We start from the raw sequence: 121,896 nt of genomic DNA, 5'->3' as shown, positions 1-121,896 counted from the left end.
TTATCATCTTCATCTCTCTAACCTCTCTCTAACCTTAGTCTGGAAAAGTGGAAATCATATGTGACAGATGAGTGCTTTCCCAGTATGTCTGCTTATTATTAAGATAATCATTACCATTTAAATTGGATGATGAATATATTATGTAAAAAGTTGCGGTACAGAATTAGGCCATGAAGTATCATTACGGGAGTGCAAACTGACATCCCCACTACCACTAAGTGACCTAATGTTAACCCTCTACCACTCCCTCACTTTGTTGAAAACACAGTTCATCTATAAGCCTGAATTAATGTGGAAAAAATTAAATTGCCATTTGTAAGCAACTAGAAATTTGCAAGGCAGTCTAATAATAAGTGTTTGCAAGCTGACTGATGCTGTGCTCACGTCACACAGAGGGAACATATTTGCCATTTTCCAGCTTATAAAACCCATATCCAAGTCGTAACTCTCACCAGCTGATGGATGTGTTTTTTTTCCCAGAGCTCTGATATATCAAACTTGGCTTTAAGTGTTATGGAAATGTCTGAAAAGCAAACAAACATGGATGGATTGCTTCAACCTAAGTTAACCATTAAAGAGTAAATAAAGCCTCATTTAAATCTCTTTTTTTAATCAAAAACAATATTCTTAATCTCCACAAAATCAGCTCTGGCTATCATATTGTAGCTTATTGCATGATAACTATTAATTTCTGTTTCTGGACCAATTAACATTCATCTGGCCCTTGATGTTGGCATTTTAATGCTGGATCCAGCTCATTATATTATATCAGGGCCAACTGGAAACACACAAATCTATTAAGGAAATTACAAATGTGATTTTGCCAGACATGCAGTAAGGAAGGATGTCCTATAAACTGTGTAGCCTTTCTTATCATGGCCTAAACAGACATTTCACATCATGTATACATGTATGCATGCCATTGCTTTGAAGTCCAGATCTTGTGGCTGTGACATTCAACCTGTCTGATGTGTAACTGCTGTGATTAGCATTTATTTTGGGGTAAACAGCATTGCACTTGGTCTTGACACAGCTGGGAGAGATGAGCGTGACTTTAAATGGACGTGATGAGTGAGACCAATTAAAGCCGGGGTCAAAAGTAAAGATCAGAGGATGCGTCAATTAAAATGCCACTTCAAAAGTTACACTGCATGCGTGAGAAGGCTTTAAAGACATTTGACAGGGATTCTTAAATTTGCACTTAACTATTTTGTTCTTTAACATATTCTCATTCCATTAGACAGAGCAACCTGGTCTTAAAATGCAAACAAATATACAGCATTTTGTTACGGTCACCCATAGATTTTCTCCTCTAGTTGCAGTTGTGAACCGTCTGTATATATATATATTGAGTCTAGCCTGTCACTATATTTCACCTCAAGAGAAATCTAATAACCTGTATGCTGTATATTGTTCAGGTTTCTCATAAAAGCATTCCTCACTGGGATAAGCTTTAATGGCTGTTATTTATATTTGGGCTGGGCAGGTTTATTTTGTGCGCCTACAGAAATCATTACACTTCCCCTTGGGAAAGGCTGTAGCAACACGTGTTTCACCCTTGCAGATGACTCAGCGATAATATGTTTCCCCTTTATCGGTTTTTCCTTCGGTGTTATTCGTTACCTTCCACAGGGGTCATTAAAAAACAACAAGGGGAGACAGACAGAGGCCACATATAGCGGGGCTTTCCTTACTGTGTAATGAGGAAGGAACAATTTCTGATTATTGAATCCACACAGTCCAAAGCAGAGGGAAAGAACCTCTAAGGGATCTATAAAGTATTTAATTTAATTTCAGCTGAAATGTGTAGTGTGCATGGTTTGGTGAAAGGAAAATTCACTTCAGGATATTTACACTTCTGGCTCCACCTTTAACAGACTGAAAAGAGATATAAATCAGTAACTTGTTACACTTTGTGAAGTTATCAGGAAATGAAAAGGTGTTGTAACGTTATCAGGGAAGGACATCAGAAAGAGTCAATTTGTCAGCTAAACTGGAAATATCCAGATGGCTGATTGGCATTTACATGATAGTAAGAGCACATGCCCCTGTTTGTGCAACCACACCTGTCAAACACAAAACAGATGCACACAATGTAAACATAATAGACACATCTCCATGATATGCAAACAAAAAGCTTGCGCTATAGTAAAATGCAATCGAACCGTCTCTTTCCACACCTTTTTAACACTTCTCTTTGTCAAACACAAACACAAACAGCACCTCCTCAAACAGCTGCTCTGCACCTTCGTCAGGTTTGCTTCCAACTAAAACCCTAGAAGCTGCACAGGCACATAAAACACAGGAACATTTGGATTATAGCAGCTGCATAGGCCATAAAATCGTGGCAAATGCTGCTGCTCACTGGAGCGTACACAGTGGTTCAAAACTGATTAGGCGAAGTATTCCACTATTTTATTTCCGCAGTTTTAACAGCAAAGGTGAGAGGCATAATGGATTCTTGAAAGGCTACCAGAACTATAAAAAAGATCAAACAGAGGTTTAAATGATCTTCAGTATTAAAGATCAGGTAAGCCAAGTGCTTATAAAAGGAATAAAAACGCATTAAAACATTCAAAAGGGGATGAAAGTAAAAGTAAAATAAATGATAAATTATATAACCTAATATGAAATAAAAATAATACTAGGCACATATATAAATATTATAGTGTGGTTGCAGTGCAAAAAATAAAATAACCCTGTTTAATAAAGCAGTAATAAAGTGAAAAGATTTAGACGATGCGAGAGGTTTGTTCCAGATTTGCAGAAGCAAAGCAGTCCCAGATGACCTGAGATCAGAGAGACGTATTTTGGGCCTTAAATATTTAGTAGGGGAACTTTAAAATAAATTCTTTAACACATAAAGAAGACGGAAAAAGGCACAAACAGCCAAAAGGATGCGGATAGCGATTGAGGAAATGTATAATGATGTTTACATATTCCACAGTTTAATTTAGATCAGCAGCAGTCTGAATGAGCTGGAGCTATGTCAGCTAGTCAATAAGTGTTTCCTTTACTTCTCACTATAATGCAGCTTTAAGAGGTTCATTCAGTATATTTGTTACTGGTAACAAATGCTGTGAAAAACCCAAAGTATACTGGTTCCCTTAATTTAAAGATGTATAATAGTATAGTACATCTATATACATATAGATTGATATGTTTTTTTAATCAAGTACTTTGTTCAAACAGCTTGGCACTGAAGGTTTTAGCAAATACTTCTGAAAGTATTTGGAATATTGAATTTTCAGCCACTGGTTGAAACACTGCAACAGTGTGGCTACTCTGATAGTTTTTGGACAACATTTGTTAGTATAATCAGTTCATTGATGAATTTGTACTTTAGATTTAATTTGTTGAGAACAACAAAACACCAAAAATACAGAAAAACACCACAATTATCCTTTAGGGTCCGAGTGGAGGAAATGTTAGCACATGTCTATTAACTACTCGGTGAGTCAGATATAAATTGGAGTATTAACTGTATATGAGCAGGGTTTTTGTTTTTGTAATGTAATTTGAGGTAGTGGAAACATGCACAGATCAAACAGAGGAGGCCCGCAGATTGAACTTCAGGGAACTCTAACATATTATGCTTATTTTTGTTGTTGTTTGTTATGTAAATTACAAAATAGTCTCTATCATGCAAACCAGATTTGAACCAGTACAAGTTGAGCTAGTCTGCAGTAACTGCTTTAGCACCACTGCTTTTGGCGTTATCAGTGTAAATATTAAAATCAGACACGTTAAAATCAATGCAAATAACAGATTTATCAAGATGGCACAACATCTTGATGGCCAGTAGATTACAACTTGACAGAATGATTTAGATAAAAGAGAAATTATGCAAAAGATGAAAACAATTCAGTTGAACTGAACAGCTTATCAACTTCTGCTTTTTTTCAGTCAAACAACAATAAAGTTCAGAGGAGCTGATTAAAGGTGCAGTAATTTAGTGGCATCTGGAAGAATGGATTTGGCAGTTCCTCTTCCTTGGAGCCCGCCATTTTTCTACAATAGCCCAGAAAGGACAAAACAAAGGGCCTTTTATGTTCTTTCACAAGTTTGAGCTACTGTAGGTTCCCCTACACAAATGGAAAGGGAGGGAGGGGCTTGGATGCTACTCAGTTGAAATCAGATGCTACTCAATCCTACACACTAATCCTTTAAATAACAACCAGACCTAATCAAGTCTAAATTAAAATCCTAAAATCAATTCTATATGTGGTAATTAATGCATGAATTATGTGGGTTTCCCCTGCAAATGACATTAAGTAATGCTAAATTTATTGTCAGATTGTATTTGATAAGGAATGGATGGGGTGTTTGTAATAGGATTTACAGTGGTGCCAAATAGGAGAAATAATAAGGTGCATATTTGGTTTGGAGCAGGGACCCTGTTGATCTCAGGCATCTGATCTTCTGTCTAAAAGAGGAAGAGCAAAAGAGGCACAGATGTAGCATATGAAATACATTACTGCTGTCAAACATGCCTGGGAACTCCAAATGAGGTGTTTCTGTTTTTATTTTTAGCCTTTACAGACAGGTTTTACTTTAAACTTTATAGCCATGAAAGTCTTTGGAAAAATCTGTAACGGCTCACTAATTTGGTGACAAGGTTGTTTCTTGCTACACAAAATATCATGCTCGACCCAGTACTAAGGTGGATTTTGTGATTGCGATTCAGAGGTGCAGTCAGACAGGAAATCATTGACATTCATGCACCTGGTCTGCCACCTGTCATTGCTGGCAACTGAACGGTTGCTTTCCCGCACATCTGTTTACACTGTTGGAGACGCTTCACATTCAGAGCCAAATGACATAAAACTAAAGTGACGTTTGTACCCAAGCTGAACATTTGTGTTTCAACCAGTTTTTACAGTTTTATTGTAACGACACCTTCACAAAGCCCATTTTTTTATCGCCACAATAAAAACACAGCACTGTTTCACAAAAGTAATTTTATCAATACAGTCATGTCTGAATATATAAAACATGAGCACACAGCAAGAAAACACACCTGTTCATCTGTTTACACAGTTACACTGCTACATACAATACCCTTCACAAAGCACTGTAAAACATTACAACTCCTGTATGGTAATAAATAAATAAAAGCACACACATATATACATGGTACTAAACTCACATCAAAATACTGCCACTACCTTATTGTCCCATTAGGAAACTATGACAGTAATTAAACCAATTCATCTCTTGCATCTGTAAAAAACATCAAGGGACACTTAAAGCATTGGCACAGGGGACTTATCTACACATAAAAATGCCCATGAGAGACATTATGTAAATATACCACATGAATATTCAAGTGTAATAGTTAAGCATTAAGCATGACAGTATCAATAAGGGCACTTCATATGGTTCAGGGTGCCTTGAGAATAATTTTAGGACGTCTTTCACCCTTTACAGTTTGTATAAAGCAAAAAAAAAAAAAGAGAGTAATAGACTGAGAGTCTACAGCCAGCAGCTCTGTAAGGCTGTAGGCACAGCGTTATTTTGAGCTAAATGCTAATCTCACCATGCTAACATCGTAATGGCAATGCTGACATGCTGATGTCCAGCAGTTTTAATATTTGCATTGTTCACCATCTCAGTTTAGTGTGTTACCATGCTAACGTTTGCTAATTAGCACTGAACACAAAGTACAATTGAGGCAGATGGGAATGTCGTCAGTTTTGCAGGTATTTGGTCATACAATGAAGTACTGGACAAATTTAAATTTAGACCAGAAGACGGTGCTAGTTGAAAAGTTAAGGATCACCAAAGTTATTACAATTCATCCTGAGCGGGATATACGTAGATGTGTTTACTAGTTTTGTTATGCATGACACAGACTGCTCAACACAGCATTGATCTTTCAAAGCAAAGTCATTGCATCAAGATGTTTCCGCGCCTCGCTTTACCACGCTGTTGCAGCTGCACACTGTTTAAAAGTGGTCCATTAAAATAGTAGACTGAAAAAAAAAAAAGACCACTTTTATTCTGACTAACTGTTTCATCATGGTATCAGATTTAATCCATCCATACAAATGCAATATCAATAGTTGCTCAGCAAATGTTTTGACCGTATCAAATGCTTCGAAACAACAAACTATTTTTAATCGAATTACTGATCGTATTGATTCAGTATTTCATGAAAGCTTTGCTTCCCCTACCAATAACCTTTACCAAATTTCATGGCAATCTGGTACTAGAAGAAAAAGTTAAGGAATCACCAAATTAATTAAGATTAATCATCTGGGGATCATGAATGTCTGTACAAAATTTCATGGCAATCCATTTGATAGATGTATTTAAGTCTGGACAAAAGTGGTGAGCCAACTGACATCCCAACATGTTCCTGCACCACAAGTCCCTTTTTACATTTAGCAGTAACAGCTGCACTCAAAAGAAGCTTGGATTTCTGTGCTCCGATAAAACTGACATATTAGCACAGCTGCAACATCTTTCTTAAATCAACATCTGCGCTCCCTTCTCTTAACAAGAAATACATGCTCCAGATAAAAAGGAATAAATGATGGCCACAGGCAGCGAGTCTGAAAAACGTGGGACTGACGCTGTCACACCTCATCTTTCAATTCTAATGTTTTGTGCTTCACGTTATGCTCGGCTTGTAAATAAACAGAGCCTCTCTGATAAACCAAAGAGGGGCTGTTTACTCCAAGGCAAGACAATCACCCGCTAGGGAGATGCAGCCTGATGTTTCGCTGATATTGGGTGTACGCTTTTTCTCCCTCTGTGGTAAATTTAATAAATACACAGCTTGAGGGATGAGATATGTGGGACCTGAGAAAAGAAAGAAGGGGGGGGGGGGGCAGTGAGGCGCAGAGAGGGGGGAAGAAGGAAAGGTGGGGCTGCAGGGGCCCAGGCAGTCAATAAAGACCCCACACACACACACAAAAAACAGAAAATAGACATTGAACACAGTATGGTGCCTTGAGCTAAGGTGCATGACACATGTGAGATTAAATCTGAAACAACCTCAGTTTCTTTATCTCTGTTTCTCAGTCCGTGTTTCCAGTAACTCTCCATGTTACAAAAAAGAAAACAAAAACAATCTTTCAAATATGAAAAAAAAAAAACAAACGAAACACAAATGCTGTACAAGACAACTGTTTATACAGAGAAATGCTTCCCTGGGTTCAGTCCTGATTCTGATGCGTCATGATCTTCCTCCAAGTGCTGGGTTGGTGTTTCAAGAGTCTGAAATGTATTAACATTCAGAGGTACACAATGGTTTCTTCCCTGCCCTCCTCCCCACCGCTGTCAGTCTCCAAGGAAACCAGTGCGCTGAGGTCCAACTGAGGGTCAGTGGGATGCGGGAGGACCGGATACGGGTCAGCTCCGCTTGCTGTTGACGACCAGGTCTCCCCGATGTAGCTGTGACTGTTATGATCTGAGAGGGCAAAAGAAAAACACAGCATGAATACTTTGTGTAGAGCAAATGCTGCTACTGCCACTGATAAATAATACACTGTTAGCTCATAACTGTAATAAAACCCTGGAAAAATGAAGGGAAGATGGATGAAATAGAAGGAAACCAGATAAATGAATATAATCTGATTGAAGTCAAACTAAAGAGACTTCATCATTTACTATGAAATGATAAATAATCACCAGGATGAGACATGAAGCCACTTGTTTAATGAGCTCAATCTAATTGCTTAGCACACTATCACCTACTGTATATAGATCAACCACAGCTGCTGCAGCCCAGACTGCTGCTTCCTCCTGCACCCTGAGCATTATATTTAGGGCCCTATTTTCGTGATGGTGCTACGATCAGCGCAAGTAACACTCTGGTATGGTATTTTCCAGAGCTTGAAATTTGCTTTGCCCATCTGTGTGGTATTTTGGTGCCCAGTGCTGCACACATGTCAACACACTGCAAACTATACTACAAGCAAATGCACAGTAATAACAAAATAATGGTCCCCCTCCACTCAAAAGTATGTTTTGCTTGCTGCTTAACATGACAGTCTAAATTATGTTTCAAAACTTCATCCACACTCCAGGGAATAAAATCCTCGTAAAGACGTATTTATTTACAGATAAAGCAGTCACATTTAAAGTCCCTGGAGTTTGACACTAGAGGGCTGTTTTCACATTCATCAGCTGAAACTGGAAAGTTTCTCTCTCAATGTTTTTAAGAGCATGATTTATGACAGCACAACTTTTTTTGGAGTGGTGGTTCAGTATGCAACAATAGAAAAGGAACATTTCAATTGTGCACACTTAAACGACTGAAAATAAAAATATTTGCAATATTAATAGATCCAGGAGTGGATGTAATTTTAAAAAATCTGTATGTTAGTTAAGTTATTATATCTTTTTAGGGACAAACCATATCAGACACAAATTATTAGTCCAGGAAAAGTATTTTATATGTCTTAAAAATATGTTTTTAAACTGTAAATATACTATTTTAATAAAACAACTAAACAATGTGTTTATCTAAATATATAATTTATATTGTAAGAAAAGCTTCTCCTTCAGTTCATCTGAAGGCAGCAGGATGGATAAATTGATAAATCTGCAGCAATAGATTTCAGAAGTGCCATGCCAGGGCGCAGTGCCAATATACAAGACTGTCCACTGTTTGCCTTCATTAAATCACGTACAGTCACGTCTGCTGTTTACATGGGAGGCGTCATATTACTCATCAGTCCTGTGCACCAATTTCTCCTTTCCAACACTCTTTACACCAGATGTGACGTCTCGTGTTTGATTCATTAAATAAATATAGTGCAAACAGTGTTGTCATGTCAATTTCAATACGTTGTGAAAATGTACTGCATGAGATAGATTTAATAGTTATTTAAATCGTCATGCACTAATTAACTGTAAAAACCAACACCGTCCACCTCTGGCTGTAGATTTGAGGTGTCACTTTGTATCTCTCTACACCATCCAAACAGCGATATCATTTCCTTGAGAGGCATCTTTCTGACTGAGTGGCACAGCTGTTTCAGATCTATGAGAGCAGTAATGTAACTGGCTGAGATTGTATTTATTAATCACAGCACCTTCCGCTTTATATTCTATTTCACCAAGCCCTTTTGCCCTTTGCACTGCAGCACCTACATGGACCAAAATAGCAGTTGCTTTTTGCACTCGCGTGATTAAAATAGGACCCTCGGAAAGAAAACAAAGATTTCCAAGATATCCATCATTTCCTCTCTACTTAAAGTTGTCAGTTTTGTCATTATCTTTGTCAGCATAATCTGTCATCATGGTCGGGATTCGCCGACATCTGCCTCCTCACACTTGACAGCTGACAAGAAGAGATGAGGAAACCAGGGACCGGAAATTAGGAATGATAAACAACCAAGATCTTGGTGAGACAAGCCTTAAACCAGATTACAAAGATTTAAAAATATTATATCCCTACCACCTTCAGGCACGCTACTGCTGTCGTGATAAGGGGCTTTCTCTTCAAGGATCAATAACAGTATTATTGAATTAAAGGATATCAAAGAGAAACTGTTTGTGTGGGTGGTTTCTGGTTGGGAATGCGTCTGTGCGCGTGTGCTTACATTCTTACATTTGTGTGCATGGTGGGTGCTGTCGAACATTAGGGCAGGTGTGCTGTCATGGTAACAGATGGCGTGAACTATAAATTGCCTCATTGTGTCCCTGTAGGAAAGTGTCTCTGTTTGATTAATTATATAGGAGTCTGTTAGAGTAGCTCTGTTAGCCACCATATAGGCCTGGTCTCTGATAGATGAGACATCAGGGTGCAGCCAGATGAAAAAAAGTCACTCAATCCTTGTCTCAGAGCTTTGTCCATGAAGTAATACAGTTTTAGCATTATTAATAAGCTGTAACACAAACAGCAAATGCTATTTAAAGAAAGCAGTTAAGAATCCAACATGTGTGAGTAATCGTGATCTCAATGATGAGCAAAATAATCATTTGTATTACAGCATGGCTCAATGCTTTGTTCAAAAGTCACACAGCAGGTTTGGTTCCCACATAGGGAGTAATAATAGAAGAATTATAAAAGGTATGCGTTAATCTACATACTGTAAAGTGCACCAGTTTCATCTCTCTTGTCTCCTTCAGCCGACTCATCATGCTCATCTCCTTTGTGTGAAAAGGTGAGCAACAAAAACCTAATACAACTCATCAGATGAGACGTCATTTTGAAAAATTCCATATAACTGGTTTCCCGAGATTATATTGTGCAGAGACAAATTATGGAAATCCACTGAATGAAAAAGGGTGTGCATGTGTGTGTGTGTGTGTGTGTGTGTGTGTGTGTGTGTGTGTGTGTGAGAATAAATCTTCACATGCTCAGGTGAGGATGAGAAGTGAGATCATACTTTGATCCGTGTGACTGGCGGCACAATGGTGAATTTGCATTTGAAAGAGATTTCTTCTCTTTTCTGTTCCAAAAAAAAAGAAGAAAGAGATGCCAGGTTTCTCGACATACCAGGCAACACATATTCCCGTACATGGTAGGAAAGGAGCTTTTCAAATCTGAGATTGCACATAAAATACAAAAGTTTCTCCTTGGAGAGGTTTAAATTCAGCATGAAATTGTGTGGAGTTTGGAGGATTTTATTCAGTATCCAATCGCAGGCCCTCATGGGATCCACTGAGGAATGCATTGTGAGTAAATGTCAGCTAGAATGCACCCTGTGTTGTTTATTGCAACCAAGTACACACCCCAGGCTTGTTAACAAGTGACTCAGATTTTCACTGGAACTCACTTGTGTGCTCATTAATGAGGAAAGGTTAATAAGCTGATCGATGAGAATGTGCTGCCTGCTTTAGCTGGCAAACAATACCAGAAACTGTGCATCAGCCGCAGTTAACGCTGATCCTATTTTTACAAGAGCTAAGTCGCATGTAACCTGTAATTTTCCCTGCCTGTCATCATTATTTGAATGAACGGTGCATGAATGGATGAATGGGGACGAGTGAGTGTGAGAATGTCGCTGACACCTCCTGAGTGAAACTCATATTAATACCTGTCTGCATCTCTCATTCCACAACCTCGCCCCTCCCCCCTTTCGCCTGATGCGATGACAAGTCATGCTGTAATGAGTTCTGTAAAGATTTTTTTTAGATCGATGTCCCAATCAGTCAGCCATCGCCTGTGAACTGTGATTCACGTGCTGTTGTCTACCCTGACAGTCGATAGATAAAGAAACCATTGATTTTCTTTTCCTTTGCCAGGCGAGGACCCCTGCTCACTGCTGGTGCAAGTGGATGTGCTGGTGGTGGAGAGGAAGGGGGGGGGGGGGGTTTGTCAGGAGATACTGAGAGGAAGAACAGACAAGGCCTCACCAGGGATACAGCCTTGAGAGCGGAGTATGTGTGTGCATGTGTGTGCGTGTGTGTGTGTGTACAGTATGCTCTCACACACATAGGCGAAACCAGCGTAGGCAGTGTTTGTTTACATTCTCACAAGTTGCAGATTTCTTGTTTTTGTTGAGAAGCAAAGACAGTATGATAACATAGCGTATTAATGTCCAATAGGAGATGCAGTTTAGATAGTGTAATGTCGCACCAAGATACAGGATATTAAAAATATATATAGTAATTAAAAACGGTGGAATGATTATAACAAAAAGAAGACATTTACCACTAAAAATACTGTTACTATGAAATATATTGACTTGATTTGACTAATAGGATGGCTAAAGCCTCATAGTAATTTTAAATGAACAGTTTTGTACAAACGGATGGCTGTGATCCCCCATCACTTACATTGCAAATGCATTATGAAGGAATCTCTTAATAGCCGTTATGAACAGGAGGAATGATTACAGCAAGCAAAACATGTGTCAGTGTTTATTTGGGCACCTGACTGTTGTTTTAAGGCAGACTTGAAAAATTGTGAACGCGTCCTTTAATGCTTTCATTAGTGGATATTTCTATTCTAACTTACAGTACTTCCCTTAACAGCAAGCAAACAGTGTCCAGGAAAAAATCCGTTTTTCCTCACTAATTTGGAAATTATGGGTAAGCTGTGATTTCTGCTTTTGATTGTTTCTTATGTTACTGTCTTGAATAAATAAAAACAAAAATGTATCAACAAACCAGACAGCCAACAAACAAATGAAACCATCTATAATTACAGAGTCTCGTGCCATTCAATTCGAATCTTGCACTTAACTTCCCTTCTATAACAAATGATAAAATATGGACTTAGTAGTAATTCTTACCACTGGGCAACTGCTCCAGTCCGAGTCTTCCTGCAGGACTGTACAAGTATCCGGTCCCCATCGTCCATCCCTGTGAGTCTGAGTGCGGATTGTGTTGGGTCTTAGCTCTGGAGGGCTGTCTGCTGTTGGATCTTGCCAGCAGGGTGTTGAGACAATTGTGTGCGCGGGGGTCATTTCCTTTGTGGCGGACGTGGCGGTTGTTGAGGCTGGCGCTGCCGAACGCAGCCTCGTTCACGAACACGGAGCCGTTACCAGCATGGTCTCTGGGCTGACTTGGTGCAGACTCCTGAGGGAGAGAGCAAATGTCACCGTCATATTCAGAAAAGCTGAAATTCAGAGGAAGCTCATGTTTTTGCCCTGATGAGATTCTCTGAAGCAAGATAGTTGGTGTTTGGATGGTTTCCCACCTACACGCGGGTTCAGGAAATATAACTAATGAAACCTAAAAAAGGCTCTCTTGCTACACATGTAGATCAATTTCTCTAAAAAGCTCTAATTCAAAAGAATTACAGGAGCCGGTCACCCAAATTACAAAAAAATCAATGTTCCTATTTAGTGATGAGAAAAGAAAGTTAGTTAATAGTTTATTTTCAGGGCCTTAATTCGCTAATTTGCTAGTGCTAGAGTAATTTACAGTCATATAATGGTACATTTTGAGGATATTTTACACAGTGGGTGGTAAGAAAACACAGCAAAAAAGAGTTTAGTGTTGGTTTATTTGGTGAACACCCACTCATTATATCTGGGTTCATACAGAGTGGTTAATTTGCAAAAAAATCTAAAATAAATGAGACTCCTGACAATTAGTCTTTCAGTGTGTGGTTTTGAATGTCAAATTATAAAACAGCATGTATTTTTTCCTTAAAAATGTTAGCTGCTGTGTTACTTTTTATTCTTTTAATTTGGTTTAACTGACCCTTTAATGCATGTTAAATGGTGTCACTGCTGCAGTTTAGTCAATTCCCAAGTCCCTCCTCCTGTCCTCTCGTCTGTCTCATCTTCACATCAACATGGCCTTTTCTCTGCTGAGCTGAACCACCGTAGCTAATTACAAAGTACCTCAGAGCAGGTGTGAGTGTACGTCATTCAATCTGTCCCTGACCCTGTGAACTGCTGCTTCGGGCTACAACATTAGCAAGGGAACATTAGGACCTCCACTGCCTCTGCTCGCCTTTGTTGGACCACTGCTGTTAATGCAGACTCCACACTGACTAAAAATAATGAATGGAAATAAATAAGCTTGCAAAAAGCCAAGAGAGCCTCATCACGTCTAGCCATTGAAAAGCGCAAGGTGGTGTGTAAATCAGTGAGGGAGAGAGGGAGAGAGGGAACATTGTAACACGAGTCTGCTCATTTGGCTGTCCATTCGAGTACTTTCTGTGTGTGTCTTTTGAACCGTCACACCTGCTGAACTGAGCAACATAAAAGCTGTACCCAGGAAAGGCTCACATTGATGTATTAGCCTCACCAGTGCGGCTTTTTCCATGTGAAGTACATTGAGACTTAAAGGGCACAGAGAACAGTGCGCGCTTTATCCTCCATGCCTTCCAGCAGCGGGGGACAATTCTCTGTAGTGCTTTTCAAACAAAGTGTCGATAATTTAAGTCCTTTTGGACACGATTGATTGGTTTCTTGGGCTGCGTGCCTCTGGTTTTAATTATTTTGTCGGAGCTTTTATTTGCAACGGTTTAATTATCATCAATCATTAAGATGTTTATTGGTGAGTGGAGCTGCTGGAGCACTAAGACAAATGATGCTGAAATAGCTCTCATTATCGCAGGTCATATATCAAGAGGGGATTGAGCTGCTTGTGTAAATGAGTGAACCAGCGTAACTCAGGCTGATAGCTGTCTGAGAAAAGCTTCTCATTAATAGCTGTAGCCAAGGGCTCCATAAAGACTGCATATCAACCTCACAGTCAGGGTCAAGAACTTTAGTCAGCAGCATTACAAAGCTCTCAGTTTAAACCTCATTTGTTATTGTGAAACCCGTATACAAAAGAAAGAAAATAAAACTGTCAGTTGTGTTCCACCCTTACCTGCTGCTCATCTAGAGGGATGACCATGTGAGGAATCACAGTGGGCAGGCTCCTCTGCCGGCCGTGCCTCCAGTTTTGGAGCAGCTGTTGCTGGTTCTCCAGCCGCTCACGCTCCCTCTCCACACTCCTCTGGCCCTCCCTGAGCCGCTCCAGACTCTGCTGGTACTCCTCCAACTGTTCATCCAGCTCTTCCCTCTCTCGCCTCAGCCTCTCCACCTCCAGGTGGCACTGCCTCTCCCTCTCCTCCAGCCTGCTCTCCTGCTCCCCCTGCTGGCTCTCCCTGGCCTGGCACTCCTTCTCCCAGCGCTCCTTCTCTTGGCGCAGCCGGCCCTGGAGACGCTGAGCCGCCGCCATCTCCTCCTTCCTCTTCTCCAGGTTGCGATGCTTCTCCTGTTCTTGTAAGGTGTTGCCCCGGATGCTCGGAAGGTGGGGTCGCTGGGGGCAGGGGGAAGGGCGCCCATTCTCTTGGAGGAGGAGCTTCTGGACTTCATAACAGCTGTCCTGGATGGTCACTGCGGCCTGGCGCACAGACGGAAAGGCACAGAGATGGGATTCATGAAAATGCAAAGCTCAACGACCACTTTGACCACATGTGTATCTTCACAACAAGCAGTAAAAGATGATGATTTGAATGGCAAAATATGGCGGAACTGTGATAGTGCTTTACTGGGTCGATCCAACAACAGCTGGCAGAACGGAGGTTTTCAGGTATATGTGCAAGAAGGGATACAGAACTTTGAATATGAAAATGGCTCTGTGATCAAAACCTGCACAGATAGGCAAAAGTGTGCACACACATGCACTTATGCAAATACACACACACACACACATACACACACTCTCCCTACATAAATTTACATTTTATAGCAAAGAGCAGTGTGTGTACAGTATAGTGAAACAATAGATCATCTTATGCCTTTCAGCAGAAAACAGATTGGTAGGATCCTTCCTCCTGCAGCTCACTACTTTTGGCTTCAAACAGCTGAGCAGAGTGTTGATTCTGTTTACTGAATCAGGAGTGTGCAGACACATAATAAACCTTCATCTTCACTGAGTAAGACACCGACGTAGCATGTATTTCTTCATACTGAGAACAGAGGAGGTTTGTTTGTTGACTTGCTGACTGGATAATAAAATAGATGGGGGGCTATAAACAGGATAAAAGGTGAATCTATACAGAATAATACACTCACCTGCAGACTGTAGAGTAACTGGGTGAGGCTTTGAACACTTTGAGCAACCTGAAAATGGATGAAACCACACAAAACATATCAGATTAAAAACACTGCTGTGATTTTCATGTCTTCTTTTTTTTAAATTTTCATGTCACAGTTTTCCTGCAAAATAATGAGTTTCACTTCACAATTTATTCACTGGGAACTAAAATGCTCACTTTTTTCCTCAATACTTTCCTCTCAAGGCAAGCAAGGGGTGTTGCATTCATGAAACATTTGCACCCCCTTGAGGCTGCATAGTGTCCTACAACGCTGTTCAGATTTAAATGATCACAAGGCAGCCGATAAGAAAATTACTCTCTGTTTTCAGAGTCATTTACCTCACAGGTCACAAAAATCTGCAAACGGTAGCACAAATGCGGCATAGTAATTGGAATAAGTCTCCATATCCATTTTTAATGACACAATACCTTTGGGGGCTAAATGGACTTCTTCTTTTATTATGAGCTTATCAATGATTCATTACATTACAACTGAAATGTAATTCTAATAGACTGTCCTGAATTATTAAAACAACTGGCAATCTTGAGCCACACATCTGGGAAGAAATGGAAAGAGGTGACGTTCAGATGCAGGCTGTAAGAGGCTATAATGACCCATAATACCTCTACAATACCTCCAGCAGAACTACAGTAATGGGGAAAACATAATATCATATTGCTGTATTAATATTTAACTCAAAACTTATGTGTTTAATTTACAATTTCAATTTGTATCATGAGGTCAAACAAAAAAATATCTATTAACAAAATTCATTTTATACACTGTAACAGGAGATGTGGCGTACCTTAAAGTCAATGTCATCTGTGTCTGTTTTTTGCAAGTGAGTCGGGGACTGAAGTACAACCGCCTCGGCCCAACTCCTCTCACTGGCCTCAGGGTCCCTTGGTGAGGCCTCTGGGTCTGATGGGGGTTCCTCAAGTGTAACAGGGCTGACAGGAAACACAGAGTCTATGTCGGAGTCAGAGCTGTGACTGGATGGGGAACAGACCTTGGAGGACAGTGCGGCTTTAAGGTTCTCAGCTGGGAAACAACAACAACAAGTGTGAAGGTAAGTTTGAATGTGAGCATAAGTTCATGTACTTATACTGTGAGGTTTGGCGTGTAGTTGGGTTTGAGTGTTTGAGTGATTAAAAATAAGATTGCATTTCTTTATCAGATTGAAAGATATTTCAAATGATCTCTGAACTAATAAGTCGAAAAAATCTTTGTCAAGTTTAGTAAGCCAACATTTGTGTATGTTATTTGTATATTTCTTTTATGTTGCCCAAAATACATAAACTAGAGTTGAAACAATGAGTTGGAAAAGAGAAAATTAATTTGCCACTATTTTAATAATTCATTCATTTATTAAGTAACTTTTCAAGCAAAAACATAAAAACATTTGATGGTAGTAACTTCTCAATTGTGTGACATTGGTGTTTCTTAAATTATGGTAACCTAAATCCAGTCCTACCCATTCCAATTTGGGAATGTAAAAAGCAAAGAAATGGCTTTCACAGTTTTCCAATGTTTTATAGATGAAATAATTTATGAGGAAAACAATAGTCAGATTGATTAGTAATGAAAATATTCTTAGCTGCAGGCCAAAATAACACTGTGTGTCTGTGTTTGTTATGAAACTGTACGGCAAGTGCAAAATGTTTCACCTTCTTGCAGAGCTGCAGCCAGCAGCGCAGCAGCCTGGGGCGGCTCCTCTGAGTGCGGCTGGACGAGCAGTCGCGGTTCAATCAGAGAAGCCTCCGTCCTCCCACTCAGAGCAGAGAGCTCTGCAAAGATCTGCAGCTTTTCCTCCAGGCTGGAGCAGATCTGCTGGTCCTGGCTCATCAGACTCTCTAATACACAAGTTTATATGGTTCAAGGTTTAAGAATCATGAAATATTAACTCATAGGTAATAAATATTTAAAAAAAAAAATCTTTGAATTCCTGGTTACCTTGTATTTTATGGATCTTCTGAATACGAGCCTCAGCAACTCGCTTCTCCTCTTCAGATTCACTTGTGTATTCTTCTTCTTCCTCCGGACAGCTGGACAGAGACAGATCATTAAACAGATGATTGGACAAATTATTCACAGGAAAATCTGAACATTTTGTTTTCAGTATCCTTGTTTTTCTTCAGTTTACAAACAAACATAAAACACAAACATATATGCACCTCTCCACAGCCTCTCTAATGAGCCTCATCCAGGTATTTCGTTCCTCTTTGGACGATGTGTGGACCTCGTACATTTCTGGCCCGGCGGCTGATGCGCTGATCAGAAACATGCCTCTCTCTTCATTTGCTACTTCTCGCACTATTAACTTCTGCAGTGCAATGACAGGAGGCTTCTGATCCTGAAGCACATTAAAAGTGGGGAAAAAATATGGTTATACATAAGGCGGTAATGGCCTAACACAAAACAAGTCATTCTATCAGAACAGGTAATAGGGTGTAACATTATAACCGAGACACAGCTGATTACTGTTACAGCTGGGTATTTGTCTCCTTCAGATCAAAGCGACATGATTAGTGCTGCGTACCACAGTTGCAAATGTATACTTCTGGTCTTTTTCTTGTAGGAAGATGAGAGTATCTGTGAGAAGGAGTGCCAGGACATCTGTGGAAGTGAGGACAGGCCAGAATACATTACCATGTCTCAAGCATGATTATCTATTAACATCATGGAAATGAATGTAAAAAGGATGCAGAAAGGACGCATTCATTAAACATCAGAGTGTACGTCGGTCTCACCTTTAAGTCGGCCGGTAGCGGTCTTCCACAGGAGCAGGCCCTGGTGTTTGAGGGTTTGTCCCAGACCCATCATGTCCTGCTTGCGGAAGGTATGGCCGTTCTTTAGCTTGGCTGTGCTGCGATTCTCTATGCGGTTCCACACTTCCTGTAACCTCTGATGCCGCTCATACTCGCTGACACTCAAGTCCACAGCTGCAATCACCTCTCGAATCTGGACAAGTGCTTTGGAGAGGACTGCATGGTCCTCTGTTTCTTCTGAATGAGTCAGGAAGGAGAAATAATGAAAACTGATTGTTTTACTTGTATATTTCTAACAGAAACATGGTTTAGTATGCTGTTATTGACCAGCACTTGGTTTTGGTGACCATATGAGGACGTATCCAGCAGAGGGCAGTACATGACTGACCTTGGGTATATTGTAGGATCCTCTCCAGCAGCACTGGGTACTTTGTAATCCTTTGGGTAACCAGTAAGATGCACTCAGGGATCTCTTTCCGTCGCACCAATGAATTATTACCTTGTTGCTTGAAAAAGTAAGATCAAAGGTTATGCTACATCTCCCTGAGCAGAATAGTTAAGGTGCTTTTATTTTAGCATTGATTTAAAACAAGCTAAATTTCTAAAAATGTATGCCTTGAGAAGGTTAAGTACCTTAATGAAGTTCTGAAATCTCTTGTTATGCTGCTGGAGCTCTTTGAAAAAGCTGACCGCTTCATTGTGATGACTGCAAAATTCTCCATACACCTGCTTCATTTTTTCTCCATTCTCATCTGAAAACTGCAAAAAAACACATAAATCTAGTTATTCATACCCACACTGGTTTCCATCTATTAGCCAAAGGTATTAAGGTAGTCCCAAAAGTCCCAGCTCACCTGTTGAAGTAAGACATCTCCTATTCGTTGGATGAGGTAGTTCCTGTGGCCCTGTGGCTGGGCCGAGCTGTGTCGCCGCTCCTTCAAGGCAGTGAAGAAGGCATGGTGGAGGAGGAGCAGCTGGTCCAGACAGGGGAAGACCCGCTCCACCGCTTCTGTGTCAAGCTGCACTTCCTCCTTCATACCTCGCCGGAAAACCTCTGCCATGATGTGCAGAGTGTGTAGGTGGTGAACCTCAGTCTGCATCAGCTCTGCGTCAGGGGATCAACACAAAGCTGCTCAATGTGTGTGTCATTAAAATATCCATTAAATCAATCCAAAAAGCTTTGGCTCTCACTAAATCATAGAAATGTTAAGACAATTATATGTGGTTACAGCAATTTCATAAATGAAATACTGACACTGGCAGAAAATGCCACATTCCAGTGGCCTTCTTTCTCAACTCCAACATCTGCTTACCATAGATAACATCCTGCCTCTTGACAGCTCGTTTGTCCTGCTTCTTGCAGAACTTGTGCTCCACTGTCAGACTCCATGACTCAGCCTCGAAATCCACAGCATCAGCTAAGATGTCACTGTGGATATACCCATCCACACAGTCTATAGAGAGAGAGAGAGATTTACAAAATCACTTTTATCTTTGCACAATTAGATTTTTTGGCCAGTTTGGGACAACAAAAACACCACTCCGAACACATCAACAGTTACTTATTTACACATCCAGCAGAAACAGAGCCTCCAGCAGATTCATATGGAGTCGAGTTTGAGTCCAATATTCACTCTGCTTGTAGCTCTGTTTTTAATCTTCACTAACACCCGGGGGAAATATCTGCCTCTTTAGCTCCACTGTGTTCACCAGCTAGTCCTTAACTTTGTTTGCTGTTTTTTCCTCTAGAAGTTACATACAGTAGGTATCGGTAACTTCTTTACTTTTAAGAGTTTTTATTGCCTGCAGCTGGAAACTACAAAAGTGAACTGAAATCCAAAACACTGAAAGATGCGATGAAGCTCGGTAAAGGTGAAGGGAAACTCAGGGTAGGTTTATTCTCTGTTGGTGCATCACTTTTAGTTTCTGCCTTTTACATCCCACTAAGTTATTTCATAAAATGTTACTATAAAAATATTGATTATAGCCACTTAAGCATTACTGAAAGTAGACACAGGTCTTGGCTTTCACCAATCTCAATTTATCCCTAGGGTTTTTTAATTTAAAAAAGGGTCTATTTGAAAAATTGAAAAAGGTCAAATTCAGATTTTAAAAAAGTGAAAATGGTGTTTTAAAAATAACCATTGCAATGCAGCCATTCTGTAGTTTAACCATTTCCTGCTTTTTAATCAAGGATGACTTGTAGGCTTTAAGCTTGGCATCTTCTTGCAGCAGGAAACACAACAAAGTTTGGGTAACTGGGGAAATAAAATCCAAGTAATAACAGATGTGGTTCTTTTTAGGTAATTTTCAAAAATCTGTAAAAACAATGAATCTTATTCATCTCATACCATCTCCCAAGGATGAGTCAGTGGAGGTGGAGGACACAGGAGTTGGTTGGAGTTCGTCTGATTGGCTGGACAGCTTCCAGTTATCCAGCTCTGTCTCTGAACTCTCACTGAGCCGACTGTAACAAAGGGTAGAGAGTTTTAAATTATACCAACTTTTTTAACACCACAGCATTATACATATCCCATAAATCTGAGTTTTATTACCTTTCGCTGCTGGGGAAGCTTCCAGAGAGCGTGCATGATAGAGGTGAGGCGTCCTTATTCTCTTTAGGGGACACGATAGGAGGAGAGTTGGAGATGGGGATCACAGACTGAGGAGGGCTGTCTCTCACTGTGAAATCTGCAAGAAAAGCCACAAAAAAGACCTTTCATGACCATAATTATCTTCACTGCAACAACAATAACATGTAACTAATTAAAAATTTAATACACAACATGATTAGGAGAGATTGAAAGGAAATATTGCTCTGTGACTGTTGTGACCCTTGTGTTGTAAACTCACTCTGTGGGAGGGATGCTGTCCTGTTCTTCACCATGGTAACAGTATACTTATCCTGTAGTTTCTAAGTAATACAAATGAGGCTGGTTAGAGCTTATAAACAGTTGACACAAGGACAGACTCTAGTAGAGACATTCAGCACAAACCATGTTTTTCTTCCAACACATCTGGGCCTTATTTCCTGATATCAATCAATCTTTGGAGTTAAGAATGTTTTTCTCAGAGTGTTTCTATGAACGCACTATGGATATGGGCATCATTCAGTCACCATTGTTGTTTGCCCCATGGAAGTGTGGTAGTAAACAACGTGCACACCAAAAATAGAAAGAAAAGAGAGGAAATGGAACCTAAAATTGACCGTAAACTGGCCAATGGTGTCATTTTTCTTTCTAATTTAAACACCAATGTCACTCATTTTACATTAAAGGCCACTTAACAAAAAATATCTGTATTCATGAAAAAGTATAGACTTAGAAATGTACAAAAATAATGACAACTTAAATAAAACATGAAAGTTTTGGTTCCTCCTGCAAATTACGGAACTTCTTCAGATGTTTTTGGCCTCCGAGTGAGTTGTTTACGAGTTACTCATTAATCTAGGAAGAGCAGTTACAATCATTTTGGGAAATACCTCTTATGTTTAAGAGGGTTCTTAAGACAGATTTTATGATCATCTTAGCCTTAAGATGTTTCAGCCTCAGAAACAAGCTGTAAACAACTGTGACATTATCACCTTTTAAGATGATGTAAGTCCAATACTCAGGTTTACTTTCTGTCATATCTCACAGGTGTTTTATTCTGTTATTCCAATTTTTTAGGATTTTGTCAATCAATTTGTTCCTAATGACTTCATATCATTTAAAAGTATCACTTAAAGTATCATTTAAACACCAATGTCACTCATTTTACATTAAAGGCCACTTAACAAAAAATATCTGTATTCATGAAAAAGTATAGACTTAGAAATGTACAAAAATAATGACAACTTAAATAAAACATGAAAGTTTTGGTTCCTCCTGCAAATTACGGAACTTCTTCAGATGTTTTTGGCCTCCGAGTGAGTTGTTTACGAGTTACTCATTAATCTAGGAAGAGCAGTTACAATCATTTTGGGAAATACCTCTTATGTTTAAGAGGGTTCTTAAGACAGATTTTATGATCATCTTAGCCTTAAGATGTTTTCAGGAAACAAGGTCCGGGACAATACTCACTTTCAAGCATGGGGGGACAGATTCTTTACAGCCTTTATGGACCATGGCAGTGCAACCTGGAAAAAGAAAGACACATTTTAAAAGTTTACGTACACTCATTTTTTTGCAGAAAATATAAATGTAGAGACTTATGCTGGTACTTACGGGGGCAATGTAGAAGGTCTTTTCCAGTTACTGGTTTGTCACAAACCACGCACACTGTGGGGCCCAAACAGGAGCCTGTTGCAAACTGGTGTCCATTTGTCTGTCTATCCTTGGCTTCTCTGTCCTTCCCTTTCCCCTTTGAAAACCATGTCAGAGACATAGGCGTAAACAAAGAGGCCATACACACGGAGACAAAATGTGACAGCTAAAAACTCTGAGCAAAGCAGGCCTTAATTCCCATATCCAGATCTCTGTCTTGTTTCTATTTGTAAAGTAAACTTCCCACGTGTTAAAGTAGATATACGAGCTGAGAAGGGATCCCGCCTTTTTCTAAACTATAAGAAAGTCCACAGACGAGGAAATGGAGCGTAGCATTCACAACAGATACAGGTCGGAGACGGCTTCCACTCTCTGTGCTGACTCAACAACAGGGGATTAATCATTAAAAGGAAAGAGGCTGGACACCATGTTTGGTCTGTTAGTGTGACCTTGTGTTATTCCCAGAAACATTTCCTGCTTGTGTTTTTCACAAAGCAGAAAGACAGAGTCACATTACCTGAATCCAGATCAAGGATACTAGACCACACTAAAGTCTTTGAATTAGATTCCATAACTACTTTTATAGGAATAAATACTAAAATTGAATCAGTGGGTCAACACACCTGGCCTCATATAAATGGCAAAATGAAATAATTAAAATAGGTTAAGTGTCTGGTATACATGTAAAGTTGGCTTGAATGCACAATAAGAGCAATGATGAGTTCTAGTTTAAGATTGTATTAGTTTTTCTTAATATTCTAGATGATTGATTTTAATGTATTGAGGAAGCAAGGAAGCGCAGAGGTGAGAATTATTTATGGTTTGGATTTACCTTTGTCTTGTTGCGTGTACTGGCCATCCTGTTCTTGAGAAAACTGAAGGTACGAATCACTTTGTACTTCTCTGACTCCACCTTGGTTGGGATGTTGTACTTATCCAACTCCTCCTCTTCAATTCTGTCAAAATAAATAAATAAAATTTAAATAATCTGTGCAATTTTCTAACTTTCATGTGTTAGTTGTTAAAAAGACATTAAAAAGTCACGCCATCCTCATTTTCTTCTTGCTGAGTCTACAAGATATTATAAGAAAGTAAGGCAGGCTCATGTACGTGCAGGCTTATATTCTTATGTGCTTATTGTACACAAGGAAATAACTGGTTTATGACCTGGGTCGGGGTTAGTTGAAACTGAAACTGACAAGTGACACGACAAACAGCTAATCCAGTATTATGATTTTTCACAGATAGGTGTTTCAGGCAAAATAAATGTAAGCAAAGCAATTGAAATGGCATTCTCATCACAGACAACCTGTTGTTAGTGAATGAAAATGTGGCAAAACAATGAAAAACACACAATAATCTCCAACCCTAAAGCTGTGAAAGTAAATTAAAATTAGTAGAAATATTAGAGGTTGCAAACATGCAAAACACAAGTGAAAGACTTCTGGTGCACACGCTGTTAAAAGACAATAACGACTTATTTTTATTCCGCTGAGGAGAGTTGTGGCTTGTTATCATTAGGTGGTATATGTGTCATAGGTTGTAGGGTTTTTATGGTTAGTTTGTTTATATTGGACGGTTAGCAAAGCTTGAACAGGCGAACAGGGGTCGACCCCCACATACTCTTTGAGGAACTCAGACAGAGTGAGGTGTTGGAGAGACTCTGCCAGCTCCATGCTGCCCTCATCGTCAGCAGACTGGGCACGCTTACGAAACCTAACCTCCCTGTAGAGAACACCACACACACGGACACACTCACATTTTAATGCTGACGTGAAGCCACAAAGGTCAAGGTCACGACAAAACAAGCACAAAGTGCTCAGTTCAGTCAATGACATATAAGAAAAGATTATGCTGGTTGTTTTTATCTCTGAGTCTGTGCGATGTCTGCCACCAGGGGGAGCTACTGAGATGAGGCAGTTAAATGACAAAAGGCAGACGGGGAAAAAGTTGTCCTTGTTCCTGATGGAGTGGCAGTAAAAATAGTGGAACAGGAAGGGGAAAGGATGTCCCTTTTTTTAAACCAGTAACTTTCCCCTTAAAGCAACACAGAGGTCATATAAGGATTCAACACATTATTACACATTACTTTATATTAGAATCTGCGGTCAAGTCGTGAACCATTATTTGCATGTGCGTTAGAAGCATAGTACAATCATTATATGTAATGATATCTTCATATCTGTGATGGAGCTGGTCCTATCTGAGAATAAACTGCACTGGGACACGATGACACTGTAAGCCACAGATGGAAAACAGGGCAAAGGCATTGTACCAACAAAAAAAAAAGGAGGGGGGGGGGGGGGGGGGGGTTGGAAGTAGTTCAGGGTCACATGGATATCAGCACGTCACTAACCACTGTTGTCAACTAAAAAAAAAAAAAGAAAGAAAGAAAGAAAGAAAGGAAGGATCAAAACACCAGTAACAAACATTAAACCAGCTCTGCAACACAAGGACAAAAGAGTCAGGCAGCAAACTTCACAGACTGCCCCGCTGTCACCAAGCAACCTGGTGGTCATGGTTACTGAGATATCTTGCTCTTGGCGATGAGGATTACATATTTGATGAAACATACTGTCATTTAAATTAAGAGCAAAAGCCTCAATGAGTGAGGCCAACCTGAAAGGCTGAGTCATTTGATGTTAGCACAGAGCAACACTGAAAAGCTTCAGGAATACAATGCAAGTGCAAAAAGAAAGAGATAAATAAAATGTAAAGTATAAATACCTTTTCTCATGTGCCTGTTCTGATATACTGGAGGCTCTTTGTTCTGTGGACATAAAGAGTTGGGAGAAGTTGTTGAACTAATTGTTAAATCAAAAAACCTAATGACACGTTTGACAGTAAAAGCACCCGCTGTACCAAATCTGGTGATTAATCCCTGTGGACTGAATGATTTAAGAAAGAAGGAATTCATAGCAAATTAAGATGTTTTATTCTCAAATTCAGACTGTTTTAGAGTTACATGATTTTATAAAAAATCTTTGCAAGTTTCATTTACATGCCAGAGAAAGAGTTTGCCGTCTGAACTGAAACATATGAAAGCATCTGAACATAACAACGATTGAAATGCAAAGTGACAGAGATGATCCTCAGGTACGTCACCGGTACAGAGAGATACATATGAAAGCTGAAAGCACAGACAGACACAAAGTGCCGACCCCTCAGAGAATCCTCATATCTCTCGCCGGGCTGCAAAGCAATCAGTCTTTTCATTTCATCATTGCAAATTTGATTTCTTCTTGTGCTCCCGCTGTTATTCTGATTACAGTCGAGCTGTGTCATGATTAGAAAAAGCATACACAGACACAGATCTGCTCAGACACACGCCAAGGTTATTATAGTTTCATGATTTTAATTTAGTTTTTGCTTTGATTATACTTTTAGTCCCACTTTCTAATTCAAACTCATTGTTTTTAGTATTGATATATAAAAATATTGTGACTTCTACTCCAGTTTGTGATGGTTTTATGCTTCAGTATAAGCTATTTCTACCAAACACTTTCATATATTGTAATTTAAGATAATTAAAGGAAAAAGGCAGTTGGTTTCATTTCAGGTTAGGCAGGGTACATCATTTGTTTTTTTAAATCCTGTTGGATAAGCGCCCATAAATTTGGAGAACAGGTGGCAGTCATAATAGAATAGTACTGCCCCCTCCACACACAGGATCAAAACAAAACTTTAGGATCATGTTTCTGTTGTGGTCATTATATTTTGGACCAGGCAAAACAATTCAACATGTACCAGTCTGCAAAAACAGACCTTTCAGCCTCAGAAACAAGCTGTAAACAACTGTGACATTATCACCTTTTAAGATGATGTAAGTCCAATACTCAGGTTTACTTTCTGTCATATCTCACAGGTGTTTTATTCTGTTATTCCAATTTTTTAGGATTTTGTCAATCAATTTGTTCCTAAAGACTTCATATCATTTAAAAGTATCACACACTATCACGTGGTGTAGGGACACATTATTATTTTGAAGGAGATAGGCAAAGATGCAGCAGACACAGATTTCCTGATGTGCTCTTTCAATGACCCATCATTTTACACAATATGCAAATTAACTGTAACTTTCCTAAAACAATAATGATCTTTTTTTTCAGATTACGTTAATTACATAACAATTATGTTTAGAGAAGAAATAAGTTTAAAACATTTTTTTGCTATGCCAGTTGTTTCTTACAGTAGTTGATTCTTGGGGTCTCCAGGGACCCGAGTCAGTAGTCCTTGTATGTTGGTATGATGAGGGTTAAGTCCTCCATCAACTTCTGAAAGGCGTGTCTGGCTTTTTAGCTGCAAAATGCTCCACTAGATTCACCAACTAGTTGCCAACTTGTCTGTCAGTGTGTGCCATTTGATGCTGGGCAAGTCGCAGAGCTTTTTTGCTGAAACAGCTGCCTGCTGCAGCTGAAAACAATGCTGATGAGAGCACTGAACCAAATCAGTAATATCAAAACAATGAGCTGAATGAGCTGTAGGGAACTGTAGAGTCAGTTGATAATTTTTTGTGGGTTTGCCAGCAAGCCTTCACATTATCGACTGTAATTTGATTCCTTCTTAATAAAAATATTGATTATTACCCCTTTAACTCATTTTTTGTCTCTGTATGCAGTCAGATATTCATTGAATTTGTTTACAATAATAACCTTGACCACACACACACACCGACACACATACACACATAAGCACTGACACTGACAGCGACATGCCGGCTATGCTGGGCGTTAGCGCAGTGTGACGGCTGCATGTGTCCAGTACTTACTACCAGGGTGGAGCAGAGACAGAGATTTAGACAGAGATAGGGCCTGAAGGAGAGATCGGCTGTGGCTGACGCTGTGGAGCACGGCATCTACAGGGCACAGTGGACAGAGGGCTGCTCACACATCAACTATGGAGCGTGTCAACTATCACCATGTACAGTCAACTCTGGACTGAGAGCTCTTAAAACAATATTTAATGGGTTATTGTTAATATTTTTTAAAAAGCAAAGTAGAATCCTAAGAAAATGTTGGAAATTTTGGGAACTATACAGTGCATATTTGCTTTCTTGCTGAGACTTTGATGTGATGATAGACATAACTCTTGGTTCAACATCACTTTTTTTCGATAAGAAGCTGGAACCAGGAGAGAGTGGCATCAATCTTCTTATCTAACTCTCAAGAAAGCATATACTCACCAAAATCAAGTCAATTTATTACAAATCATACATTTACTCGGAGTTGACTGTACTGTATATTAGTAGTGAGGTTATTTGCGTTTGAAAGCTAGTTTAAAAGTAACAGACCATAAAAACAAATCTTGTGAGACTGCACCATTAGAGACACACCAAACAAGTGAAGTTAGTTCATGGAGGCCTTGTTAGTTATGCGTTACATCAAGCTTCTAAGTAGGTGAGAGTGTGAGGTGGTTTAACAGTCTCAGAGTTACTGACCTGGGTTGGGATCTAAAGTGTGGTTGTCCCGGGCAAAACGAGAAGGACGTAAACTGATTTTCGAGGAGGAGTAGGAATAAGAGCGCAGTCGTATCCCCTGGTCACCCAGTTCCTAGACAAAGAAAGACATAATTGGAAGCAAGAAGATAAGACTTCAGCAATACTTTTTTGTGATATAAATTGAAAGTGGAAATATTTGACGAAAGTCTGTTTACTTTTGTGGCGGGTTCACATGCTGAGGAGGCAGACTGGCTGCGAGTGCAAGTAAGGTCAGGGGAGTGAGTATTGGTTTCAGTTTTGTCTTCATTTTTCTCAACATCTGAGGAGAGCGGGGAAAGCGGTGACTTTGGCTCAATGCTGTCCTCTTCACTGTCCACTTCCAGAGCCACTAGACTGGGACTAAAATAACAAATGAGCGGTTACACACAGAGACACCTTGGAAGCCAGAACGCTTACCCTCTGAATTTCTATGATATTTAATACCTGAGGTCGCAGGTGTCCATGGGCGGACTGTCTCTCTGATTGGTCGACTCAGGGGAGGTGAGACGGCTCAGCCTGGAGAGTGCCTGGTCAGCACGTGAGAGTTGGAGAGGGAGAGAGCAGGGTACAGAGGGAGGGTAGAAGTCTTCTGAATAGGGCGGAGGCGTATCAGTGGCTAGCAGGAGATCCTCTGAGTCCACTGTGTCCCATAATCCGCTGTCAGTCGCTGTGCTGTCACTCGTCACTCCGCTGATATTGCACCTTGTGTCGGCATCATCCGCCTGAGGCAAAAACACAAGAAAGAAGAGAAAAGGTGCAACAGAAAGATCATGTAAATAAAACAGTAGCATTGCAATAACAAAAGATTAAATAACCTTTTGAAGAAAGAGATTATACGCAACCTGTGTCGGCTGTGTCTGATTGCTGCTGTTGATCATGGAAAGCAGAGGTTCTGTAGCATGATGGGAGAACTGGCTTTGAACTCCATTGGACTGCATGGGATGCCCATTTACTGTAATAAATATACAGCACAATCTCAGAATAGCTTCAGAATAGTTTCTAATAATTCAAACGGACTACTTCACATTGTCTCCCCTCCCTTTTCCCAGTTCAGATCAACTACTTAGTAATTCACTCTACAAGATGCAGACAACTACTAGATATTGGTTTTTATTCTGCTGAATGATTTACTGACACAGAACACAGTGAGAGGCCACTTTTGATTACCATAGCATGTGTCTGGTTGTATGCAGAGAGCAGCTCTTACAGAAGCGTGAGATGACCAGATATCTAAACCAGACAACAAATTTCACAGTCTGACACCAGGCAACCAAAAAACTTCAAGCAGGTATGCCAAAAAGGAGAAATATACGATTACCAAACATGCCATTATATTGGGCTGCTCAGACTGTTCTGATAAGCCCTCTGTTCTACTTCATTCTTGTTATTTGGGATCGTTTCACAATAATTCATTGATCTTTCATGGCTTAAATGTCAAGGCTTAGACGGAGGAAAGGAAAATGTGATGAGACACTGCATACCTACTCCCTCTTTGACCTTTAAAGGCTTGTTTTCATAGAAACCTCCACATATCATCTGTACAAACAGACTATTTTCTGGGGAAAAAAGTAGATTATTGACTTGCACGATGACATTCTCTCTTTCGTGTACTTCGTCTCCTGCCGAATGTTGTTTATGGACACTCATTCTTTGTAATAGTCATAAATAAAGACCATCGTTTTAACACATGGTTTACGTTCTTGTACCTGAGGACTCATCATCCCAGACTTTCCTTTTTTTTTCATTGTGGTTTCTGGTTGCCGTCTTAATCTCCAAAGTACAAGGTCACCCCAAGGTGGAACTCATTTGAACTCCTTTATTTACTGTTGGGTATTTTAAAGGAATCATTTAACATTTTGGGAAATAAACAGCTGTCTTGGGAAAATTTAGAAGAGATGTTTGATAGATTGATACCACTCTCATTTATAATGTACCCTAAACATGAAGCCTCAGCCAACAGCTAGTTAGTTGAGCTTAGCATAAACATTGGAAATAGCTAGCATAGCTCGGAGAAAGACTAAATTACCCTTGCTGGGCATGCTTCCATGACATCTGACAAAAATACCCGAGGGCCAGTTTGTTAGGTTTAGGCACGGGGAGTGAGATGGTTAGGGTTAGGATAAAAAGATTGTGGTCAGAACCATTCATAGGCAGAGTAGGGCCAGGTCATCATGGATACTGGGTAAAACATGCCTAACAACGGTATTTAGTCTCTACTCACTGGCTCTACTCAAAGATAACAAAATCTACCTGGTACCAGCATCCCTAAAAACTCACTAATCAACACCTTACATCTCGTTTGTTTAATCAGTACCAAAACAAAGTGTAAAAAAAAAAAAATTTTGGTTTATGTTCCAATCTTTTTCCTGGCTGCGTGCAGTGACTTCATGGAGAAAGCCAGCAAAGCTGTCTCCCAATTTCCAGTCTTTGTACCAAATTAAACTAACTGGAACAGTCGAATAAGAAAAAAAGGCTATACTAAGCTAACTGGCTGCTGGTTGTAGCTTCATATTGAGTTTAACAAAATTTAAAAATCCATTAATCCATGACAGAGTATCATAAAGTTGGTCATATCTTCTTCTCTGACTTCCAACTTGTTCTGGCACCACAGAACAAGTCAAAAAAGAAGCCAAAAATATGGCTCATACTTTTGTATTTTCTCGCCTGAATTATTATAATGCAATATATTTATTCTGAATTGCCCAAAAAAATTATTGATAGACTGCAATTCATACAGGATTCAGCAGCCAGATTTTAACAAGAACCAGAAGAGACATTACTCCAGTTTTATCGTCATTACAATGGCTCTTGATGGTTCAGCACCCTCATACATTTCTAGCTGCTTATCTGAGTTTGTTCATAACCGTCCCCTTAGGTCGTGTGGTGCAGGCTTGCTAAATGTTGCAAAAAATTAACTATAAAAAGCGTAGTGAAGCAGCCCTCTGTTTTAATGCACCCAAGGTTTAGAAGATACTCCCACAACTAATTAGACAAGCTGTTGAAGGCTTTAAGAAACAGCTCAAGACCTATTTTTATGATCTTGCTTTTAATTACTTTTTTAAATCACTGTTTGTATTTGATACTTCTTTAATCGTTATATACCCGTTTTATGCTTTTTTTAACTGTTTTTGTATTGTTTAATTGCTCTTTTTTATTGCTGTATTAGAATTGCCCCTCATGTAGTCTTTTTAATACCTTTGTCTTTGATTTGATTTTCTCCTATAAAGCACTTTTAGCTGCATCTCATGTATGAAAGGTGCTGTATTATATATTATTATATGTTTTGTATAAACAATCTGCAAAGTAACGAGTAACTATACTTGTCAAATAACAGTAATAAAGTGTAAAACGTGCAATATTTATCTATGAAATGTGATAAAGTAGAAGTATAAAGAATTATAGTGCAAGCAAGCAATTTATGTGTGCAATAAATGTACACAGTTGTAGTGTACATATCAACTGTACAGAAGATGGTGGTGATGGTGGCAGTGCTAGGGGTTTACAACAATGTGGAAAATTACCTTTTGATGAGATGCCATTTTCATAGCCCTGTGTGCACTTTCCACAGAGGCTTTGATGTCTGGACCAGCCATGCCTGCACTAATGTAAGGGAAATCCTGGGCACCACAGAGGCATTTCCTCTCTGCTGCTCTCACACAGTGAAGACATTAGCATGGAACTCAAACATACAAGGCAGGAGTTCTCGTATTCATTCATTGTATTTCACTTGTCTTCTCTATACATCTCCACCTGCCTTGTATTTGTTCAGATGTGCATGCATCTTTACACAAAATCTTCACTCGAGATGGAGAGATTGAAGCAGCACCAGTCTCAACTGGTAGACTAATTGACCAAAGCTAGCTCCAACAATAACTGACACTGCTGAGTTATGTCAGCGAATACAGAGAAAACCTTCATGATCATTTCGACAGATCTGGAAAAATAACTCTGGATGACAACTTTGTACCACAGAGGCCTCAAGGCACTGTCATCACAACCAAAGCATTCAGCTTGACAGTGAGTCATATTACTAGCAACACACAAACAAATCTGCAATCCACTTGAGCTGAAAACACGGGGATCAATGCCCCTGTGTTGTCACTCATCAGCACGAAGACACATTATCATAACACACTCACACACACTTCAGCTTGTGGTCACAAATTTATGGGCTCTATTCAGCAACTCTGGAGCCTAGTCTCTCTGGAGTTTACAGCACACTTCATTCTTCCCACAAACAACACACAAGAAAATAGCATTCACAGTAACCGTGTCAACACCTAAAAAAAATTTCAACATCCTCCTCCAAGTTTTACGAGTTAGGCCAGTGTTTGCGTTCGCTGAGCTTATATAATCTTGTGCGCACATGTGCATTTGAAGAGAATTCAAGGTTAATGTATGTGTCTCACCTAAAATGTCACCTTTTGTAAGCCTGTAGCATTTGAGCTTGTTAACATTCCGACTCTCACTTTAAGTACAGAGCTCCACTGTCCGACCAAGGGGAGTCGGGGGAGGGAGGGAGGGTGGCAGGGCGACAGGCCAGAGGGGGGCATCTCCCAGCTCAGACAGAATTTGAGTGGGACAAGTCTGACCCCATTTCTGTCTTTGTCCCAGTGATATGGGCAGATTCCAGTATTTTCAGACTGAGTCACTGCAAAGGCCAAGTGGATAAAACCTCAACCTGCACCGCCTTAAGACACACAGTGATAAAACAACTGCTAAATCAAAGAAAACTGCCTGAACCTAAAAAAAAAGTGCATCCCTGCCTGTGTCTGTGAAGCATTAAGAGTATTGATTTCCTATGATGTGATTCAAAGCAGAGCTCTGAATATTGTGCCAGCGTCACAAGAGAAACGGATTCCAGTCAGGGCGCTCGCAAACAGCTTATTATGCATTGTTCCCACACCCTTCTGTTCAATACAGCCACAGATATGTTGTTGTGTTTTTTTATGGATTACCCATTCAGAATTTAAGCCAAAATGTCATCGTATTATTGCCATAATATTAAAATGGAAACAGTATTTTTGTCTGGATAACTCACTATTGTGTTTACGGAGCAGAGAAGAGAAGAGAAGAGAAGAGAAGAGAAGAGAAGAGAAGAGAAGAGAAGAGAAGAGAAGAAAAGAGAAGAGAAGAGAAGAGAGGAAAATTACCAAATAATGAGGATGGGTACTCTTCTTCATCGTCGTCGTCATCCAAAGAGAGAACAAGCTGTTCTTCAAAAACCTTTAAACAAACCAAGAAAAAACCACAAAGGAAGCATGGCTCTTAGGCAAATTCAAGTATCGTTTACTTGGAAACAACACAAATACACGCACAACGACCGGCAGCAAACTTAAGAGGGAAATCTATAAACATTTACAGCACACAACAAGACTCACATATACATCTGCATACTCACATTGTCAACCAGCACATGCTCCTCCGCTCGGATCTCCTTGCTAGCGCCTGTGAAAAATAAAAATATTTAGCCAGAAGTTGATGCATGACACACTTAATACCCTCCTCCTCCTGTCAAGAAGATTGGTGTGGACGGCACGGCATCAGGTCTTCTGGTTATGACTCTTCTCTCCAGGAACGGAAAACTGGCCAATGAGATGTTGTGCTCGTCCAAAGCAGCAGGTCCAAAGGAAGAGCACAAACTCCCTACTGTGAGGCTGTTATTTCGAGAGGATTAATGGACGGCTGCTGAAGTCGGGACAGGGTTAAGGTCAATACTGTGGTACACTTCCTGCTTCCCTTTATGAGTCGATAGTGCCAGCTGCCATCTCTATGGTTACCAAAAACAGTGGCTACAGGTTAAACGAGAGATACAGAACATGTGTGTGCATGTGCATGAACCAGAGACAGACAGAAAAATAAAAGTGGTAGTGGCAGTATTGTTAAAGATCTGCATGGATCTTTCTCTGTGTGTGGCTGCATGCCAGCGTGAGTCACCCCCAGTAAAAGAAACACAATCTGCCCCCTTAAGTTTTCCCTGTATTCTCTGAGGAAGAACAAACACACGTGGAAAGGAGAGTGTGGCTTGTATGCTGTCTGTTGGAAGTGTTTTCTTAGTCTTTTTGGGCTGTATGTGATGGATGTCAGGGAGTACAAATGTTTGCTCAAGTGAATCTGCGGCGGTTTGTTTTCCACCACTCTTCAGTAAAATCTCCACTTACATACCGCCACACACAGACAGAGCAAATATGAGCTGTCTGTGCATGCAGAGGCCCAGCGTGATAGCGCTGCAACTAAAGATAATTTTTATTATTTAATATGTTTATGATTATTTTTTGGGTTATTTTAATAATAAGTCTCCAACATGTCAAAAAAAGTAAAACAAATCGAAACTCAAATTTTTGTTTTGTCTCACCAATAGTCCAAAATCCACAGATATTAAATACAGAGTGACATAAAACAGGGAAAGGAACTATCTTGAGAAGCTGACAACCAGCAAAGCTTTGGCATTTTTGCTTCACAAATTATTTAAATGTTTAATTTGTTAGCAAAATTGTTCATTAATTTTCAGTCAGATATAATTAACTAATCATTTCAGCACTACACAATACTACATCTATGAGTCTTTGTGCACTTACATCACTCTGTATGTATGTATGTAATTGTGTGTGTGTGTGTGTGTGTGTGTGTGTGTGTGTGTGTGTGTGTGTGTGTGTGTGTGTGTGCCTGTGTGTATTGCTCTGTGTGTGTATGATGTTTTGTTCTCCTAGGTCGGGTTACACAGCTGAAACCTCCATGTGACAGGTAATGTGTGGCACATACAGGAGAACACAGATAACACATGTTTGTCTTGAGCTCATCCCTCTCTCATGACTGTGTAATGTGAAGAAAAAGACTCTTACAGTAAGAAAGAGAGGGAAGTAAGTAATTACAGGTTCTTACTAACAATTATTAGTACTTTTTCCAGGTACTTATTTGCTAATGCTGTTGTGCTTAACTACTTCCTTATGCAGGTGGATTACGGATGAAAAGTACCTTGTGAATCATCTGTGACTCACTTGTAACCAAACGTCATTATCAGGTTGCTGTAAGCAGGTCTAAGGATGATAAATGACTACTTAATACTACTTTATACAGAGGTTTAATACTTGATACAGCTTTCAGTTAAATTTAAAAGGTCAGCTTACCTTCATTGCTAGGATGCCCTTCCTTTTTGTCCCTCTTTTCAACCTCACTGTCGGCTCTAAGCACAGAGATCTGAAACAAAGAGCAGATATTCCATTAACACAATCACACTGTCAATCATATAGGTTAAATAATATGATAAAACATTTCAAAAATGTCACGCGGGTTCATTCTCTACATGCTAATAGCACAACATCCTGGCATGTGTCGTGTGCCTCATTCAGGTTGGCCACTCATTCCCTCTGACTTACCAGCTGCAAAAGGCTGCAGTGTTTTGTTTACTTGTTAACTTGCTCAACTCTTATCACAATGTCTGATTGCATGTTAAAGGGTGTGAGAGTCAAGGGCTTGCTGTTTGCACAAGCCCGAACAAAACCTGTGGAAAAGGCCTTATCTCGACAGCAACGACGCATTACATCATTCGCAGAGATGCATGGGAATATTTTTTTAGTGTTTTCTTTCCTTTATTTGGCAGTAGATGTGACAATAATAGACTTTTAAATAAAGGTGTTCCCTCCGTGTTTGCTCTCACCAGTTTGAGGACGCTGTGGTCTCCCAGTCTGTCTCGGAGGAACATGATGCCCTCCTGAGAGCAGCTGCTGGGAGACTCCTGCACAGTCAGGGTCAATGAGTCCGTCCCAGGACAAAACCTCATCATGCGGGAGCTGTCTGACCAAACACACCATACACCGGGAATGGGGCCGACTACAGGACCTGGAGGTCTGATAAGGTGAAAGAAAGAGGTACGAGTGAACAAAATTAGAATAAAGATTATCAGATGTGAGGTTAACATTGAGTGAATGAATGCAGACTATGAGTCTAGCCTATGAATCAGCCTTATCTGAAGTCTTCATTAGTTATCATATGCGAAAATGTTGATTTCATTTATATTCACTGACAGGTTCTCAAGCATTATCTGTATTATTATCACTGCAGGAGGAAATGCAGAATAATTATCAGTGATTAAACACGTTTCAGGTTTTTAGTTGAGTATTTTGAAATATGACCTTAGTTGCTACACGTATGACTTATCATACATATAGCAACACTGTGTCGTGATTTCCTTTGCTTGAGTAGCTTTCTGTAGTTGTCTGTTTAACAAAGATGGTTTGTGACTTTAATGTTTTCCTTTGCTGGTTGAGTGGGTTTTTGTGGCATGCATGTTATTTTCCATATGGAAAATAGCAGATTTACTCAGAAATGGCTCAGAAGTGTTTGATGTTGGCAAATTTGTGGTGGGTTTCCCTGCACTTATAACAATGTTGAAGTCATGACAAATCCTCTTTGATAATGTGTGGTTTCTAGCAGCTTATTAATAGAATAAATAACTATTAGCTTGAACTTTACTTGCGATAAAATAAAAAGGTTCCAGAAAGCCTTTAAACTTCTCAAGTAGGGCAAGAAATTTCCTTTCCAATGGCTCCTGGAAGCAATTAAAGATGTTTGTCTGAGAGAGTAAAAGAGAACATATTAAGTATTACAGTAAAACAGATAAAATCAAAGCCTTACGCTGCCAGCACCCTGAACATGGCATGTTCTCCATCCTTCTGAGCCAGCTGGAGAGGTGTGTATCCCTCCTGATTGGGCAAAGTCAATGCCCTTTGACCTCTTGGCTGGTGAATTAAGAAACGGGAGAGATGGACCAAACCCAAGCGCACTGCAAGGTGAAGGAGAGTTTCTTTGGGCTGAAGTTCAACAGCTAAAGAGAGAGAGAGAGAGAGAGAGAGAGAGAGAGAGAGAGAGAGAGAGAGAGAGAGAGAGAGAGAGAGAGAGAGAGAGAGAGAGAGAGAGACAGAGAGAGAGAGAGGAAAACAATGAGGAGGAGATTTATAGTCAGATACGCTGCTGACATAAAATGCGGTATTTCCTAAAGGTTTTCCTAAAAATCCTACACTTTTTCCAGGATTTGGGAAAATGTTTTATGCAGGGCAGCGTAAAGCGATTGAACATTCAGCATTTTAGTGTCTCAATCGAGCATACTGGAGTTGAAGGAATAATCTTACAGTTTGCCAACATGTCGCCATGTGGCAAATACTTTCACTTTGAGGTTACTTATGTAAACCTTTCCATCAACCTTCACAGATCTACACAGATCATCTGCTGGCTATGTATGGAATGTATTGCAATAGCATACCATGCAGATGAAGGAATGAAGTACTCTGGGTTATGCAAGGTCCACAGTCTATCAATAATATTACTACCTAGAAAAACAGGATATTTTACTGAGCTAACACCTGCTGTAAAACAGTTGCTGCCTCATGCCTCGTGTGCAGTAGAGTATGAGGGCATATAAACAACAAGTATAAGGGCATATAAATAATCACAATTCCAATTGTAAATCTTGATGTTTTAACATGCACTCACCAGCTAATATGTTACAGGAGCACCAACAGTAATACAGATCATTGCTTAGCAGTCAGCACAAATCCTGCATACACAATACACCCTTGTTGTTTTGTACGCACAGGATAAAATATTCATTAAGAGAGGACCACAGGTACTTTATCTTTGGGCCTTTCCTTTAAGTGTGGGAGACTGGCTGAAGGTTGCCATGGTGCTATCTTTCGGACAGTGAAACAATGTGCAGAAGAATTTAACTCTTATTTTCTCTTTTCCCTCCAATTTGTTGCCGGAGCCCTGAGATGAACTGAAACGCCCCATCACCTCCACAATGGCGTCGTTAATTGTGACCCAGTTTCGGCAGACTGAGGAGAGTGAATACTGAACATACCCTTCATGCAAACAAGAATGTCATTGTCAAATTTGACTAGTGCACTAAAGGACTAGGGGCTGGCAGCTATTTGCATGTGCACCTCGCCTGGGTTTTGCATGGAAATTAGTTTTTTCTAAGAATGCCATGGACATAAATGTACTGCTGTCTAATGAGAGGACTGGGATCAACAGGACATGTGCATTTGTTGTGTGCTCTAGTTTGTCTCTGAACTCATTTCCTTTTACAATGCTGAATACAAAACAGTCTGGAGCTGTATAAGCCATCTGTACCGACTACATCAACTCAAACTTTTCACACTCACTTTTCACACTAGGGCACACAATCTCTTAGTTTAAATCTGGAAATGCACAAATGTTCTTTTTGTGCACACAGTAATACCTTGGCATACTGTTAGTGTTCCACCACAATTTCTTCATAATGAGGAGAGACTTCACTGCTTTGAAATAATGGAACATCATAAATAATAAAATCTGAGGCCAGACGCCAAAAACAACTCTGAGACAGCTGTGGTGTAAAGGTGGAGGAGTGCAGTGCAGAGGAGGATTGTGAGAGTTGATTTAATAGACACGGAGGTCTGCAAGACAACTCTAATCTGAGTGAAGAGGAATAATGGCAGTAATTGCTCCGTCTTTGGAGCACACCGGCCTCTGCCTGCCTGGCTGGCTGGCTGGTCCTGCATATCATGTGATGGAGGAGTTGTGCTGTGGAGTCAGATCTCATGTAGGGTTTGAAATCTCTTGAACAGAACAATGATACACAGTAGCCATGATAGAGTAATGATATTAACCCAAAGGACTAATATAACTTTTTTGATAAAGAGTTTGTCATCTGACTTACAATAAATTATACTTTATAACATTCCTCTAATGGTATGAGGCTATGAGGATAGTATTGGTTTTAATTTGTCCATGCTTTGAGGTTGTGAGATTTAAATCTAGACCTCAATACACTGGAAACAAATGAAATATCATTAACAGTGCTCACATAAATCATATGCATTACCTACAGACTTAACTTTCTTTCATTTACTTTTATTGGGTATATAACGCTAGTAATATGGACAACAACTCAACTGTTATTAGCATCAATATTTGACACAGCAAGACATTTTTACATTTGATTAATATTTATTTAGCTTATATTTGCATACTAGAAAAACTGATATTCCTGAATTGGTAGTTGTTACAAAACATTTACTCTTTTATGCCTAAGAGTATCTGCTTATACTCAAATTACCCTATTTTATAGCTAGCTAACATTAGCAGCAATAAATACTGTTGCCATGACAAGCTAGGTAAGTAGACAGGTCTGATAGACATTTGATGAGGAAAATTACACAAAAAATTACAACCTTAATATAACGCTGATGTAGAATTCAAATTATTAGCAAAGATTATGCAAATAACTAAATATCATTACCAAAAATGTTCACTCACTTTTAGAAGAGTGTATGTTTCAGATGACTTTTGCATGTAAGGATTAAAAAAATGAATAGCAACATGTATTCCCAGAAACAGTCTCCTGTTACTCTTGACCTCCAGCTTCCTAAGAAATAGTTTAATTGAAAACAGGATGAATATTTCAAAACTTGAGCAAATAAAACCAAGAGTTAAGTTGCAAAATATTGTTTGTCTTTTTGTTCCGTGAACCAGAGGTTTAGGAATGTCTCTGAATACAAAACAATGATAACAATAAATGGGGGGGAAATACTTTTCTCTCTCTTTCTCTATTTTTCTCTTTTGTTTAAGAGTTACTTTCTGCTACTCTTCAAGTCAGCTGAGCAGAGGGGAATCCCTGACATTTTGACCTTGACGATCCAGGAAGTAGCGGAACACAAACTGAGACTTATGGAAATTTCCTGAACTTGTCTGAGCCACTGAAATAAACCCACACAGATACAAACCTCCTGAATGTGCTTTTTTGGTGTTTGGTTTAGACCGGATTGGTTTCTTTTGTTTAAATGTTTCCTGCAACTCAATATGCACATCCATCTGTCTGTGTCAGAAAGCATCACAGATAATCTGGAGTGGTTACAAAAAGTACTTCTGGCCACAGAAGACCAACCACAACACGTGACTTACACTCTCACTTCCTACTTCATTACCTTCTCTGGGCTGTTTGTCAGTGTTTTTCCACTGCTGAGGGTAATCCATGTTAGCCATAGCCTGTGTGATCCTCTCATCCAGCTGTTTGACATCTGCTTCATCGCCTGAACTTTGTCTAAGCCGTACATCCTCCTCAATGCGATCTAATGGTCCAGCAGTGAGTTCCTTGTCATCTCCCTGCACCCACGTGGAAAACCTCTTCAAGACTTCTAGGTAGCTCTGAGGGCCAAGCTGGTCCTTGTTTGCACTCAGGTACTCTGCTGCTTCCTGGGCAATATCCCTGACATATTCAAGAGATGCTTCACCCCTGCAGGGCTTGACCTGGTCCTCTGTGTAAAAGTAAGGTGTGACAGAGACAACTTCCACAAGGTCATGGCCTATGGGAGAGAAAATAATGACAGGAGGAAGTGAGACGATGACAAGTAAAGAAAGAAATCTGAGTGTTTTTAAAAGGCTGACAGAAGGACTTACCAGGAGCTGTGAAAGACAGAGTCAGTCCATCATCTCCTCTTTTTGCTTCAGTCACATGGGTAAGTCTAGAGCCTTGTAGAACCACATAAAACTCTGCGTCTTCTGGAGGAATGGGTTGTAACATTACATGGGCCTCCACCTGTCCCTGCAACCAGAAAAAGAAAAGCAAATCATTTAAGCACCTACACATGGTTCATAATAAAAATAGAGGCATCTTTAATCGCTCCCTATCCAATATAATTACTCAATTATCACATTCTAATAGCTCCAATTTAAGGTGAACATTTGTAAGAGGTCTTTTCTTATCGCCCAGCTCATGAGTTCAGACTAATTTCAGTCAGTTTAAAAAAGTTCACTGTATGTGTTGTAATAGATGGAGGGGTAAAAATGAGGCAGCTGGGAAAAAGAGGAAGAAGGACACCAGTCATTTTCTCACAATGGGAGTCCGCTGCACACCACTGAGCCTCTACTTCATGATCCACCTTCATAATGAGATTCATTATTTCTGTTACATCATTGGCCTTTTTTTACCCTTTATTGACCTCATCTAAGCTCTGCTATTTACTGCATCTCCCTGACAACCCCCAACAACTCTCATCTAAACATGGACAAAAAACACAAAATTCTCTCTAAGTGGTCTCTCTATTACTCACATGATTCGTTTCATCTGATATATGTTTGTAATATGTAATCATTGATGCAGGGACATCAAGTCATTTGTAAAGTGAATGTGTTTTGTTGTCAACATCAACATAGGAAAGACACAAGTTATTAGCTAACCCTACAAAGTACTATTATCCTCCCGTGGCTGACCTTTCCAAGAGGGTCTGCTTAGAGATCTTTCAAGTTCAAGAGGGATTGCATAGTTGGAGTTCCAAGATTGTGCAATATCCTTATCTCCAGTTTTCTTGTGTTCAGCTTAGGGGTTTTATCTTGTGATCCATAGGGCTATCCTTAAAGGTAGAGTCAGTGATTCTGGAGAAAGGCTGTTCAATACACTTTTTTGTCAAATTCAGCAAACAATCTCTTCATGGTCTACTGGAGGTCTGTTCTGTGAGCACTGCAAAAAAAAAAAGTCCATACACAGCACTGGCTCTGTAAATGGGAAACAAACAAACAAGTCTGTTTCTGTGGCATAATCTAAGCAGGCAGCTGTTTAAATTACACAAGTATACTGCTGTGTGTGTGTTTTGAACTTATTAACCGTATAAATAAACACCAGAATGACTGACTCTGCCTTTAATGTACCCTAATTGTTAACACTTTAAAACATCTATCATGTTTAAACTATTTTAGGTACTGCATTTTGTGGCTCCTCATTGCATTACTGTCACCCTTAGTTTTAATATCTGTAACATTTTAGCATGATAGCAGCTAAATACAACAGACTGAAGCATACACAGTTAATAATTACAGTTAAGATTGTGCATGAATTAAATAAAATCTATGTAATTGTCTTTAACGACACTAGAAGTCACCCATGCCAACGACTCTGTGATACTGTAGTGATCAATGTGGGGGGAAAAATTAATTTCCCGAGACATTTCATGAGGAAACAAAAATGTCGACCTGTTGGTGACGCTAGAGGAAAGGTAAAGAGATTATCAGATTAGGGGGATTCCTTCTATGCGGAACATGAATATTTCACCAAAACTTTTCACAAAAACAATCCTGTAAAGATATATATCTATCTATATTTTTGACTCAGTCTCCCTTTTATTTTCTTTGCCCCTGAACTCTTGGAGGTTTCATGAGTCGCTGTTAAAATCCAGTCTGTAGTGGTTCAGAGGTAGTAAAGTGACTGACCTCTCGTGTAAGCAGGCTATTGGTTCGGACTGATAAGAGTGACTCAAGCTGCAGTTTCTCAGCTTGTTGTGTGAGCTAAGTGGTTTGCGGCACTACCACTTAGTGCACACTTACCACTGTTAATGCTATCGCTGATTGTTTTTCCACATAACAAAACGATAAGATGTTGGTCTGTGGTTCGTGCAGCTTTCCTGATTTCTGAAAAGGGTGGTTAGGTCATTCTGAAAAATGTTTCATTCAGTTGTGACATAACTTACCCTTTTTATTTTTTCAAAAGTAACCATTGACATTTTATTAGTTTTTTGTAGAGATTTTGACATACATCATGTCCATTATCACAAGAATTATTCCTACTAATCGTCATTGGATGAGTCTTATTATGTTATATCATGTTACATTCAATGATATTTATCCATTACCTGTCTGTGGTGTTTTATTATTTTTTTAATTGTCCTCCAGCTATTAGATCATAAAGGTTTATGAAAGACACATGACTACATGTGAACGCTTATTTTTCAATATCTCTTTATTTGGTTTTCACTCCTCCAAGGTGGCTGTGGCTCCCACTTAAGTCCAAACCATCTGCAGATGCCTCAGATAATATTGCTTTACACAGGCACAATTTGATAAGACAGAATTTCATTGATCCTAACTCTGTCTCTGTTGCCTTGGGGAACAGAAAGTAGGATGGTTGGATGGTGATAAGACATCAGGCTGATGTGATCTATGGCCTTTTCTCCAGGGCTTCATCATGACCCAGCCTGATCCAGTAACAATGAAATATTCAACACCTTGTGGTTTAACCTCATACCTCACATATGGGCAGTTTCAGGTCAGGTATAATGTGTTTATTATTGAACACATTATAGAGATGTTTATCATATGCAATAGCTGTTTGATATAACTCTAAAAGGCAACCATGCTGTAGATTTCATAAATATGACTTAACAACTAGGGGGTGTTTTGTTCATTATTTGTTCTCATTAAAAACACCTAATACACTGTAGGTAACCATGATTTTATAACCTCCACGTGCTGTCAGTTCAGAGGTGAAAAACAACAACAGATCAACTGCCTGTTGTCTCCAGGAAACCAGAAGTCATCAGCTCTAGAGCTTTTTGCCGTGATCTCCTGAGTGCAACACATAAGTGACGTCAGGGGAGCAAGATCTCTGCCACCGCAACAACAAAAACAGCTCCAATAACAGTCACTTCCCTGTAGTGAGAAGACAGCCTGACGTCAGCGGGTACCGGCATTTACTGTTTGAAATATTTACAAAATATTAGTAGAATTGCAGTATAGTATTTCAGCTGAGAAACAGTCACATTAAAGGTTCTTCCACACTTTGCAATGGATGGATCCTCACATGAATTAACAAAAAAAAAAGGGAAAAAAAGGCTTATGTTACAGTCACAATAAATCATTATGACTTAATGATTTGGCTTTGATCATTTACCAACAGAGGGCTGAGAAAAAGGCATATGCTTGGACCATTTGACCAACTTTGACTTGCTTAGTCGTTTCATAAACATTCACACAAGGTAATACATCAAGCAAATCATTTTTCAAACTCCTTTCAAAATGTTTTAAATATTTCCAAGTCACGCAATATCACAGTGACATTTAGGCTATTCAAATCCAAGCTAAAAGAAACTCTCATAGGAATCTTGGATGTGACAGTACTGGAGTGCCTTTTCTCATACTCAGCTGAGACACATACCTCTGATTTAATCTGCTGTGCAAATGAGACACTAATAGTCTGCATGTCAGAAAGGATGTCATTAAACTGGCATGGTGCCAAACGCATTTCATTTCAAAGACGTATACACCCCTTGTTACAAAATAATACCAAAAAATAACTGAGGTAAATGTTTAGTGAAATTAACAAATATGAAAACTCATGCTGATAGTGCACATCTACAAAGAAAGAGAGCTGTTGTAATAATAGCATATGTATCTATTTGTTCAAGCAAAAGAGATATTTTTTGCCTCTTTTATGACTGAGACCGGTAGGGTGAGGTTTTATATTGGTTTGACAGCATAGCAAACATAATCACCACAGCACTTACAAGGGGAAAACAATCATAAACTCACTGGCTCAAACAGCACAGTGATAAGTAACACTATCAGACCATACTGGCACTTGAACAAACACACTGCAACAAGGATATACTAATATATTTCCATTTATGAGCATTTGTTGAGATACTGGCTGCTTTAAAGAAACAAGCAGCTACAGCAATGCTAGCAACTCTGTGAGGCTGTATATAGGCACAGCATTGCTTAAAAGATATGGCTGGTGATGTTTTATATTTTTCTTACTGTCAACAAACCTCATATGCAGAGCCAACAATGAATTGATTCTACTTACAAGTGCACACATCCAAAGCCTGATATATCTTATTCATCTGTGATGTAGTTCTTTCACCACAAAGATTATGGTCCCAGTCATTTTTTAAGAAACGACTACAAAGACTAATAACAGTGATTACATTTTAAGTCTCTGGAGAGTAGTTCCTTGTAAGATAAACGCCACTGAGCATGTGTGTGAACATGGTTCTCTTTATAGAGTTTTGCTAGTTTGTTCTGTTACACATCACAACCTCTTGACTTTGTAACAAATTCCTTTAAGAAATTAACAATGTATTACAAGTATAAGTACAAAATACAGAAAATTGCCAGACATGCTTTAAAAGCCAAATACTAACGCCAGCATGGCAACACGCTTGCAATGACAACATTGACATTTAGTAGATTTACCATGTTCACCATCTTTGTTTAGCATGTTACCATGCTAATATTTACTAATAAGCACAAAGTACAGCTGATACTGATTGGACTGTCTAGTTTTGAAGTCCTTAGACATAAATGAAATGGGAAAAAAACTAAAATTTTGATCACTTTGGGGGCCACTAATGACATTACTATTCATCTTCTGGGAAACATGGATGTCTATCCATCCATTAATGCCCCATCAAATAGATGTAGAGAACTTTGACCTGCTGGCAACCATGAATGCCTATACAACATTTCATGGCAAACCATCCAATAGTTGTTGAGGTATATCAGTCAGTACCAAAGTAGTAGACCTACAAACTGACATCACTGTGCCTGGCAATTAAAACTGAGAAATGCATGTTTTTTGGTTATTTGTCTCTCACAGCTACTTTGGAGCTCTCATATTTCAGCTTACTCATAATATAAGCACACACGCTCCAGTTTTCCTCACACATACACACCTGCATGAACAAATTGCACAGATTGCTTAGACTCTAGGGCTCAATAAAACCTCCTCAAACACAGGAACTCCCACGCTTGCCGCCTGCACTTTAATGCATCCATTTATCCATTGATGTAGCCTAACGGTATCTGCTGTGGACCTGACACTATGTTGTATGTGTGGAGGCGCACCATAAAACTTTACTAGGCGTGTTACAATAACAGCCTTTATATCACGGCAGTGTGCCGTGGCTCGCCCACACAAAGCCCCACATTGAAATCTGGATCTCATTCAGCAGTGAGAGTTACTCCTGTTGAGCTGTGACCTTAGAGGGTGGAGACGCCACTTCCTCTTAATGGAGAGGTGTATGTGTACGTGGTAGAGCCGTAATGATTCACATGCCTAGGTTTCAGACTGGTCCTCAATCAGCCTCTATGAGTGCAGGAAGGGAAAGGGTTTTTGCATGAGCCCCCCTCCCCCCTCTGAAACTGGTGACACAGCAAAACAAGCAGACACTCTGCTTACCAGAAATCTGGCAACGCTTCAGTGACTGGCCCACCCAGGCTTCCACACACACGGGAGAATAGGGGCAAAAGAAAGAGAGAGAGAGATGGGGGATTGAATGGGAAAAGAAAGACACATGGAAGAAATGAATGTAGTAAGGAGTTCTACTATGTCAAAAAAAAAAGTTTTGAAATAATAATTCAAACACACCTGCACAGTCTGTACTCAAACATGCTCCCAAAAGAGAAAAGTCTATTTATATAATTCATACAGTGGGGTGTGTTCACTCCTTACAGTAAAAAGCCTAAAGAAATGGGTATATTCTATTGTTCTGGTTCCCAAACTCCCTGTGGAAGCCATGCTTTCAGAGGGCCTTGTCATTTGGTGAGCAGGCTGTGTAAGGCCTGACTTCCCCAGGGACTGAAACCCTCCTGGCTTTGGTTTCACCTGCGACACAAGGCTTGCCAGTCAACTGCTGCACAGAGAGGAGACTCAGGACTAAAAGAGAGGAAAGGGATGGCTGGAGGGAAAAACAAGAGTGCTCTAATTCTGGTGAGAAAATAAGTGAATTGGGTCTAAATGTGGTAGACTGCTTGAGAGACTTCATGTACGTACCCAACCACACCCTAAAAATACCCAAACAGACCCCTGTACAAGACCAATAACACACAAGAGAAGCAAAACATGCAAGCACTTACATATAAAGGCACTTCTCTTCTGTTCACCTCCATTTTCTCCCCATCCACCAGCAGATGCCTGAAGAGAATAGAGTCATGTCACTACAGTGTTAGGAGAATACAACAGAAGTTACAGTCTGTAACCAGTTGTAAATACACAATCTAAATTGTTATATCATGCAATCATTCGTTTCATTGATTTCTGCTATGATACGGGCTGTTTATACAGTCCAGAGTAGTTAGGACTGTCTCCCAGAGGAAACGGAGATGCTCAAGTGATCACTGATAATGATTTGAGAACAGTAAACAGAACAACTGAGCTGGTTTTCTGCTGAAAGATGGAAGGTGGAAACACACCAGTAGCCATGTTGTCCGACCCTTCAGGCAGGAAGCAGCAGGGGAGGAAAAGGTAACTGTATCATCTGCACACACCTGATCCGCTGTGACTTCACTCTCAGCTGTGAATAGTGCATGACTTCAAAGCTGCACAGTGGTGTCAGCACACTGCGCTTTGTCTAGACACTCATTGATTTCATGGGTCAGTGCAAGATTAATTGTTTGTTTTTGCATATATACTATATATGGTACATGACAAATCAACTCCCTGTGGTGAGTATCTTCCCACTTTAAGATCTTAATTAGAACCTGCAACCAACAATTATTTTCATTGTCGATTAATCTATCTTTATAATCTTATTCATTAAGCGATTCATTATTTGGTCTATAAAAAGTGAAAAATGTCCATCACAATCAGGTGACATCTTGAAATATGTTGTTTTGTTCGACCATCAGTCCAATTATATAAAAGAGGCAAAAGCGGAAAATCCTCAAATTGTATAGGCTGGAACCATTCAATGTATTTCTGCCTGAAAAATTGCTCAACTGACAAAAAGTGAAAAACTTTACAGCATCAATCAATCAATCAATCAGCATTTTAGGTCTATAACCAGGATTCCAAGTATAACCCCTTATTCCACATATAGAACAACAATAAACCATCACTGATTTTTAATCACCGAGCTACAACGATCAGTCGATCAACAGGAGATTAACTGGGAACTGTTATGATAATAGAATTATCATTTCAGTCATGTTGTCTTGGTGTTTTGACTGTTGGTCAGACAAGACATGACTGATATTAAGATTAATTGACATGAAAACAATCATTAGTTGCAGCCCTAAAGAAAACACTTATCTAAACATAAGTATAAAATCGATTAATCTACAATCATAATTCTACGAGCGGCTGGAGGCACTATCCTCTGAATCTGGGTTAAACCAAAGATGACTTTCGTATTATTTTATGAAAATAAACCTGTAAAGTGACACAGCAGACAAGACAAATGGGATTCACTGTCTTAACAGCAGGTCCAGTCATATTATACTGTAATACACTGACTAATGTCCTCAGGCTTTGTCTTACAGTAATATCACTATCACGTTTGTGTACTGTAATATTACGTCCAAAAGGACATCTTATCAATAGAGGAGTGTAATGCCTCAGGCCCAGGCATCTGTCCCTGTTTTTATATCTTTTCATATCCATGGGGCAACACCATTGTGATGTGGAACTAGAGAGGGTTTGCGTGTCATATTGCAGAATAAACATTGTCCTACGTTTGCAGGTTGCACCCCACTAGGTCAACAAACGTTAATATTCTGCCATGGTTATGTCAATGTAAGGTTTAACAACATAATCTGAATCAACACATCAAAACGATCCAGAATTGTCCTTGGAAACCAAAAATAACCCAGTCAGGTAACCAAAATAACTCGTAAGGTTAAATGTAGCATCCATGGTTTGCAAGCCATGTTTAATATTTGAGAGCTTTTTTTTGTAGTCTGCGCTGAATCCGTGTCAGTCATTGTCCTCAGCTTGACTTTACACTCTGACATGTTCAATGTGAGTAAGAAACCTGACCTGGCTGGTGGCCACGCACTCCAGAACAGAGCGTGAGAAAAGAGATTACACATAACGAGAGAATGCACACTGTCAAAAAGCATTTGGGAAACTAATTTTGACACCTTCACATGTGATGCAAATATTTTCAGACGTGAGCAAGTTGATCCTGTTGTCCTTCAATTTCTTTTTTTGTTGAACAGTTGATGCATGGTTGAATAATTTAATTCCTCTCACACGCTAAGCTGCAATCAGTTTTTGGGTGTCTGAAAAAAGTTTGCTGCTTTTAGTTCCTGGTAATTATGCTTTCATTGGCAATAATATAGATCTACTGTTCATCATTTCTCAGAAGGAGATGCAATGATGTAATGATGGAATTAAATGCTACAGTAGGCAAACAGTGCCATTGTCACTATATGATGAAGGCTATTTTATGATCAAATAGTAAAACTCACAAAAAGATTAGTGGTTGTAAACACTGGCTACCTTTAAAATAGTTTATCCCCATTTTAGAGCATAAACACTAACCCACATCACCTTTTTCTTACAACCCTTTAATTAGCCTTAAAGGGAAAAGCCTCACTGTCAAGCCATTGAATGGACTGTGGGATTAACATGTGTTCAACAGAAGTGAAAACAGGTTTCAGATAATATAGTACACACATTATCAGCATTCATGCTTTTCCAACAGGAACAAATGACCTCTATTGCTTCCACTGGGAAGTGAAACTACTGCATATAATAGTGAAACACAGTCAGTGAATGCATCAACTGTTCCAAACTGAGCACAGAAAGACATAGAAACAACATTATGAGTAGAGGCATTGACTCTGAACAATTCATGCCACGCTTTTTACTGTTTACCTGTGAACGCAACAGCATTTATCACACCTCAATTAAGTAATTAATAAAACTGTAGATGCTCAAAAGTCTAATCATCACTAAAGCTCATTGAACAGTGTTGTTTTCTTTGTTTAAATGCTATTTTAAACAGTTTTCCAGTTGAGAATCAGCTTGCCATTACCTGCTGTCGTCTCTCTCTGGCTGAGCTCTCGCTCCGATCTGTCGTGAACTCAAATATCGCACGACTTTGTATCTTGAGAAAACTTTCTCTGTTGCTCGCTATTCCGCAACACTTTTTCCATAACCTTATTCTGCATTAACTTACTGCCTTGTCTCACGGCTTCATCCGTCCCTTTCGCTCCGGGAGATAAGAGTCGGTTGGGAGTTTGTTTGCAGGTGTCGCCAGAGTTGTTTCTCCTCTCTCTCTCTCTCTCTCTCTGCAGCCTGCTCCTCTGGTCCAGCCCCCTCACACACCGGGCTGTCTGTAGGAGAGCAGCCCCATAGGGAGGCAGGGGGGAAAACACATGCTTAAAATATGAGTGAAAGTTTATTTGGACCTGTTGCATGTCCCATGTGCATCTAATAGTTAGAGTTTATCTCTTTATAGGGTATATTTCTACTGCTTTGTGAGTTGGTTGCTGCATTGATGGTGTTTTAGGGGACAACAGGTTCAGTCGTAACACAGTCCTGCTGTAATTATAATTTCCTCCAATCAGAAACGAGTTGTGGTGATGTCACTATCTCTGAGCTCAGTTGTACAGAAGAAGAGCCATGCTTGTAATTATTTTTTTAACGCCATTATCTCGAGATTACAAGTAAATTATTTTATTATCTCAAGAAAATTAGCGTTGAGATAATGAGATGATCGACCCCGTTATCATGTGCCATGATACATGCCAACATTAGTGATGGGAGAGATGAAAGGAAGTTTTCTGAAAATGCGTCAGTGATTCGAAGCATTTGAGTGTTGAGTCAAAGTGGGGACATCTACTGGGCAACTTTAACATTGCTTTTATATGTAAGGATTTGGGGCATGACGTCATAAAACAGGCAAAACATATGTAAACTCACCACTGTCATGTGTTTGATGTTTATTTACCAAGAACTGTCTCACTGTGTGGATGCACAAATATAATATGGAGGTCATTCGTCATTTGTTAATGAGGCTTACAGTAACCCCTCTCTACATTTCTAAACTCTTTGATCAATTAGGGATGAATCATGACCAGATACTGATTTCAGAGTTTCAAGTCGTTATCTTGAAAAATCAGCCTTTCGAAATAACAAGTTAGCCTAAATTAACCTGTTATAATAATGTCATAATAATAGAAGCTTTATTATCTCGAGATTACAAGTTAATCATCTCATGATCAAGATAATTAACTTGTGATCTCAAACTTGAGACTGCCTGAAAAAAATAACAGCAAGCATGGCTTTTCTAGGCTTCCGTATAATACACCACAAGAAGCAACATGCTTTTTTTGTGTTTCTGACCCAATGATAATAACAGCAAGAAGTAGATACAATCATACAAATCTATCTTATGCGTAAGATATTATTATACTGTAAGTGGGTGTTATTATTAACTCCTGTATATTTATGCTGTCTCCATTTTTTTATCACAGTGAATAGATCTCCCTGGGCAAAGAGATAACAACATTAGTGTCAGAGGTGTTGTGTTTATTAAGGAGTACTCCTCCAGCTATTTAGTATTGCACTTCCATGACGTTGAGCAACTCAGAGAGAGATTATATTTAAAAATGGTTTAAATTGAAGCAGCAGAGGCCAAGTTGCGATTTTGTCTAACTTTGGAGAGCTCCCTTGAGCCACAGAAAATATTAAAGATCCCATTCAGACATACTGTATTTTAAAACCAATAAAAAGTGCTCTGTGGTATGGGTTTTCCATATAAAAAAGTTCAATTACCTTACTAAAAGTACTTTAAATAACATCTACTTTGATCTCCCTCATTGGAAAATTCAGAATCTATGAAATTTGAAATATTGTCAGTTTCAAAAGTTTAACTGCTGGACACAAGATGTCTCCTACGTCACTGAAAAGTCCATTCACGATCTATGAGCACTGGACGATTAAAGTTTCCACATTGCATTTGTGGGAATTGTGTACTGGATCGCTAAACTAAACTCAAAGAACAGAGAGAAACTTTGCAATTCCAGCAGATGCATGTGAAAACAGCACACACAACACCATTCAAATGTTGGGATACTCTTCCTCATTCAAGTGAATGGGAATGTGGCAAAGTGTTGATCATTCTGCTCATTGAAGCTCAAATATCCAACTGAAGGAACAATAAACAATACATATGTTTGTGTCTAGCAGGGCTCTAAATTAACAAATTAATGTGTAAAATTGGTGGAGTGGCCCTTTAATATCTGGGACTACAAGTCAGTTACAGTGTTAAGTGACTCAACACCAAGACACCAAAAAATACCAATCTCACTAAATGCATATAGAGTAAAAATCATGTTACTATTAAGATATGAGCTTTTCTATTTGAAACTAAAAAAGTGTAAAATCTATTTCAGAGTGAGACTATTTCACTTTTGAAAGAAGAAATAACACATTCAAATGTGCCCTTGATCAGTTCAATACACACAGAGGTTTTGTGGCCACAGACTTATTTGGTCTGATATACTATGGTGGCTACAAACTGATTACTCAAAAACAGTAAATAAATTATTTAGTAATTAACTGACATTACTGAGTCAGTTCGCTAACTTTGTATCTTCTTCTCTTGAACTGTTACTAATATACTGTAATTGTCACTTGTGGCACCAGTTACCACTGTTCAGCAGTAGTTAAATGCTCACTTTAAATGTTATGGCTGACAATGTTCTATATATTTCTTATTGTTAAAAAAACAAAAATTGTGTGTGTATCCAAAGCCTGATATATCATATTCCTTTTTGCTGTAGACCTCCATGACAAACTCCTCCACCTTGTCATTTAACTATTTAACTATTACTAATGTTATCTGTATAAATCAGTGGCATTTTAAATTTTTGCAACATGTAACACCAGGACTACAGAAAGTTTTATTTTTCAATCAGGACAGTCAAGTTTCTAATTGAAGTGAAGAAAAATGACCTGTTCACTGAGAGAAATAAGGTCATCAGTAGCAGCACAGTGTTCACTTTGCATACTTTACTTCCTAATGCTCTTCTTGTTGGATAAAAATCTTTCAGGTCTCAGTTGGATTGTAATCGTAATCACACAGACGTTCATGCAGACGTTCACATAGACGTACAACATTAACAGGAAACGCAAGGAAGACTTTCCCACCCTTCCTGCTCTCAGACTTATCCCACTGACTGATAGTGGGTAACAGATTAAATGTCTGAAATGAGGTAATAGTGTACATGCTGCAACTATGCTTTCTTACTTTTGACACAGTCAGCAATCTGAGTTGGTTTAACTGTGTACACAGGAAAGTGTTGCATTGCTTAATTGGGGAGATGAGAGGATTATAGGCCATTTGGGAATGGGACAAATCCCACAATACTTGCAGTTTTGTAATATTGAACCAATGAGACTATGCTGCCATCTGTTGGCAAAAGCATAAAAAGAAAAAGGGAAGTCATTGAACAAGCAACACTGCCATCCTGTGGAGGTTTTCAACATAACATTCCACATGCATCATCTTTAATGTCTCAATTGTTTTACCACATTGCCAAAAAACCCACACTGGGTTAGGCGTAAAGCATAATCTGGTGCATTTGCTTGTCATCTTCTTTTCAGTGCATGTGGTCCAGGTGCCCTGTAGGTGGAGAGAGCAGCACACTGGTAGAATTCATCACCCATCAGCTGAGGCTCACATGTCAAAACAAGGCGGCCCAGACCAGAGTTGCGTGATCTTGATCACGACAGAACGAGCACAACTTCCTCAGTGCAACTGACCTGGAAGCTTTTTCTTTCGAAGACCCCCTGGTGTCATCACAGCGACATGGATGGTGTCGCAACCCTTGACCTCTTCATTAGAGACTCAAATAACAAACAACTAAACAGCAATAACAAAGAGGCCTCTGGACAATCACCCTTGTCTCTTTTTGCAGTGCCTGGTCCAGGAAACAAAACCCCTAATAGGAGAGATATATGGATTTATACAGCATTAACAACAGAAAAGGACCCTCTACTGACACCTTTTCTGCTAATTTCTCTTATTTCTGGTCCTTTTTTCTTAGAAGACATTCTTTACTCGATCCAAGAATAACAGCTTAGGAATTGTTGTGTGGTAATTTATATACTTTAACAAACTGAGCCTCTAAAGCTGCGCTTGACCTTTCAAACACACTAATCATGAAAAAAAATCAGCCCTTAAATTGAGGTTGAGGGATTTGAATTTTGCAACACAACCCCTCAGTCAAGGCAATGTGTGAAAGATTTTTTTTTGTTCTTTAATGAAGGAAGGTTTTCAATTTACAAAATGACCAATTTCAGTGTTTTTTCTTAATGAAAACACTGAAATTGGTCATTTTGTGAAATGAATAACATAGTTGACATGTCACAAAAGATGACTTAAACATATTTGCAACATAGCATCAAAATAACAGGGGAAAGAAGTTAAAGATAGTAAATAAACCAGCATAATCATAGTGTAAGCATCACTCAAATATAGCATCAAACAGAAAAAATTGTAAATATATTTCATTTAACAGTAAGTACTAATGAATGGGATAAATACTCCAATGGCTTGAGCACTGTTCATCCTGCAACGCCTAATCACGCCATTAAAAAAATCACTATTTTAAAGCTTTTCATGCTGCCAAGTGATTTCATTGATCCTGATAATGACCCCACAGAGTCTAAATACCCCACCAGTCAGTTAGTACAGAAAAAAGCCCATTGGATGTGAGGCGAAACGTTTTCAATTAGCTACAATAAATCCAGTTGTCCTCGATTGAACCCGCTTTGGATTTTCATGCCTCACATCAAAAGAAACAAAGAAAGTCTATAAACCTGAGACAGCAAAACAAACAAGAATGTAGATTAGCACAGCAATTAAAAAAGAAAGATTAATGCCATGTTTATGCTTTTCAATTGAGGGATTTAACATACTCCAAGGAAATATTTGCTGACTCTAAATCAGATTAACATGTTGTAACATTCAGCCCTCGTTAATGTGGTTAACTGATCTGAAAGAATATTAAACAAGCTCAAAATCGACCATTTTCTTCTTATGCTGAACATCTGGCAGTCAGTGATCTCATGCAAGATAGGTTTTAATGTTTTCACTGCAGCCATTAGTTGGAATTAAAGATATTAACACCACTTAGAGATGATACAGAATTGGCTTTTTAAAGCCTTGCAAAATACTGGATTGGGACCTATAATGATATCAAGTGGTCGAAATGTCCTAATTATTTCTTATTAGAACTTTTATCTGTTTCTTTATAAGAGGGGAATGTGCAAAAATGTCTGTACAAGCTTAGATTGATGGCATCTTTGAATTTAAATGGCCAAATATCAATGTGCAAAACTATGGAAAACCACACCTAGTGCAAATAACTATTAATATCTATCAAATAATAGTTTAAAACACAATTGTCATACAAAGTGGCTATTGTATCTGTTCACTTGGTGATTTATCATATCATATTTTTTTTATCAGGCTCCCTTTTCTCGAAGTAACGACTCCCACTGTGTTGTGGATGTCCAATTTTCCTATTGTGTGCTAAAATGGCTTTAAGGCATTGGCCTGAGTGCTGGACTCTGAATCCAGGTTGAAGGTAATGTGTGAGGCGCCGTGTGTAAAAGTGTGCATCTGGTGGAAAATTCCTTAACAAGTATGAAGATAGCATTGTCATCATTTGTCCTTATTTTAAATGTTGTAATAATTTTACTGCTATACTTTAAGTCAGACCTAACCAGTGTTACAATCTTTGACCTATACTAAAACAATCCTATGCTGATTGTTGATTGTTGAACGGTTGTTTACTGTTGATTACTTGAGAGTACAAACAATATTGATTGGCAATTTTTTTCAAATCAAGAGCAAATGTTGTTTGTAAATATTTAAAACAGCTCCCCCAACCTTCCATGACTTATATCCAATGAAAAAATAATGTCCAACAGAGTCATGATATTTCCATTGATGTAAGTCACGCCAGTCAAGCTAATCATCATTCAACTGTGTTGTCAAACTAGCTGCTTATTTTCTCACAACCTACAAATGTACACAAGTGGTTCTCAGGGCTATAAAATATGTGTTAGTAATGTTTGCAAACGCATCTGTAAAACATTAAGTCAATCATGATGACCAGACCTGATTTTTAATCTCTTAAATATTGTATGTGAATATATCTGTAATGTATATTAAAGTCTAAAAGATTAGTTAATGTCTCTTATTTTATCTTGATGACAAAGATTCTACCAAAGTCAACATGATAAACAGATTGATTGATTTGATTTAATTGTCCTGCACCTTTCATGTGCCCAGACCATATATGCTTAAAAGACATTAATCAAAAACAACTTTGATAGCTACATAACAAATCATAAGATTACAGTTCCACAAATTCTCAAGAAGAACACAGCAAAATTATTTTTTGTGGTTGTTAAACCTCAGTGAGAGGCTTTCTCCTTTGTCTACTTCTCTTCCATATCTGTAAACGTTGTAGGACTCTCTTCTTGGGTCTTGGAGTGGCAGCACCAGTTTTACCTGTTTTTACCACCCATGCAGCTCTCTTGTCAACTTTTACTACGGAGTTGGTGGTGAGGAGAACCTGGCATGGCCCTTGCTGCCTTGCCTTGTTCCAATGTTTTCTCCTGAAATCTTTTATTATCACCCAGTCCCCGGGATTGAGGTTACATAGGTGGCCTGACCCCTTCTAAGGAAAGGCTGCCTTCAACTGTGTGTGGATTGCACTAAGATCATGAGAAAAGGGGGTCAGCTGTGGCTCAGGAGGTAGAGCAGATTATCCCCTAATTGGAATATCGGCAGTACGATTCCCGGCTCCTACAGTCCATATGTTGACGTGTCCTTGGGGAAGATACAGAGGCCCAAATTGCTCCCAATGGCTATGGCAGCTTGCTGTCATCGGTGTATGTGTCTGAATGTGAGTAGTAGTGTAAAAGCGCCCCGAGTGGTTGGAAGAGTAGATAGGGGCTTTATAAGTGCAGTCTGTTTACTGTTTGCACAGTACCTTAGCGTTTTATCAATACACTCCTCGGTGATAGGGAGCAGTCTGTTAGACAGTAAAATGCCTGTGTTTGTTGGTCTGCCAGGGTGGGGCTGTGTTCACAAAATGTGTGATATTATCACTGTTGATTGTTCTTGCAATTCCAAATCTGGAAAACATTGTCTTATCAACGCCTTTGCTACAACACTACTGTTTTGCACAGATTAGGCCTATCAAATAGCATCCTGTTATTCTTCTGGTGTTGCTCTGCTCTGTAAACCTTGGCAATCAGCTGTTGTTCAAGGTGTAGTTATCTATGGTCAGCATCTGTAAAGAGGACGTGATTACGCTGTGCGCAGAGAAATGCACTTGTGCTGCATTTGCATATTGCCAGCTGTTCAGGTAGCAGAACAGCATCCAGCATATCTGCTACCAGTTTGTGATGTGTGACATGTTTTTTCTGTTACAACCAGGAGCTGTCTGTTCCACAATGTCTCAAAATCACTGAACAGCCCATCAGCATACCTACTGTCTGTATAGATTGTGGCTGTTGTCCATTTTGCCAATTTGCATGCTAATAGTTTCAATTTTACTGCTTGTGGAGAAAAGTGTGTATGGAGTGGTTCTGCTTTATATGTCTCATGTTGTGTCTCTTTTTACCTGCTGTTTTGCTCTATGAATGCTGATCCATCCACAAAGAGCTCCAACTCTGTATGTTTGAGGTCTGGCTTGTGAGCTCCTTATTCAATTTCTTGCTGCTATGCAATTCCAATATTCCAATATCAGCCCTCTAGCTGCAGAAAGGTGAGCAATCTTTGCTTCAACATAACATTTCACACATAATGCTGTATCAGTAGTATCGAGTTTTAATAACCTACCAAAATCTCAGGAAGCCATAATGGATTTTTCTTTTCTGCAGCTACTAAATCATACTGCTAAACTGAACTGTATAAGATAATTCCTAGAAATTACATCACCTCCTTCTTTCTTTGTTTGGAATATTTTGTATAGCTTGGGATAAGAATTTACTGTTCTATGATCACATCCCAGAAAGGTCACCTGTCACTGCAACAAATGTAATTTGCTTAGACTAAGTGACTAGTGTTGGCCATTGTAATAAAAATGGACCAGTTAAATCAGCAACTACCAACCCATGGAACCTGTGATAAGATAAGGTGCATGAACATATACTGCTGTGTCACCACCGTCACCTTTGTTCAAGTCGTTAACTCATCTCAGGGAATATTTCTTTTCTGACTGGTGATTTTACACGTAACACTAATTCTTGCTTTCAAGAGTGATTTAAAAACTGGTGTTGTACCTAGGTGTCTATAGTCTCTGGTTTTAGTGGATATTGATCTTTATACGGTCTATATTCTGATTTGAGTACAATTTCAATTGGTGGCATTTGTTTAATCAGACTAACATCATATTTACTTTTAGTCCGGATAGTTGTAGGTATCAACTTTGGGGAGTCAGCTGTTAATTAAACCACAGTTGTTGTTGTTGTTGTTGTTGTTGTTGTTGTTGTTGTTGTTGTTGTTGTTGTTGTTGTTGTTGTTGTTGTTCTGTGCAGGCCTTCTGGTTGTAATTGTACATCTTTTCCCAACAAATATCATACCACATGGTTCTGTACGATTTGAATCTACTCGTGCTATAAGTTAAAGGCTTGCCTGTTCCTGACCATAATGGTGACTCAACATGGTCTTTCACCCGATAAGTCATTCCATTTTCTGATCCTTAATCTTTTTAAAGGGATAAGTGCAGCTGAGTCATGCATTTTGATAAAGCAGTGCTTGAGGTCTTTTCGTAGTTCCTAGTAATTAAACCTGCTTTATATATTGTGACTTTCTTCTCCTTAAATGTTGTTTTGTGGTTAAAGATGTCATGTAGGTCATGATCCCTGTATCTGTTTTAAGACACTAAACAGACTGATTAGAATCTCCTCCCTGACCTACTGCTGCTACTGCTTTTTGTTTTGCTGCTTCTATACTTGCATTTTTTTTATTTTATTTACCTTGATATTTGATATCTCTTCTGTTTTGTTTGTTTGTTTTTAATCTTCCTCTTCCTTTCTTCCCATATTCTTTTTTAATTGTTTCAGCTGTCTTGAGCTGAAACTCCCATCAGCATTTGGTTATTTTTCCCACTTACTGATTTTGGTATCAATCTCTTGGCAGTCTCATAACAGGATTTTCTCTGCACCCCACTTGACCCTCACACACTGATAATACCCTGACCTACAATCAGCTTTTATACCAAACCTTTGAACAACCTCCTCAGCCATTAGTAAACATGTGATTTAATCTTTAACACAGCTTTCAAAGAGCAGGAGGTTTAACTCTTTGTCTCTCAACTCTTTTACTCTTAATGTTTGTCTACAGAGTGTATGAGGACTTATAATAATGATATATAATACGTAGTAATGGAGACTTTGTACCGTTTTGCACATATCACAGATAAGATACGACAGACTATGTTAATGCCACCTCACCACTTTTCAGTTCCTCATAACAGGTAGACATCAGAAGTTATGATCCAAATGATAAAGATTTTTATTTTTATATTGTCTGTTAATGTTTGACTTCAGTTTATGTTTTTTTAATCCAAAGTTCGGTCGTCTGAATGTGAGATTACATAAATGAACACTAAAGAGTAAAGATGAATACAGACAGCTAAGGCAGCCCTTTAAAACCCTCCTGCTGTGAGCTACATGTTTGCTCTTCTTCTGGTTAGTTTCCTGATTGAAGCTGCTGATTAATTTCACCTTCTCTCATCAGCATGATTCAGGTTATTTTCAGCATCTAAAGGTAAAGTAACTGACAATTTTCATGATTTTGTGTCAGTAATCTGATCAAATGATAAAATATGTTAAAATGATCTGATAACAGTAGAAATGGTAGTTACCATTACCGAGCACTTTTTCATCAAAAATACCTTTCACTATACAACATTATCATTGGAAATAAAATAATAGATAATAGGAAATAGAAAGTAAAACTGAGAATATAGAATATGTCTTTTAAACAATAATCATTTACAACAGGACATTAAAAAGCTTTTAATACCCACAAAGTTATATATAATATTTTTGTATAACTGGATAAGATATTTACACTGCAATTGTTTCCTTCATTATTGTGATGTATTTTGGAGACATATGTAATTATCTCTTTTGTGCTGTTTGTTTATTGTTGTTGTTGCCAGTTTTGGGTAGGACACCTTTGAGAAAGATATGTTTAATTTCAATGAAGTATTGAAATGAGGCTTTGAATAGACTTTAATGTTTGTTTACGGTGTGTATTATGGTTTTGTAAAGTCAATTCTAGTTTAAGTTAAAAACAGTGTGCATGCAAAGAGACACTATTGTACAGGATATTAACAGGGTGAAGGGTTGGGAGTGTAGGAAATCAAGTGGAACTTTGAGGAGTGATGTGACCTCTGACGTGTTTTGGCAAATGAAAGTCTGACTATAAATAAAAGACACAACATAAGGAGGTGGTATGTTACTCAACAACAATACAAATTGCTGTTATTTAAATAATAGCAATGTGAGAAAATCCAAAAACACATTATTTTTTTGTTTTTTAAAAATAATTAATATTCTTGATGGTTGTGAGTAATATTTAGAACCATCAAAAATGGGCTATTCAAATTATTTTAGCACAATATATGGACTTCAGCTGTGCATCTTAGATATTTAGAAAAGTTGGTATGATATATAAATATGTAATACATTAATTAAACCGCTTTGGTAAAAGTGGTCTACATTTAGCCAGACATATTGTGGGCTATGAGAGACCTGCACAATATTGAATTTAAGTTTAATGCTCACTGGTATAATGATGAGGAAGTTCTGTCAAACCATCAGGCAACTTAAGGCTGGTTTATGCTCGCCTTGTTTGCTTTTTAGTTCAATTTTGAATAATATCATTTAATTCTTCAGCATTGGTAATGCAGAAAAATTAACTTTGTAAATGTTTATCAAATACAGATTTTTGTCATATCTTTTAGATCTTAGCAGGACAAAAGATGGCAACACTTACAAAGGTCCTCTTGGAGTGTTTGGAGGATTTAAAATCTGAGGAGTTCAAAACATTCAAGTGGCACCTGTGTCAGCAGAAGGTCCTGGAACCCTTTAAAGCAATCCCAAAGAGTGAACTGGAGAATGCAGACATAACAGACACAGTGGATCAAATGGTGAACAGCTACTGTGCAAACACTATAGAAGTGACCAAAATTATTTTCGGGATGATGCATCAAAATGATCTTGTGAAACGTTTGTCATCATTACCCAACTCTGAAACTACAGGTAAGTCATGGAATGCTTAAAAATGTGATGATACAAAGATATTTAGAAGTGCTCACTCAGTGTCTGGTAGACTTGCTTTAGATTCCTCAAGATGTTTCTCCTCTAATCCAAAAGTCTCCAGTGGGGTTCCACCTCCGCCCCCGGCCTCCAGAAGGGTTCAGCCTATGACTCAGACCCATAGAGTGTTGCCGTCATCCAGAGGGGTTTCGCCTATGTTTCTGGCCTCCAGGAAGGTTCGGACTTCATTGCCGCCCTCCAGTGGGGTTTTGCTTCAACCACCGTCCTCCAGAAAGGTTCGGTCTTTGTCTCCAGCCTCCATAGGGGTTCAGTCTTCGTCTCTGGCCGGCAGAAAGGTTTGCCTTCGTCTTTAACCAATTTTTTTTTTTTTAAATAGATTTGCCGCTTTTGAAAAAACATTCAGGGCTGAAGCCCCAAAAGCCCCCCCCTAGCTCCACCCCTGGTACTTATGCAATGTTGACCTGCAGCATGTTCCTCAAAAAAATACTGCTGTTTATGCTTGACACAGTGTCCCCGGCACATGGGTGCAAAGGCTCCGCAAATTGTCACAGCGCTTGATTGTACACCTCAGAATTTATGTAGCTTGGTTTGTGTGCTGCACTTCACATTTTAAGATGTAGGCCTTATGGGGTACACTGGCCAAGCAGGTTTGCCTGTACAGACAACTCTACAACCCTTCTTCAATAGGCCTGAATTATTTTATATAATTAATAATATGTCAGTGTTGGTAATCCAGAAAACGAACTGTGTAATTGCTTGTCAATTACAGATTTTTGTCATGTCTTTTAGATCTTTAGATCAAGACACCCAACATCAGACACTAAAATGACAATCCCAGAGATCATCTTGGGGTGTTTGGAGGATTTAAAATCTGACGAGTTCAAAAAATTCAAGTGGTACCTGTGTCAGCGGAACGTCCTGGAACCCTTTGAAGCAATCCCAAAGAGTCGACTGGAGAAGGCAGACATAACAGACACAGTGGATCAAATAGTGAACAACTACTGTATAAACACTATTGAAGTGACCAGAAGGATTTTCAGGAAGATCAATCAGAATGAACTGGTGAAACGTTTGCCATACTCCAACTTCGAAACTACAGGTAAGTCATGGAAAGATTAAAATGTGAAAATACAAAGATTTTTAGAAGTGCTCACTCAATGGTTGGTGGACTTGCTTTAGATTCTTCAAGGTGTTTCTGCTCTCATCCTAAAGTCTTCTTTAGGTTTGACTAACTGGTGGGAATTCAAAGGCAAAGGTTAAAACCCCTGCAGGGCTGTTTACACCTTAAGGCTGTGTGCAGACACAATGCAAAGCATTTTTTTTACTTAGCACTGGATCATTTGTGTTACCTTGGTCCAATAGCCACAATACCAATTGTACCTTAGCAGTAAGCTGGCTGGCAATGGGCACACCAGCTGTGTCTTTGTGGGTGTGCCTCTGTGTGTTAGTGTTAAGTTTAGCCTCTGAGCCTCTGACTGAACTCAGAACTCAGCAGGAAACTCTGGTTCTTTCTATTATTTCCCTCACATTCCTCTTGTTTTTAATTTTACATTCTGTCTGAAAAAAGCATTATTAAGCCTATATGTGGTTCATTATTCCATCTGCCCATCAGTCCTTAGAGCCCCATGAGTCTAAGTGTGAATGGTTCTTAAGGCTTCAGTGTTCAACTGAAGTACTTGTTGGACTTGTTTCCTCTGGAAGGCAAAGTCCAACAGGTTTTGTTGGATTGTTCCAGAAACAACAATCATACTCACTTTACACCACAATCAGTAAACAGTTTGAAGGTGTGAAAGTAAGTGGAGTATACTGTATATTAAATCTAACTTTCCTGCAATATTTGTCTTAGCTCATGTCCTGCAATACCAGCTTTGGCATTTTGCAAACCAGCTGTTGCATTTGTTCCTCTGAGAGAACCTGAACTTGGGTTAAGTATCATTCAGGCTCAGGAACTCATCCTCAAAGTGAGGGAAAACCAGTGGAAACAAAAGCAGAGCCAATAATCATATTTTCTATCACATCCTCTCATTTATGTCCGTTTTCATTTATTCATTCAGAGATTCTTGTTGAGTACCAGATCAAATTCAAGTCTAATCTGAAGACGAGGTTCGAGTGTCTGTTTGAGGGGATTGCAAAAGCAGGAGAATCAGCCATTCTCAATGAGATCTACACAGATGTCTACATCACAGCAGGAGGGACTGCAGGGGTCAATGACGAACATGAAGTCAGACAGATTGAAACAGCATCCAGAAAATCAGACAGAACAGAAAGAACAATCAGACAAGAAGACATCTTTAAAGCCCCATCTGGAGAAGACAAAAAAATCAGAACAGTGATGACGAGGGGAGTGGCTGGCATTGGGAAAACAGTCTTGACACAAAAGTTCACTCTGGACTGGGCAGAAAACAAAGAAAACCAGGACATACAGTTCACATTCCCATTCACCTTCCGAGAGCTGAATGTGCTGAAAGACAAAAAGTTCAGCTTGGTGGGACTTGTTCATCACTTCTTTACTGAAATCAAAGAAGCAGGGATCTGCAGGTTTGAAAAGTTCCAGGTTGTGTTTATCCTTGACGGTCTGGATGAGTGTCGACTGCCTCTGGACTTCCGCAACAATGAGATCCTGACTGATATTACAGAGTCCACCTCATTGGATGTGCTGCTGACAAACCTTATCAGGGGGAAACTGCTTCCCACTGCTCGTCTCTGGATAACCACCCGACCTGCAGCAGCCAATCAGATCCCTCCTGATTGTGTCAGCGTGGTGACGGAGGTCAGAGGATTCACTGACCCACAAAAGGAAGAGTACTTCAGGAAGAGAATCAAAGATGAGGAGCAGGCCAAAACAATCATCTCCCACATCAAGACATCTCGAAGCCTCCACATCATGTGCCACATCCCAGTCTTCTGCTTGATCACCGCTAAAGTTCTGGAGGCAGTGTTAAAAAGCAACAAGAGAGAAGCACTGCCCAGAACCCTGACTCAGATGTACATCCACTTCCTGGTGGTTCAGTCCAAGCTGAAGAATGTCAAGTATGATGGAGGGGATGAGACAGATCAGCCCTGGAATCCAGAGAGCAGGAAGATGATTGAGTCTCTGGGAAAACTGGCTTTTGAGCAGCTGCAGAAAGGCAACCTGATCTTCTATGAATCAGACCTTAAAGAGTGTGGCATCAATATCAAAGTGGCCTCATTGTACTCAGGAGTGTTCACACAGGTCTTTAGAGAGGAGAGTGGGCTGTACCAGGACAAGGTGTTCTGCTTCGTCCATCTGAGCCTTCAGGAGTTTTTGGCTGCTCTTCATGTCCATCTGACATTCATCAAGTCTGGAGTCAATCTGCTGAAAACTTCCTGGTGGCCTGACATGTTCCAAGACAAATCAACAAGTCTTTACCAGAGTGCTGTGGACAAAGCCTTAGAAAGTAAAAATGGACACCTGGACTTGTTCCTCCGCTTCCTCCTGGGTCTTTCACTGCAGACCAATCAGACTCTCCTACGAGGCCTGATAACACAGACAGGAAGTAGCTCACAGACCAATCAGGAAACAATCAAGTACATCAAGAAGAGGATCAGTGATAATCTGTCTGCAGAGAAAAGCATCAATCTCTTCCACTGTCTGAGTGAACTGAATGATCGTTCTCTTGTGAATGAGATTCAATGGGCCCTGAAATCAGGAAGTCTCTCCCCAGACAAACTGTCTCCTGCTCAGTGGTCAGCTCTTGCCTTCATCTTACTCTCCTCGGAAAAAGATCTGGATGTGTTTGACCTGAAGAAATACTCTAGTTCAGAAGACGCTCTTCTGAGACTGCTGCCAGTGGTCAAAGCTTCAAATAAAGCTCAGTAGGTCGATAAACTGTTTGATATATGAATAATTTCAAATATGTTTAATTTGATAAATCAAATATTTTTTGTTCCTCATTTATTCTTCTTCAGGCTGAGTGTCTGTAACCTCTCGGAGAGAAGCTGTGAAGCTCTGTCCTCAGTTCTCAGCTCCCAGTCCTCCAGTCTGAAAGAGCTGGACCTGAGTAACAACAACCTGCAGGATTCAGGAGTGAAGCATCTGTTTGTTGGACTGGAGAGTCCACACTGCACACTGGAAACTCTCAAGTAAGGATGCAGATGTTAAACATTTCATTTTGCTTTAGGTTCATGTTAGTAAAGATTCCCACAAACATAACTTTCTAAAACACTTACTTAATGTATCTTTTTCAATTCCAGTCTGTCAGGTTGTCTGATCACAGAAGAAGGCTGTGCTTCTCTGGCCTCAGCTCTGGGTTCCAATCCCTCCCATCTGAGAGAGCTGGACCTCCGCTACAATCATCCAGGAGACTCAGGGGAGAAGCTACTGTCTGCTGGACTGGTGGATACAAACTGGAAATTGGAGACTCTCAGGTATGGACACACAACAAGAGTTTGCAGGCAAACAAAACACTTCAAAAATGTTAGATCTAGTTGTCTTGATGTTAGATGTTTCTTCCTCCAGGATGGACAATGGTGGAGAGCACATGTTAAAACCTGGACTAAAGAAGTGTAAGTGTGTGGATTTAATTTGATTAATGACAACTAAACAGCACATAGTATGCTTTTTCATTCATTAATTCATTCAAGGACCATTGAGGGCATCCCCTCATGTACAATTATGTCAAATGTAAATCTTGGGTTTTCGAGTTGGGGCAGAGCCATGTCTGTCATCATAATCCATAATCTAAAACAGACAAGAAGAAGCCTCAATTGTAAGCGTCCTACTGAGCATAGGAAAATTAGCTCTATTTCTTTACAGTGGCATGGCAAATCTCTGATGCCTCATTTATTTAGCAGTCGTTAAAGATAACATGAAAAGGAATAGATGTAGAAGATTTGTCTTTGTTTATATTAACTGCTTTCTCATTGGTTATCTAAAAGACAGCCAATGGGACAGTTATAGGACCAAAAACTGAGCCTACTTTAATGAATTCTTCTTCTCTTCATCAGATGTCTGTGAACTCACTCTGGACATAAACACAGCACACAGAAAACTCAAACTGACTGACAACAGGAAGACAACACGTGTGAAAGAGTATCAGTCATATCCTGATCATCCAGACAGATTTGAATTCTGTCCTCAGCTACTGTGTGCAGATGGTCTGACTGGTCGCTGTTACTGGGAGGTAGAGTGGAGTGGAGAAGTTTATGTATCAGTGGCTTATAGAGGAATCGGAAGGAAAGGAGACAGTAAAGACTGCAAGTTTGGATGTAATGATCAGTCCTGGAGTCTGAAGTGCTCTAGAGTTCATGGTTACTCTGTCCGGCACAATGACAGGGAGACATCCTCCTCCTCTTCCTCCTCCTCCTCCTCCTCCTCCTCCTCCTCCTCCTCCTCTGTCTCCAACAGAGTAGCAGTGTATGTGGACTATCTTGGTGGTACTCTGTCCTTCTACAGAGTCTCCTTTGATACACTGATTCATCTCCACACCTTCAACACCACATTCACTCAACCTCTGTATCCTGGGTTTGCAGTATCTCCTGATTCTTCAGTGACTCTATGTCCTCTGTCTGAAAGAGAGTCCACTCCTGTGTAGACAAACATTCACAATGCTGACTGAAGACAGCTGCTGAAACATTAGAAAATGGAAATGACAGCAGCTTCCTGTGTTTAAATGATGATGGTTATTGAGGTTTCATTCTGGTTTCACTGACAGTGCTTTACTGTCCAAATATTGTTTCTATTAATGATCTCCTCTGGACTGAATTAATATGTAAAAACTGTGTTGATTCTGATAGTCACTTAAATAGCTTTCTTAGAACAGCATCTAATAGCTGTTCATGGCTGGTAGTTATTCCATTTATCAGGATCTTAAAGTGAAGTTTTTCCTAAAAATGTCCGCCAAACATCTCAGTCTGTTTAAAATCAGCTCAGTTTGTGTTAGATCATTAACATCAGCGTATGTTTTTCTATTTGATACAATGTGCCTGACACGTATGTATATAATGACATGTATTGGTTGCTTTCCTTTTGATTTTCATGCCTCTTGTTCAAAGTACATCACTTGTTTCTTACATGGTCATAGCTTCTTCTCTTTGCTGTAATCGTTGCGTAATGTTACACTACGCCACTTGTGTATTTCAAACTGGAACATTTATGACAGAATGAATTCTGCAAACATGATCTATACAGATGTCACATATTTTTCTCACATTGTGACGATACAGTCCTTTTTTGTTTGACAATGTTGTTGCATTCATTTACGTTTAAAAAAAAAGAAAGAAAAAGAGCTTGAGAGGCACTATGTTTCTTCAGGAACCAGGACTGAGTACACCTGTACTGAAACACCTGTTTTTTTGTATGTTGGTTAGCTTGTACTAATTTCATGGAACACAGCTGTGTTTGTGAATTTGCACCATATTAGCAAAATATAACCTATAAAAATAGGAAGTGGCTATTAGTATGGATGTGTTAATAGTCCATTTACTGTTGGTGTGGATTTATTATGCATGTGCATTGGTATTGATTTTATATTTTATTCATGTGATCAAATTCCTGTGTAAATGGCAATAAAGTCTCTTCAATCTTGAAGAGTGGTCATGAAGGTTCCTGAATATTGAGCCAAAGATATCCGTCAAAATACACATACATTCAACATATATACTGAATTAATTAGAAATATATAGTCAGATTGAGAATCCAGACTTCTTTAAAACTGTACACATTATACCAGTGCAGGCAAGTTAATCATCTATTATTTATACTTGTCACTTACAGCCATGGTATTCAACAAATTCCTCTTTCGGTTTTTCTGTGTGCATATATATTAACATACACAACTAAAGTATATTTAAGTATTGATCTCATTACCATTTTAACAGAGAGCTGATATTAAAGATCTGCACATCACATGGATTATTTTTTAAATTTAGGCCAGAAAAACCTGCAAATTATTAGTTTTCTTTCTTTAGAGTAAGTTTGTCCAAGATTAACCAAACTGTTACATGTTTAAAGCATGCTGAGAGAAATGTACAAAGAATGACAAAAATCATATAAATTGTAGATGAATTGCACAGGGTAAGGGTCCATGTTGAAGCTTAACAGTAACCTCACATAGTACCCTTAAATTAGTAAATATACAATTCTCATACCAGAGAGTAGATACCAGAACATGTTCTCATGCATAATATGATAAAAGATTTACACACTAAGCTTGTTTCTCTTCCCATTGCATTCGGCTTTTCTGCACTTTCTTTTAGGGCACATTAATATCAGAATTTACCGTATGAACTCTTCTGGCTTCCAGGAGTGTAGCACCATCTAAGGCTGATAATCCTTTCCTGATACACCAGGATAGAAGCAACATCATCATTTATTTGTGGAAAATACAGATCTGCAGTGTCAAGATGTAGTTGTGAAAAATAGTTAAGTGGGCTGTGTGTCTCTTAAAAAAATCTGGGCCTCAGTTGAGCCTCTGGGCCTCAAGCTTCCGGCTGATATTTGATTTATTGTCATTGCTATAAATTAAAGCATTTAATATTCCTCTTTGTTCAGTCTGTCATTTTGCAAAGAGGTTACTTTGATGAACTGATTTTGAGATTCTACCATTTTACTGATATGTCACAGAAATGTAAATCTCTATGTGAGTTTTAATATGTGTTTTCAATCCTCTTAGTCTTTTAAGACAACCTTTGACACATGAATGTTGGGTCACTCCTGCTCAGCCTGTGAAAACACTTTTGTATAATGTATTTTGTGGTTTTTGAGGGAGCTTTCTGAAGTCGAAAAAAGTGTGAATGTGGAGGAATTTATAGCAGAATTCTTACTTTACAGACTGGAGATATGTAGTTTGAAAGATCTGGGCATTTACCAGCCAGTGTCTGTCTAACAACAAGTTGCATTATGGCAGAATATGTTTTTTTTACCCAAACAAGACACTGAAAGTCAGGATATTTCTGCCTCTGCCACAATCATTTTTATGAATTTTTTAAAAAGTAGTCTCATGTGAGTCCTTCATCCCCAATGAAGAGCAATACTTAATTGGTGGAGTAGCCATTAAGTGTTTCAGCTGTCATATGGTGGACTGAGTGTTTTATGTCATGTGCAAAGTAAATTAGGCAGTGATGGAAAGTAACTTAGTACATTTACTCAAGTACTGTACGTAAGTGCAATTTTTAGGTACTTTCAGGTATTTCCATTTGATGTTACTTTATACTTCCACTCAACTACATTTCAGAGGGAAATATAACTAGATTTATTTGAATGCTTTAGTTACTTTTCAGATGAAGATTTGACACCATGGATAATATAACAAGTTTTTTAAATAAAATATTCTAATATTCTCTAATTCTTCAAGATTAAACCAGTGTTTTGGGCTTTTGACATCTAACAAAAAGCAGTGTGTAGTTGGGGTCACATTTCAGATGATTTATTAGTTATGAGTTGTTAACAGCTCCACCAAATTGTGATTTTTCCCTCTAAACTTCTCACATGGTTTTGTTTTAATAAATGTTCAAATATTTCATTTTTAAAAATCAAAGAATAGAGAAAAATTTCCAAAATCTGAAAAAATATATTTGTATATCAGAACTTTTCTTCTTTCCTCTCCCATTAATCATCTCACCACCCCTCACATTTATCTGCTGACCCTTTGGAGGGGCCCCACCCCTAGGTTGGGAACCATTGGACTAAACTAGCTAACTGTATATAAAGTAGTGTAAACTAGCTCCACCTCCAGCAGCTACAACAGTAACATGCTGCTCTAACACTGATGCTTCACTATTAATAATCTAATGATGTCATACATAATAATATATAGTCAGAGGGACAAAACCACTACTTTTACTCATAAGTCTCATAAGACTTATGTACTTGTACTGTAATATTTTAACTACACTGAGCCCATAACACTTATGTATTTTTACTAAGATACTTTAACTACATCAAGCTGACAATACTTATACACTTCTACTGCAATACTTTAACTACATTTTAGTGCTATTATTTAGTATTTTTACTTAAGTAGGTTTTTTCATGCAGTTTTATTTATAATGGAGTGTTTTTAAATTGCTGCATTAGTATCTTTACACTAATCTGAATACTTCTTTCACCACTGGAATTAGATGTTACTTTTAATTCAAGATATACATTTGTTGTATTAAAGTTGTGTGTTAAGAACAGTTTTTTGTTTTTAATTACATGAACATATAAATTAGCGAAATAGCTATTTTTTTTTAATCAAAAGTGATTAATTTATTTGCCCAGTATCACCCAGTAACAGCCAATGAAGCTCCGGAACTAAAGTCAGGGGAGATTATTAAGAGATGCACCTGGTTGTACGTGTGCTGCAAATTGCGCATGCGCGTATTCATCAAAACACCGAAAAAAGAAGAGGATAGCTGCCTGAAGATATCCAAGAAAAACAATGTCCTATCGAGTAAGTAATGTTTTTATTGTATGAAAATGATTTTTATTGACGGTAAGGCTTTATTGTCACTGTGTGTTCAAAAGTATTAGCCTCAGCTTGTTAGTTTTACGAGTGTAAGGTTACGATAACAATAGCTGGCATGCTAACAGCTGCTAGCAGGTAGACGCTGTTTGGATATTTAAGAGCCAGTTTTCGGTATTTTCACACAAATTAGAAGGCAAGGCTGTTTGGAAATTGTTTTGTGGTGTTAATATAGCTTGTTCTGCGTTGTTAGGCGTGCAGTAGCTTCAGTGTAAACCCAGTGTGAGAGCTCAGTGAGGTGAGAGACCCCGAAGATGGACAGTGTTACTGTAGCGGCCTCAGACGGGACAGCTGACTGTCCTCTGGCCCCTGAAGCCATGGAGGGGATCTGTGTAATGCCAGACATAAGTGCCATCAAGACTGAGCAGTTGGTGGGTGCCAGTCCAGATGACCCCGGCAACCAAAATGTGGCCATGGGGATCAAGTTCATCCTGCCGAACCGCTTTGACATGAATGTGTGCTCCAGATTCGTCAAGTCGCTCAACGAGGAGGACAGCAAGAACATCCAGGACCAGGTCAACTCTGATCTGGAGGTGGCTTCTGTTTTATTCAAAGGTAACTTCAACTTTCAAGATAATTCAATGTGCTTAGGTGTTCTTGTTTTATTGTTTGAGGCTGTGCCTTATGTAAGCTTACTTGTAGAACTGCATCTAAGGTTTATATTCATTATTGATTATTCTATTATTTCCTAAATTAGTCAATTGGTGTATAAAAAGTCAGAAAGGCTTGGCCTGGCCTGATTTTCTGTCCATCGACTTATCATTGAAGCTCTTGCCTTAAAATGTTTGTTTTTTTCTCTTTCAGCTGAGTGCAACATCCAGACCTCACCTTCACCGGGTATACAAGTGCGTCATGTTTACACACCGTCCACCACCAAACATTTCTCCCCCATCAAACAGTCCACCACACTGACCAACAAACACAGGGGCAATGAGGTTTCTTCCACACCTCTTCTGGTGCATTGTAAGTTGTTTTAACTTAATTTTTAAAAGATGTTATCATGAATCAATAAAGTTAAGATACAAGTTAATAACATGCTTGTTTAATTCTTTTCAGCTTTGTCCATTCATCAGTTGGCAGCCCAAGGAGAAATGGTGTTTCTGGCTAGCAGGATTGAACAAGGTTCACAGTCCGTCCACAAATACTTACAACCATTGGTGTTATTGAATCATTTAACCTGCATGCACAGACAAGAATAAGTTCTTTACCTGGTATTAATGTGAGTTACATACCATAGTAGTTATACAGACTAATTGTGCATAATATTTTGCGTACATAGTGAAATAAACATGAAGAAAAGTAGTATCTTCTTTGCATTTAAAAATGTTAATTGTTTTCCTGATGAAAATATACATAATGACTGTGTTGTTTCCATCTTTTTTATGCATCATATTAACAGAGACTGTGATCAATCTACAAGATGAGGAAGGCTTTACCCCCCTGATGTGGGCAGCTGCACATGGACAAATTGCCGTTGTGGAGTTTCTGCTTCAAAATGTAAGGAAAAACCTCTTGGCCTGTTAAGATTTCATAGTATGTTAAACTTTTATTTTTTTAAAAGAATTTTTCTGGCATACACGCCTTTATTTGACAGTAGAAAGACAGGAAATTGGTTAAGAGCACATGCCACATACTTCCATTCAACAATCTGTGCGCCCATGTTGTACATTTTTAGACTGTGCTCTTTATTTATGTACTGGTTGCCATGTTAAATCATTGTGCATCCTTCTTCACCTCAGGGTGCTGACCCCAACCTCCTGGCCAAAGGACGGGAAAGTGCATTGTCCTTGGCCTGCAGCAAGGGATACACTGATATTGTGAAGATGCTCATCGACTGTGGTGTCGACGTGAATGAATATGACTGGGTAAGAATTAGTGCTGCATGATTTATGTAATCGCAATAGCGATGTCAGCCTGTGCAATTATCTAACTGCAAAAGAGACATTTAATCGCAAAAGAGACATTTAAATTTAATTCAATTTAAATATGCGCATGAAAACATTCGGTCATCTACGCACCATGAGCGGAGAAACTTCACAGACCACACTCACACACTACACACTGTATAGTCAGTGAAGTGTGTGCAGTACATGGTCACATAACTTGCTGGTGTGCAGACCACAGACCAGGTGCTAATGGATGCTAACAAGCAGCCGACACTGAACTGGTGCAAATAAAACACAACCTCTGTTATATGGCGATATTTTGGATTCGACTCAGCAACATCGAGCAGAAAGAGGTATTCTGTAAAACATCTCAAATAAAAGTCTCAACGTCACGCAGCAACACAACAAATTTATATCGGCAGCTTAAACAGCACAAAGTAAAATATGAATGCATCACAGTGAAAGCGCTAACTAATTAAGAGACGACAACTTAAGGCCTGTAAACAAAACAAAACACAAACCGACTCCATAACATACAGCTTGGCAAAAGACATGATGCCCCTGTCCTCGGTTAGCAAAGAGGGAATTCAAAAAAAAAAGATGTAGACCTGAGGATCACACTGGCGATAACTCAGCCTTGGGCTTGAAAGAGACATTGGCTGCATGTCTGAGGAGCGTCAGGTCGTTATCACAACCGATAACTGCACTAACACTAAAAGCAGTGGCGCTTAATCAAAGAACATAAACTTCAACTTGCTATCGGTAAGTTGGATTCTCAAAATCATCAATAATTATACACTCATGATACCATTTTGTTTATCATATCGTAATCGCAATATTTTCCACAATAATCGTAATATGACCTTTTCACCAAATCGTGCAGCTCTAGTAAGAATACGAAGCTTTGATTATTTGTTTATTCAGCAAACTCAAATTTAAATAAATATCAGTAGTATATGACAGTAGGTGAGATCGTGAACTCCATTGTTTAGTATTAATCTCTGTGAAATGTGACCTAATGTGATGTTCCCTCTGTGGGTTTCAGAATGGAGGAGCTCCTCTGCTCTACGCTGTACATGGGAACCACGTACGCTGTGTTGAAATCTTGTTAGGTGAGGACAAATCTTTTACTGAAAAGTATCACTTGGCTGTGTTTAAAATATGGATATTCATTTATATTGTTTAGGAATAATAATCACAATAAGATTTGCTTTTATGTCTTCCAGAGAGTGGTGCTGATCCTACCATTGAGTCAGATTCTGGATTCAATGCAATGGACATGGCGGTGGCAATGGGCCATCGAAATGGTAGGTGTAAAACAAAGCTACATTTAAAGCTGCTATTACTCAGCAGCTCTCCTCAGCTTTACAAAGCATTGCAGTGTGCAGAGTTTCTGATAATAGATTAACTGTTCATAGCACAATTCCACTGTTTTGGTTCACTCCCACCGCTCTTTGGATTCAGAGAGCAAGCTCTACTCTCTGTACACTACCTGCTCAGCACCAAACAGCAAACACAGACACAGTTAGCGGGTAGCTGGTGACCATAGTTGAGCATTTAGCAGCTAAAGGGTTAGATATTTTTCTCAGGAAGTGGTAGAAAGCTAAAACAGATAAAAGAGAGTGAATATTGGACTTACATTCATCAAGTGGACAGAAACATGACTCCAAATGAATGATAATGTTGCTCTGTAACTGTTGGATGTGTAAAGTTCGCCACATGAATGATAATATGTCTGTGTTGTGTTCACAGTTCTTTCTGCTGCCCCCAAGTGTTCATAAAATAAGCTATTAATGGTTAAAGGTTAAAAACATAGTGTTATTTTGGGGGGGTTTTCAAGCAAAACCCCAAAAAGCAAGGTTGCAGCTTATCAGTTGTGAGGATTTTCTGAATTTTATGTGTTTTTTTTATTCATTGTAAAATGATTGAAAGTGAATTATTGTTGGTTTTGGACTATTAGTCTGACAAAACTTGCAAGATGAAGATGTCATCTTGGGCTTTAGGGAATTGTGACTGACAATTTAACAAACCAAACAATCAGCAGATAAGTCGATAATGAAAACATTGACTATAAATGACCACAGTAAAGTAAAGTACTGTATGTTTCTGTGTTTAGTTCAACAGGTGATGGAGGCACATTTACTGAAGCTGCTCATGGGAATCAGAGAATGAACTGTTAAGCTTAAGGAAAACATACTGGAGGGACAATGCTGCGCTCTGGACAATCATGTAGCATGCCCAGGCTATCAGCCTGCAGGAATGTTTTATCCCACAAAGTGATATTTCAACAGCGTTGAATCATATCAACATCATTTTGTGGGCATGGTGCATATGAAGGTTTGTGCTGACTTTTTTATTTGAACCCTCTTTAAAACTGTTTTACTCAGCAGTTTTTCCAATTGAATATGGAGTATCAAATTTAATAAGGATTCACTGACAAAATTTCAAAGAACAAATATGTAAAGGTGAGTACAAAAAAAAGACAGTTCCTCACTACAACCCAGCATGCACTGCACTCCACCTGAATGCTCCCAAATGTGCAGTTCAGGATTCATTTCTGCTTTAATTAAACATGGAAGTTTTGTTTTGAGCCCTCAGTGTCATAAAATATGTTACATGCCATCATGAGCTAATCTATCCTTTTCCCATTATGGGACATTTTTAACTAACTTATTAACTATAATAAAACAGTTTTTAAGAGTAACAGGTTTTTAATGTAATAAGTTGAATGGCCTCACGTAAGCACTGTCTGGTTTTCACTGTAAACAAATTTCAGAAATGACAGCAGGTTGACTGTAAATACTTTGTTACAGACTGCGATGCACATGAACCAGACTTTGCGCTTTATGACGCTGCCAAGTTGTGTGTTGATCCTGAAGATCTTTGTGTTTGTTGTACTGAGTTTATTTATTTAAATAATTTAGACATTGTGTCGTTATGTGATAAAAACTATCATATTAATATGAGTCAGTTTTTGTTTCTCAGGATTGTGATACTAATGTACACGGATGTGTTGTGTCTTTTAAAAGACCTCAAAACCTCATTTAAATGTTCCAAGTTCATTGTGGTTTCTACCAGTTATAAATGGTGTATATGTCATTAACCTCAGCATCGGTCATCATCACACTTCACAGAAATGTTTCTGATTGCAAGTTAGAAGGTCAAACCACTGTTTACACTCACTGAAATGAAAGTTATTTAATAAAAAAAATTAATCTTTTTAAACTGCATCTGCAGTTGCACGTTTTATCAACATGGGGAAAATAAACTCATAACTGTTACAGAGCTTCAACAATACATGGATTTATCAGTCAACAGAAAATGATCAACTAAATTAATAACCGAATGTTTGTTTTTTAAAGAAAACTGCTTAACGTTTGCTAGTTGCAACTTCTCAAATGTGAGGATTTGAAGCTTTCATTCGTCATACATGATAGTGAACTGAACATCTTTATATCTGATTTGTTTATCAGGCATATATATATGACATCACATGAAATAACATTTCATGCTATTTTTTACTATTTTTTCTGATATCTTACACATTGAGAAAATGATTGTCAGACTAATTGATATCTAAAATAATTAATTGCAGCCCGAAACTATTATTAACAGATAGTAAAGCTGGAAGAAGTCTTAATTACTGGATGTAAAGCTACAAGATCTTTGTGAGATTAATTCAGTCATTTCATCCTTAAGCAGTAGCAAATTTTACTTCAATTCCAGCCAGTTTTATTTGAAAATGTCCTTTTTCTTGAGTTGTTTATACAGATCAAGGCAACAGAAAAATCATTCTTGGCTCTGCCCTGTTTGTGATGTAAAGTGATATCATGAAATATATTTGGCTGGGTAAAGGACATTTTAAAATGAACACCGCTAGAATTAAATAAAAATGATATCATGAAATATATTTGGCTGGGTAAAGGACATTTTAAAATGAACACCGCTAGAATTAAATAAAAATGGCTTACAATAAACTGTTCTTGTAAAAACAAGCAGGATGAATTAACGTTTTAAAATTAGCAGTGGAAAAACTAATGTCTATTTATTTCAAGTGAATCTTGAAGTCTCTTTATAGCTAACTTGTAACTACACCATTATACTGTACTTGCAAATACATATACGAGTCATCGTTCCCCTTAAATGAAGTCTTAAGGTTGTTAGAGAAGTGCTCCTTTAACTAAGTAAGCTAAATAATGAAGTAAACTGTCAGACCAGAGATCAACCTGCACACCTGATCATGCTGATCAATTTACAGTAGAGCAGCAAAAGTGGAAACTGTCCTTGAGGGAGAGACACAAATACAGAGATTCTTCCTGTTTATTGACAGTAGCAAAGGTTTATTCCAGATATGGTTTGAGCGAGGCCACAAAGAATTAAGGTTCAGTAACGTGGAGGAAACATCAGGAGCCTTTAACACCACATTTTACACACAACGTCTCACTGTAACTGGACATACAGAGCACAACAAGCATTTTAAAAAGTCTGGTGGCAAAGAAGAGGTGGAATGAGTTCTAAAATACCTTACTCAAAAATACTGCTACCCCAATTTTTAATACCTCCGAGTAACTATTCTAGACAAAATACTCAAAATTAATTCATTTAAGTAGGCAAGTACTTTGTCTTGGGTCTTGCATGTATTATAGAATTGCTCACAGCCAGACGTTGACAAATTTTCCATGTTCTCAGGTACTTTAACAATTAACTTTCCACCTCTTGAAATAGACAGAAAAAACATCTTGTGCCCCCACATGGTCCTGTCAAGTTTCGTCACTCCAGAGAGTCCACTTTTCTTCTAGTTAGCCTCGTCCTTGGATGCTTCATCGAAATTCTCCACCAGATCTGAAACAACACACACAAAAAGGGATCAATTGAGTGATTCCAGGAGAAAGGCATCTGCACAAATGACTCGCAGAGGTGCCAGAGCACAATTCAGGAAAAGTGTGTTTATCTGAAACGTGATACTAGGCGTAACGTAATCCCAATTCTTTGCTCATCTCTCTCCCCGCTCCCATGTAGCCTGCAATGTGTTCGACACATGAGGCCCTCGTCAACTACTGAACACAGCTGTAAAAATTATGGCGCGGAGCATCAAAAAGTTGCCTTCAATTACTCCCATGAAATGTGAGAAATCTGCCTTTCCAACTTGGGTCGAGGGTTAAAATGGAAACAATTCGAAAGGTCTGAGTAAACATGTTCCTTCAGTGGGAGAACAAAAAGGAAACTTAACTCCAATAACAACATGATGGCAATGGTTGTTAACCCCGTGCCATCAGGCTTTGACTGCTCCTATTGCTGAATACATGTGTAATCGTTTGTTACATTAGTGAGGAGTCGGGGCTAAGGGGGGGAAAGAAGTCCTGGGAAAAGCTGAAGCTTGTTGTAATAGCAACCTCATGTGTTTGGGCCATTTTCTTCGCAAAGAAAAGCAAACTGAATCTCAAGATCTTATAAACAACGAACATGAGATTCAAACACAAAAACCCCGCGTTGCACCATCATCTAAAGTCATTGTTGAATCCCCTTTGTATGACCCTCTTTCACGAGCCAGAAGAAAAGCAAGCCTGCCACGGGTGTTTAACTGAGTAGGAGAGAAAAAAGAAACTGTCCCGATTAATGGATGGATGAGTGTGAAGGAATTTTTCCAAATAAGACTGCGAGACGACCAAATAAGTCCAGATTATACTTGTGAGATGTTGAAGCAATGTTTTGTTCTGAAAGGTGAAACAGACTACTGTGAATGGACATATAGTTGAACATAAAGGTGGGCGACATCAATATCACAACTAATTGTTACGTTTATCTTAGTAACGATTAGCGCCCGACCAATATATCGGTCATTCAATATGATCTGCCAAAACTGACCTATCACAAATATATTAGTATCTGAATGTTACCCAATACATTTTTAAAATTATATAGGCAGCATAATATGTATATTTGACCTTTTTCTTAATTCAAGTTTAATATATACATATGTTGTTGTTTTTTGTTTGTTCCATATGTTTTTTTAAATTCAGAACTAATTATATATATTTTTTATTATTAAATTCCCAAAGAAGTTTACTGTCTTAGTGCACTAAGACGTCATTTAATACAATAACGTTTATTGTTAACCTGTAAAATATCATACATTACATTTGAAGAATCATAAAAAAAAAAATATTGGGATCAGCCCAGGTAGTGATTAAATTAAATAATATCTTATTAAATACACCTGTGCACAAGATTCTCCTTCTTCATCATCACAGTGGAGCTCTAATAACTTAGTCACATTTATTTATCATATTCAGTAGTTAACACTTTTTAACTAAATATGTTAAGTAAAATATGGCTCGGTTTAACATGTCTTGCGAATGTCAAAAATATGTATTAAGCACATTTTAATTTAATAACAATTGTATGAGTTCTGTCATCCTATTAGTCACATCTTTTACAGTGACATGACCGATGCAAAGGCTCAGCTTCACATCATCTCTGCCGCACACTCCGCACTGAACACTACTCCGCTATTATCCGACTTTATTTCTGTTAAGCTTCATTTTTGGGGCTGCATCGTGTTGAATGAAGCCGTACCAGCTTGTTCCCATCTGCACCCGCCCCTGGCTACATTTCATCATGCTGTCTTCCACTTGACACGTAGGGTTAATTACATGGCTTTGAACTGCAGGTGAACATTCTGCATGAAGGACTGACTTCATAAAGCATATAAATATGACTAAAATTAGCCTTAATGGTGGTTTCTGTTATGTTTTAATTAACTGGCCAGCCCTAATTGTACCCAATACACAGTGAAGACATCTGAGCACTCACCTGGAACATCATCATCCTCTTCTTCTACTGTTGCAATTGGCGCTTTTCCATCTACAGCTGTAAGAACAGAAAGGATCTGTGAGAAGCTTGAAGAGCAAGTTTAAATGATCAAATTACCAAAAAACGCTCAAGGCACAGTTTGAGCCAACAGTGATATAATCATGCTATTATTATATTATAGCCTCAGGAGACATGAGTTTAGGTATCAGAAGTTGCTCCTGCACACTGACCCTGTTTGGGCAGTGCTTCAGCGAGTCTCCTGAGGCTCGTCAGGCTGTCGGCTCCCAGCTGGTTGAGGATGCCCGGCAACATCTCGGTCAGCTGCTTGGTCTCGGCGTGGCCAGTGATGGTGAAGGTGTTGGCAGCGAGGGAGGCCTGCACTTTGGGATTGTTGAAGTGGATGACTGTTCCTTGATTTGTAAACATGTTGACCTAGAAAAAAATCAGAATTGAACGCTGTTAACAACAAAATTACACACAGTACCGACAAAGATTCACCTTAAATCACATAAGTGTTATGCCTACCTCTTCAATACCGGAGATATTGTTGACGCCAAGTTTCTTTAAGGAGAACTGGAGCTTCTTGTCATCTGCGGTCGCTGTTCTGTGCACAACCTTCTTCTTTCTGCGAGCGCTACCCTGCGGGACAAATCATACAAACATGTGTCAGTGTAAACCTCCGGTCCTTGATGAAGTTTGATCTATTTATACATTATCATCTGTATTAAACATGACTTATAGGGTCAATGTGAGATTTTTGGCCCCAAAACTGATGACTGTTTATAAGCTGTTTAATTTAGTTCACTCTCTGACCTACAGCACACTCCTGCTGTCTAAAATGAATGCTGCTGTGTCACAAAAATATAGATGAAACTGCAGGTTGTCATAGAAACCAGCCATAGCAAATTTATTCAGGGCTTAAACTGTACCTAACTGCGTCAATGTCTTGCGTCACCTGTTTTTTTTAATTAGACAGTTTCTAATAGTTCTGCACACCATCTATATTCTCAAGCACGTCAGGTTTTTCTTCCTTCTTTTTAAAATGTATTTCCTATAAAAGTAGTATCCAGTAACGAGTTTCACTTCCTTTGCCAGGCTGGATGACATGAACCCATTTGTAATAGTTAACAGCCTAGTCCTAAACTCTAATCACACCCTATTGCATTAAGAAATTAAAATTAAAATATTGAGTGCCTTTGACAGTGATTTATTTTGTTCATTACCTTTCCGCCGATGCGGACTTGTGCCTGTAGTTTAGCTAGTTTTTCTTGATTCATAATTGCTTCTTTCATCTGGGGAAAAAGAGAGAGAGGACATAACATTAGTATCACCGTTACAGCTGGTCTTCATACTTACAGCTTCAGGTTAACATGAAAATATCAAGTATTTTGCAATTAAATTGTGTGATACTGCAATAACTGTTAATCCCACCAGTACACGACAAAGTATATAGAAACCAACAGAGAGCAAAACATGTTAGGAGTAATTAAAAACATGAATTGTGGTTTCAGAACTTAGTATTCTTCTTTTTCATAATTCAAAGCTTAAAATCCTTGATTAGAAGTTAGTAATTAGAAACCATTACAGTACATTATGTATTAGTGTTGTACTATCTGAATGAATAACATGATCCCCCAGAGTCCTTTTATGCTGATTTGACTTGATGGCAAAATCACTGTAATAAAACTCTTAAAATATTGTGCAGAGCTGCAGTGTTATGCTCGCAGTAACTGTCAGAAATGTTAGTTTTGCACTTCCTTTAGCTGGGCTTTTTTTTTTTTTACAAGTTAACTTACAAGCAGTTGCCTCATTTGAGTCTACTGCTGTTGCAATTGGATGCTCTGATCTCACTGAGCATTACAAACAAAATCTACGCAGTGGGGAAATCCAACCAAAACGACAAAGAACAAGCACACATTATAATTAATCTGATCACGTGACATGCTGCCAAAATTGTGTTACTCCGAGGAGAGATGAGTCTTGGATTGTGTGTTTTTTTATTCATCATTGCGCTGCTTGTAATTAAGCTATTAAAAGGTAATTGGTATTGTAATTAAAGGTAGAGTCAGTAATTCTGGATAGAGATATTTGTGCTACACCCAAACAAATACACCACTCCTTTACAGCTTCTTCAAAAGCCCTTCCCCTAAAATTAAGGGATGCACATTGTCATGGCAACGCCCAAAAAAGAGAAATGGCAAAATCCAGAGTGATGCGTCAATTTTCGAGTCACTTCTGTTCCTCTCAGACTTTATTAGGTACAGAAACTCTCTCTGTCTCCCCACAACTTTTATTATTATTATTCGAGCTGCGTTTAGCGTCTCTGTCCACAGAAGCAGCCGTCTGTCAGCTGAAGCTCCTGCAGAGTCGAGGGGACAGCAGCCGGTAAAACTGCCCTCACCAGGCTGAAAATTTAGCAGCAGAAATTTACTTAACCAAAAATAGCTTTGGTGTCGGCTCTGCGTGAAGAAATCCAACAGCGTTTGTATTGATTTGATACAGTTAATAAATCAAAAAACACTTTCACAGCAGGATATTTGTGTGATTTAAACAGCTGTCTGCTCATATTTCACATCACTGAACATGATAGAAATAGACTTGGAGAGTAAAAAAGTGTGGGCGTTCTCCATGAGAGTGTCTAAGATTCAGTGTGAATTGATACTGTAATAAAATGGAAGCTTATCTGTGAATCAGCTATGACCCCCCTCAGCTGCCTTGATTACCTCCACCTGTCCTGACGAGCACGTGCCCCCTGCTGATTGGCTGGAATAGCGTTGTGTGGCTCTAGCGGACTGTGAGAAGACATTGGCTAAATCTGACAAGAAGTGCATTGAATAATCTTTCTCCAGAATCACTGACTCTACCTTTAATCATTTCCAACAGGAAATAGCATGATATGCTCCACTAACATCACCACATGTATTGATTGGTTTATGAAATGTCCCAAAAAAAGTGAAAAAGTGTCCGTGACAACTTCTATGCGATCATGGTGACTTCTTCAAATGTTTAAATGTCTATTTACTATACTAAATATATTGTGTACAATATGACAAAGACGCAAATCGTGTCATTTGAGATGCGAGACACTGAAAATGTGGCGCATTATTTCACCATTTTCACTCAAAATACTGACACGATTAATTGATTATCAAAATAGTTTATCATTACTTTTCTTCAGCTCTAGTTACATGATTATTACGTTATGTTACTTTCCTTATTTACAGTTTTTTCATGCACATGTTCACATTTCAACAACCCCTTATGAAATCCAAGTAGGTTTTACACCATGTATTCTGGCTTAACCAGCAGAAATCTAGCCATGTAGAGCATGATCATATTACTACATGTACACATACTGTATTACAATATCAGTCAATGAGCCATGTTACCACTATGACATACATATAACAGGGCTTTTTAACATGTTTTTTTTAAACCAGCTGAATGAGAAAAATCATCAAGGCAACAAGCATTAGATAGTAAATTAATTTAGAAAGTGGAAATAGTTATCTACACACCTTGCATGCCTTAAATTTTGTTAGCATCACTACATGACTAACCAGTTGTATAATATTGCCAATTCTCAAACATTTACATACAAACTACATTTTCAGCGTATCCCTAATCAAGTAAAAGTACCAATACAGCAATATAAAAATACTCTATTACAAGTATAATTCCAGCATGAAAAACCCCACTTAAGTACATAAGTATGAGCAGTAAAATGTAAGTAAAGTATTACAGTAAAAGTAGTGGTGTGGTCCCTCTGACTAATATATTATTATATATGACATCATTAGATGATTAATAGTGAAGCATCAGTGTTAGAGCAGCATGTTACTGTTGTATCTGCTGGAGGTGGAGCTAGTTTACACTACTTTATATACACTATAAATATATTATAATAATATAAACTATTTCAGTCCAGTGGTTCCCAACCACCAGTTAAAATCTGTGGGGGCTTGAGATGATTAATGGGAGAAACTTTTAGGTGAAATATTGTATAATTTATTGAAATGAAACCATGTGAGAAGTTTAGAAGGAAACTCATTATTAGGTGGAGCTGTTAACAACTCATAGACATCTGAAATAACTACACACTGCTTTTTGTAAGATGTCAAAAGGCCAAAAAGCTTGAAAACCACAGATTTGAACTTGAACAATGTATTGTATTTTAAAAGCTTGTTACATTATCTACACCTGAAAAGTAACTACAGCTGTCAGATTAAAGTAGTGGAGTAGAAAGTACAATATTTCCCTCTGAAATGTAGGAGTGGAAGTATAAAGTAGCATTTAAAAAAAAAAAGAAAGAAATACTCAAGTAAAGTACAGTAGATGTATTACTATCCACCACTGGTATGCAGTTAATATCACAAAATCGTGGTGTGTACCCGCGAAGAAGGAAACATCACATCCTCATGATAAAAGCGATAAACAAATGAGGGACATCCTACTTCAACAACAACACACACAAAACAGGGCAGGGCTGCAATAGTGATAGTAAGTAGATAAGACTGTATTCAAATAGATAACCAGACTTTTTTACAAATGCCAATAAGGTGCTAAGTTAAAGTTAGCAGCTAACTCGAATGGTTTCCCTCTAAACTGGTGTCCATATTGAGCACAACAAAGCTAATACACACCAAGTTTAAGTTAAACACCAAAGGTTTGTGTGTTTAAAGTTAAGCTTAAACAAAATAACACAATACATAAAAAGCACTGCAGGAAAATACCAGGTAGGTTTAAGCTAACATTTGCTGACTAATGCAGCAAAAAACCACACACACAATGAGCCGAAACGAGGTGTGGTTTTTTAGCTTTAAGTGCAACAACTTGTACAAGGCTAACTTCAGCTAGCATGGTGAGCTAACTTGTGTAAGGCAAGTGGAGTGGGCGGCCTGTCACACACACACACATTAGCCCCTCACACATATACATGACCATCAGCAACTTTAGCTTCAGATTTCAGCCATCTAGTGAGAAAAGGCTTTCGTTTACCTCTTGTAGTCAGATCAGAGGGTGTGGGGGGGAAACAGTGCAGGGAAGAAAGGTATTTAAAGCTCCTCACTGACCTGTAGACTAACAGCAGACACATGCGGGGAGCAAGATGGAAGCGAGAGAGAGGAGGGAGGAAGTGACGCACGGCACAGAAGGGGGAAAGAACTGCAATGGAAAGTGTGTTTTTAATGCCCTGAGTTTAGCTTTGCAGGCAATGCTTTAATTACCTGTAACTTTACCAAATTAAATATAAAAGTTAAAGGATAAGTTCACATTTTTTCCAAGTCTATCTTAAAATAACAATCAGATACCCAACTTGACAATGAAGTAGATTTTTTCTTGCTATGTTTATTTAATTATAATGCCCTGAGTTTAGCTTTGCAGGCAACGCTTTAATTACCTGTAACTTAGTATTCATACCCACGCAGACACACGCAAGGCAAGGCAGCTTTATTTATATAGCCAGTTTTATTATTAACATACATAAAAACAAACATTTAACAGTAAGAATTGGAAGCATAAAAACAAACAATTAAGATAAATAAATAAAACCCGATTATAGTAAAAATTGGAAACATTAAAACGTACAATAAAATTTTAAAAAATGTAAAGAAAAGAACCCAATTATAATAAAAAATAAAACTTAGTACAGAAAAATAGAAAGAGAGAAAGAAAATAAAAAGCTAGACTAAAATAGAGCATAAAATATCAGAGTGCACGCAGGCACACACTTTGCAGGAATAAACACATAACAGAATATAGATAGCAAAATACATACATATATATCAAAGTTATAAAAACAGGTGATTAGAATGACAAATAAATGATGATATATAATCATTCCTCCTGCTGCCCATCAGAGGATCCCAGTTTTAGGATTTTAGGATTCCAGTTGTACTCGGAAGTCTGAATTTCTGAGTTCGCAGTCAGAAATTTCAACTGGAACGCCCACTGAATTCAGTTTTCCGACTTGGAAAGTTGGACAAACCCCACCAGCCCCGACCTCAAGCCCTGAGCTTCAACAGTGTGAAGCACAGGGCTATCCTGTTTATTGGCAGTTTTTCCATATTTGTATCTCATTAAATCAATCGTACACACAGCCCTATCCAACTTCTATCTGCGGACATGTTGCAACACTGTTTGTATGCATAAAATACAGCGAAATGCGTTTTTTTATCAACTGGTATTTCTATCAATGGCTAACTTGTTTTCTGATTTCTTATTGGAACGAATCAAACTCTGGTGTGACGTCATTCCCAGCTCTGACTTCTAACTTCTGAGGTAAATGTCACGCAGCATTATAGTGTAAGTGATGAGGGCCAAAGTCCACAAGCCTCCATCTGTGCAAAACTGTATTCAAAAGTTTATCTGAAGCTAATATGAAGCTTCAGTTGTCCAAATTAGTCAAATCATCTAGATATCTGCAATGGAATCTGATTGTTTACTGCCCTGAGTTTAGCTTTGCAGGCAACACTTTAACTTCCTGTAACAATCCAATTAAATATAAAGTTGAAAGAACAGATTCACAATCTTTCAAGTCTATCTTAAAACAACAGCCTAGTGCCCAAATTAACATTAAAGTATTTTTTCTTGCTATAATCATTCCTCCTGTTAGGTATCAGAGGATCCCTTCACAACATAGCTTACATATGGTGCGTTCTAGTTGTAATATATGGGAATGGCGGCCTAAATTCCCAGTCCCCCTTCTGTGCAAAAATGCATTTTAGAGTTTATCTGAAGCAAATATGAAGTTTAAATCATCCAAAATAGTCAAGTCATCTAGATATCTTTCAAAGTTACACTTGTTTTCCTCTTTTTGTTACAACAGCTTACCTCCACTGCATCTCAACAGGGAAACACTGTCTGAGGACAGAGGAGCTTTTATTGTCACATGCACAGTAACACAGCAGGTGGCAACATTGAAGGCAGTGAAATTTAGCAGTTTCAGAGTATATAATAAAATATTTACAATTATTAAAAAGATAGATAGAGAGATAAAATAGAGATGAATTAAAATATATACAAGTATACATTATATTGCACATTAGTACAGTGGAGATATTGCATATGAGCTGTAAGTAGATTAATAGTGTCTTGCACATAAGTGAAAGGTGATAAATAACTCTGAAAAGAGGGAATTTGATGCTAAAAAGACAGTAAATGTGGCAGATATCCACTTGACATGACTAACTTAGACTGCTGAAGCCTCATATAAGCTTCAGATAAACTCAAACAGTGCAACAACAAAAAAAAGATTGGACACACTGTGGATTTTGTCCATCATCATTTACCTTGAAAGTGTATTTGAAGGGTATTTTTTTTAACAGGAGGAATGATTACAGAAAGGCAAACCAGTGTTTTCAGCGCTCATATGGGTACCTGAATGTTGTTTTAAGACAGACCTGAAAAATTGTGACCCTATCCATTAAGACTGGAGTTGTGACAGTAAGGTTTTTGGCTGTCTCATATTGAGAAAATAAACAATGTCAGAAATGTGTATACACATTATTAATATTTTCAAAACAGTAAGAAAGCCAATTATAAGCTACAATTGTTGTCCCCTGGAATGAGCTGTGTTTTATGATGAAATGAAAATAACCTTTTAGCTTCATTTACCATCATAAATGCAATAATAAGAATATTATACATAGCCCCATTTATCCTGATTCTGATTTGCAAAACTCTTCAGTACTGCACTTAAGTACAATTTTCAGGTACTTGTACTTCACATGAGTATTTCCATGTCATGTTACTTTTTACTTGTACTCTACTAGCCTATAATTCTGAGGGAAATATTGTGCATGACTATTAGAATTTTATATGAAATAATATAGGATAATTAAGCATATAATTTACAACTGCTACTGCCAAGCAACAAGCAAACCAATAGGGCTGCCAGGATTAGATGATTAATCGATTAGTCGATCAAGAGAAAACTAATCGCCAACTATTTTGATAATTAAATAATCATTCTGGGTCACTTATTATGAAATAATGTCAAAATTCCAGCTTCTTAAATGTGAATATTTTCCGGTTTCTGTAGTCTCTTACATAGTAAACTAAATATCTTTTGCTTGTGGACTGTTGGTCGGACAAAACAAGACATTTGATGACGTCACCTTCAGCTTTGACAAACAATTGTTGATATTTTTTCACCATTTCTGGACATTCTACTGCCCAAATTACAAATTGATCAATTAAGAGAATAATTGATAGATCAGTCGTTAAAGAAAATGAACGTCAGTTGAAGGCTTAAAGCGAGTTTAACTCAAACAACAACAAATAAATCAGTGGACTGTTAATTTCGTCTTCATCCAGCTGCTTCACAGTAAAAACCCTCCAGTAGTCCCTGCTTACCGAAACTGATTGCTACTTAAGTCTTCATCTACTTAACTTGATCATGGCTTTTTTTCCATCAGCTTAGTGCAATAGACAGACACAAATAAGGGATTATATTCCAGTCTCACATTACTTATTTTTCTAGCTAGCAGCCCTATTCTCCAGATTCAGAGAGGCCATACTGCATGTTGTTATGTTATGGTCAATGTTAGGTTGGCATGTTGTTGGTATAGAACACTAATGGGCTTACACAGATGACCTGAGGGGTCAAATCCTCCCTTTTAAGGTGTTATGATGGATTCTCTGTTGTCACGTCTTCAAAGTTCAAATCAATTGATGGATGTTTGACAGAGCCCTTTGACCCTCCAAATGAGAAATAATAGTAACAGTAATTTTTCACAGAACATGTGGTAAAGGTCATGTGCCAACCAGGCCTGCTCGGTAAAAAACGGAAGGAAAACAGAGGAAAAGCCGCTAGCATGTTAAATATAACATTTTTGATATCACAGCCAATTCACACTGCAATAACAATCTATGAGTCTATCAGTGGTTGTGAAAGAGGAATAATTGATATAATTTATATGAGAATGGTTGCTTTAAAAGCTCAACTCAGGGCATCAAGATCACTTATTAGCTCAGTTTCTTTTTAATGACACCTTCACTTCCTCTTATAAGAGCATCACAAGTGTTTTATGAACAATGTTTTTATTCTATTCCGAGGATAATGTCACAGTTTGACATAAAAACTTTCACATGGGGTCTTTTGTCTTTGTCCTAGACAGTGTGTGGGGGGGGGGGGGTAGTTAATTGTACCATTTCGGTCGCCTAAAAAAAATCTTGATCAGTATTTTGTTGTACTAAAAGACCCTTTGAGGAGTCGGACGTTTGGTTTTTCCAGCATGTACATTTTGTTTTAGTGGTTTTAAGTTTATTTTCACCATAGTGAGAATTAGCTTTAGAATTAGCATTATCACTGGTAATCATAGACTGTATATCATGAATGTATAGAGAGAACTGGGTACAGTGTCAGAGGCAGGGCTCTGTTCATTCCTATGAAAGTTACGCAGTGGTGCATGAAGCCATAATGCCACTTCTCACTGAAAAGAAATTACCTGGATTTAAATCTACTGCACAGACTCTATAAGCCCAATGCGTCCACAGAGCATGCTCACTAGAGACTTTACCCAGCTGAGAAGGCTAATTTCCATTTTAGCCCTCTGGCTAACTTGAATGGGGATAAAAGGATTCAGTTGTGAAGCCTTTCTATACTTTCAAAATGTGATTGAACCAAACGGATCAAATTCTGATAGTGAAACAAGTCATTTCGCTGACTCCAAAAAATATATATCTAGTGATTTACAGACATCTCTTTCACAATGTAAGTCTATCGAAAATGTGTTTTTAGGCTGAATAGCATCGGGTGATGTTGTAATTACATGGTTTGGCTTCAAAGCCCAGCACTGTCGTTGGGATCTTCCTGTTAATGCACCATCCTAGCTACCAGCCAGTGTCATGGTCAGCGCCACTCTCTCGTCCAAATATGGTCACTTCTGACTCCAAAAATCCAACATGGCGATGGTCAAAATGCAAACTTGAGGCTTCAAAATGGGAATCCACAAACCAATGGGTGATGTCACGGTGGCTGCTGCCATTATTTATTTTTTTTTACAGTTTATGCTGATGAGAATAAATGTTTTAACATCTCACTGTAGCAACTTTAAAAGAAAAAAGTTTGAATTGGATGGATGAATTGAATTTAAGGACTTGCAGACATCTGAGCAGACTTCATTTAAGCCACTTACAACTTTGTGTCAATGCAGAAATAAGGGACATATATAGAGCCAAACTTTTTAATCTATTATTAATTTTTCAGGAATATTTGTCTCAATGCATGTTATTTTAGATCGCCACCACCAACACCACTATGGACTTAATATGAAAAAACGTTATGTAATTTTTATATCCTTAATTCAATACTCAAAGAGTTGTTTTGTGATTAGGTGCTGTCATTTTGTGTGTGTGTGTGTGTGTGTGTGTGTGTGTGTGTGTGTGTGTGTGTGTGTGTGTGTGTGTATGTGTGTGTGTGTGTGTGTGTGTGTGTGTGTGTGTGTGTGTGTGTGTGTGTGTGTGTGTGTGTGTGTGTGTGTGTGTGTGTGTGTGTGTGTGTGTTAGCTTTGTCTTTTTGTTATTTGTATAATGACTAATAACCACTTTCACGCATGGGTGGGTACTTGTTGCATTGAGGGAGCCGATGTGAATTGGAAAAAAGGTTGCAAATAGTGGATAAACAGGTGTTTCTCTTAGGATCTTCTTTTGTATGATGATGAACATTTTAATACAAACAGTAGCTCTACAGGAAGAATCGTTTACTCTAACTTACTTTTAATAAAACCTACCAGTGATGCTGGTGACAGAAATGTTGTCTCCTACAAATATCTTGATATGAGTTCACAACATCAGCATCACACAATATAAAATCTTACATACAGCTGTTAAATAAATTAAAGTGACCCATTTACAAAATATACTCAGAATGATTTTAACATGCAATCTTAATTATATTCTAAACATATTATGTAAAGAAAAACAAAAAACAAATAATGAACATATTACCATAATACTGCTCTAAAAAGCCATATTAGTTATAATAATAAAATCAGCTAGATCAGGTTTTCCCTTTAGGTGAAATATTTTCAGGTTGATTAGCAATTAGTGCAGTGGTTTTCAAAGTGGGGTCTAGGTACCCCAGGGGTCCTTCAGGGGGTTCCGGGTGGTCTCCAGCTAAAAGGTGAATAATGTATTTTCAGTAATGACACAATGTATGACAATGTATGCATTGATTTAGTGGAACAAGAGTCATTTTTGTTTCAGTCAGGTTTACAATTATACTGTAATAGACAGATGTGATGCGATGTAAAATAATAATTTACAGCAGCAATTAGCAGCTTCGTGTATTAGTTAATCCCTCTGTCATGCACCCCCATGATAATCACATGCCTTATCCCCCCTGGACTGATCATAAAGCGGAGGCTGATTCAGGGCCCCTTGGCGCAGTTTAGGTAACTTTTAAGGACTTTTTCTTTAGGAAATGTGTTGGACTTTGGCGCGAAAAAAATCCCCCACACATAATATATATATATATATATATATAGAGAGAGAGAGAGAGAGAGAGAGAGAGAGAGAGAGAGAGAGAGAGAGAGAGAGAGAGAGAGAGAGAGAGAGAGAGAGAGCGTGAATTCGTAATGTTGCAACAAGAAAATGCGCTGAAGTTATTCCTTAAATATCCCACAGGAGTGAATAAAGTGAAATGCTTACTCCCCTTTAACAACTAACATCACTTTACTGCTTTTTTATTCCCATTCCTGTCACTATAACAGTCATCAGATCGACAGTTAATTACCTGTAAATCAATTAATATCAAAGTTGGAGTGCAGTAAACATTGTTGTGAGAATGGTTGTAGTTAAGAGGTTTGTTAAATAGAGTTTTCAGTAATGGTTCTGCCAAGTTTTAGAGATTCTCCATCCTTCAAGTGCATGTTATTTTGCCACGCTGTATTTTTCCATGGAGATTTAGACCTACCGCGGTAGAAAACATATTTCAAATTGTATTTTTTTGTTTATTTATGTGTTTATACTTCAGTTATATCGGTTTGGATGTGATGTTTCCAACCTCTTGCGCGCTGCACGCACAGTACCTCTGTTGGCACCTTGTGTCGCCTTTTGTGCATGTGATAGGCTCCACATGAATCACATGCCCCGCAGACCCCCCCTCAGCTCAGACGGCTCGTTTTGGTGATACTCGCGGGGTTTTGTCAGGGAAGGAGGCAGACAGGCAGGGATTGCGTTTAAACAGCTAAGTGCTTTCTTGGTACCCCGTGGCACGGAAACACCCTCGGATCGCAGAGGGCGAATTTAGAAACACTTTAGAGGTGGTTTACCACACATGCGAGCGAGAGCTGCTGTTGTTAAAGTGCACATCCAGCCCAGTCCTCATTCATTTAATGCACATATAAAAAAAAAAAATTCTGATAGGGATGATGCATTCACACAAGTTTCAATAACAGTTCACTAATCTCACGCCTTTTTGGCTCTTCAGTCTTGACTTTAAGAGACTGAAATACACTTTTGCACTTTTCAGATTTTATGAATTTACAACAACGCATTCAACAATTAAAGTAACTCTTTGGGTTAATGAGTCGATAAAGCTTACAAACAAAACGGACATTCTTTAAATTGACAAACACTTTGGTGTTTGTGCATTCACCACATCCAGCCCACATGCAGTCAGGCTTGCCTGTAATTATTTAATACACGCATCTTTAATTGAGAACATGCTTTTTAAAAAAGAGATGTTTTCAAATTGTTTTTGACAGCTAAATGCATGAAGAAGAGTTTTAACTCAGTATCATACCCGATGAAATACAACATTTAAATGCGTAAATCAACGATACTTCGAACTGGTTATCTTGTTATTGATTATTAAAGCACATAACGATGAGACCAGTGCCTAAAACTAATCATAACTATAGACTATAGGCCTAAAGTTATACAGTTGACATCAACTTTCAACTATATAACTTTGTCCTTAAGGTCAAGTTTGTCTTTACATGAAGCAGACTTGAATGTCACGAAACATAAAAATACATAAAACATATATTACACAGTAATTAAAGATCAGTGTTTAAAAAACGACAACAAAAGTCTGAGCTGTTACAAATTTACACTGATTAATTCTCTTTATTTATTTATAATGAATGCATATAAAGCGGGTGTAGAGTGTTTGTATTTAACATTATCTCTCTATGCTGAGTTTTGTTTTTAAAATGTATATATTTATTATATTTTACCCACAAATTAAAAACGGAAAAAATGATGAATATAAAGTTTATTATGTTTATGGTGATTCCACAGACTTCAAACTGTGAAATGACAGAAGTGGTAAATCTATTATAATCACAGTGTAAACAGAAATAACAGGAAATATTATTTGCATTTTTCTCTAAGACATTCTAATTAATTTTACGATATAATGTATAGAAATAGATTATTTTATATATAAACTAGGAGGCTAAAGTTTGGAGCTCTGTGTCAGGGTGATAAGTCAGATACAACAAAGCCTAAAGTCTATACTGAACTGTAAAAATTGGTTATTTTAAGTGACTTTAGTAGTTAATTCCTGGTCGTGTTGTGGCACTTTAAGCTGTAACAGCTTTTTATCTTTAATGGGCCAGAAAGTGTTTTATTAATTGTGAGACAAGTTCACCGCTAGATGGCGCTCGTCAGATGAGAACCTCTAAAAAGTTAGTGAAGGGCCACACAGCACCTCAATCAGTTTGAAATAAAGTCAGGCAGATTTTTTTTATTGTATTTCTAAATGTGTTTTTAGACCAGCTGCATTCATGAAAATTAGCAGATAACTTGTGTTTTTATGGCAAAAAAGTTAAGAAATAAAATGTGAATAACTTTGGGTTTTTTTTAAGAATTTGATTAAGCTCAGCAGAATGTAATATATTTGCAATATATTTGCAATAAGCTATATTTGGTAAACGCGTTTGCTTTTCAGATTTTTTTTTGTTGCAGTCAGTTAGGATCATGTCTGCTGTTTAATCCTGAAAGATTTTCAGATGCATTTCAGAAACAGTCACATTTGAAGGCAAGTCTTCAAATTGACACCCAAAATAAAAAATAAAAATAAAAAATAAAAACATATAATCATTCCTACTTTATTACCTCGTTCTTTCTATTTGACACATACATCTATACATAACATGTTATGTACGAACTTCACATGTTTTATTTATGGTGCATTTTAATTTAAAAACCCAGACAATTATGGTATATATCTTATAATGTTTTTTAACAGACCCAAACACATTGACACTAAGTGAAAATCAATACTTTTATGTGACTGACATGTGCAACATTTAAAATGTCGAATTTAGATTGTTGGCTTATTAAGCAAAAAGAAACGTAATAATTGACTTAATGTAATAAAATACTATTAACAGAAATATACACACACACACTCTACACAGACACACACACACACACACACACACACACACACACACACACACACACACGCACACACACAGCACTGTGCTCCAGACGCACGGCAGAGGCCTTATATCTGGGGCTTGCATGCTCTGCGTGACCCGTGACTGATTCGAGTTAACAGCTGACTCTTTTCCATTACAAATGGCTTGCGGATAATCTAGATAACTACCAGATCACGCAAACTGAGCTGCCTGGATATGGTGGGTATTCAGAAGACATTCATATTGTCTTTATTGTTTTGTTTTTTTCTTATCTCAGGGATTGTTTCTGCAAATTAAAAATCAAAATGTGCATTGGCTCCTTTAATATATAAGACTAATAACTAAGCTTAAACATAAAATAGCCTGTCAAAGTATCTTCTTCGTTGTTATGAATGAGAATACCAGTGATTAGACTTTCTTAAAAGTCTTAAAGGTCCTTTTTAACTTCCAAAATCTATTTTTGTGCAAAACACTGGGGTGGAATAAAAGCTTCAGATTAGTCATATTCGGACTATAGGCCACCATGGATGACCACTAAAAACTATGTTGGCCACACCAAACTTTTTTTTTTTTTTTTTTTTTTTTTTAAACCACTCACAGTTAATTTTCAAAGACCTTTTTGTTATTTATTTTTTTCTCTCTCTTTTCATTTGCTCAGTGACGTTTCCTCACCATGTGATCAGGGCGGTGGTATAAATAACAAGCGAAGATCCGCCCCCTCTGTGATTCAGATTTGGCCCTTTTGCAGGTTTACCGGCACATTTCGCAGCCTGGCATCGACTGGACTGTTCGTTAGTCGGCTATATTAAAAAAACAAAAAAACCTGAAAACATATGGAAATAGCGAGTAAAAAGGGGGACATCTCTCACCGGCGGTGACACGTGCTCCTCTCCTCTCCCCCTCCTCATATGAGTTTTTGAAGAGGGAGGGCAGGGCAGCTTGTGCGTCTCATCGTCTTCCTCATCTGGCGTCGGAGGGGCACAGCCGTGTGTGAGCCATGACTCTGAGCTCAGAGATGTCGGATGCCTCCATCCTTTCGGAAGAGACCGACATAGACGTGGTGGGCGAGGGGGAGGATGGGGACAACCAGACGCGCTCCTACGTGGACGAAGTGGCTCAGATGCACGACGGCATCCTCCTGTCCGGCTCTCCTCCTCCGTGCCTGGACAGCTCCACCTCCACAAGGGATACCTACAAGCCGGCGGGCAAGAACACCCTGGTGAAGCCCCCTTACTCTTACATCGCCTTAATCACCATGGCCATCCTGCAGAGCCCCAAAAAGAGGCTCACTCTCAGCGAGATCTGCGACTTCATCAGCAACCGATTCCCGTACTACAGGGAGAAGTTCCCGGCCTGGCAGAACTCCATCAGACACAACTTATCCCTCAATGACTGCTTCGTCAAGATACCGAGGGAGCCAGGGAACCCCGGCAAGGGCAACTACTGGACATTGGACCCTGAATCGGCTGATATGTTTGACAACGGGAGCTTTCTGAGGCGGAGGAAACGCTTCAAGAGGCAGCAGGCGCAGGACTTGCTGCGGGAACACAACACTTTTATCCCCGCAGCTGCTGCGTACGGGTACGGACCGTACGGCTGCGGAGGATACGGCATCCAGCTCCAATCCTACCACACACACTCTGCGCTTTTCGCTTTCCAGCAGCAGCAGCAGCAGCAGCAGCACTCCAGGCATTCACATACACATTCACACACGGGAACCATTATCCCAGCACCGTCTTTGATGCCCACCAACACGGACTTAGCCAGGAGTAGGTTTTATCCCCAGCTCAGCTCCAGTCTGGGCTCAGCCAGCGTGCAGGCTGCAGTCCCGGTGCAGAAGTCCAGCTCTCCGGCGCAGCGGTCTCCATTCTCCATAGAGAGTATCATCGGAGGGTCGCTGAGCCCCTCCAGGACTTCTCCGGTCGTTGTCCCGATCTTACCGAGCTCTCTGGGGCCTCCGGTGGCCGGTCAGCCACATCCCGGAGCAGTTTTACACCCGGTTGAAAACTTTCCAAACAGAGTTGTGAGCGGCACTAGTGGCTGTTAAATGTCTTATCTACAAACTTTCCAAGAAACTAAAAAAAAGAAACAGCAACAAAAACAAATAACGCCCCTCTTTGAAGGTAGGATTATTTTTGTATGTTTATTTGATAGCACGCAGCTGAATGATGGACATAAAAAACAAAACACTATCTGTGCCTATATTCATGCTGTTTAAAAAAAAAGATATATTTATGTTCATTTTTTTGGTGTGAATCAGGCTTTTGACCACGAACTTTCCTTGTATTTTCCCATAAAGTGATTCGTTTCAGTCACAGTTTTAGGGCGTCTCAGGATAACTTATGGACAGGTTATAAATGATCACATGTTTAAAATAGGCTAATAATGTATTTGTGTCAAACACATGTTTTTTTATTAGTTTTGGCAAATCAAAAACATTTTTTAAAGGTTTTGATTTGAACTTTGTATTAAAAAAACCCACAGAGAGAAAAGTCATACATTTATAATATGCAGTGTGTGTTTATTTCAGTAATAAAACATTGTACATTTTTTTGGCAAGTATTGTGTAATTGAAGTGTGATATTTTTACACAGTTTGTTTTTTCAACAAGAATAAATTTCGTTTTGCAAAAAAAATATAATTTGTTTGTTTGGAAATAAATTTGATTAAATAAAGTTAAGCCTCAGAGAAACACCAGAGTTCATACTCAGGCTGGATAATGTTGCCAAAACCTTAAGTTGACGTGCTTTTATTAGGTTGTTAATGTGTTATTAAGCAGTTGATACACTAACAACAATCCAAATACAAGGAGGACGACTGTATGGCGTTGAGGAGGGGGGGTAAAAATTGCTTCATCCATTTCAGAAAGCGTGTGTCCTGGTCCATAAAAGATGAAATCTATGCAGAGTTTTTTTTTTGTTTACAAATGTCCACACAGAGATCAGGCTGTTTATTCAGATGTGGCACGCTCTCATGTCAGCGCTGGTACACTTTTGAACATGCGCACATGAGGCCTGCGTGTGCATCTGACCTCTCTCACACTCATCCTCGTAATTACGATGAGCGGACAGGAAGGTGTCGGCGGGGTGAGACAGAGGCTGTATTTTGCCTGCTTCAGGTCGGTGATTACACCGGCGCTGATGTCGACAGGTGGCCAGCTCTCGAGAAAAACACTCCTCGTCCCAAATATTTCATTACATGCACACGAAAGAAAGAAGAAAAAAAAGAAATGTGGCTCCTGAAATCTCGCTATGCTGTGCCACGGGGGCCAACAGGGCTCATGAGACTAGGATGCGTAATGGGGTTTAAAAACAACATAATCCACTCACTATTTTTTTTAGTGTTACTCAAATTAATTTTGCCGTTATTCACCCACACAGGAAAAACTATTATATATATATTTTTTTAAATGCAATTAGCTGCTGACACAAGAAGCAAAATAGGTTGCTATTTTTTACGCACACACACTGAGAAACGTGCAGATAATTAGACACCCAAGGAGGAGCTCCAGTAAATAAAAATTTGAAGCTATTAACAAACCTCTAAAAACACATTTCAGCCTGAGGCAACAAGGCTGCAGCAGCACCTGTGTTACCGTGATGCATGATGTGAGAGAGCCCCCTTGTTTTTCATTTTTTATGAGCTCTGTATGCAGTCTATAGTGTGCAGTCACGCTGCTTCCGTGACTGGATGTGTGGGTCCGTCCACTGCGTGTCTGCGTCTGCCTTCCCCTGATTCACAGCAACGCGTGTAGTAGATGGCTAAATTGGTGCAGCGCTTAGAGTCAGTTCACTAGGCCATGGAAGGACAGCTATTGCGTGATGATGTAACACGCAACGAGAAAGAGAGAGAGGGAGAGAGAGGCAGACACACACACACGTACACACGTACACACACACACACGCACAAACACACTGACTGAGAGAGTGGGAGAGCAGCAGCAGGGAACGAGGTCAGTTGTACTGTACTGTATCGGACTTGTTGACAAACAGAGAGGAGGCTAAACAGGGAGAAGGAAAGACTAGAAGAGGAATTAAAGAGAAATCTTGTTTAGTTGGATTTTTTTTTTAAATATAATGCTGCATTATAACAATATAAATCCTACAGGGACTTAGATTGTATTCGAGGTTAAGTAGACGACCAACGAAGCTATCACACATTCAGATGTCAGACTGGGTGGTAATGGGAGTTGTAATTTATGGTAGACTATTTTATGGTATGTATATATTGTACACAATGTAATACATCAATAGGAGGTATATTAAGATGTCTTATACTCAGTAGTAAATATAGACCTTCCTCATAGATATACGTTATGATTTTTATGGCATGCTGTATCTGTGAAATATGTCCAAGGCGTAATGGTGTAATGTCTACGGTGATATATAGACCAACATCCTGAGAGACATTCAGGATCAATTAGCAGCCTTTACCTATATTATCTCTGAATTGCTCTGTCAATAGACGATTTGATCAGTAAAAAAAAGAAAAGAAAAAAGAAAGTAGCCAATCATTTGGGGTTGTAAATGCTTAGAAAGGCCTACGCGTGTATCCACGACTAGGCTGCACTCTAGGCTTGAAATCATTTCCAAGACAAGCTTCATTTGGAAACACTGCGTTCACATCAGACACTCAAACGCCACATTGAAAACATTAACAACCAACTTGTCCCCTTCACGCCTCTCAGTTCCTGTGTTATTCTGCTATATGGTGTATAGGCGTTGCAGGCTAAAGGTTCATTGTAAAAAATTGTATTATCTTTTTTTTTGTTTTCATTTGACTCTCTATGCTACTATTTTTGACCAGGCGTCCCTTATAAAATATATAATTTATTTTCAAGGGAATTCCCGGTTAAATAAAAGAAAATTAAATAAATACACTTCTATCTATCTATCTATCTATCTATCTATCTATCTATCTATCTATCTATCTATCTATCTATCTATCTATCTATCTATCTATCTATCTATCTATCTATCTATCTATCTATCTATCTATCTATATATAGATGCGTGCACAAGTCTGACAGATGTAGGGTAATAAAAATACATAAATCTACACGGTAGCTCGTCAAAAATTCAGTATATTTCGGGATGCTGATGCCTTTGACCCGTGTGATAACTATAGTAACATATAACATAAATACATTTTACTGATTTATGGCTGAACTGACCTGCTGACGGCTCTCCATCTTTCACCAAAACGGCTCTCAGATTTTCCTTCAGACACACTCGAAGACTCTTCCTGCTCACATAATCATTATCATTATTATTATTATTATTATTAGGCTATTATATAGAATGCATCACTAATTAAACAAAATGTAGTGCCTAATATTAAAAATAAAGAATCAAGTCATTATAAAAGTAATTTAAAAATAAGCAGGAAGTGTTTTTTTAAGGGGGAAGTGAAATGTTTGACACACAGATTTTAGTTGACTGAGAGATTTGTCAGTGTGTTACTTCCAGTAGCAGAATATAGGTAAAGTGCTCCTGCAGGGTTTTTTTTTCTTCTTTAAAAAAAAAAGGATCTTTTCATGAAATGTCACGGATCATGTGGGCATCAGCCTCCTTGAGCATGACTGAAGCTCAGTTAGCAGTTTATCCTGCTGGGTCACAGGTCATGAGGAGAGGGGATAAAGCACAACACTCAAACCCATAAAAGACACTGGGCTTTGGGTCAATGTGTGAGAGTATTCAAGACTCTGACAATAATCTATTTTTTTTTAAGAGCTAAACTTTGGGTTATTAGGTTTAAACAGGACATTTTGGCTTATTCTCTTATTCTTGGTATAGCCTTACTGAATAAATAGACTATAAGTTACAGACTGACCTCATCAGCTGTAGCAACTCAGCAGTGTTTTAAAGGCTGCTACCAACTATCCTGGGATGTAAATTTGATACTTATATTATTTCGACTTGGAATTGAAAATTAAAACAAAAAAAAACAAAAAAAAATTGGATAAATAAGATTTCAAATGTAGTTTTTGAAAAAGGGGAAAAACACATTTTATGACCTTAACATAGTTTTAAGTTGAATTAATATTTGTTTGCTGTAATGTTTAATGTATGATGAGCTATAGCATCAACACACAACTTATTTATGAGGCCATGCTGTCAAATTTAAGATTTATTCCCCCCCCCCCCCATCAATGAGAAATATTTTAAGGTAATAAAATGATAAACAAAAAAAAAGAAAATGGACAACAGCACTTTAGCACTTTTAAATCTTCACTTATGAATTATAAATGCAGACTGACCTGTAGAATTGTTGCAGCTTATTTTTGTCTCAATGAAACAGTTGAAGAAATAGTGCGATAGTAAAAATGTGGAGTTTTCTGGCCTCATATTGCCTCTTAACCGTTCAATTATTTACAACCCCAGATGCAGTGCATGAAGTGCAACAGGAAGTCCTCTGTAAGGTGAACCAAGCTATTTACATGGTGTATATAATAATTTTAATAAGAAGGAAATTATGATGATAATAATAATAATCACGCTGATCACCATAATCATATTTATTCATAGCACAAATCAAGCTTATTCAATGCAATCGTCTTTTCTTTTCTTTTTTTAACATCATAGACAATATATAAACAATTATAACTTTTTGTAAAAACACAGATGAATAAATAAAGTTAGGACACATACCTTAAATGACACTATTGGTAAGACAATATATGAAATTATATATATTTTTTGAATCTGCATGTTATATTAGCAAAAGTTTTGACACGTTCTGAATATACTTTGGCATTTTGAAGTTACTTTTAATATGAAAGCTCTGCTCGGCAGGAATGTACTGTTATCCAAGCATGTTTGAAACCCATTAGAAATAGAAAATAAACAAGTTCCAAGTGAATTTTATGTTCCTATTAAATCATTCATTTTATTTATTTTGCACAGAGACACTGCACATTTAATTTCTGGTATCCCTTGGGTCAGTTTATTGAAATTAGAAGAAAAAATACTCTACGTAAACATTAAAATATACAATATATGGAAAGGAGAGGAGGAGAAATGTGAGAAAAAAGAGAGCAATTGGAAAAAGGGGAGAGCACAAGGAATTGAATTTTTTTTTAAATACTAAAAAGAGTGAATACCTCCCAGGGAGGTGCAGAATCTCTCCATCTGCTATTCAGTGTATGGAACAGTCGCTACACTTATCCCCTCTCTCTAAAAGGAGCTCCGCTTTCCACCCCATTAAAAAGTTTGGGAACTAATGCCACCCCTGAATACTACCCTAATTAGAGGCTGCTCAGAATTGCAAGGACCTGCTACACAAGAGTGGCTTTGGGATAGATTCACTGCTTTTTCCCTTTTGTGATCCCATCGTTTTGCTCTTTCTTTTTTCTGACCCATTACATCTTTCTTTCTTTCTTTCTTTCTTTCTTTCTTTCTTTCTTTCTTTCTTTCTTTCTTTCTTTCTTTCTTTCTTTCTTTCTTTCTTTCTTTCTTTTTCATCAGCGCTTGCTAACAAAAAGCAGAACCAGCTTTCATCATTTTTTAGCACTTTTTGATCCAGTGTTACAGACACAAAGAGATGATGAAAGGGGCTGTCTCTTTTTTTTTTTTGGTTTTGAATATCTAGCCTAAGCGTATAGTGTAGCAGTTGTCTCCTTCAGAGAGCAGTGATGAGTACACATGATGAGCCTCACAGTTACAGTAACATCTGTAGAGATGCATGAAGTGCTGTTTGACAGAGGAATTAAAGACGCTGGCTCCAGGCCACCTCGCTCCAGACAGGCCAAGGAGAAACACTAGGCTTTCACCACTTCATGAAGTGTAAGCTTACGCGTCCTTGCACATAATTTATTTAGCAGAAGACTTTCAGGGGTGTTTTTATTTGTTCTACATCTTGCCTGTCTCACCTCAGTGTGAACCCACAGATCCGGGATCTGCTGCAGAATTATGTTGCTGCCTCTCACTGCATTTTTCACTTTTTTAGCCCTGCACGTGTTTGCTTTGGCATGCTATCCGCTCATACAAACAACTGGGGCCCGTAGCTTATCCATCACGCTTGTGCAGAATGTGATGATAAAGTAACAGGCGGTTTGAAACAAACCATTTGTTACAGCAGAATTTATTATTCTGTCCACTTGAAACAAAGTACAGAGGTTACCTAGACATCTCCTACTTAGGTTACAACAATAAATAGAACAAAAAATTGGCCGTGCAGAGCTAGCTAGCTACAGCATTTCAAGCCAGTTGGAAAGTCCCAAATCCTGGTCACTCCAAAGACTTTTGACTCCAGCAGCTGTGTGATGTCACTGCAACATCCGCTGACCGTTTGCATCCTTCACATCATTAAGCATCATCTTATTACCATTCAGAAGGGGCCTGCCAAAGAAGCACTGCTTGTGAATAGAAGCTTCAGGCCTGATTAGTTACATGCAACAACGCCTTTCGGTCATAAACACTTCATCGAGCTCCAGCAGCCCGTTCATCATCGTGACACCCGCAGGTAATGCACACCAACGTCTGCAGCAGACACAAGGCAGAACCCAAACATTTCCTCTGAGCGGGGACCCGCTTCTAAACACAGACTGCCAGCAAACACAGGCCTTTACAACACAGTGAAATACACTAAGACATATCCAAAACCAGTAAACCAGATACACGAAAAACTATTGCTTGTGCATGTACATGTGTCAGTCTGTGTGTGTGTGTATGTGTGTGTGTGTGTGTGTGTGTGTGTGTGTGTGTGTGTGTGTGTGTGTGTGTGTGTGTGTGTGTGTGTGTGTGTGTGTGTGTGTGTGTGTGTGTATGTGTGTGTGTGTGTAGATGAGGTAGGGGGGGTTATTCAAACTCTGGCTTCTTTAGACAGCTCGCAAGTTTGAAATTTCAGTCTGTATCCACTGCATTATGTCATTGATTTTTCAATGACGATGGCCTTGTCACTCAAAAGGAGAGAGAGAGAAAAAAAAACATCAACACTGGAAGCCACCCATGTAGGCCCATTCACTCCTCACTTTTCCTTCCCTAAATATCCTTTCCCTCTCCTCCCCCGAACATTCCCTTCTGTTTGTATATTTCTTTCCCTCCATCCTCCTCTTTCTCCAGCTCTCCGCCTCATTGACTCGACCACAAAGTGTCTATGGCAGATGACTTGGATCCCTAAAAGGAACAGTGAGACGCTGAAGCTAAGCGTTTAAGTGGTCAGATAGAGTCACCCCACCTCTGTGTAACGCTGTGTCTTCTTAGGCTTTCTGGAAGCTCGCCCAAATCTGTCTGAAGGCAGGCATGAAAATTTGACAGACGTGCTCTTCTCTCAGACACAGATCAACCCACAATTAGAACCAGAGATTGTAGGATGCACACGCACACATACGCACACGCACACACACACACGTGCACACACTCATACGCACAAGCCCCCAAGTCTTGAATATACCCTTTGCCAAAATGTGAGCCACATAAAAGACAAAACCATGACCCTCTGCAATGTATTAAGGATGTGAGCTTTGATTTCCTGATCACACACTGCATGGTTATGTATGACATTGTTGAGGTGAAGAAAATCCCTTAGAAAGACACGTGCTTAAATTGTCAACTGCACTCTGAGTCATGACTTGGTAATGGCTGGAAAAAGAATAGATTTAGTGAGAGTGTGTGTGTATGTGTGTGTGTGTTTGTGTGGAGAAAAGAGTGAGAGGAAATGCAGTATATGTGAATGTTTGAGTGTTCATTTCCCAACATCTACTGTCTGTCTGCTTGTATAGCTCAGCCATTTTTATGAGATTGACGCAAGTTTAGGACGTCTTTTCATCAAATCCTTCTCCATTCCCCTCTTTTTTTTCCCTCCGGAGGTTTGATATAATAATGAAAGAAACACACACAGGGTGCAACAACAATGCTGACTCATTCAAAGGGGAGGAAAGAAACTGCAAAAACACTGTATATCCTGGAAACTCTCTCCTGAAAGCCTCCTTTTGTTTTAGGTGCCAAATCTCCTATTTGACAGTGTCAAAGCTCACTACAGAGAACATCTCTCTGGCAAGATCTCACCGAAGTGGAAAAAAGATGATGTTTTATTTGATACTTCCTCCCGGGGCAGTAAGCACTTCCTGTTCCCCGTCACAACATTTTCAGGGGCCCCTATCAAAGTATAACTTCGCCATAGGGGGTGTCCAGCAGCCCCTGTGCTTCAGGGTGGTCAAGCCCGCCGATTCTGAGAGGATCTCTGTTGGACATGTGAAGTGGCTCCACTGGCAGGTAACTGGATACATATTTAAGGCACAGAGGGGTGCAGCAGACCCGCTGAAATGTAGCCGGGCTCTAGCATTATCACAGGCTAAACTTACCCGCTGAATTTTAATGTAATTGTAACGCTAACATAAGCTAAATATACCTGATCAGGGCCCAAAAGCTGCACTCCTACTCAATTCACACAAATTGCAACAGCTCACAAAGCAGTAAAGAGCTCCATCTTTTGTGTTTACTGAATCCTGAACCCGCTTCATGTATCGCAGTTGAATCTACAATCACTCTGGTTAGGGTTTTTTTTTAAATGTTTTATCTCCAATGCTTGGAGTGGCTCACTTATGCTTCCATTTTGCCCTCTCGTACACGGCAAAGCTAGAAAAGTGGCTTTTACACACCCACATACCCTCAGTGCACACACACTCTTAAATGTGAACACCAAGACTAATTACCACCATCCAATAGTGGTAATTCAGTGCAATCATTATGCAAGCAGACTTTTCCAAACAGCAAAATATCTGTTTTACCAGGAAGCAGTGCTGCTATTCTGACTCTATTATACTGTTGGCCACTGATTGTCTTATTTAATTATTCACAGTTTGGACAGTGTAGGTTAATAATCAGCATTATGAAAATAAGGCCTACATTAAGTCCTGGGCTCTGCTAAACATTTAGGAAACTGAGGTTGTGTTCTTAGTATTGTGTTTGGGAATTTAGGCATTTTAACAACTTGAAGAGAAGTTTATATTATGTAATTAAGCTCAAACACTCTGTTTTTGTAGTATATAATCTATATATTACATCTAATTAAGGTTGCCAGATTGCCAAAACAAACTATGGACTTGTTTCACATGTGGAATACTCTATATTCAAATATTTCACATGTGAAAAGCCTTTGGCTCTATCTGAATTCATTACATATGACACATTTCACTTGGGAGTGTATCACAGGCAAAATATCTGACTTGTCACATGCTTTTTTTCATGTTTCTCCTCACAGAATCACAGTTTTGGAAATGGGAATGAGGGATTTAACTGAGATAAAAATGAAATGCATTGATAAAATGAAAACAAACATTTAAAGAAATTGAATTAAATGTTTAAGTAGCTCGACAAAAAAAGTTCTGTTATTGACAGATGTGTATTTGTGTCCTCAGTCTTTCTGAGAATCTAACCACAGCACTGATTTAATCCCTCAAAATGGGTCTGTCTATTTCTGGTGTAACTTTTTTCCCCAAGTGTGTATAGACACCTGGTATACATACGTTAAATGAAAGTTAATGAGAATATGTCCAGAGGTCAGCTTTGGCCTTTTATGTGCAGTGTTTGGTCAGGTGCTCCACATAGGATCATGGGATTGCAGCTCTCCATTGTATTAGCATTGTATCTTTTCAATTAAGAAATGACCAAATGAAAAAGAAAGCCAAATGAATGACTTGAACCCTAACTATAAATGGCATCTATAATATTGTGACATGTTCTCAACTTCTTCTAGCAATATTTTTGGTGGTTTATGCTGAACATATGCAGTGCTTCACTAATTGTGGTCTGCTGCATGTGAAGCCTAAGATAACAATATCTAAATTTGTTTAAAGTCTGTATTTGTTTCTTTAGCCGTGAAAGTTAGTGTCTGCATACTCAACGACGTCCTGGATGGTCTTCGGTGGCGTGTTTATTCTTTACTGATTCATGTACATTACAGCAGCCCATGCAGCCAAGTCAAACATGACAGAATAATACATTTGGAAACTTTCAACAAAACTGGATTACAGTTCTTGTTAAAAAAGCAAAGATTTCCTCTATATTAGCTGCCAGATAAACATGGTTGAACATTTTGACAATAAGTAAGACAGCTTATGGGAAAATAGCTTTGAAAAGATTAAAACATGCTGGTATATTTCCTGTAAGTCATTTGAAGGAACCCACATTGTGTCCATTAACGAAGGGTGCTCTGATGCAATTTAAAGGGAACTTAAAGGGAGTCTTGCATTGGTTGAATTCATGAAACCCATGAGCCCAGAATGAGACGTTCAGCAACAAAAACTCAAAACAAACCTGCACTAACAGCAGCGTGCAGACAGGATGCAGCCAGCAGCAGCAGCAGCAGCAGCAGCAGCTCTGACAGATGTGACTTCTCCGCCTGCCTCGTTGTTTCTACGGTAGCTTAATTGATTCACTAGCCGCACCGGTCTCCTCTTCTTGATCTCTCCATCCTCTCTTGTCACTCTGCACTCAGGTGGAACGAAGCGGTAGGGGGTCCAGGACGTGGTCTCAGTCCAGTGCGAGCACATATGCTACACAGATCAGCATGTTTCCATTTCTCTGCCCGTCACCAGAGGGGATTGGGTTACTGTGTGCAGATGAGGGAAGAGGGGGAAATGCAGCACTGGTTGGATAGTGCTAGGATGTCACAGTGCAAACACATAAATCTGTGCATCTGAACGCAGGTCATTCGTTAGCTGTGGAACATTTGCTTCCCCAAAGACCCCATACCTCTTTAACCTTATACTTTTGCAGCAGTTGAATGGAAAGGGTCAGTTTCAGGAGGAATTTTACCATTTTTTCTTGTAACCCAGAGTCTGATAAATTCATTGTTGCACTACTTACATCTGTGTCTCTTAATGCAGTTTACAAGTACTGTATATAACATTGTGACACAGAGATTATCTTACTTTATAGATGTCTTTAAAGTCAAGAGGCTCACTTAATAGTAAGAAAATGCCCCATCAAACCACCTCTCAAAAAATGCAATCTACAGTAGATGAAAGTAAAAGTTCCAATTAGCACACAGCCAAATTTGATGAATGCAAGTATTCAGAAGTGAGTGAAAAAAAAAGAAGAAGTTGGAACCGGACCTTAAAAATTAGATTTATCTGGAAAAGGAGATTTCTCTGAAACAGATTAAGTATCAATTTGTTGTGCATTATACTTAATTTGCAAATGGAACCACTGTTTTCTATTGGTCCCATGCGCTGGCAAAAAGTTGCGGTGCAGCAAAACTACTGAAATCTGCTTATTGTTTGCTTGGGAACCATGTGTATTTGTCTTCTTTTTTGGAGTCAGATGAGATGATTGATACCGCTACAATAAATATGAAGCTACAGCCTGCAGCTAGTTAGCTTAGCTTAGCATTAAGCTTGGAAACAGGGGTAAAAACTTAGCTGTTGTGGTGTCTGTTATGCCTTTGTCCTGTGACAGCTTGTGACATCTTGTGACATTCGAACACATGTTTTTCTTAGGTTAAAGGTTAAAGGGTTAGGTACAGTTTATGGGCCAGATGCTGATTTTCCCTGACTGATCAATCCAGAAAAGGTGACCTGAGGTTCCACACAAGCTTGACTTGGAAGCAAGAAAGCATTGTCTCTGTTAAACATGAACAAAATAAACCCAAAACTGTAGTTCAACACGTCTTTTTCCCACTGCATTTAGGCAATGGTGGAAATTGACTAGGAATTGAAATTTCCTCTTTCATTTTGGCCTTTAGAGTGACACAAAGACCTTTTCAGCTTCTTCCTGTTCAGACAAATGTAACAGCAGTGTTAGTTATGCAAGTGCTCAGTTTATTATAGTACAATTTATTTAACTATGAGAGTACTTTCCACTCTTGTTACCTGATTTCCAGTTTAGAGTAGCTCAAGCTGACGGTTGTACAGCCTGACAGATTGATACTCTCTCGTTAATACTTAATGACTTTCCCAGTCTAAACAAATAATCAGTCTCTCAGTAGCAGAGCAGCGGGATTTATGGGGCTATCACTTCACTCTTTAGGGATGTAGATGGGAGGGATGGAGGGAACCGGGGCTGATGGCAGCAGAGGAGGAGCAGAGAAGGGGTGTACCGGAGAATTTATCCTCCTTGTCTTGGGCTTTCTGCATGGTGCTGCTATGAGGGCAGTCAGTGTGGTGACCTCTCCCCGGCAGGAGGGGTCCACTGGTGACCCCTGGTATTCCCCTGCATCCCCTTCTAGCCCAGGCTCAATGAACGCCATTCATGAGTGTGTGTTTATCCTAGTGATGCTCCGCAGGGACGTCCTGCTATCCACTGCCATTTTATGGAGCCTGAGGGGCAGAAGGAGAGAGAAAGAGAGAGCAATGGAAGCGTTTAACTACTCTACTCACACTCACACACAATAACATTTCTATTCACCCCTTTACTACTTTGTATTGTTTGTTTTTCTTCTCCTGGCTCTAAAATGCACCTGATTCTCGATATCCTCTCTTTCAACAACACACCTTTTGGCTGCATAAATGTAGAAGGATTGATATGCACTGAAGAATAACACAAACTTTCCATTCTCACACTGCCTTAGACAAACATACAGAGGAGGCACACCCACCAAGAGTGAAAGGGAGAGAGTGAAGGAAGTGTTGAAGTATGTCTTACAGCGCTTAACCAAGTGAACCTTGAAGTTATTTAGCTTCCTTCGAACCAAGCATCTGGATCCCCCCAAAAACCCAACTCCTGCAACTCCAACCCCCCCGCCTCCAGGGATCTGCTGTAGGACAGGGCGCGGAGGAGGAGATGCGTACCCTCTCTGTTTTCACAGCTGAGGTCATTAAAGTTGTACGTGCAGGACAAAAAGCAGAATGCAGCGGTGATGCCTTGAGACAGATTCACATTCGGAGGGAAGAATTTGCAAACTCATGACATGTCCCGCAAGCGAACAACTGGCCCGCATCATGTTGTGAGTAATCTGCAGCACGTGTGTGATTGCTTGCATACATGCAGTGTCCTTTGTCCCATCTCTTTTCAAAGGAAGAGTTCTGGATGTGCGTCTGCCTGAGGTGTGGCGTACAGATCGACCACCCACACTTCCAACACTTTTATCAAAATGAATGTCTAATAGGCCTACTAATGTTATAACCACAAGCACCACCACTTGACATGTTTTCCAGTTCACCAGAGATGGGTCGAAGTTCAGGAGAAAGTAGATCTCACAGCGTCCTCTCTGTTTCCTCACCTGTTCTGCATAACAGGACATGTTTCTCATATTCTCTACAACCTCCCTTATTTAGCCTTTGTGTGTGAGGGTGTCTGATACCTCACCATGAGACAGTAATGGAAAGGAGACGTATAATTAGAATTTATAATAGATATATATTTCTGAGATATATCCCCTCCAATGTATGGCCGTGTTTTTGTAGGAGTTATATTGCCAGTGCATGCAATGATGTAATGCACACTGCTTACATTAAGTATGACATTTTAAAGTCCTGTATTGTAGTAAAAGAGCTAAAGGTTGGACATGAAGGTTAATTTATGAATGCAGTGGGATCATTTGGTGTGTTGCATTTGGTTCAAGGTATAAAAGACTGATAACGACAATCACATTTTCAGTCTCCAGAGAGAAGTTCTGTGTAAGACAGACACCACAGCACATGCACATTAATAATCTGTTTACAGAGCTTCCTAGCTTGATGTGCTACATATCACCACCTCCTGACCATACATTGTAAATTTCTCCAAGAACTTCAGTACAATGTCAAGAGGCTGTTGCCTCACACAGAACTACTCTCCGGAGACTGAAAACATGATTGCTGTTATTAGTCTTTTGAGTTGTTTCTAAATAAAGTAATGTGACCATAATGTTCACGTCACCCAGTGCAGTGCAACACTGTCGCTCATTGACTTGATTTTAACTTGTTTGACTTGGACAGCAACAGAGAGCTAAAATAGACAGACATACAATATATCAGGTTCAGGATCAATTCATTGTCAGTTCGGCTCTGCACATGAGATTTATTGACAATAAGAAACATCACATCCACATCATTTAAATAGAAATAACAATATTGGGTACATTTAACATGTTTGGGATGCTTACTTTATTTTCAATTATACTTGAGGGACATCACTGTGAAATCAGAATGCAATACAATCTACCGTTATGTACATGTAATGATTTCTCTCCACAGCACGAAAGCACATTGTGAAAGCTCTATAAAAAAAGACAAAGAATACACATATGACAGTTGTGTATTAACATGTAATGAACTTAATATATAGCAGAAAGGCAATAAATTGAATGTAAACCAACTGTTGCATTGTTGACACACACACACACACACACACACACACACACACACACACACACACACACACACACACACACACACACACACTACACATCATTTGAAACATGCTGCTGAAACAAACACAAAAAGATTTTTTGATGAGTTCAGCACTTTTTCCGTTACACTCCATATATTGTCACATACATTTTCTTTCTTTGCTTTTCACTGTTTGAAATGTCTGAAGTCATCTTTCATGTGTTTGATAAAGTTTGGCTGAAAGACTGTCATACTAACCATATATTTTCTCATTTTTTTACCCCCCCCCCCCTGCTAATCAATTTCTGCGCTCAAGTGTGTCAAAAAAGCCACAACACAAGTCCAGATGTAAGTTAAAAACATTTTGTCATTCTGCTATGCCAACGATTCTCCACTGTGTTTATTGATTCCAGTTAGTTGGTATTATCTCATGAAAGCTGGGCTGTTTCTGTCCAAACATTAACCGTTCTCATATATAGTCAGGTGTATATTGACAGGTGTGTAGGACCTTTAATCTAATTAATTTAGTTTTACCAGATGAAGATCTGAAGACCAAAAAGTCATTAATAAAGTACCAATTATTAATTTTTTGAATGACTAAATTTGTATTGGCTGTTTTTTCTTCTGTTAGCAGGGTATACTGACATGCAATTACTTCATCGCCTGTACTTAAATAAGATTAAAACAAGAAATTAATAAATGGAATAAAATATGAATAATATAAATGATAAGCAAACGTGAACATACACATATAAGTATGCATGTATAGGCTATATTATACAGATATTTACAAATTCTGAGACAGCAAACATGGATTCAACTAACAGAAAAAAACTAAGTCATAACTAAGTAATTAAAACTTATGTTCTACCTCTAAATGTGGATCAACCAGAGACATTGCAATAAATGAATGATTTTAATAATAAGATTTTTGAAAAACTATAAGAACAAACACAAGAAGTCGTACACTCAGATAGGAAATAGCATCACCTCAAGTAGTTGCAGTAATACTATTAATATTGATTATTTATTTATTTGGTTTCTTCATGTTCTAACATCCCAAAACATTATTAAATTACAGTACAATTCATGGTTATTGGTATTAATCCTGAAACACATCTTTACAAATAACAATAACTAAATAACAATTTGTTAATACTCCAACTTAATTTAAGACATTTAAGAGTAAGGAAAGGGAATCTTTATACTTCAGTATACTCAGCACTGGACCAGCTATTATTCAACTTCATTAATCTCCTTTGTATATCTCAGATGTCACAGTATCTGAGCTAACATTTTGGTCATAGGAGTGAAAAAACAATAATAAAATAGAAAAGGAAGTTGTAGAAATGTTCAAAATATTATCCAGTTAATACTCACTTATGTCATAATCTCACCACACACTCACACACAGAATAAACACAAACTAATTAAGATATACTTCACCTTTAAAAGAGAAAAAACTCTAAATAACTTCAACAACTGTTTTGCCATTTCCAGTGAAACTCAGGTCAGTCATCAGTTGTAGACAGTCAGTGTGAGTGTGTTATTGTGTTTAAAAAAAAACTCATGTTGTAATTGCTTTGTTGGGTTCCTCTCTGTTGGAGGTTGTGTGTACTGCAGAGCACTGCTCCTAATGAACAGAAGACTTCTAAGAAACACCAAAACAGCCCGATCACATTACTCAGCCTCATTACACTGGCTCCCACTCCACTTTAAAATCAATTTTTAAACTGTTTTAATTGCCATTACTCAGCTAAGCCCCAGAGTACAGTATGCTGAATTAAACCCACACTATCTATGTATCTACCATTCATTCATGTTGTCTGTGGTCGTCTGACTAAGGACTCCTAATTACCTCACCAACTTAACTGAAATTTAAAGGAGACTCAGCTTTTTGCACGTGTCTCCTAAACTCTGGAACAGTTCAAATTCATCATGTTGAAATCCTGCTGATATATTTCAATCTGATTTAATAGCTTAACCTGTTTTTATTGCCTATTTCCACCTACACTGTGATACATTATAAGCTGGCTCAACTTAGAAATGTAAGTCCCCTAGCTGCCTTAAAAACTAAATTTATGTTGCATGATTAGTGTTCACCAGAGTTCACAAATCAAATTTTAGTGAGCTGTGAAAATGTAAATTAACTGAATTTGATACAAACCTCCGTTTTGGTTTACACTGTTTTGATTACAACAACCTTGACTTACATTAACATGTGTTAAAGACATGCAGCAAACTTCCATCGTGTATTTTTTCTTCAAATGACACAGAAGAAGGGTCTTTAGAGAGTTTTAGCTCTAACACGGGAAGTCTGATCAGATTTCGTTAGATCATTTAATGAGTTGAGTGAACTCTCAGCATTCATCATTTCAGGTCAAAAGAATTCAACTCAGTGAACTCATATTTATAAGATCAGAAATGGTCTGAAAATGAAAAGTAGACCTGATTTCAAACCTGAAATTTAGTAAAAGTTACATATTTAAGTTAATAATAAAGATCAGTTACAGTGTATTTTATTGTGTTTGTGTTTATGATGTCTGATTTATAAGTTCTTTGTTTTCTGTGAACCACTTTGTAAAGTTGTGTTTAACCCTTTCAGTAGACAGCTATTCAAAAGCTGTTTTCTTATATATGCATGGATTTTGATGGCATAGTTGCACTTCAGCCACCACAGTGGAAACTAGTGCGTCATCCCATATGCTACCACTTCATCAGCAGTGACATTTTTGGTTGTAAATCAGTTGATTTATATTATAATCATGTAATGTAATGTAATTTAATGGAAGAAAAAAAAAGGTTAGGGTTTTTCATACCTAAAGAGAAATAAAAACACTTAGGAAAACAATTCTGACTGGGGTTATCATAATTCATGCATGAAAAGGTTAAGCATTTCAATATAAACAGTTATATAAATAAGTTGTTTAGTAAAGTATTTCTATTATTATGATAATGGTTATTTTCCCCAGCAGTATTTGTATTCATTGTTTTTGTTGTTGTTGTTGTTGTGGGCGTGTTGTGATGTTGCCACACAGCAGTGGTCAGCTCTGTGGGAGTCATGCTGTCATAATGAGTCATAACTGTCTTCACCACTGAGGTAAAACACCATGTATATTTTTTTACAAGTGAGAAGATACAAAATGAGAAGTTATTCCAAATTAACAGCACTCTTTCTCCTTTTAAAATCCACATTTTAGTCTTAAAAAATCACTGAAGTAGAAACAGCTAGAGAGAGTCTGCTCCATGTATGAAGGTGCTGTGGTGAATGATGCCCCACTACGTTTGTTTTAAAAGCCCCATGAGTGAAACCGTCGGACTATGATGAACCACAAGCAAAGCAAAGGAACCTGTACTTTAAGGATGTTAAAAAAAACAGTCGCAGCACGATGAGAAAACACAACTTCCATGTGTAAACTTTAGAATTTTGTTGTCTTTCCACCAATTTGAGGACAGAGATGATTGTTTTTGACCTCCTCTTTGGTGTTTTCCACTAGCTCCCGTCCTTACAATGTACAATTTATGCAACACCGCAACCATTCTGCAAAATCACATAATTAAAAGGCGAGCGACAGCGATTGTAAAAGCAATGTAACAACTGATATTTTAGGTGCCTATCTGAACAAACTTTGACTTATAAGGCACTAGATGTGTATTTGTTGCGCACAACCATTTATGTGTATTTTACAGCCTTGCTATCTTTAGTTACTTGGAAATATCACAAGAATGCCGAAACTGGCCACTTCCATAAAACTCATGCTATAGTCCTCCCACTTTGAGGTTTCTGGCTTTAACGTGCACTTAAGTAAATATAATTTACTTTATTTTACATGATTATTTCTATACCAAGCCATAGTCTTCAAAGGTTTTAAATCTTTTTTGCTTACCCTTTTTCGCTCAGTTGTTGAGTTCATTGCCAGGGATCCATGACCTCATGCTGTAATTTTAGTCTAATTCCTTTTGGATGGGGGTTGAGGGGGGGGGGAGAGAGAGAGAGAGAGAGCGAGAGAGCGAGAGAGAAAGAGAGAGGGGTGGGGGGGGAAAGGAGTTGGGGGGGAGAAGGGGTTGGGGGGGGGGGGGGGGTTAAACTCAACCAAGCAGGTCCTTGATTCAAGACCAGAAAGGTTAAGAAACTACCACTAGCTAATGGCAGAGGTAGGGATGCTTAAGAAAATAAAGATCACTTTTTGACCTTCTTTACTTCCTCTTTCAATTGCAGCTCTCAATCATTTTTCCCCTCTAAAGAGCCGGCTGCATATGTTTTCATTTATGAGAGATTATTTTGAGGTAGATTCTGCTGCAGCTCAGCTGCTGAAAAGTGAATTTTTGCACATTTTTTTGAGACGAGCGTCCAAATGAGCCGACCTGTAACAAAAAAGGATAAAGCACTTTTAGGGCTGTAAGGACTGTCAGCCGCCTGCATCACAAAAAAGAGGTCTCTCACCATCTTGGCACAGAAGAGAAGGGCGGTCTTGTCAGCGCTGTGAGGTGTGTGGGTTGAAGTCTGGGTGTCAGTCTGCTGTAACTGATTCAGTAGTAATGAACACGCTGTTTTGGCAAAGTGCCAGTGAGCACAGAGCCACCAGCAAATCATCCACACTGAACCTCTGAAAATGTTGTCACAAAGGACCAAAAAAAGACGAGGATATTTAAGGCATATTTTCTATCATGTATTTTATGTCTCCAGGAAACTGTTTACTATATATTTGGACATCTACAACTCCCCTCTGAGCGTCGTGGGGTGTAAACCTCCTCCATGGTTGGATTTAGGACCCTCACTTGCGAGGGAGCTCACGACTCAACGCTCCCCCTCTCCTCTAAATCCAAGACAGGACAGCCAGGTCTCCTAACCTCCCCTTTTTAACCCCAAATCACATCCATAATCCTGTAATGTGTCTCCTTGTCTATTCCCATTTTACACTTACTAATACGTCCGTGACACAGCCCTCCTCCCTCTGCTTTCTCAGACAGTGGGTCCTTCCCCTCCCAAATCCATTCATCTCAATCCATTGTCAGTGCTATTTCTCATGCTGTCTGTCTGTCCCCTCATCTCACACACCAGGTGATATTTCAGGGCTTTTATCATTATGTGAATGAAGCAAAGTCCCTTTCAGCACAATAGAAAGATGAGAAAATGTGTCTGTTACTAGATATCATAAAAGACACATGGCAGAGGTAATATTAAGCTGCCAAGACAGCTTCAGTTATATCACCAATTTTGATATAAAAAATGTACCTGAACACTGTAGGGAAGGACTATTACAACTAAAGTTGTGTTCGTGTGCGCGTACAGTATGTCTATTTGTCTATGTTGTCATACAGTGAGCTTTATATGAGTCGCCTGTGCAGCCATCTCGTGCGTAGAGCACTCGGGGACACTACAGCCACACGCAGCATTTGTGAGAGATTATTAGAGCGAAAGATATCGAGTCTGTCGCTCAGGGAGGAGGTTCCTCGAAAGACTGAACCAATGGATGGAGATGGAGCCAATGTGTGTATATGTGCACCATAGGGTGTGCGTGTGTGTGTACGCATGTGTGTGTTTATATAAAGGGGGGAGGGGATGTAATAATAATATAACTGGCATTAAGATATATGACAGTAACAACGCACATGTTTCCATTGTGACAATACTGTGGCAGTGATAGATTCAGTGCCATTATACTACATAAACATACAGCTGATGCACTAATAAATCATTTAAATGCAGAGCAGCTTCATTATTTAAAACCAGCCAATGGAGATTTTTTTATTATATCACTGGATTTTTTACTTTTTATACAGTTTTATACTTAAAAACTTAAATTAATGGATTATATGTATTTAATATCTTAAGCTTAATACGTATTAAATGCATTTATATAGGCCCACACACACACATTTAAATGCTTTTAAACTAATGTAATCCATGTTATTATCATGAGGTTTATATTTAAAAAGCTTTTGTTGCAGGGCTGTAGCTAGGATTTTATAAATACTGAGGTTATGTGTCCCCCTAACCCACCCACCCCAAAGAAATACATTAAAAAAGTTGGATTAAAGAATTTTGAATAATATGTTTTATACTGTTCAGTCATATTTTCTTTCAATTTAATTATAATGTAAAGGTCTAAATTGTGTTACCAAGCTGTCGTGACACTCACAGGAATAGAGTTCTGGTACACAATATTTATTGAAAAATGTGTTTTGCTTTTATTACTGTGCAGAATGATATACTTGCAGACTTCGACAGTGGTCAAACTGTTTTCACATTCATCTGCTGAAAGTGGAAAGTTTCTTAAATGAGTTTAAAGCGTGTTTCTGCGATCATGATTTTTGTGACGTCACAACCAAATCTGAGGCCAACCGTGGTCTGTTATACAGCTTAAACAAACGTGATGTGGCAGGGACATCTTGTGTCCAGCAGTTAAACTTTTAGAGTGAAAACATATTTGCATATTCACAGATTCAATTCGGGAGAAAAAGTAAGTTCAATTTTAAGATTTTTTAACTCGGTAATGGAACTTTTCAGGGTTTTTTTGTACTTCCTAAAACAAAATTTCTCTAAAAATACTGCTATCAGCTTTTTGTTAGTTTTGTTCACAGAAAAAAATATAATTACATAACCTTACATTGTGTTAATCACCCAAAGATTTTGAGGGGTCTCCAGATGATTAAAAGGATACCCAAGAAGGTATTTCTTTTACCCAAATTTTGATTATTTTTAAGACTTTTCTTCAATTTTTTCTTCTTTTTTTTTTTGCAAAATACTTTATGGATCTAAAGATCCTTCAAATGAAAAGGTTTAGCTTTTCATTTTCATGTGCTAACAGTTATTATCATGAAGAGTAATATTTAAGGGTCCAGAAGCCAAAAAAGGTTGGAACCACTAGTTTAATCTATAACAACTTGTTGTATTTTATACTTTATGACTTTATGATACTTTATATGTAAGATCTTATTCTGCAAAGTTAATAAGAAACTACAGCTGTCAATAAAATAAATGTGGTAAAAAGTACAATATCTGCCTCTGAAGTAGTGAAGCATAAAGTGACATAAAATGGAAGCAAATCTATACCCACAGTTGTACTTGTACAGTAGTTGAGTAAATATACTTAGTTACAATCCATCACTGCTTCAGTGTTTTTCATACCTGTGTGACCGCTGCTCAAGATGAGCCAAGGTCTGACTTTTTAATGAAAAAGTGGCTCAGCAGTCAGTTGTTACTCCAGCTGGGAGATTGAAAAAAGCAACACTGGCAAGACCGAGGGAAAAGTACATGAAAAACACAGCTAAACATACAAAAACAGCCTTTGTCTCACACACACACACACACACACACACACACACACACACACACACACACACACACACACACACACATATACACAAGCTGACTACATGCAGCACAATACTGTCACAGTGTTGCTCTCATTTGTTCATGGAAACCTGAAAAATGTTTGTTTCTCTTCTCATAACAAGAGATGAATTAGATGAGGAAATGTGACTGAAAGACACCTACAAAAAAAAAAAAGGGGGGGGAAACATGGAGACCAGAGCCAGATAAACTTGGTGGGAGGGGGGTTGAAGGTGGATGGGTGGGGCTATGTGAGTGAAGGTAAATGACATTGGAAAGCCCAGTCTGATTCTAAAGTGCCCCTGCTTTGAAAGTTTGCGTGAGGCAGCTTAACGGAACGTCGGGTTGTTTTTCCGCTCCACTGCTTTCTGGACTGAACTATAAACTAAAGACGACATCCTCTCATTAGTCTGCCCTCTGTAGCAAAGCCAGGCCATTTAGTGTACCCAAAATCCCATTGTTTAATTGTGCGGGTCAAGTCAAAGGTCAACCAAAATATTGATGAACTTTTTTAAGGAAGGAGGGGGGAGCAGTGAGGCTTGAAGCGGCGGGGAGGCAGGCGAGGGCAGAGGTGCAAGGGCCACAAACACAGCTGTACTGAAGCACACAGAGCTGGGAAAACAGGGGAGACCACATTTCACAGTCACATTTTTTCCCCCCCTCCACGTTTGAAGTTATAATGCAGGTGAGGGAATCACATCAGAGAGAGAGAGAGGAGAGAGAGGAGAGAGAGGAGAGAGGATGCCCTCACAGATGCAGATAGCTCACTCTCAATTCAATTTGAAACAGGGAATTGCACGTGAAATTACAGTGAGAACTCGCTCCCGCTGCCAAAGGACAATAAAGTCCGTGAGACAAATCACCCACTCAAAGCAACACAGTCATAACAGCAGCAGGGCTCATAACCTGAATGAGATGGTGTGCAACGGCTGAGTGTTATGGATTACACTGTTTGTTTAAATCCATGTTAGGTGGATTATGCTCCTTCACTAAAGAGGGCTGACTGGGGTCAAAGGCCAGTGAGGCAAAGGCTGCTAAGAAGGTCCTCAAAACACAGCTTTCTCTCTGACCTGAGGGAATTCCTGCAGACACCGCTCTTTGCACTCGTGACTCAAGTTTATTTGCGACTTAAACGGGTGTAAAAGGAGCTGTGAGAATATAGCAAAACACAGAGAGGAATAAATCATGTTCACAGCTAAGGAGTTGATCAAACTCTGCTGAACTGATTTTTTTCTGGAACTGAAGCACACACACACACAAAAAAAAATCCACGTTTGAAATATTGAGGTGCAAAAGAACTCACAAACACTAAAATCTGAAAATACTACCAATATTTATGCATTATCCATCCTGTCAAATCATCTAATTACTTTTTTCAGTTATGTCTTTTAAACAAAACCTCTTTAAAAACTTTTTAAAAACACAAATCAGCTATTTTCAGTAACTATCTTTACAGTAATTTCCATTTCTATCACACTTTTATCATTAAAACAAGTAAAAGTTGCTCATCCCAATGCAGATTTGTTCTTTGCTCTTAATCAATGATTCATATTATATAATGAGATTTTTTTTTTTCTTGTGCAAAGCTTAAACTTTTACCTCATAGTGCCACACTTAAAATCTTCCCAATGTAGACTCAGAGTGCTTTGTGGCCTATTTAAGTTCTCAACTTTATTTGTATTCATTGACATGACAGCACAGGCCTCAGACTTTATTAGTTTGTTATAAAAGTAATACATGTATAGCTTTTGGAGCTTTGAAGAAAATAAAATATAACTTTTTTTATCTTTTGGGTCAAAGTTCAAATAATGTTTTTATTGTGCAAATAAAAAAATCAATTTTGACTCATTAATAATAAAAACAAATCAATGTCAGAAATCAATAATAATTAAACAATTCTCAAAAGTTGGACAGCGGTGAAACAACACTGCTCAATATATTTTTTTTAATCTTTATTAAAAAAAAAAAAAAAAAAGAGGAAACTTTCTAGACTTGCAGAGACTTTGGTTTGACCTACACGCCCGTGCTCTCCTGTGATATTACAATCGTTGTAACTGAGAGGTATTAAAGCACACAAAACAAAAACAAAGTGGTCACTTTATGCCCCAGGCGCGTTTCTGGTGACATTTAACAGCAAGGAAAGCTATTTCCTCTACCATTCAAAGCCAAACGCTCTTAATTGCTCAAGAAGTCTGCTGCAGTTTGGGAAACACTTTGTGATATTCCCTGAGCCTGATCTCTGCGGTTCACTTGAGTCTGTGTTTATTCCTCTGTGGAGAAAATTGGTTTACTCGAGTTGTAATTTTGATATGACACTAAAATATGCCCTTGAACGCGCACCATTTGGAAACCTTTGTAGTTCTAATGGCCATTCATTATGGTTTTCAAGATAAGTTTATGTTGTCATTAAAGCTGACTAAACACAGAAACAAACATTTCCCAAACGCACCTTATCTTTTCAGCCGAGTGGGCCTGCAAAACGATGCTGTTTGGCTGCAGAGACGTATCAGATAGCCTGGAGTCATCTGTTCACCAGGATCTGCTTCGACTGGATCATTTCAGCGATAAAAATCTTGGGAACGTTTCTTCTTGCAAAACTGCTGCAGCTCGCTCCTGTGAGCGGGCATCCGTGGGCTCCCACAGGGGAAAAAAGGAATTTCCTCCATGCTTTTGTCACAGCCTGCAACCTAACATCACCATGCACATGTAACCAAAAAAAAAACCTCCCCACTTGAATTTCTGTAAAAGTAAAAACTGCACTTTACAAGTTATTTTAACCTTTTACCCACCTCTAAAAAACTCTGATCTTTAAGACAAGGGAGGGGGGAAAGTGCACCAAGTGATCGCTGCTGATGTCATTTTATGTGTTTCAGAAATTGGAAACAGTGTCTGACAAATGACTGCAGAACAGACGCATCAGTGCCTCCTGTCAGAAACACCTGGTGACAACTGATGGAAACTCTTAAAAACCAGTGCACTGTGCTTTCCGAATTACCCACCGTGCAATTAAAGTCAACTTTTAAGACGTTATTCCCAAATGAAAACAGATTTTCTTTTAAACAAAATGTTCAGTCTTTGTCCTAAATTCGACTTAAACTTTCAGCAGCAACCCACAAATAGAAGTGATTCAAAAAAACACACACAAGATGTTACATAAATATTCATGCAAATTCCTTTTTCTTTTAAAAACATATATATACAACCTAATTCATTTTCTTTTATTTATTTCTGTAACTTATTAACTTGTGTTTTTCTGCAGTTATTTCCTGAACAGGGAGTTTGGAGCAGCAGCAGATCATTTAGTTCAGCTGAGGTAAACCTGCTGACTGGATGCTTTCCAGTTCAAACTGCAAACTGGCCTGATTAGAAGGAGTTTTGCAGTTCTTTATTGGATGAAGCCAAGCTAAGTTGTGATGCCTTTTTCCCAGACTTACTCTCTGAATGGAGGATGTAGCCTTTTTTTAAACATGCTCTTGCAAAATAGCATTTTTTTTCTTAATCTTGTGGGCCTCTTTAAGCATGTCTAAATTTAGGCAAGAATTGAGGAAAAAGTTTCATAAGCCCCTGACACCCATAATTTATGATGTAATGACTTTTTTTAATTGATATATACTTTAAACAAAGCTGCTTAAAATACTTGTTTGTTTTTTTCATGCATATCAGCACATTTTAGTAACTTTCTTTACACTCATTTGTATTTTTTAAAATCACTTTCTTAAAATTATTATCACAAAACAAGTTAAAGTTGCTGCAGATTTGTTCTTCTTGATGAACCAAGGAGTCACTAGCAGCCTGTCTGTCATGGTAAGATGGGTCATGTAGACACAACAGAGTCTTATAATTGAATGTAACTGAGTACATTTACTCAATTTAAAACGTAAAGACCCTGTTTCCATGTCGTGCCCCCTTCATTCGTCTAATCCAAAGCACTTCAAACAGAAATATTGCCCTTTTTTATTGTTTTTACTTCATTTATTTTACAACCGTATAGTTAGCCTAATACACCAGGATTTTATACGAAACATCAGATAAGAAGATGACGCATAAAACTGCTCCAAGTCGAGAAATTAAAACAGTAAAATAAAATACTGCTTACACGTGAACGCATCACCAATAACAATCTAATAAAACTAAACTATAACTCTCTCAATGGGGTATTTTTCTGTTTGTCTACTTTAACATTTCTTTCATAATGCATACTACATTTTTACTCATGGACTACGTTAAAAAAAAGTGAGGTATTACTACATCCAACACTGCATACTACATGGTAATATCAAAATAGGCTTTTAATGGGAAGTACCAGTTCCAGAGTCAGCGTCGCCCATGCGCGACCGGTAGGCTATATATTAATTATTGATCGCTCACAGCTGCTTATGGTTTATGGTTTGGCATTAGGCACAAGCGCCTGAGCCCAGAGCGGGTCTTTTCCTGGTGTCCCTTAAGCAGGATTGTGTGTTTGGCCTCTAATTATTCATAATGCCCCATGAAAAAAAAGAGAAACAATGCTTTCCGTGCAAAGGGATTGGCAAAAGGTTTCAATATAATACATTGACAAAACTCGCCACCTGGAGTGACTGAACCGATTTATTCAGTTGTTTCATTCATTTCTCACATGCTTAGAGGCAAATAAATCTGACTCATAGGTCTAAACTGTGTTCCTTGGCTTTATCATCACACAAGTAAAATATTAATGGCGAACAGTCAAGTTGATGAAAAATCTGTTTAAAAATGAATGTTTTGTTTTCCCATCAACTCAACTAAATATGTTTCGAGGGGGAAAACTTCATGTGGGAATGAGTCATAGTGGGAGGTAGGCTAATTGATGAAAGAGACGAGTGTGTTTTGCCCAAAGCTAAGGAAGCTGTTCCACTTCCCGTCATCGCTAAACACACATTTTTGCATCAGATCAAAGCCTCACAAAGGCTTGAAAACAAACCCGATATATACGTACAGCGTCTGCAGGATTTAGG

General features: G+C 38.6%; 5 protein-coding genes across 6 annotated transcripts; 3 read left to right on the top strand and 2 right to left on the bottom strand.

Annotated features, from left to right (window-relative positions):
• Positions 1-4,950: 4,950 nt before the first annotated feature.
• On the bottom strand, positions 4,951-46,658 carry arhgef28a (Rho guanine nucleotide exchange factor (GEF) 28a). The gene is made up of 33 exons (XM_062435120.1): positions 46,604-46,658; positions 40,376-40,520; positions 39,904-40,281; positions 36,575-36,764; positions 35,598-35,787; positions 35,068-35,137; positions 33,342-33,388; positions 33,094-33,166; positions 28,783-28,892; positions 28,385-28,662; positions 28,117-28,300; positions 27,902-28,013; positions 25,192-25,234; positions 23,297-23,420; positions 22,426-22,561; positions 22,282-22,337; positions 21,074-21,134; positions 20,776-20,911; positions 20,572-20,687; positions 19,534-19,674; positions 19,075-19,325; positions 18,854-18,979; positions 18,609-18,726; positions 18,203-18,457; positions 17,992-18,068; positions 17,627-17,805; positions 17,406-17,497; positions 17,120-17,305; positions 16,258-16,493; positions 15,429-15,476; positions 14,236-14,754; positions 12,198-12,483; positions 4,951-7,417 (listed from the first exon to the last, which is right to left on the bottom strand). Exons 1-33 carry the CDS (start codon positions 46,634-46,636, stop codon positions 7,242-7,244), a joined length of 5,172 nt encoding a protein of 1,723 aa, XP_062291104.1. The 5' UTR covers positions 46,637-46,658; the 3' UTR covers positions 4,951-7,241.
• A 13,838-nt stretch (positions 46,659-60,496) lies between these two features.
• Positions 60,497-66,349, top strand: LOC133995715 (NACHT, LRR and PYD domains-containing protein 3-like). Its single transcript, XM_062435186.1, has 6 exons — positions 60,497-60,776; positions 62,849-64,631; positions 64,725-64,898; positions 65,010-65,183; positions 65,275-65,321; positions 65,763-66,349. Exons 1-6 carry the CDS (start codon positions 60,497-60,499, stop codon positions 66,347-66,349), a joined length of 3,045 nt encoding a protein of 1,014 aa, XP_062291170.1.
• A 3,750-nt stretch (positions 66,350-70,099) lies between these two features.
• ankra2 (ankyrin repeat, family A (RFXANK-like), 2) lies at positions 70,100-75,196 on the top strand. Its single transcript, XM_062435119.1, has 9 exons — positions 70,100-70,189; positions 70,455-70,816; positions 71,066-71,224; positions 71,318-71,383; positions 71,661-71,758; positions 72,001-72,126; positions 73,193-73,259; positions 73,374-73,454; positions 74,264-75,196. The coding sequence occupies exons 2-9, from the start codon at positions 70,516-70,518 to the stop codon at positions 74,317-74,319; spliced, it is 954 nt and encodes a 317-aa protein (XP_062291103.1). The 5' UTR covers positions 70,100-70,189; positions 70,455-70,515; the 3' UTR covers positions 74,320-75,196.
• A 1,253-nt stretch (positions 75,197-76,449) lies between these two features.
• On the bottom strand, positions 76,450-84,090 carry btf3 (basic transcription factor 3). 2 transcript variants are annotated; one of them, XM_062435118.1, is made up of 6 exons: positions 84,033-84,090; positions 80,184-80,252; positions 79,486-79,599; positions 79,191-79,392; positions 78,961-79,017; positions 76,450-76,989 (listed from the first exon to the last, which is right to left on the bottom strand). In XM_062435118.1, the coding sequence occupies exons 2-6, from the start codon at positions 80,250-80,252 to the stop codon at positions 76,943-76,945; spliced, it is 489 nt and encodes a 162-aa protein (XP_062291102.1). In that variant the 5' UTR covers positions 84,033-84,090; the 3' UTR covers positions 76,450-76,942. The 2 variants fall into 2 exon arrangements, with proteins under 2 accessions (XP_062291102.1, XP_062291101.1); XM_062435117.1 differs by having other exon boundaries at positions 83,959-84,084.
• Positions 84,091-94,332: 10,242 nt separating this feature from the next.
• On the top strand, positions 94,333-95,382 carry foxd1 (forkhead box D1). The gene has a single exon (XM_062434883.1). It carries the CDS (start codon positions 94,333-94,335, stop codon positions 95,380-95,382), a length of 1,050 nt encoding a protein of 349 aa, XP_062290867.1.
• Positions 95,383-121,896: the final 26,514 nt, after the last annotated feature.

The sequence above is a fragment of the Scomber scombrus genome, chromosome 15 (genome assembly GCF_963691925.1).
Source record: "Scomber scombrus chromosome 15, fScoSco1.1, whole genome shotgun sequence".
Classification (NCBI taxonomy): Eukaryota; Metazoa; Chordata; class Actinopteri; order Scombriformes; family Scombridae; genus Scomber; species Scomber scombrus.
Note: the sequence above shows the minus strand (reverse complement) of the source record. Positions and strands in the feature narration are given on the sequence as shown.

What these genes read in the sequence shown, in the direction of transcription:
- arhgef28a (XM_062435120.1), bottom strand. Translation starts at nt 46,636, where the DNA reads ATGGAGGTGAACAGAAGAGAAGTGCCTTTATAT. An exon ending in AGCTTCCCCAGCAGCGAAAG is followed by an intron (nt 20,688 to 20,775) that starts GTAATAAAACTC and finishes CCTTTGTTACAG; the next exon opens with TCGGCTCAGTGAGAGTTCAG. An exon ending in GATCCTACAATATACCCAAG is followed by an intron (nt 18,458 to 18,608) that starts GTCAGTCATGTA and finishes TGACTCATTCAG; the next exon opens with AAGAAACAGAGGACCATGCA.
- LOC133995715 (XM_062435186.1), top strand. Translation starts at nt 60,497, where the DNA reads ATGGCAACACTTACAAAGGTCCTCTTGGAGTGTTTGGAGGATTTAAAA. An exon ending in ACCCAACTCTGAAACTACAG is followed by an intron (nt 60,777 to 62,848) that starts GTAAGTCATGGA and finishes TTATTCATTCAG; the next exon opens with AGATTCTTGTTGAGTACCAG. An exon ending in AAAACCTGGACTAAAGAAGT is followed by an intron (nt 65,322 to 65,762) that starts GTAAGTGTGTGG and finishes TCTCTTCATCAG; the next exon opens with ATGTCTGTGAACTCACTCTG.
- ankra2 (XM_062435119.1), top strand. Translation starts at nt 70,516, where the DNA reads ATGGACAGTGTTACTGTAGCGGCCTCAGACGGGACAGCTGACTGTCCT. An exon ending in CACACCTCTTCTGGTGCATT is followed by an intron (nt 71,225 to 71,317) that starts GTAAGTTGTTTT and finishes AATTCTTTTCAG; the next exon opens with CTTTGTCCATTCATCAGTTG. An exon ending in ACGTGAATGAATATGACTGG is followed by an intron (nt 72,127 to 73,192) that starts GTAAGAATTAGT and finishes TGTGGGTTTCAG; the next exon opens with AATGGAGGAGCTCCTCTGCT.
- btf3 (XM_062435118.1), bottom strand. Translation starts at nt 80,252, where the DNA reads ATGAAAGAAGCAATTATGAATCAAGAAAAACTAGCTAAACTACAGGCA. An exon ending in TGAAGCACTGCCCAAACAGG is followed by an intron (nt 79,018 to 79,190) that starts GTCAGTGTGCAG and finishes CTGTTCTTACAG; the next exon opens with CTGTAGATGGAAAAGCGCCA. An exon ending in AGAGGATGATGATGTTCCAG is followed by an intron (nt 76,990 to 78,960) that starts GTGAGTGCTCAG and finishes GTGTTGTTTCAG; the next exon opens with ATCTGGTGGAGAATTTCGAT.
- foxd1 (XM_062434883.1), top strand. Translation starts at nt 94,333, where the DNA reads ATGACTCTGAGCTCAGAGATGTCGGATGCCTCCATCCTTTCGGAAGAG.